This window comes from Cupressus sempervirens, chromosome 3 (assembly GCF_028749045.1).
Source record: "Cupressus sempervirens isolate cs-2001-9-10 chromosome 3, ASM2874904v1, whole genome shotgun sequence".
Classification (NCBI taxonomy): domain Eukaryota; kingdom Viridiplantae; phylum Streptophyta; class Pinopsida; order Cupressales; family Cupressaceae; genus Cupressus; species Cupressus sempervirens.
Window position 1 is genome coordinate 469,887,009 of NC_143120.1, and position 144,179 is coordinate 470,031,187.

The 144,179-nt window shown below is 36.0% G+C and overlaps 2 protein-coding genes across 4 annotated transcripts; both read right to left on the reverse strand.

Moving 5' to 3' along the window:
* Window positions 1-25,880: 25,880 nt before the first annotated feature.
* LOC149567171 (DNAJ heat shock N-terminal domain-containing protein) lies at window positions 25,881-88,146 on the reverse strand. 3 transcript variants are annotated; one of them, XR_016362355.1, is made up of 6 exons: window positions 87,350-88,063; window positions 83,014-83,204; window positions 76,380-76,574; window positions 61,436-61,478; window positions 50,805-50,919; window positions 25,881-26,183 (listed from the first exon to the last, which is right to left on the reverse strand). XR_016362355.1 is itself a non-coding variant. In XM_089820356.1 (5 exons), exons 1-4 carry the CDS (start codon window positions 87,840-87,842, stop codon window positions 61,437-61,439), a joined length of 921 nt encoding a protein of 306 aa, XP_089676482.1. In that variant the 5' UTR covers window positions 87,843-88,146; the 3' UTR covers window positions 25,881-26,183; window position 61,436. The 3 variants fall into 3 exon arrangements, 1 of the variants encoding a protein (XP_089676482.1); XR_016362354.1 differs by having other exon boundaries at window positions 50,805-50,887; window positions 87,350-88,034; XM_089820356.1 differs by lacking the exon at window positions 50,805-50,919 and having other exon boundaries at window positions 87,350-88,146.
* A 23,211-nt stretch (window positions 88,147-111,357) lies between these two features.
* On the reverse strand, window positions 111,358-111,999 carry LOC149567172 (uncharacterized). The gene has a single exon (XM_089816613.1). It carries the CDS (start codon window positions 111,997-111,999, stop codon window positions 111,358-111,360), a length of 642 nt encoding a protein of 213 aa, XP_089672739.1.
* Between the last annotated feature and the right edge of the window lie 32,180 nt (window positions 112,000-144,179).

The following is a 144,179-nucleotide window of genomic DNA, read 5'->3' on the forward strand; positions in this document are numbered from 1 at the left end:
GAAATAGATTGAGAAGTGAATCATGTTTGCTAAGCATGAAAGAACCCAAAATAGTGAAAGATGCATTAGAAGATGTGGACTAGCATAAAGCCATGGAAAAAGATGTTGAAAAAATAGAAAAGAACAAAACATTGAGTCTAGTTCCTAGACCAGAAGACAAAAATGTGATTGGCACTAAGAGGGTATTCAAAAACAAGTTAGATGAGAATGGTGAAGTCACAAGAAATAAAGAAAAATTAGTTTGCAAGGGTTATGCGCAAGAAGAAGGAATTGACTATGGGGAGACATTTTCCCCTATTTTTATAATGGAAGGAGTAAGAACTCTGCTTGCTTCTACTTGAGCAATGAAACATGAACTTTCACTAAGATCTAGGTAGAATAAGTTGCCTTTTGTTTTATTACCAGACGCAACTAGATTTTCTTTTCCATCTAGTAGTTTGGCCTTCCCATTCATGAATTCTACCTTGAATCCAATGTTATTCAACTATGCAATACTCAGTAGATTGTGTTTCAATTCTTCAACCCAATAAGCATTATCACATCTGATTTCATTGGTTAGAGAAATACAACCTTTACCTTTTATGCAACATGGTTCATTGTTTCCAAATATTACACTTCCACCATCATAATATTTCATATATTCAAACTTTGTTTTATCACCAATCATATGATGAGAACAACCACTATCAATAATCCATGTGTCATTTTTGCTAGCATGAGAGATAAGTGTCATTTTATCTTTTTCATCATCAGATTGATCTTTTACAGCAATATAGAGCATATCATCATCATCACTACTATCTGAATCTTTATCCATGATACAAGACTTCTTATCTTTTTCCTTGTAGTCCTTGTAGTTCTTGAAATCATTCTTGCCTTTGCAGTTTTTGTTATTCTTTTCATCTTTCTCTTCTCTGTTTGGACACCTTGCAGCAATGTGACCAACTTCTTCACAAGAAAAATAGATTAGAGGAATTTTACATTTGTACTTTCCTTTTCCTTTCGAATATCTTATTGCAAATAGTGCTTTTATGGCTTCAAGATCATTGTTAGAACTATTTTCCTCTTCACTTTCAAATTGTTTTGCTTTAGACTTTGCAACTTTCTTCTTGAGTGACAACTTGGCTTCAAATGCAGACTCAAGATTGCTAGAACTAGGAACATAATTATTATAGTTATCTAGCTCAAAATTTGTCAACCTTCCCACTAGAGCATCCAAGGTTATCTTATTATTTGGATTACATATCATTTCTTGAATAGCCAACACTCTGATTGCATTGATACGAAGAAGGGTTCTGAGTACCTTATGTACCACTATCACATCATCAATTTTTCCTCCAAAAGCTTTGATTGCACTGATACTAACTTTGATTCTGTCAACATATTTTGCAATGTTTTCATCATCTCTCATCTTCATCTGATCAAACTAACCTCTCAAGCTTTCTACCTTGGCTCTTCTCACATTATCATCACCTCCATAGATATCTTTCAGTTTGGTCCACATATCGTGAGTACTAGCACACCCTTTGACCTCATCAAATTCAACATAGTTAAGAGTTGATGCAATGTCAATCATCATAATGTTATGATTCTTCTTTTTAGAAATATCCTCCATGGTCATTGTTCTAGTAGAAGCCATATATTGAGCAGTTAAATATTTCACACCTGAATCACTGATGGTTTCTAGATGTAGCTTCATTAGTTCGTGACATGCCTCGAAATTATCTTTGTTCAACTTGGGAATCTCTCTTCTACAAGACATCCTAATATTTAGCTTAGGTCCTTGAAACCTTCTCTGCAAGCACCAAAAGCTCTAATACAAATTGTTGGAAATATAAGAGTAACTAAGAGGGGAGGTGTGAATCAATTACTAAAAAAATAAATTCTAGATCCCTTAGATGTCAATACAAAATATAAACTCTGATGAAACTGTTGTTACTCAGTTAACACACAGGTACTCGGTTAACACTAACAATATGTTGTAACTCGGCAAGAACTATAATATCAACTGTTACTCGAAAAATATTGAACATGCAGATATTAAGATATTATCTATGATTTACCTTAATTAACTTAGTTGCATACACATAAAAGAAATAGCATAAACATAAGTGATACAAAGATTTAACGTAGAAACTCAATTTGGGAAAAACCACCAATTACAACTAGTTACTATTTTTCACTCTTCTAAAGTGATCCCTATTAGGAGCCAACCCTATTAAAGGTTACAAAACACACTATTAGGTGTGACCCTATTAGAGGATTTAATCACTCTGTTAGGAGTGGCCTTGTTAGAGGTCTTTAGACACTTCAATCTAGAAATGTCACCTTGTTAGAGGATTTACAAATAGTAGTTAAGCCAACTCTATTAAGATATTTGATACACTGCTACAATGGTTAGAGAGTAAAAAATGATATGACCTAATTGTTGATGCAACTATATTGCTAATTTTAGATCTCAATTCTGGCTCAAATACTTGATCCTTGATCAAATGTATCTTTGCATCCCAACAAGGATATTATGCTTATCCTTCCAATTCCCTTCCTCTAAACATCTTCTTATCTTCCACACATTCTCACACATTCAATCCTCAACTTGACCTTATACTTATATCATATATATTGTCAAGTTGGCTTGAATACAACTTAGGATAATTAATATGCATCTCCTCAGTCAACTAGAACCAACAAACAAATTCATTAAACTCAATATACCAGAAAAAAAAATCCTTTATTAGTCGACCCTACTCAATAGACACTAACACTAAAATAATTTTCCTGTGTTAACCAAGTGAACTCAGTTAATACTACATCTTTGCAAACTTCATTTGGTAACTGAATGAGCTCAATTAACACTAGTTCCATCCAACTTTCCTTTGTTAACTGAGTGAGATCAGTTAACACTCAACTTCTACGAACTTCTCTTCGACACTTGAGTGAACTCAATAGATAGTGTCTTTTGAACTTAGCAAACACTGGAATGTTTGGCAGACTCAAGAAAGTGTCTTCATTGCTCGAGTTCGGCATACACTGACTAGTAAAGATATGACATTCTGTGTAACGTCAAAGACAATATACAATTGATCAATTATTTTCAACAAGGTCCCTTATTATAGCCTAATATAATTATTAAAGTAGTTTTCTAAAATAATAGTCAATATATTAAATATTTACAAAGTACTCTATTTTCATACAAACACTTTGATTAGAACGTTTCTAACATACCAACTTCTTTTTTTAATCATCATCAAAAGCATAAAATAAGATAATTATTTTCTTAATGTAAATGATCCATTTGAAATTCAATTCACAAATACATAGATTCCTATTTCTATGTAATTTTTTATGAATATCTTCTTATTCAATCACAAATTAATTTTAAAAAATATAACAAAACTAAGTTAAAAACATTTTTTAAATAAAACATAAAACATCTTGGATGTATTTTAGATCGCTTTGGACAAGTATTAATACAATTTTATTATTATTATAATATAATAATTATTAATATTATAATTATAATATAATATCACAAGTGTTAATATAATAAAGGCGATACCCCGACTACCGTTGGATGAACAAAGATCAACTTGAGATGTATTTTGGGTTGATTTGGGTAGCACTCAACTTGTTTTTCCAAATGACCCCAGAGAGAAGACATGTGGCATACATGTATCGCATTTGAAAAATCTCTTTTCATTTAGATGCAGTAAATAACATAGTGACATGTGGTGACACCATGTTAACATCATTTATATTGTACCAAAAATGGCCTAAAGGGGACATGTCAGCCATCATTTAATCAACAAAGATCAATGACCCCAAATGTATTTTAGGCTGATTTTTGGCAACTGTTGACTCATTTTTTTCAAATACCCTTGAAAAGAAGACACATGGCATAAATGTATCAAGTGAGAAATGAGTATGACATTGTTCTCTAATGTGACGTCTAAAGAGGCAATGATTGATGTGTCAACCCCTGTTGGATCATCAAATATCAAAATTAGAGATGTACTTTAGGCCGATTTGGCTATAGTAGTCTTTTTTTTTCAAAAATTTCTTGGAAAGCAGACACATGACATACACGTATCAAGTGAGAAATGAGTATGACATTTTGTGTTAATGCAACCACTAAAGAGGCGATGATTGATGCATTGACTACCATTAGATCATCAAGGATCAATAATTGGAGATGTATTTCAGGTCAATTTTGTCTACACTAATTTTTTTTCAAATTTTCCCCAGAGAAGTCTTTAGATTGAAGTCTCCAACTCTTCAAAGATAGAAATTAGTAATAATCAGTAAAGTTAATCCCAATTTATACTATAACATCACACATTTCATAATAAATTATTATACCATCTTTACACTATTCAATGTATGTAATAGTTAATATCAAACACAATTTTGACTCTCCTACTTCTACAATTTGTAGAATTTTCTTTTGTGTTGAGTCTAGATCATAAGGTTTTGTTTTCATTGTTCAATATTTGATCATTACACAAACTACCAAGATCTCTGCAAAGCATTGGAGTATCATTGATCAAAAAGGTGTTACAAACTTATGATTTTCAAGTTGCAACATAGTCCCAGTCTAAGACAACTCACAAACTATAGTTATAAACTTGAGTTTCAACTTTTTGGGTAAGATCCTGAACACATTTTTCTTGCCATATTTTTTAAATCTTTACTGTAAGTGTAATACTAATTGTAGAATTTAGGGTTTAATTTTTATTTTATCATGCATTTTAATCCTAAACTGCTTACTTTCTAGTAGCTAGGTAACTTACAAAGTAAAATATTAGAATAACAATTTATGGTTTAAATGTTGATCATACTTGTAATTTGTGACTATGTATAGTACTATAAATTTTTCAATGATGACAAACACATACAAGAGGAGTGGCACTAGCACTGGCAGTGGAAGTGCGACCCAAAATGAAATGCAGCGGACTAGGAAACCATTTCTTGACTTGCACAAGCTAGTTAAAGCACTAGGTTTTACTAATGAATTCCCTAATATTAGTGATCATGTTATCTATAGTAGGAGTATCAAGTGAATCATACATGCAATTCAAAATAAGTGGAATGATCCGCAAAAGGAGTCAAAATATATTAAAGACAACAAAATGATAGGGTCCCTTGTAAATAAAGTTGCAACATGGATTGCAGGAACAATTTGCTTGGGGTTTCCTCCAATATTCCCTTGTCCAAAATTTGTAATAGTTGGTGCTGAAAACTATGATGAAAAAAGAAAGGTAATTGTCAATCAAAATACACAGAAGGAATTATGTCGATAACACATAATGAATTTGCTAGTTTATTGGACATACGATATGAAGCACAAAACCAAACCCACATTGACCTAGAAAAATTGGTAGAAACATTTTTGGAAACTGCAATTGAAATAATTGTTATATTGTCATTGATGTCAAATCTACTGATGATACATGTTGTTATCTAATCTAAATGGCATATCTATTTTATTGATGAAGAGGATTTGAGAAGTTGATCATAACAAAAGCACCTAGAGGAAAGGTTCAGTTATGAAAAGGAAGCTACAATGGACATTTGATTAGTTAGATTTTGACAATATAATTTTATTGTTTACATTATGAAGTCATGAGAAGAGACTGACAAATTGCATAAGCTTGACCAAGGAATACAATAGAAGATTCAGGAACTTGAAGTTTATGCTGAGGGATGCTAGTGTCAACTGGGCACCAGAACAAAGAAAATTGAGTGCCAGTACAAGACAAGTGACACTTAGTGTTGACCAAGCACCAATATTGACTAAAGAAACAATGTAAGTGTCAAGTGTCAAAACCAAGTTATGGACAAGTGATCTAGTGATGATCGAGTGAACATTTCTAGTGTGTATGAGAAATTGTAATTTTCAGTTGACTCAATTGATTTCTTGGGATATGGAAAATGTGTTGAAAATAAGGATTGATGAGTTGGATCATTTAATTTGAAGAGAGGATTAGGTAAATGATCTAAGAGATAAATTCAAGGAGAAGTTTCTAGAAAAGGAGAGATAAACATAATGGCCTGATTAGATACATTGTATCTGATGAATCGAATCATGAACCCAAATATCTATGGTGTTGATTAAGCAGCAAAAGGTCAAAACTTCCTATTTAAGGAGGCATAGAGGAAAATTTTAAAAATATGCAACAAAGAGAAGAGAGAAGAGAAGATGTGTGTCTTTGAAATATTTCTAGTGAGATGGAATAAAGATGGTGAGGTTGATAAGAAAATCTAAGTAGAAGGCTTAAGTTTGTAGTGAAGAGAAGGGTGATTACTTGAAGGATTTCCAAGAAAATCAAGGATAGAGGTGACAAGGAAGGCTTATCAAGGAATTAGCACATGATCTGCATAGAGATCTAAAATTGCAAAAGTGAGTTGTAATTATACAGATCAAATCCTACTATTTTCTTTCTAATCATTGTAACTAGTTTGTATTGAAATCCTTTCAATCAAAGGTTGACCTAACAGTCATTAAGAACTTAATAGTCTGTGTAAATCGTTTAACAATGTGACATTCTAAAGTCCTATGACAAGGAAACTTCTAACAAGATGATTAAATCCTTTAACAATGTGTATTGTAACATTTAACAAGGTTGGCTCCTAATAGGGATCACTTCATAAGAGTGAAAAAGTGGTGACATGTTGTTGGAGGTTTTTCCCAAATTGGGTTTCCATGTTAGATCATAGTGTCAAACTTGTGTTGAATGTTATTATAGTGTTTTACATTTTCATGTTTACATTCTACAAGTATATTATATTAGTGCAATGAACTACTAGTTAATGTTATTCAGATTAAAGTAAAGACTGAGGAACAAGATAAGTAAGATAGATAAATGTTCAAGTGTTTTGTTTGTTCAATTGGTACATATGGATCTTGAGTAACTGATTCACCCACCCTCCCCCTCCTGCGCCCCCAACTCTCAGTTATTAAAAAAATGTAACAATTGGTATCTGAGCATTGTTTCTTATAAAAAGAAGTTTGAAGGTACTCAAAGCTAAAGATAATGACTCACAAAAGGGAGGTACCAAAGTTGAATAAAGAGAACTTTCCTACATGGAAAATGTTTATGAGATTACATATAGCTAGTATTGGTGATTCTTTAATAAAATTTGTGGACAATGAATATGTGAAGATAACAATTGTTCCTCTGACTGATTAACAACTAAAAGAAAAGAAAGAACATAATAAGGGAATTTTAGAGATTTCTTCAGCCCTAAGCTATGATGAGTTTGATGATATAAAAGAATGTGATAATTCCAAATAGATGTGGAACAAACTGAAGACCATATATGGAGGAGATGATAATATTTTGAGAGCCAAATCAAAGAGCCTAAGAGGTAAATTTGATGAAATGAGAATGATAGAAGGTGAGAACATAGTGTAGTGTTGCACAAGAATCAATGAAGTTGTCAATGTTATTAGAGGTGCAAATGGAATGATTGAAGATGAAACAATGATAAGCAAGGTATTGAGGATTCTACTTCTTGTATATAACATTAGGGTTTCTGCAATACAAGAGATGAGATGTACTCCAGGTAACAATTTGACTTTGGAAGGTGTAATTGGTAGACTTACTACTTTTGAGATGTCTAATTTTGATAATTACACGCCTGCTACCATTGAATATGCTTTTAAGTCACAATTGATTCTTAGCAAAAGAAAAGGAAAACATGTGAAGTGTGAAAGTAACAATTTTGATGATGAGCTTAATGAATTTGAAGCACTTATTGCAAAAATATTTAGAAGAGGTAGAGGTAAATACAAAGATAAATTACCTATAATTTATTTTTCATGCAAAAGGGTTGGTCATATTATTGCAAGGAGTCTTGACAAAGAATACAAGGATGAGAGAAAGGAAAGCAAGTACAAAGGAAGGAGAGATGACCAAGACTACGAGAAGAAAAAGGATGACAAAGGTAAGAAATATTGTTACATTTTTGAAGAAGAAACTGACACTGGATCTAAAAGTAATGATGATGAAGTTGTCTATGTTTCTATGAAAGAATATTTTGATGAAGATGAGAAAATTGTTTTAGTTTCTTGTGTGAATAAAAGTGATAGATGGATAATTGATAGTGGTTGATCTAATCATATGACTAGTGATAGAAGTAAGTTTGAGGACATTGGACCATACAAGAGTGGTTGTGTTAAATTCGGTAATGATATTTCATGTCTTGTGAAAGGTAAAAGTATAATACACTTGACAGACAAATTCAAGTGTGACTATGTTTACTAGGATGAAGGACTTAAATATAGTTTGTTGAATATTTTATAGTTAAAAAAATCAAGGTATACAGTTGAATTCCATCACAGAAAGGCCAAGATATATGATGTTGATGGAAAGCTAATTGGAAGTGGTGATCAGACAAAAGGTAACTTGTTCTATCTAGATTTATCTTATGATGAGACATGTTTGTTTGCACAATAAGAAGAATTTGGTTATCACACAAAAGGTTATGTCATGTAAACTTTGACAATTTGGTGAACATTAGTAAAATGAATAAACTAAGAGGGCTACCAAAACTAAAGAATCCTGATAATATTATGTGTAAACAATATCAATTGGGAAAAATGACAAAGTCTAGTTTCAAGAGCAAAACATACACATCTAGTGATATTTTAGAATTGGTTCATATTGACCTTTGTGGACCTATTGATCTTCAAAGCTATTGTGGAAATAAGTAGTTCATTATGTTTGTTGATGATTACTCTAGGATAATGATTGTGATGTTTCTCAAAGCTAAATCTGATGCTTTTCAATTATTTAAGTGGTATTTGGCCAAAGTCAAAAAAGAAACAAGAGTTTGAAGTGTTTGAGATTTGATAGAGATGGTAAATTCATTTCCCATGAATTTAGTACATTCTACAATAGTAGAGGAATTAAGAGACAGCTTTCAGCACCAAGGACCCCTCCTTGAAATGGAATAGCTGAAAGAAGAAACTAATCAATAATGGATTGTGCAAGAAAATTGATGAAGGAAAAAAACATGTCACAAAAATATTGGAGAGAAACTATCAGTACTTTTGTCTATACCTTAAACAAAGTGCAAGTCAAGAAAGGTACAAATGCTACACCTTTTGAAATATGGTATGGACATGCTCCTAATGTGAAATATTTCAAAATATTTATAAGAAAATGCTACATATTCAAAGATAATAGGGATGGACAACTTGATGCTAAGAGTGATAAAGGTATATTCCTAGGATATTCCACCAAGAGTAAAGCTTACAAGTGTTTAAACTCTAACACTAACAAAGTTGTGGAAAGGGAAAACATGAAAGTTGATGAATTTGCATAAAGAAATGATGTTGAATGTAAGAAAGAACCTAAAGATTAAAATACATTCATATATGTGGATGATGGTGCTCCAAACACTCCTACTAAATAAGAAAATAAATCTGTAGTTTCCCAGTAGACGGGGAATGTCAAGGTACAACAATTGATTGTTGACCAACAGGCAAAAGATGTTGAGTCATAGACATATAATGTCGACCATCAGGTAGACAATACCAAGCATTCTAAACGAGAACAAGAACTTGAACAAGAAAGAGATAATGAGCCTAAGATTATTTTTCAAGATGAACCTATTGAAGAATGGAGAAGGATACCTCCTGTGCTAGCTAGAAATTTTTGAAATGGAAGAATTAAGACCAGTGAGCACACCTACATCTACAAGACATAAGTTATCTAAGAGTGATGAATCTACTTATGTGAACCAAACACAATACAAATCGATGATTGGTAGACTGCAATATGTTTTTTATAGCAGACCTAATATTGCATTAGTTGTTGAGATAGTTCTTAAATTTTTAGCAAATCTTAAGGAAACCCATATGATGGCAGTCAAAAGAATATTGAGATATCTGAAAGGTACAAAAGACTATGGATTGTATTACAAGAGAAGTGATCGATTTGAATTGAAGATATTCACTGACTCTAATTGAGAAGGAAATATTGATGACAGAAAAAGTAGTAGTGGTGGTGCATTCTTTCTAGGAAAGTGGTTGCTTTCATGGACAAGAAAGAAATAGAATTGTATTTCCCAATCAACAATCAAGGCTGAGTATGTGGTAGCTACAGTGAATTGTTCAAACATTATGTGGATCAAGAAATTACTGAAAGGAATGAAGGAAAAGATTACAAATCTAATGGTTATCTATTGTGATAACACAAGTTCTATCAACATATCAAAAAATCATGTGATGCACACAAAAACAAAGCACATTTCTATCAAGTATCATTACTTGAGAGAACTAGTTTAAGACAAAGAAGTGAATTTAGAATATGTACACACCAAAGAAAAAATTTATGACATATTCACTAAAGCTTTACCTAAAGATTATCATGAATGTCTTAGAGGTAAAATGGAGGTGATTACCCTAAGCAACGCAATTTAAATAGAAATGGTGTTATGCATCAAATGTGCTAATCAGAATACCTTACACATTGATGCAAACAGTTCTACTTTAGGAGGTGCCTAAGGAAGTCAAGTAAAGTAAAGAAGAAGAACAACATAATAGACCATTCATATACAGATGAAAGATGACAAAATTCAAACCTGACATGTAAATATTTATATAATTTGTATGAAGTATAAAGATAGTGTTTGGCATTGTTTTCAAAGAGGGAGAGATTGAATAGAAATTTCAAAAAGAAAGAAGGAGAGATTGATTACACAAAATGATAGAGGGAGACCATTCAAGAAAGAGAGATTGGTTACTTAGAGGGAGTTAAGAATGAAACTATAGATATTAATAAAAAGAGCTAATACATTGAGAGTGCTACTCAAAGTCTATACAATTTTGGATTGTATGGTAACCTAAAGTATTTTTGCAAATATTTTTGTTGAAATATTGAGGTGTTGCCATCAATTCCAAAGAGGGAGATTGTTGGAAACTACAATTGAAACAATTGTTATTCATGTCAAATCTACTAATGAGACATGTTTTTATTTGATATAAATGTCATGTCTATTTTATTGATGAAGAGGATTTGAGAAGTTGCTCATAACAAAAGCACCTAGAAGAAAGGTTCAGTTATGAAAAGGAAGCTACAATGGACATTTGATTAGTTAGACTTTGACAAGATAATTTTATTGTTTACATTATGAATACGTGAGAAGAGACTAGCCGATTGCATAAGCTTAACCAATGAATATAGCATAAGATTAAGGAACTTGAAGTTTATGCCGAGGGATGCTAGTGTTGACCAAGCCCCAGAACAAAGCAGAGTGCTAGTATAAGCTAAGTGAAACTTAGTGTTGACCAAGAATTAGTATCGATCGAGTAAACAGTGTAAGTGTCGAGTGTCAAAATCAAGTTATGACCAAGTGATCTAGTGATGAATGAGTTAAAATATTTTGGATTCGTATGAGAAATCATGTTTTCCAGCCAACTCAATTGTTTTGCTAGGATTTGGAAAATGTGTTGAAGATAAAGATTGATAAGTTGGATCATTTAATTCTAGGAGAGGATTAGGTAAATGATCTAAGAGATAAATTCAAGGAGAAGTTTCTAGAAAATGAGAGATAAACAAAATGGTAATTAGATACATTGTATTTGATGAATCGCATCGTGAACCCTAAGATCTATGGTGTTTATTAAGTGGAAAAAGATCGGAACTGCTTATTTAAGGAGGCACAGTGGTGAACTTTAAAAATATGTGAAGAGAAGAGAGTAGAGAAGTTGTGCATGTTTGAAAGATTTCTAGTGAGATGGAATAAAGCTATTGAGGTTGTTAAGAAAATATAATCAGAAGGCTTAATTTTTTAGTGAAGAGAAGGGTGATTGCTTGAAGGGATGCCAAAAAAATCAAGGACAGAGGTGACAAGGAAGCCATGCTAGGGAATGGACACATGAGATGAAAAAAGATCTAAAACTTCAAAAGTGAGTTGTAATTATATAGATAAAACCCTACTATTTTATTTTTATGCATTGTAAATAGTTTGTATTAAAATCCTTTTAATCAAAGGTTGACCTAACAATCATTAAGGACTTAATAGTTTGTGTAAATCCTTTAACAGAGTGACATTCTAGAGGAATATTCTAAAGTCCTCTGACAAGGTCACTCCAAATAAGGTGATTAAATACTTTAACAAGTTCACATTTAATAGTGTGTATTGTAACCTTTAACAGGGTTGGTCCCTAACAAGGCTCACTTCAAAAGAGTGAAAAAATGGTGACATGTTATTGGTGGTTTTTCCCAAATTGATTTTCCACATTAAATCATGGTGTCACACTTGTGTTAAATTTTATTATGGTGTTTTAGATTTTCATGTTTACATTCTGCAAGTCTATTAAATTAGGATAGTGAACTACTAGATAATATTGTTATTTAGATTATAGTAGAGACCAAGCAGTAGGATAAGTAAGACATATAAATGTTTAAGTGTTTTTTTTGTTCAATTGGTACATATGAACCTTGATTAACTGATTCACCCCACCCCCCTCTCAATTATTCTAAACATTCTAAGAAAATATACAATAAATTACGACCAGATAGAAAACATTCATATATCAGCAGATAGATTCAATCAGCCTCATGATCATAAACCGCCTGATGAATTAAAAAAAAATTGCAATGGGTTTAAAATACTATATCCCTATTATCAATGTGTTTAGGTTTGGAAAGTAGCCAAAAAGTGGGTGCCAAGATTTTGGAAATGATTTTTAATATTCATTGTCTACGAGATCTAGTAAGATATAATTATATTGAGCACATTGTTCATGATATGCAAGAACAATTGTTAGTGATTAAAACAAGTTTGCAGTCACAATCACAAAAAAAATATTTAGATACACAACCTACTTGTGCTATCTTTTGTTATCAAAACATCATCAAATATTTGAAACAAACAAGCTTCAACTTAATTTTGGTAAGAAAATATTAGAATGGAAACCGATGATTAGGAAGAGTGATCCCCAAAGGGGTTACAAACACTTTGTAGGCTTCATGTTGGCACCCCTTTATCATAAAATTATATGAACTTCAATGCCTAGATTTTCTCTATCTTGTAATCAATTAATTAAATTAGGAAATCAAATTCAATTGGTCAAATGGTACTTGATGGAAGACTACATTATATTAAGGTTTTACAGTTCAGTAGTAGAACACTACAAACTTTCGCTACATATGATAAAGAGGATATTTGCATTGGAATATGTTTGGAAGATGGAACATACAGATGTAATCTTTCATGGTCAAAAAAAGAAAACCATATTTTCTTCCTTTCTTGTCGCATGCAAAGGGTTAACATTTGAGAGAAGAGCATTCAAAGTGGCACAGGAAATTTTTACAATTTTTAAATTTGATGTCGCTAGGCACTGGCAGTATGATCCACTAAACATAATTGGTACAAAGGTTGTATAGAATGGGAAATCCGCAAGAAAATGTCAGTATGAGAGTATTCCATTGATTAAAAATTTTAAAAACATGGACTCCTATGAAGCAATCAAAATAGAGATGGAGAAATGCGCCAGTGAAAACAATATTTCAACAAAGGAATTGTCAGCACAAATTAAAGAATTGGACAATCAAAAAGAAAAATTTCAACCGAAGACATCCTAGAATTTCTACCAGAAAGCGGATCATCCAAGTAAAAAATCTCTTCCATATGTCATAAATAAAACTCTATTAATGCGCATTGGTGTCGAAAGAAAATTAATGCTTTTTGGGAAATGAGGAAGAATCTTGGGGACCCTACAACCTCTACAAATTTTGAAGATTTTCCTGAGGATGAAACATGTAGAAAAATATGGAATATTGAGCATTCAAATGTAGCAGCAAAACAACATGATGTTGAGGATGAAGACAATGAGTTCGAGGTTTCTTAGGATCCCACATCCACCACCACAAGCACTACCACTGGTTCCACTAAGTCCACTCCCCAAAGTACTATTAGAAGTACATTTTATTCAACTAGACAATATATTGTAATCAATCATCATACAAGGGAAAAATACAAAAAAGGGGCAAAAATGATAGGGAAAATGGGTTATCCAGGTGATGGTGAGTTGGGCCCAACAGGTCAAGGACCTTGGTATCCACTCCCCCTAGCAGAACCACCAAAATCATGTCATAAATCAGTCATTGGAGATGAGTCACATGACCCATCAAGTTCATCAAAAAAAGGTGAACCCATGAAATTGTTCATCTCAGCTTTAACTCCCACTAGCAATAAATCTTCAAAGACATTATGAGTACACCTTGACCAGAATATTATAGCTAAATGGGAAAAGAAGCAAAAGTTTATGCATACTCATAATAATACAATGCCAATCATAATTCCTTCAAGACCGAACCCTTAGAATAGTCCAAAGATCCCACTTGTTAGTGGCAGTGGGGCAGGATTAGGAAGGGTTGGTGTCATTGGTAATCCTCAAAATGCAACTATTAGAACCTCAAGCATTTGTGGAGACAACTACTATATTACAAGTTCTCTTTCTCCTTTGAAACATTGTATTGTGTCAGCAAACTCATATTTTGAATTCAATAATTTTGTAACAAATTTTGAAGAAACCAAAAAAATGAATAGAAAAAATAATAGGCATTCAAGAAGGATGTACTTAACGGGGCTCATTTTGAAGAACCTGCATCGAATAGGATATCTTCAAGATATAACCCAAATAGAGAAATGATGAATTTCGTGATTGATTTTCCCCCACAACTATAATAATCCACCAAATTTTCATGTTAGCACCATATCAATAGATTTCTCATAAGTAAAAAGTGTGGACAAAGTCAATGTGGCAAAAAAGACCAACTATGTGGTCTACAATTCACTATGAGAGAGAGAGAGAGAGGGTGATTGAAAATTTAAAGGAAGACTTAGCAAATGCAGAGGAAAAGGAGAAAGCAGCAGATAACAGGTGCAAAGAAATAGAGAAAAGGATAGCAAGTGCTTCCTCTTAAGAAGCAATTGCAAAGCCAGGAAATACGGAGGTAGAAATGAAAAATCTGAATGAATGATTGGAAGAAAGAAACAAAAATCCAAGTGATGCAAATGTGAGAGAGAAGCATAAATCAAGAAATTGAAGGAACAATTGGAAGAAAGCAATAAAAAAAGTTAGGGATAGTCTTAATCATGTTAATATGGATGCAGATATAAAACTCAAAGAACTCAGGGAAAAATTACAACAAAACAATAAACTATTAGAAATATAAAAGGAGTAACTAAGAGGGGAGGGGCGAATTAGCTACCACAAAAATAATTCTAAATCCCTTAGATGTCAATACAAACTTCTCACTATGCTAAATCCTTGCACTGCTTGGTTAGAACTAGATATGCATTGTAACTTGGTTAACAAAGTAGTCTTAAGATAGTAATGTGAATTAACCTTTAGTAACGTAGCTGCAAAAACATAAAGTATTTAGAAAATAACATGAACACATGAAACACCAAGATTTGACGTGGAAACCAAATTTGGGAAAACCACCAATGCAACTAGTTACAAATTTGCATTCTTCTAAAGTGAGCCCTATTAGGATCCAACCCTATTAAAGGTTACAAAATACATGCTTAAGTGTGATCTTGTTAGAGGATTTGAATCACTCGGTTAGGAGTGGCCTTGTTAGATGTCTTAAGACACTTCAATGTAGAAATGCCACCTTGTTAGAGGATTTACAAAATGATTATTAAGTCAACTCTATTAGGAGATTTTCTTCACTACTACAATTGTTAGAGAGTAACAATGATTGACCTGATTGAGGAAAAAACTAACTTTGCATATTTATATCACTATTTTTTTTTATCCTCTAGATCCTCCTTGATCAAAATATTCTTTACAGCTCCTTAGATATTCTATCTTCAATCATATATCCTTCTTATTTCACATATTTCTAATACTTCCAATTTCATGCTTGAATCCAAAACTTGACCTTTCATATATATGAAACCCAATGTCAAGTTGGCTTGAATACCCTTTCAAACAAACATTTAACATCCATTAAATTTTCTTGTATTAACCATCTAATTAACAAAAAAATTCTTTTGTCAGTCAACTAACATTGAAAAATAATCACTTGGTTTACACTAGACTCCTTTGATAACTGTCTTGACTCGGTTAACACTAACTCCCTTTGGTAACCGACTTGACTCAATTTACACTAAATTCCTTTGGTAACCAACCTGACTCGGTTTACACTCTGAACTTTGTTCCTTTTGAATTTTTCTCGGATGATACTGGAGTCTTCTTTAGTGCCCAACCGAGCTCAATTAATACTAGTTGTGCTCGGTTAAAGAGCGACATTTGTGTAACATCAATGACAATATACAATTGAATTATTGATTTCAACATAAACTACTTGAGGATGAAAGAGCATCTACAATAAACATTTTTGAAAAGCTGGAATCATGTGGACATACAATCAAATTCTTAAATAATGTATTAGACAATGAGAGTAAAAAAACAAAACAGTGGGAAGAGAAAGCAAAGGAAATAAAGAAACTAAATGAAAATTAGTTTTCATAAATGGTGCAAGAGATACAGAAGGAAAAGAAAAAAATCACAACCTACGAAAATAGCTTGACTCAGTCAAATGAAAAAATTAAAAATCTAGTCAAGCAAATTAAACAAAAAATGCAAGGGAGAATTATAGCAAATGTTGATATGTTGTGTGATTGGTTTGAATTGCATCATACTATTCAAGTTGTTTCTAGGAGTATCAAAGAGAAGATTAAGAAGAACAAAGACCTTTTTAAACTTGAGAAGACTACAAGACAAATTATACACATAATCAACATAAATAGTGACATGTATTTGGCCAACAATGGAATCCACGACCACATTAGTGCATCAATAAATGCATCATCTATCATTCAAAAATTCCAGAGTATAAAGGAAGGAAAGGAATATATTAACTCATTTGGGAGAAATCTCACCAAGATGGATGACACTAGAGAAAAATTAATTATAAGTCTTGGTTTGTCCAATCCTTTCCCTAGTAACTTATCAATGAAATTCATTGGAAGGAAAGCTTACCAAAAAGAGTCAGAGGCCAAAATGATGTCTGAAGTAGTCAAGTTTCCTCAAGATACAACTCCTGAAGGCATTTTGAATTGCATCAAACCATTGGTAAATTTAAATGCACTATTGAATGTATCATTTCTTTCAAGTAAATATTCCAAATATGGATGTCTGAAAAAGTTGAACGTCATCTACTATAACATAAAAAATGTTCAAACTTGGAACAAAGAAGAATTCAACATTCTAAAAAAGATGACCAAAACTTCAATCAACTCATAAGACATCAATCAAAGTATGTGAAACTTGGAAAGCAATTTTAATCATCTTTGTAAGGTTTGCTTTATTTCTATTTCTAATGGTTTGATATGAGTTTAAAGGTTGGGCTTTGCTTCTTGAATAGGATAAACATAGCAAAATCCAAAAGCTATTTTGTTGAACAAGCCTATCAAATGCAAAGGCAAAAATTATTTTTGATACTAAATTTGATGCTACTCTAAGACTCTTCCCATGAGGCAAAATGACCTGAAGTTTTTGTTGCTCCCTTAGTTCTATATTTCTATAGAAGGGAATTCAAGGTCATTTTCTAATGTAATGGTTGTAAATTTAGTACTTATAACTCATGATTATGAAATTGGGTATTTAAATTTAATGTTTGCAACATGAATTCATTGAATTATATCAATTATCATGTATAAAAACATTAATGAGAATGAATATGAATTTTATCATTTGAATTGTTATATTTTCATAAAATTCATCAAGGATTATACCATAACAATGTATCATATGACCATAATAATACAAATAATAAACAATCGTAATGGTAAAATTTGAATGAATCTTGATTGATGGCATTATCTAACACAAAATTTGCATGTTTTTTTGACATTAGACATTTATAAAATGATATAACTTATTATGCATAATAGATGAATCATGATGAGATTCAGAGAATATTGTCCAGAATCTAGAATGTAGATTGTAGTAATTACTAATAAGTAATAAATTCAAAGTTGAAACATCATACCGTAACTATTAAACTTGCCACAGCGTCTCATCATATGAATCTTAGAATTCCTTGCCATCAAGTTCAAGGGTATGTGCAGGATAATGGTCGACCAAAAACTGGAGATGTTAAAAAAAAAACTAGTCCCAAAAATATCCAAAAGCGATTTGAAATTCACTCTAACCTTTTCCCCATAATTCTAATACCAATGCTATAAAAAATTACCTTGGCATATTGGATATTTGATATATTGGATACTCGATACCTATGCATAAGTTTAAAAAATGAATCCAAACATTGTTTTGTCATTTTCCTTCAACATAATGACCTATGGTATCAAGTACAGGGTAAAAAATGGGGGTATATGATAACATTTTACCATTTTATCACTCCACCTTGCATCCAACCATAGGTAGGTTCAATTTATATTATTTTTCAATTGACTTTAAAAAAAATTATTTAGGTTTTTGTAATGAAAATGGAGTTCTTTAGTTTGATTAATAAAATTTTCATTCAAATTGTAATTCTATGTTTATTTTCATTATGGACATGCATGGCCGACCCTAACCAATCTCCAAACAATCCCCTACCAAACAATGATCCTCAAAGCAATCTAGAACCACCACTACCCCCTCAAACCCCCCTTAAATTCAAGACCTAATTGAAGAAACTATAAATAAACTAAGGGTTGTACAACAAACATATAACAATATGGGGTTTCAGGTGCCCGATTTAAACCTATTTTGGTGGTTGATGAATATTATTTTTTATGCGATGCCACCCTGGTCACACTTGGTTGTTGACCTGTTTCACCTTTGGTCTGTTCTTATTTTGAGCTCCATTGAAAATTTTACGAGATGTAAAGGGTTTCAGGCACCCTTCAAAACCCATTTTCTTTAATCAAAAACAAACATAACACTATCCCTATTTTATCTCATGCTATCCACCCTTAATACTATTATGGGTAATATTGACGCAGGGACACTGATGGAAAGTAGGGCCAAAGGCACACCTAGCTACCAAAGTCACCTACAAGAGTAAACACAATGGAAACAAAACACAAAGAACAACAACCAAAGGAGAAAGAAGAGAAAAATACTTATTGATTCATTAAATTATCAACATACATGCTCGACTGTGAGGCCTTCTGAGTTATGACCCACAATACAATTCAAACTTTGATCTTCAATGATGATCTTCGCATTCTAACTCTTCTAGACCAAAAACTATCTATTTCATTCCTCTAACTTACTTGACCTCTAAAAATCAATCCTAAACCTCCTTAAATACTTGTGCGGCCATAGGTCAACCTATCACAAAAATTAAATCCTACATTAAAATGCATGCACAACCACAAGTTGACTAGCAACAATTATTAAATACAAATACCAAAATTAAATATGTGCAAAGTTAGCCTAAACTGGAACTCGACACAGACAACTAGGTCAAAGATGGACCAAGAAAAATATTGTCACCTGAGAATGCCCGACATATACTGGAACTCAACACCAATAGGAACTTGGCACATACTAGGAGCTCGGCAACAACATGATGAAGGTACGTTGTGATACCACTGATGAAGGGCCACACCACCCTACCAACTCATAACCAAGAATGCAACAATATGAAGACAAAGAGAGATAAAATGCTTCCCAAGAAATTTTATTAAACTTGAAAATCCTTAGCAATTACAATAACCTTTCTGCAAGATCTCTCAAGATCCAATCCAAGCCCAAGCTAATCCAAATCCACACTCTGGTAGAAACCTCCAAGATCTCAACTTGTGCTCACAAGCCACCAAGCAATCTCCTTGTTTCTAAACCGCAGTCACTAGCTCTTCTCACAAACTCTATCCAAGATTCAAGTGTAAACTGCCTCACATTCGGCGCTTTGTCTACACACTCACAAATCCACCACAATCCTACTGTAAACTGCCTCACATTCGGCGCTCTGTCCACAGGCTCAGGAAAACTCACTCTTCACTTCCTCCTTCTCTTTCACAACTTGAAGCCTTCCAAGCTTTCCAAGCTTCACCTTCCACAACTTTCACCTTTCCAAGCTTTCCTTCCAAAGCTTCTACTTCCTGAGCTTCTCCTTCTCGAGCTTCCACTTCTCAAGCTTTCACCTTCTTCTCGAGCTTCCATTTCTCAAGCTTGATTAGAAATGCTCATATGCCTTTCTTAAATAGGCACTTACAACCCAATGCATGACTTATCCACAACCTTCTAGAATTCCACCTACACAATATCCACAACCTTCTACATCTTCCATAACCTTCTACAATATCCACAACTTCCTACAATATCCATAACTTTCTAGAATTCCACTAACACACCTCGATAAATGGAATGACAACCATTTTTTTTTTTTAACTTTTCTATTACGCCACCTATGCACCTTGAAAATAAAAATCTCATTTTCATTTCTTTTCTCCTTTTTCCCCTTTTTTATTTTTTAATTATTTCTTCTCTAATTTTCGTCACTTTCTCTCTCCTCCACATTTTTTTTTCTTTTTTTAATAATTTTCCCATGCAAGATGCTCTTGCATCACAACGAAAACACAACACATACTAGGAACTTGGCACATACAGGAACTTGACACATATAGCAACTTAGCAATGCTTGGCATTGCAACTCGGTCAACACTATGGACTCAGCAACAATAGAGAAACAAAAAAACATACAGGATAGGAATGCAACCCAAGATGCTCCTGCATCGACAACCAAGGTTTGAAAGAAATGATTTTCCTAAATCATGGAACTGGCACAACTTGAGTTGAATCCAACTCATAGTGGGAAATCCATTTAGCATCTTCAATTGGTATGTTCTTCCACTTCACTAAATACTCATAGTAATCTTTTCCTCTTATTCTTTTACCAACTCTTTGATCCAATACATGTTCAACTTCTTCAATCTGCATCTTAGGATAATCATCTGATACAATAACTTTATCATCTGACTCATAATACTTATACAAATCAACAACATTGAATAGATGAGATATATCCATGTCATTAGGTAACTCAACTTCATTAGAATTACCACTATCAAACTTTCTCAAAATCTTACAAGGTCCAAACTTCATCATCTTTAGCTTACTATATGTTCTAATAGAAAATCTATCTTTCTTCAAATGAACCATCACCTCATCACCAACTTCAAAATCATAACGTCTTCTAAATGTATGGGCATTCTCCTTATACTTCTAATTACTTTATTCCAACCACAACTTTACCTCCTTATACAAAGAATCCATAAAATCAACAAATTCTTCCCCTGCAACACTTCTCTTTTCTTCACCAACAACATCCCTCAAATTTGATATTCCTCTAGGTTATATTCCAGTAACAATCTCAAAAGGTGTTTTCCTTGTACTCCTATTCACAGAATTATTATATGCAAATTCAGCTTATGCCAACACCAACTCCCAATTATATGGTTTATCTCCAACTATATATCTCAGCAAATTACCCAAGCTTCTATTCACAACCTCTGTCTATCCATCTATGTATGGATGGAATGTAGAACTAAACTTCAACTCAGTACCCATCTTCTTCCACAACGTTCTCCAAAATTAACCAACAAACTTACTTTGTCATAAATATACTTCTTGGTAATCCACGCTCTTTGAAGAAAATGTTAGCAACATGCTTAACATCTAATGTCTTCTTACATGGTATGAAATTAGCCATCTTAGAAAATCTATCCACAACAACAAATATGGAATCATACCCTCTTGCTCTCATAGGTAATCCAAGAACAAAATCTATACTAATGTCACTCCAAGGTTTCTTAGGAACAAATATAGGTGTATACAAGCCAGTATTCTAACTTACTCCTTTTGCAACTTGACAAACTCCACAACTCTTTACAAACTTTTGAACATTCTTATACATCTACGGCTGATAATACGTGTCCTTTAGCAAACTCAATGTCTTATCAATTCCAAAATGTCCAGCCAATCCGCCACAATGTTTTTCTGTAATCAAATTAACTCTCATAGAACTTTTAGGGATACACAATTGAATTTCTTTGAACAACATACCTTCTTGAATGAAATACTCTATCATACAATCATGTGATCTGATAGATTTGGTGCTCTACACTCTCTCCATGCCTTAGAAAAATCAGGGGCAGTATCATACAACTCTTTTATTTCATCAAAACCAAGAACTTCAACCCCCATCTCGATCAACAACAAACATATTCTTCTCAATGCATCAACAACTCAGTTAGTAACTCCACTCTTATACTCAATCACAAATGTGAAACTTTGCAAGTATTCAACCCACTTCATATGTCTCTGATTCAATTTATGTTGACTCTCCAAATACTGTAAAGCTTTATAATCAGAATACAACACAAACTCCTTAGGAATCAACTAATGTCTCCACTTCTTCAAGGCTTGAACAATAGCATAAAACACTTGATCAGACACAGAGTACTTTCTTTTAGTATCATTCAACTTCTTACTAAAGAAAGCAATTGGTTTACCTTCTTGACTCAACACAGCTCCTATCGCACTACTACTTGCATCATATTCAACTTGAAATACCTTATTAAAATCAGGCAAATCCAATATAGGTAAGCCACCATGTATTCATTCTAGACCACTTTGTGCTAATTGTCACCCTTAGTTTTCAATGACAAGTTAAAAATGAGTGCCAAGCTACAAAAATACAAAATCAACTAATGTAGTATTGTACAAATGGAGGTGTAGAGATTCAAGTTATCATATCACTTGGAGACTATATTGAATAAATAATGAAGCATGGGCCTCATGTTGGTGGAAGAGCACATAACTATGACTTGCAATTAGGAAAATAACCATTCCTTGCTATGATGGATCAAGCAAGACTATACCAAGAGCTTAAGTGCAAAAAGTAGACAATTATTTTCAATTTGGTCTTATGCTAGAAGAAGCAATCAAGTATATCATATACACCTAGATGTTATTGCACATGAATGTGTTGTCATAGTATGATCATAATGGGTCATAATTAAATCACCTCTAATGCTAAGTTACAAAAGAGGCTTATTGATAAACTTGTCGAGGAATACACTAAAATGCATTTCAAGGAGTTGGCTTAGTTGAAATTGTGGGATTCTATAGATGCTTATGTGAATGGTTTCAAGAGGCATTTGGTGTTTGTAATAGATATTTTAGAGTCAAGCTTATCGTTCTTTTCACAAATAGCCTTGTGAATCCCTTGAGAGATGGGATTGGGGTTAGGCTTATTAGTTTATATGTAGCCATAGTTGAATTGACCAAATTTTCCCGCTTATTTTCTAATTCAACAAAATATGCAACATAAGTGGTTGATTTATTTTTTAGGGAGATTTCCAAACTTAAATAGAATAACCAAGAGCATAGTGAGTGACAGGGATAGCAAGTTCCTAAGCCTCTTTTGGCATGGATTTTTCGGATTGAGTGGAACTAAGCTCACTCCCTCCACGAGCTACCAAATACAGACCAATGGGTAGATAGAGGTAATGAACAAATGGGCGAAGGGATATCTCAAGAATTGCATTTTGCAAACAAATGGGTGGAGGGACATCTCAAGAACTACATTTTAGGGTAGCAAAGACCATGAGTGAAATAGGTGCACCTCTAAGAATATTGTTACAATTTTACCAATTTTACGCTAATAAAGATGTCTCCATTTATGGCATTGTATGGCCATGAAGTACAAACTTTAATGTTTTTCTTTGAGGACAGTGGAGTGACTAGAGCAAGATGTTTGTTGTCAGAGTGTAAAGGCATTATGCAATCCTTGAAGAACTTGCAACAAGCACAAAATCAACAACAGAAGTTATATGTTGATCAACATCACATAAAACACAATTTTGAAGGAGGGTACCATGGTTTGGGAGAGGCTCTAGTTATATTGACACTTCGCTCTCAAGAAAGGTAGGCCACAAAAGTTAAAACCCTTATTCTATGTCCCTTAAGAGTCCAAGAACACTGTAGAGGTTTCTTGTGAGCTAGAGTCACCAACAAGTAGCAGAGCACATAATGTGTTTCATGTATAGGCTTAAAAAGGCACTTGGGCACAATGTGGTTCCTTCATCAGAACTGTCACCATTAGATGAGGGAAGTAAATCTTGATTCTAGATGTCATTGTAGGGTGCTTTTTGAAAGAGATTCATAAAAGAGTAGCTTGTCATGGATGAACTTGTCAATCAAGTGGAAATTGCTTATTTGTGAGGAGGGTTGATTGCAATGTCCCTTTCCTAAGCAATCCAACATAATGTGTCATTAGCTTATTCAGCAAGTTATCATAGGCTAGTGAATTAGGGTTACAAGACTCATGATGTTCAATTTGATCCAAATTTTAGTAAATACGAATGTTTATTAAGCTCAAGTAGTTTTAGAAAGGTATTTGGTAGTTTTTTTATACATTGTTTTTAGTAAGTCAACCCAAGCACCAAGCTAGTTGGCTATACTTCCATTTAAGATATGTTGGTGGATGCCTTGGATATTGATATTTATAAAATTTATCACTCTCTACTTAATTCAAATTAAAACATTGTTAAGTCATAACAAAAAATTAATTATTTAATTTTATCACTATACGATTTATTTAATAATTGACTATATGCACCCCAAAGTGACGAGTACTTGTTGAAGTAGATGTCGCTTTATGGGAGACAAGGAGTCTTAATTAAATTTGAAGAATACCTCACACTAGAGGTGATGTTAGAGGGTTGTTAAAGTGAGTTTTTGGAGCTTGTTTCTTACGCTTGGCTTTGATATTTTGGAGAATAAATTTGCAATTGAACTTTGTTAATCATTGGCTTTGTGAAGATGAAAACCCTTGTAAGGAACATCTTTTACATTGGTGAAAGATACAATCTGGAGGATACATAGTGGTTTTACCTAGGAATCACAATTGGGCTTCATTATTGAATGATATCATCATTTTGATTCTCAAATAACTTGTGATAGACTCGAGATATTGTTTAGAGATTGGAAGAGTTTGTGGCAGCCATTCCTGTGCATTGATCCTACCTGAGGACTGACCATACACCTTCCTTACTAGGCATAAACCTGCTCAAAGGGATGTGAAGATGTGCAGAGTGTCATTACTAGGTTTAGGAGCGATTACTTGCTGATTGGTGGAATCTAAGCTTGCAAAATCATATCTATGTCAAATTGACCCAGGCTGTGAAGAGTTTTGAGGGTGGTGGCTAAGGTTTCTATTTACCAATTTGCTAGGTTTAGGTTCATCAATTTTATTTTTGTAACCAACATATGTGTCTTTAGTGTTGATGACGTATGGCACTTTTAGGTTGGTTGGTTGCGGGTACTTTCAAAATATTGTATTTAAGTGTTATTTCAGTACTTTATTATTGCAATATCTATCTATTGTGAAACACCACTTCGTCTCCTCCTAAAAACTCGAACACAAAAATAAAAAAAAAGCTGGCAAGTTACATGTTTACTCATTGCGCTAGATCTCTCTCTTTGTTTCTACCTTACATTTGAAAAAAAGAACCATTCCAAGAAATAGCCAATTTGATATTTTCACAATTAAATATTAGATGATATATTTCCACAATATTTTCACTCTCGATTGCCAATTGAATTTCTATTAATCTCTCAGATGTAATGAACACTAACTCAGATCACAAAACAGATGTCCAAGTATAATGGCTACTGGTTAATAGGTATCAGCGCAAAACAGTGTATTTTACCTCCGAGTGGGAAAAAGGGACGCATGTTAATAAAGAGATCAGATAGACAGCAAAAAAAATAGAATAGATACTGTTAAGTGCATGAATATCACACTGCAATATACACAACTTAAATATGAAAGAACTTGCTAGAACAGGGTTATGGTTTAGAAGCATTGCAAATTGAACAAGTGCAGATCTTGTAGGAAGAACCATCATCTAATATATTTACTCTGATCAGACGCCAAATTACACTTGAACTGCACCACAGCCTTGAATAATAATGAGCCATGCAAACATGTCCAGAGGCGTATGAAGGCCATTTCATCGCAAAATCCAGTTGCATGTATAAAGATGTAAAAATGGGTATTGTAGCTTATCTGATCGCACAACTATATTGAATTATAAATACATTATAAAGCAGTAAAATACAGGTTGGGATCCATTTCCTACTTTCCCTACATTCTGGAGATGTGCTCCCCATGTGCTCCACATCTTGCTAACTGGAAAAAACACAAGAAATGTGTCAGGTACATGCCTAGTATCTGTCACCACTCAAGTACATCCAGAGTACCCCTAACCAAAAAGGAGACATGGGGACATCCTACAATGGTGTAGTGTAAAAGAAATCAAGAAAAAAGACCCCCATATAATATCGTAATTTAAGGAGGGAACATTCTTCATTTTTGTATCAGTCTGACTCCAAATAGATGGCGGTTAGCAAATATTAAAAACATTATTCCATATAATAAATGTTTCTGTATCCAGAGTCCACATTACCAGTTACCACGGTAAGTTTTGTCAAAAAACAATTACAAATTGTGGATAAACACTAACCCAAAGTTTTAATTTCTCCTGATAAATGAAGGACAAAAACCGTCCTATTATTAGTGTTTCTATTTGTCCTAACATAAAATGGAAGAATAAGACCCAATGTGAAAATAAAAAGTTAAACCTAAGGAGCTTAATTTATAAAACTTAAAATTTTCATATACATAGCTTTAGGGGGTTTAAACATGTAATAAATTAAAAAACTAATCTACAACGTTGATTTTGACTTCTTATCTGTGAATGCAATACATTAACAGTTCTTCCACACAAATGGGAGAATTTGCATCTCTGTGACCTCATGGACAAGTAATCATAATGCAAAACATAAATTTTCTAATCAAATCAAACACCAGAAAGAATGTGTACACAAGTGTTAAATCAAAGATTTTGATTATACCCACAAGATAAGATGTCATAAATCATATACCCAAATGTTGTAGACAAAACTGCAAGCATCTGAATTAGTAACAATTGTAACAAAGCCCATAATTATTAGCTGTCTGTATTCAATTAATGAAGCCCGTCACAGAAACAATTGAATGGATATCACAAAATTGCATATGACATAAAAATCTGACCACACTTCATACTTGTCCTAGTGGATTCTGCATAGGGATGAAGTCTCAATGGAAGGGAAGGTCTAGAGGAAGGGTTCCATGGCTTGGCCAGTGAAAAGAAAAAATGTTGTGCAGCCTGGTACAGGTGCATGGTGGAAGCTGGTGTCAGAAGAGCAGGTTACAGTTAGCAAGAACAGATCAACAGCAGTTTCAGGTGAATATTCAAAAAAATGTATCTGAGAAACCTTCCCAGAGCATGGTTAGCAACCATCTTGGTTCCAGAATGTGACCTCAAGAGCTAGTGCAATTCCTTTGTGAAAAGGAAGGATTCACTTTTTCATTTCTCTGATTTCGCTGAACCATCCTTTCACTTTTGAAATCTAATGTTCTCCTGGTTGCATTTTACCACTTTCCTCTATGCTTAAATGTTTTGGTGAACTTGTGTCCCCTTCATAGTCCATTTAGGTTTGAATGAATGTAGCTATAGTGCTAATAATAGCTTGATGCAATAGCCCAATGGTAGAATGTCCAAAGTCTTTAAGTTCTATAATGTCTAGCCTAGAACAAAAATTCTAGTTTTTTAAAAAACTAATTTTCACCTAGAATAAGGTAGAATAGAATCAAGCTAAGGTTAGCCTAGAAATTTGATTCTAAAGACTTATAGATAGGTTGGTGGAGGAAGAATCTTAGCGGTTTGCCTGCCAAGAGCAAAAGCAAGATCAGGTAAGGAGAATAATTTTTGGAGGCAGTGTTTATTCCAAAATCGACAAATCCACTGAATCCTAAAGACTAGCCACTTTCTTATGCTTAGACTCAAGGTTAGATTTGGTGAACAAATAAGAATCAACCAAAGGTTAACTTCTCCTGCACTATAGGCTCTGTAGGACCTAGGGGGTGATCCTTTCAGCAACATCATGAAATCAGTTCATACACTCAACAGAATGTTGCATAATAGATAATACTCTCTCATAGGTATACCAAGAAGGTGAAAGTCAACTCAATACTATCTCACATCTTGGTTATCTCCTACTACTTGCATTGAGAGCATGATAATTATAATAACTTATGAAGCAAGAAAGCTGAAATGAAAAGACTATAAGATATCAGATTGTTTCTGTTGATCCAAGATCTCGCATTCAGGAAGGTAACAGCCCTTATGGGAAAGTCTACATATGGGGGACCTAATGTTCTATGCAAAGCAACCTCTAGGATTTTTGAAGTCGGCTCTTCATAGTATTTTGTTTTTTTGGAAAAGGGGAAGGAAGAGAAAAAATAAAAAATCGCTAAACTAAGATGATGTAGCAAAGCTGTTAAAACCATTTGAATTTCCCTTCAAAAACAAGAAGAACAAGAAACCCCAAAAGATTGAGCACAAAATGCCAGACTCTTCACTGTTGGAAAGAGAACCAAATGTGAAAGTCAAACAGACACAGAGAACAATATTCAGATCACCACGCCCATTAAGGCCTACAGGAGTCGTTCATATTATCTCACTAAAACCTTTAGTCATTGCAAATTTCACTCAACGTATGGCATTGTATAACTCCAAGTCAGAAACTATAACAGATGAGTGAAAAACTATGATAAAACATGATTCAACAAACTGCACATCTATGATGAAATTATAAAAGTTAAAAACCGCTAACAGCAACAATCATTTAAAATTGACAAAGAGCTCTAAAATCATCCACAAAACCAAAGTAAACACACAATAGAGGCAAACTAGGCACAGTCTTCTTTATTGATTAACTAGATAGAAGCTAAAGTCTGAGAAAGAAACTGTAACTATTTCTATGTGTTCTTCTCTTTCTAAAGTGGTGAACAAAAAAACTCCCTTTACTATAATGCGCCTACAAGCTCTTATAGAGTTGAGAAACTTTACAACCTCTGAAGACTGCAACAAAAAGACCTCTACATTTGTGCCATGTGGAAGCATCATTATGACAGTTGTTACAACTGCCTTGCCATATTGATCTTTGAATCATTACTCTACTTCCACATGCGTAGAATGGAAGCCATCTGCTCCTTTTTCAACTTCCTTCAAATGATTAGACCTTTTTGGAGTGTGGTGGCAATTTTCTTTTGGATAAAAATTTGTCTCAAGATGCTCCCATTGCATTCTAAACTTAGATGCCGATTTGGGATACGATCCGATTTGGGCAAATAAATTGGATCCGTGGGTTCGTGAAAAAAATAATTACTATTATGATTCATAAGGATTCGTGTGTGTGCTGTGTATAAAAATAAATAATATATGCATTAAATATACAAAAAAAAAAAAAAAGAGATTCTATACCTAATTCTAAAACTAAATCATTTCATAGTAGGAATCTATGATTCTAAATCATTTCATAGTATGAATCTATGATTCTAAATCATTTCATAGTATGAATCTATGATTCTAGTATGAATCTATGAATCAAAATCATTACAATTATAAAGAAAATGATTTTAAAATAAAATAAATGGACGAATCCAAGCACGAATCCGTATTGATTCAGCTTTGACATGGTCATGTGTTGTGTAGGTAGGTATATTTAGAGATCTCTGCTTGGAGTTGGGTTGAATATGCACAATAATGACACATTGCACACTAGCAGGAGCTATTCAATCTGATTTCCTTTAGACCTTCAAAACCTCTACGGCACCAACATGTGGCACCCTCTGCAGTGAGCACGCTTGAAAAGTAAAAGCATTTAAAGGAAAAGAGCTTGTGGATTTGGTAAAATCAGTGCCACTTTAGCACTTGGTGATCCCAAATCAGTGGGGTCATAACTTGATGCTCAGTGCTCAAAATTCTAAACTACTTACACAGTTGGAAAGGTCTTCAAGAGATCTAATTTCCATCCCTTTTCAGTTTTCACAATGCCTTTGGCAAATCAAGTTAAGGGACCAATATTCCACTCCAAGGCCTCTGAAAATGAAAATTCGTAAAAACTAGAGAAATATTGAAAAAACATATTTTCAATTTTTATTATCTCTGCTCACTCCACTTTTGCACAACCTTAGATCTCTTCAAAGTTCAAATGCCTCTAGATGAAGGCTGCAATAGATAAAATCTAATATTTCCAGCCAAAGCTTCACAAGAGAACATTTCCAGACCAGTGCCCTATCCATCAGAGAGTCATTAAAAAATTGTTCATTCCTGTTAGTTAACAGTTTGGCCTTTTGGAAACAACAATTAAAATAACTCACTTCGGCCCAGATGTGAAGAGCATTTGCTACTAACAGTTGGATAGATCATTATTTGATTAATGATTTTCCTTGGTGTTCGAGAGGGGTGACTCCCTCATACAATAACATTTGATTTTTTTCGGAATATGCTTTTAACTAGAAAGCAGAAGATAAGGCCAACTAACATCTAAGCGTAACTGTATTGCACGTGCAAATAGAGATTTCCAATGAGAGAGGACAAAGATAAATGACACAAAGTTCATTACCTATTACTCTCAACAAGAAATAACAAGGGAAATTAACAGCAAATCCCTTCAGATCATGTGAACAATCAAGATACAAAGTTCGTTAAATATTCTCACTCTTAATCTACCATAACAGATGATGTTGAGCAACAATGACTATAATTGACTTAAGAAAATTGCAGCCACAAAGAAGCACATACACACAAAGTTTTAAGAATTCCCCTTTATTTATTTCATAAAAACACAAAGCTCAAACTCTATGTTTCTGTCCAATAGATTGAGTTTCCCCTCTACAGAGAAATTTCCTATTTCTTGGACCTAGGCTTCAGGAAAATTGGACTCCCTTTCTTTTGAGAATTATCCAATAAATAGTATCACCTGACCTCTCAGTTTCCAGCGGACAAATCAATATTTACAACTGATTTTAGTAAACCTTGTCTCTTGTTATTCTTCTTTTATTCCAGAAATAATCAAGTCCTTACTTAATAATGGAGTTTATTTATATAATCATAATAAACTCTAATGATTTAATAATTCCGGAAGAGTCTAGACGAAAATTCCACAAGGGCCTATTGGTATAAAAGCAACTTTTGATCGAACCGGAGCCTTTGACCATTATGTCAGGGATTCTGAACATAAACAATTCCACCAACCTGACCATAAAAACTTTGTAGTTTTTTGGCTGGTTCATTCTAATGTTGTCATCGGGTCCAAGACTCTTTATAGGAGGCTTCCTTTATTATCACCAGGTCAAGGGGAATATCCAACCTCCACACCAATCTTTTAAAGCTATGCCAACCAATTAGTTTTGAATGCCCACTGGTTTTGAGTGAAGTGTCAAGACCTTCAACACTCTTTGGAACTACGTCGAGGCTTTCTAGGAGTTTGGGAACCAAATATAATGCTCAACAATGCCTCTCATTAGGGAGTCAAGCTATTTTTTGAACTTCGTACTTGAATCTTTGGTTCATGATTTCTGGCAATTTACCAATCCTCCCACTTAACGACGGACTTCAAAACATCTTTATACTATTCCTCAATTGTTTATATAGAGTTCCACGAACCTTGTTGGAATCCCACAATGGCGTTGGCACTCGTCGAAATCTCTGATGGGACAAGATTTCTCTACACATTAACCATCCAACTAATTCATTTTTCATTACACTTGTTATGATCAACACATACTCTCATGCCTTCTCTAATAAGTTTGTTCTAATATGCCAATCGAGAGTATAGTGAGGTTCCAGAATTGACTTCAGCCTTTGATGCCTTTTTTGGAATTGAGAGGCTTCCCTCAAATCCACTTATCCTCAACTCTATATAGCTTGTCATATCTCAATATCTTCATTGGAAAAAATCATGTATAATGACGCACTTTGATGGGATTATATCCACTCCAAGAGTGGGTTCTAAAACCTCCATCCAGTTCGAACATTTGTTCTGGTACTACTTTCAAAGACTACAAGTGTTTCTAGAACCACTTTCAAAAGGCAAAAGTGTGGGAGTTTTGATATCTTCATTGGGCTCCGATAGTGTTGATGTTTTCACTATCAAGTTTTGTTTTTACCTTCTTCATACATGTCAAGCCTTTTATTGATTGCTACACTCAAGGCAAGGTTCAATAATAGGGACACTCATTGCAAAGAAGTGAGGATAGAAAAAGCTATACGATTATGAAAGCATGATACTGAAATTCTAAAATTTTCTAGGATCAAAATTATAGGCAACAGTTGGCTCTAATTGGCGAGGAGAACTAGAAGGACAAAATAAGGAATCTAAAATCTACAATATGAGTTAGTGCTTATTTCATTAGGCCGCGAAGTCAAAAAAAATTGTGAGAATACAAGGTGCTACATTGAAGAAGGGCAAAGGGGAACTGAGCAAGAACTAGAACCAACAAGCTAAAATTGGAAACCCAACCACCTGAATCTACAACACACGAAAAAGTTATTTACAATGTGTACAGGGAAAGAAGCCCCCTACCTCAATATGACTCCTAATGAATCATGTAAAGCCATGTAAAGCCATGTACAAGCAAGGAGAGAAATATGTCAGTGCAAAAAAAAGGGGTGGTAGGAAAAAAGCGTCTTTCTCATCTACTTGCTTGCGGCCATTATGAAGAAGGATCCAACGAAAATGCTTTGCAAGAACACTTCAAATAAAACCTTGAATCAAAAGAGCCACTACACATCATAAATTTCTGATTTTCCCTACATTGATCACTTCTGACCTTTGATTAATCTTATTAGCCCTCTTGTTCAAATCTTGTTGATAATCTCAACTAATCGTCATCATCCTACGAAGTGGACAACCTCTACATAGTTGGCGATGTGAAGACCTTTATGTGAATGTGAGCCTTAAATCTAGCTCTTGATTGACAGTTGAAGAGTCTTCAACAAAAACACAAATTTATTGAATGTGATTTCTTGACCAATAAGATAGACCTTTGATAGAGCAGCCTTTATAGAGAGCGTGAGTATGGTCCACGAGAACATTCTTATTTGAACTTAATCTTTTAAGTTCTTGCATCCTTTATCAAATTTCTCTACCTCGGTCGTTGACTCACCCATCACTTCAGTATTCTTTTCTTCACAAGATATCTCTAGATCCATACTAGTCGATCAGGATAAATTTTGCATACCTTTTATCTTTGGAATGAGGTGTCTCCAAAACTGAATTACCATTTGTCTACACCAAGCACAAATTGACTCCATAGTGTTCCACAAGACTTAAAATGTTCTTGTTGTATGGATTTTTTTATCTTCTGCTTCCTCACCAATAGAAGAATCTTTTCAATATGGGTTATAGCTTTACCATCATATCTTTGATCAGCCACTTGATTATCCTAACTAATACATGATTGTTCAGTTGCTCTAGTATTTGGTATGAAGCCATCCATGCATGCAAATTTATATTTTTGAAGAATATTCAGACCCCAAGCAAGCAAGAGATTCCCCACATCAGTTTTTTCTTCAAAATCTTCCAAAGATTTGAATAGGGAAAAGTGAACCTCTTGAGGATGAAGCTACATGCTGCCATAGAAGCTCTTCAAGAAACCCTCATCTAGGTTTTCTTCGTCATCATTGTTGTCATCGTCCTCAATCATAAGAGTAGCATAGGATTTTCTTTGTTGGATCTAGGACATGATTCAAGATTCGAAACAAATAGAGTTGTCAGTCTTTGTCCTAGGGGATACACCTTCAGATTACTCAGGAAATGTAGCACCAACACTTTGATTCGATTCCCCAATAAAGTTGCCAAAAATCTGTTAGTTAACAGATTAGCCTTTTGGAAATGATGATTAAAATGACTCACTTCAGCCCCGATGTGAAGACCAATTGCAATTAACAGTTGGATAAATCATTATTGGATTAATGATCTTGCTCTATGTTTGAGAGGGGCAGCTCTGTCATATGGTAATATTGGACTTTTTTGGGATATGATTTTAACCTGAGAGCGCACAAAAGGCCAGCTATAATCTGAGCATAACTATACTTCAGATGCAAATACAAATTTAAAATGAGAGGACAAAAATGAACGATACAAAGTTCATTACCTAGCACCCTCGTGAAGAAATAATTAGGGAAAGTAACAGCGAATCCATTCAGATCATGTGAACAGTCAAGATACAAAGTTCATTAAACATTTACTCCTAATCTACCATAACAGATGAAGTTACCCAAGAATGACTATAATTGACTTTAAAAAATAACAGCCACAAAGAACATGTAAACACAAAGTTTTAAGAATTCCCCTTTATTTATTAGACAAAAACACAAAGCTCAAAGTCTTTGATTTTGTACAATAGATCGAGTTTCTCCTCCAGAAACTTATTGACATCGCCCTCTTTACAATCTTGAAAGCAGAGAAAATTCCGTTCTCTTGGACCTGGGCTCCAGAAAAATCGGAGTCCCTTTCTTTTGAGAATTATGGAATAAATACTATCATCTGACCTCTCGGTTTCCAGCAGACTCTTCATTTTACAACTAATTCTTGGAGTACCTATCTCTTGATATTCTTTTATTAAGGAATTAATTTAAGTCTTTACTTAATAATGAAGGAGTTTCTTTATAAACTCTAATGTTTTAATAATCCCAAAATATTCCAGCCAGCAATTCCATAGGGGGCTATCAAGTTTGGAAGCAACTTTTGAATTGAACAGAAGCCATTGACCATTATGTTGGGGATTGTGAACATAAACTATTCAGCCAACCTATAGTTCTTTGGTCAATTTATTCTAATGTTGTCATCGGGTCCAAGGCACTTTCCAGGTTGGAGAGAATGTCAATCAAACCATAGCCTTTGACCATTATGTCAGGGATTTTGAGCATAAATGATTCCGCCAACCTGACCATAAAATATTTGTAGTTCATTGGCCAATTCATTACTATGTTACTATTGGGTGCAAGGCACTTTGTAGGAGGCTTCCTTTCTTGTCAAAAGGTCGTGGAGAATGCCCAACATCCACACCAATCTTTTAAAGCTATGAAAACCAATTAATTTTGAGTACCCTTTGGTTTTGAGTGAAGTCTCAAAACCTTTGACAGTCTTTGGAACCATGTCAAGGCTTTTTAGGAGTTTGGGAACCAAATATATTGCCTAACAATGCCTTTTGTCAGCGAGTCGGGCCATTTTCGAAACTTTATACCTACATCTTTGGTTCATGATTTCTAGAAATTTATCAATCCTCTCACTTAACATAAAACTTCAAAAATTCTTTGAACTATTCCATCGATTGTTTATCAAGCTTGAATAGAGTGGTTTATGAATTGTTTGAAATCTTACAGTGGTTCCAGTACTCATTGAAATCTCCAACGGGACAAGATTTCTTTGCACATTTACCATCCAACCAGTGTAACACGGGGACTCGCAACCCACTCCCAAACCTTAAAGTACCCATCCCCGAGATGTCCCCGCACCGGTTGCATACCCAAGTACCCCCACCTTTCGCCATTCCGCAACCATGTTGCCGCTAGGATGGGTACTTGAATTTCTATTTCAATTTTGATTTTTTAATGTTACCATTGGGTATGTAATATGTTACTATGTTAAAAGTTCACTAGTTCTAGTTCACATTGCAATCTTTCTATGTTCAAGTATTTTAATTTGGTATGTTCTACTGAAACATCATTTCATAACAAGCATTTCAAGTTCTATATGTATACTATACAACACCGCCCTGCTCCGTCCTCCCCTTGTTGTCGACCCCCCACCGTCCCAAAAATGAAGCCCATTTTCCCCTCATCCCAGAAACTTGTCCCATCGCCCCGCCGTCCCAACGTACCTCAGCACTGGTGTTACATTGCATCCAATTGATTCATTTCTTTATTATACTTTTTACAATCAACACTAACTCTCATGCCTTTTCTAATAAGTTTGATATCTTCATTGGAACAAACCAAGTATGAGGGCACACTTCAATGTCGACTCTTAAGAGTAGGTTCCAGAACCTCCATCGAGTTCCGACATTTGTTTCGGAGCTGCTTTCAAGGACCGCTAGTGGTTTTGAATCCACTTCAAAGTTGAAAGTCTCGGAGTTTTGATATTTTCATCAAGCTCCAGTAGTGTTGAAGTTTTCACTATCAAACTTTTTTTTAACCCTTCATGTAACATGTTGGGCCTTTTATCGATTGCTCCAGCCAACACAAGGTTCACACCCATTACAAAGGAGTAGAGATAGGAACAAATGTATGATTATGATACTGAAAGTATAAACTTCTCAAGGGTCAAAATCATACGCAACAATTCCATTAGCAACTTAAATGCAAGTTCAACTTAACCATAAGTCCAATGGTCAATAAATCAATACCATACAGTAATGAGATCGGCAATTGAAAGTACTATTAATCTACTTATACATCCAGAATGCAAACAGAGTAGCCCTAGAAATCAACTGTGAACATATTTAATCTGCTTCTTGAACAATAGTGAATTGAAAAATCATCACAGCTAATGTGCAATGAAAACCTTACAAATCCTTGTTTATTTAGATTTTGAAAATACTGGTTTACATTTTGGAGAAATTAACAGCATCTCATATGTTCATATTCACACAAATTGAACTACCTGTTACCATCAAAACAAGTATTACATTAATATCTGAATTCCAAAATCATCTCTGCCCCATTCCTTATTTTCCCGATTTGGAATTCAAAACTGGAACCCCTTAAAAATGAAAAGAGGAACAATATATAGAAGACAAAGAAGCCCCAAGAAGAAAACTGAAATTGACACTTGGCCTTTCTTCTTTCAACTGAAAGTACCAGTTCACATCCCTTAATCTGCACTTTATTCCCTTGGATCTGACAATAATCTTTTATTTTCTGTTCTGGTTCCACCCACCTTGCATTCCTGTGAATAAACTTCTCATGATGAGAGAATCGGTGTAATGCAAATTATTGGTTAATCTTGACATTTATCTATAATCACTCAGCCGCACACTTTCATAATTAAAATAATTTTCCCTCTTGTGCTGATATGGATTTATCCGAACACCTTAACCACTTAATATCCTCACCAAGTTATTTTCACCCCTACTAATAATTGACTCTTCAATAGCTTGACCAATAATATCAAAAGAATTAAAAACATCTACCCATTAGAGCCTCTCACACTCTACCCAAAACATTCTTGTCTAAGTGAGAATAGAACATTCTCACTTGCATTTTTCTTTCCAAGTAAAACAGTTTCCTGAAGTTGTATTCACCCAACAGCCTTTTACTTATAAATCCACATACACTATATATTCGGTGAAAATGTTTTAACTTACGAGCAAAAAGAATTTTTAGCAGCATTATGAAACCTTTGCCCATTTTTTGTTGATTTTCTCACGAAGGTAGTCATGTTATTGATTTTCACCTGAATGAAAAGCAATAAGCTGCAGTTGTGTTATTCACAAATTTTAAACTTTTAAGTCAAACCTCTATCACTTGTCTTCAACTCTCTTGATTATTTATCTTTGGCATCTGCTTTATAGTCGGAGAATTCGGCTTTACCAAAACTCCCTAACAAACAAAGAATGGTTTCAAAGTTCTAATTCTTTCCGGATCCCTGACTTCATGCATCACCAGGCAACGACAAGGTTTCCAAACTAATTCTAAGATCCAACGTGGCTCTATGGTGTCAGCTCTTTCCAAATCCATTTGAAAATCATTAGGTTCCCATACTGTATTTCTACATAATCGGGCCCAGTTGAACTCAGTAAGCCAATATTAGCAGCTTTATGAAGGATCGGTGGCAAGACAGGTTCAACAACCCATCATCGGGCCGACAAGAGTTTTCAGGCTTTTCCAAATGCACGGACTCTCAGACATGCTTGGAGTCAGGAGTCTATCTGATTTCCGAACTTGCTAAAATTCAGACTTGGTTCTAAATCTACCCATGGATCCGACATGTAGTATAAAAGAGCGTTTAAACAAGTTTGAAGTCTGCCATCAAATCAGAGTATCGGGGCTTTTTTTAACTCTTAAAACAAAGGAAGAGTTTATAATTTACAATTCAACGCAATCTCCCAACTATTCACCCACAATGCACATATAAGGCTGACCCATGGCAGTGACAATTTGGACATTGTTCTCAGCTCTATGAGAACTAAAAGTATGGCAAATCCGGCTTGGAGGCACAATTAGAAGCATTTGCAGTAGCAGTTAAAGAATAAGCTTGAAGAAATGAATTAAAACATAGAGTGGGGCACAGATTCAAATTTGTCACAATATAATAGCAATCAGCAGTTCTCAGAATTTATCTTCACAACAGAAAGAAAGAGTTTAAGTGCTCCACTTGTGGAAATATGTCGACATGGGTCTACAAATCATGGCATCATAAGGGACATTTCACCTGATTCATCTTGCCTTTAGAAAGCTATAGATATTAATGTTATATTAACACTGCCAATGCTTTGCCTTCTGGCCCAAATGTCAAATATAGAATGGGGTGTTGTTACATGTAATTGTGTGACAAATCTTGGCACTTCGGAACTACACTGTCAAGGGATTACTGTTTGAAGAAGATTAAAACTTGTGACAAGTGGCAGCAATCAGCTCCACTCTCTTCAATTTATCTTTAGCCCATGCTACCTTATTATAAATTTTGAATGCACTCTATATGAATAAGGAGGAAAGGGAAACATCATACCCTTAATTGTTGTCACTGATTTTCCAGGTTTAGTTACAAGAAACAGAAAGGCCACAGAGCACTATTTAAGAAGTGATTTTTAAGAAGAGAAGGGGGAGTTCTATGAAGGGGAGAAAGGGAATGGTAGCAGTAATTTTCTGAGAGGAGAAATTTGGTTTGTTTGTATAGAGCATCTTGAGTCTTTGAACTCTTATTTTGTGTGGGGAATAAAGAAGAATCTCAGAAACATTGTGTTTATTGTATGCTTTCCTTGGTTCTTTCTCTCTTATGTTAATTGCAGCCATGCTTGGACAATGTGCTTTGCACATCAGTCATAAGCATGGTTATTTTATGGACTTTGGGTCATTGGTATTCATGTACTCTTCATGGATGTTGCTGTTATCACCCTGATTCTCTATTGTGGGTGATGATTTAATGGTCTCTGTGTCATTTGCCTTCATTCATTTTAATTTGTAAATCTGTTAATTTGCATGTGTCATAGCTATGTGCAAATGTCAGTAAGCCTTTCATACTTTCAGGTCAAAAAGCACACCCAGTTTTCTTTCAGTTGTTTCCCATCATAAGAAGGTAGGTGTGCCTTCTGAAACAAGCAGTGTCGATGTAGAAATTCATCATACCTGACTCAAACTGTTGGTTTGGTTTTGTCTTTCATTATGGGCATTGAGGAGTCATTTTTAAAGGTTATTTCTGGAAGGACAAAACTGTTAACTACCAAGTAACTTCGCCTCTTCTTCCTGGCCAAGCTCACTCAATTCATTCAAAGATGCATAAGCATCTTCTATGTCCCTCCAAAGCTTTTGCATCTTTTTCCCTTGTTTTTTCTGATCTTCCTTCTATTATCCAACTCTTTCCCACTGCTTTTAATTTTTTGTGCATGAAACCTCTTTTAATTTGAGAAGCGCTAGTTGCTTCTTATCCAGTTCAACTTCTTCCTTTGCTATCTTCTTCTCACAAAGCAAGGTCTTCTTAAGATAAGCAGGCAGTTCTTTCTTTATCTCCTTGATTTCAGATTCAAATTTTTCTCAGAATCCTTCTCAATGTTAAAAAATTTGCCATTAAAAGTGCTCTAGTTTAAAAAATTTCAGCTGCTCTTGGAAGCAGAGATTTTTCTCTGTCTCTTATTCTTTCTTCTGCAATCAACAACAATTGCCCGTCTTTGCCACTGCTCAAATTAAGAAGAAAAGACAGAATGATATAAACATTTGCAAAAAGAAATGTCAGTACAGGATGAAATGGATATCCTTCTTAGTCAAATATATGCTTCAGATCTGCTGTCCAGCACTTAGGGCTTGGTGTTTGTTCACATCACTGGACCCTCCAAATTTGGATCACCACTTACTAAACAAAACAGAGCAATACAAATTTCAAAATTATTCATTTCGTTGAAAACAAAAAAGGGTCATTGGAGTCTATTCAGGGCTCCAGCAATGGTGCTGACCCAACATCCCTTCACATGCCAACAAAGCAGCTTGACCATTGCTGAAATATACTGTCATTGGAGCCCAAAACAAGCTTAGACAATCCAACAATGAAGTCACTGATATCTCTCGTGAACTTCACAAATAATAAATTTTACAGAATATAAACATTTAAATATCATATGAATTAAAAAAACATTCATTTCTACCCGAAAATGACTTTTGAAACAATTCAAAAAAAAATTAATATATGCTGTTCAAACTTCAGAGAACATTGATCATAAAAAAACTTCAGTGAAAAGGGAAATATTTAATTCTGGTTGTAAACCAAATAGGGTAATTTGACTATGGGCTAAATGCTGAGAAAACTTGCAAATGACCATAATCAATTATTTATTCAAGCACCTCACAATATTAAGGTACTTGCTTTGTAAACCGGCCCTGCAAGCCAGAACACTCAACAGAGAAAACTTTAAAGGAATATACCATATATAATGAGCTCAGATCACAGAAACAATGAAACTGCAGGCATTTGAGGTCAAATTATTAGGTGGGATGCCCTGTGATTGTGTAAATTTGGATCTTCTTCCAAACACATTTTTAGGTCAGGCAGCAATCAGAAAACAATTAAAACCCATATCAGCACTCACCCAGAGACCCCAAGGGCCACAACTGAACATGCATATTCACTTATGTCATAGAAACATTTCACAAAAGGAATTTGCTTGAAGTAGCCCAGGTCGAAAAATCTTAATGCTCAAAGTAGGTCACTTAAACATTTTCAAAAAGTGGATATGTCCAAACTCATCTGAACCCTGTTAACCATGTGCCTCGAAAACATACTGCATCTCTCTTGGGAAGCCACCACTGACGGGAGAAGTTAATTAAGATCAATTGAGAACGTGAGCCAAGGGGATTTCACTAACTCCATTTACACAACAAGATAGTAATGGTCAATGTTGACCTTTCTAAAACATGCGGACAACAAACCTCTGATAGTTCTGTTTGTTATTGGCCCAGTAAAAATACTGAACTTTACTCTGAGACTCTGCAACTGAAAAAGGGAGTATATATACATCCAGAAAATCACAAGAACCAATCCACTTCTCTTGACTATCACTTGGCTCTAAACTATTAATTCTCAAAAGTAAGTTCTCTGACAGATCTAACACTGTCCAAACAGAAAACCACAAAAAATTCCAGTTGCTTTGGGCCTGGTAAGTATCGAACCTCTGAAAATGAACAGGGGAGATACGAATATGACAACAATTACAGGCACCAAATTGTTCGACGTGACTATTTTCCAGCTCCAAAATATTAATGTCTGAAATCGACTACTCTGGCAGATATAACAGTGTGCAGATGGTAGATCTTTAAAGAACCCATCAAACTAGGTGCCTTGAACACTCATCAACCTAATTCTAGAGATCACATTTACTCACAGAAAATGAGTATGCCAACAAGGTAGCTTGGTATGTCAATCAACAGGTCTCAAGGTATTAAATTACAAAGTGGGCCTCTCAGGCATACTCATCAAACTGCAAGAGCAAAAACTACAAAATCTTGTTTGCTTTAGGCATGGGAAAAAATATCAAATGTGACCCTGAGGCTCTGAAAATGGACAAGGGTGCACATAATAATTTGAAGAGTGAGCCACTTATGCAGGCCCGACAAACTGCAAACAACAAACCTTCTCCCAACCCACCAACCAAGGGCATTAAAAACAGGTCCATTCTGGTCATGGGAATCCGTAACTTACCAAATGTGCTTACTTATGACACATGAGCGTGCTTACCAAGCCATTTATCATGATGATCAACCATTTTCAAATTAAAACCCTCCAAAGTAAGCTACTTGGGAAAATTTGATTGGGATGTCGTCATATACAGCAATCAATTTTTTTGATCATGGGCACTTGAAATTTTGCCAAAATTTGAAGGTGCTAACAAGCATAAATCTAGGGATTGTCAGATCCTTGAGGGTGACGAGAATACTTCTAAATATTTTCATTCAGTCACAATGGTAAAGCACTGGTGATGCCCCAATAGGTCTCTTGGAGTCACCCAAAAAAATTGCTTTAAAACAAAGTTGCAGGGCCCACACCCTAGACCCTCGAACCAAGTCCAAGTGCATGTGGGGGTTCGGGCTAGGTTTGAGTAGGGTCCATGCCCAGCTCTGTGGATCTGACTGGGTCTGCAGACCTACGGACCCAGTCAGACCCATAGTGTTAGGCGTGGACCCTGCCCGAACCCAGCTCCAAACCCGGTTGGACCCGTAGGGCTAGGCACGGACCCTGCCTGAACCCAACTCGAACACAGGCAGACCAAGAAGGGACCCACACAAACAAGTGCGAACCCATGGCATCCAGCATATAAAGTGTGCCCAAAACATGAAAATACATCTTTTATTGTTTTTTGGGGGTTCTAACTCTAAAACGGCCCATTATGAAGCATCCAAAGTCCAAACAAACAAAAAATCACATTTGCTCTCATTTTGCTCTCGCATTATTCTGATGATGATGAGGATCTACTTGCAGCTGCTTAAAATGTCATAGACGACGATTGTTTTGATAATCCATTTGATGATTGATGAACACTTTGATTATCGATGAACATCAAACATTGAATCATGTCTCAACTTTCAAACTTTCATGAATTACATTTTCATTTTGTAACTCAGTAATTCAATGTAATGATTTTCATTAGAATCATGTTTTAATGTTTATAAACATAGGCATTTGGCATTGATCAATGATCAAGCATCAAACTATGAAATGATTTAGTTTTGCAATAGAGATTGTTGTTATGCAAGAAACTCAATTATCACAAAGAAAAAGACCAAGTTCTAGGGCAGCCATAGGGGGGTCTTCAATTAATGTGGATGTTCATAAAGAAGATGCAACAACCTCTAACCCATTTGAGTGCCCTTCCCAAATCCTCAAAAAATATGCCAATAGCTCATTCAACCCTAAGAAACCTCTCCTATAATTTGCCTCAAAAGTAGACAAGAAAAAGCAAAAAAAATTAGGGGTAGTAGGGAATGGGGGTGTCATATATGTAACAAACATTATTCTGGGAGCTACACTATGAAATATGTATTGTCATCTTTATGGATAGGTGGGCAAGGAGTCAAAGGATGCAAAATTATTACACAAGTGGAAAAACTTGAGGCCACTAGATTGCACATTGAGGGGGAGGGATTGAAAATGGGGAGTTCAATAGAGAATGTGCAAGCCACTATGCCTACGACTAGCAAAACCACACCCACAACCTAAGTCACAAGGTTCGAGTTTGAGTTCGAATTCGACGACAATGGAGTTCGGATGAAATTCGATAAGGCAAGAAAATCGAAAAAAATTCAACATTAAGTTCGTCTTATATAATTTTCCAAAACAAATGTATACATCATTTATTATTGAATGTTTATGAGTTTCATTCGAAGAAATTAACCATCTTTACTAATAAAATAATAAAAATATTAATAATCATTAAATATATATATATATATATATATATATATATATATATATATATATATATATTAGTAATCATAAATTTATATACAAAACATTAATGTTTTTCTAATAAAAATAAATAAAATGTATATGATAAATATAAATGTCTTCCTAATAAATATATAAAATTAACATATATTTAATAAAGTTATAAAATGTTAAAAAATACAATAATATTTTTATTATTACAAAAGACTTAAATTTTTTTTATAAACTTAAACCTAAAACATAAAATGAAAATCGTTATAAACTTACCATGGAGATGGCCGCCGGGAGATTGAAACCTAAACATAAAACGAAAATAATTAAAACAAAGCGTGGATGGCCGTCGAGAGCTGGGCAAGATTGAGCGCAGGAACGATAAGGTTGAACGAAATGGTTTTAGTGTTCACCCTTTGGATGACGTGAACGCTAATCACATGCTTCAGAATCTTAAATATGATCTGATGCATGCATCTTCATTGTCGTAATAGTTTTATTGCCCTAACCATCTTTTAGTTTCATGCGTTTTTCAACAAACGAAGGGCAATATCCTGCAAAGCACGGCAATAACATATCTTTTCTGCAAAACGGCAACAAACTTACGGCCATACGATTTTTTCACGAATTTGAGTGAATTTTATTCATATTTTATGGGTTCGCCAAATTTCGAATTTGATGTCGAAAATTCGGCGAACCCTGTGACTTAGCCCACAACCACTACCACTCCCACTACTAGTAGAGGAAGGGGCAAGAAGACCAAAAGAGAAACAAATATTGCCGATTTGCTTAATGTACAAGCAAAAGAGAAGGCTAAAGAATCTATTGGTAGGTTTATGTTTGCTCATGGGATATCATTTTGTGTGTCATTTTCCTCATTTTATAAACAAATGTGCAAAGAAATATGTTGTTGGTCCCTCATTTGTACAATTTGGAGAGAAAAAACTACACACCACTATCCTTTATAAAGAGTATTCAAAAGATAGCACTTTGATGGAGGATATGAGACAAACATGGATGAGTGATGAATGCTCTATCGTCATGGATGGGTGGACTAATATCAAGCATTGGCCACTCATCAATCTTATTGTCACTAGCACAACAAGCTCTTGTTTTCTTAGAGCTATTGATGTTCAAGGAAAAGGAAGAATGCATCCTTCCGATTTCAGATTTTGAGGGATGTGATAGTTTGGACCTTCAAATGTTGTGCAAGTAGTCACTAAATCAACCAAGGTGTGTAAGTTAACTGGATTAATGGTGGAAAGTACTTATAGAGTCTAGACACTTTTTTTGTACATGTTGTGTACATGCATTTGATAACACCTTGAAGGACATTGGAAATTTAGATTGGGTAAAGGCTATGGTGTCTGAGCCTAGAGATGTGCAGATATTTATTTGTAATCATCAAATATCTCTTGCATTATTTTAGTTGAGGACATTTTCCAAGAATTCCTCAAGCCCGTGGAGACTAGATATGCTAGCTACTTCATTTTGTTGGAGCGGATGCCAGAGGTCCAAGAGGCCTTACAATCCATGGTTGACACTACAAAGTGAAATTGATGGCATGAATCAAGCACCCCGAATGGAATAAGTGTGGAACAAAGAATTCTAGATGATAATTGGTGGTCCACAATGAGGTAAGAAACTTAAATAATTGTTATTGCTGATTTAATAAGATTATTTCTGATTTTAGCATTTGCTGATTTTATTATTTAAGAATTAACAATTTTAAAATTTATGATGTTTCCACTTGTAACTTGCTAGCATTTGCAAATACATTTGATCCTTCATTGACCCTATTGTGCGGGTCATTAGATATGTTGATATTGACTCTCCTAGCCTTGGAGAGATTTATGAGACCTTTGATAGCATGCTTGGGCAGATAGAGCAAGTTATTCATGCCAAGGATCCAGTTTTGTAAGGAGCATTGTAAGCCCATTGTGATGCGACAGTGGAAACTTATGAGCACCCAGCTTCAAACGAAAGCTTGTAAATATCAATCATAAATGAATGGTGTGCACGAAGACCTTGGAGAGTGGCTCCATCTAAAAATGAGGAGGTGAGTCTCAAATCTAAAATCTTAAGTTTTTTCAATTTAAATGTGAAATAGCAAGCTGCAAAATAGATCTCTTTAATCTTCAATGTTCATTAATCATTATTTGGCATTTGTTAATTTAATATGTTTTATATTTGTTCAACTTTGGTGACCTTCAAGACCCTTGCAAAAATGTTCAATAAGATAGATGTTGGTACTCTTTGGGAGCAAAGGCTTGTCTTTGCCAATCTTCGTGGTCCAACCTTTAGTAGGCCAGAGGAGAAGATAGATAGAGCTAAGTTATCTCAAAGGGACCCTATTGGATGGTGGACGTGGCATGGTGAAGATCAGTGTTACCTGGGGACACATCCCCGACATATTTTCAGCCGTCCCCGTCCCAGAAACGTCTCGAAGACTTGGGGACACCTAGGGGACTCTGACTTTAACTTGTAGAAAAAATCAAACCGACTCTCAAAGTAATACAAATTTGGCAAATGAATTCTGTTGATTCTTGTATTTTAAGGTTCTTTTATGTATAAGTACATGCTTTATCCATGTTTTCATATAAGTATTTTGAATTTCTCTATATATTTTAATTTTTCCTATTGTTATATAGCCATCCCCATTTGCCGTCTTTGAAATCGGCAAAAAAATTGCCATCCCAGTGTAACAAACGGTTTTTCATAACAAAACATAGACAATTTATAAAGATTTTTTCCCAACAAATTACTGAACAAATAACTGAATTCCTTTTCATAAGACATTAACTATTTAACTACCAACAATTAACTGAAATAACCATGTTCAACTGAGATCAACTGAAATAATGATCAACTATAATAACCATATTAACGATTAACTGAAAATAACTGTATCAATGATCAACTAAAATAACTAGAATAACGATTAACTAAAATAATTGTATCAATGATCAACTTAACTGAATTTAACTGTCACTATAATAACAATTAACTAAAATAACTGTATCAATGATCCTCTGTAATAACTGGAATAACGATTAACTATCCTTTTCTACATACAAGGAAAGTAAATGCTTAACATGAAAAGAAGAAAAAAAAACATACAAGTATTATCCAGTGAGTCTTTAGTTGGTTGTGCAAGCCTCAGCTAAAAGAAGCATTGAATTAGGCTTAACCTCCCAACCTCGGACCATACTTATCCCCACACAATCTATTGAATTAGAAAGGCCCTTCCTAACCCGAGATCAAGCTTGGGATACTTTTAATCTAACCACCTGAGTTTTCCGGTGTTTAGAATGTCCACACAGTTATGGACGGACATGTCTAAATAACTAGCACCATTGACATCAAGTGATCTTAGATGGAAAACATGCCTTTAAATGACCTTGGCCAAGGTTTTTCTAATGGGTTCAATGACTCGATCACCACTGCTCGACTTGACAACAAGGGAAAATCAATATGGACAAGCATGAGCTATTAAGTAAAAGTATTTAGTTTTATTGTATCATATCTGATTTCACTTCCATGTCATTGCAGATTCCATCTCACCTCTTCACCTTTTCCATGGCTATATAGCCGGTGAGTCCTAGGTGCTCGGAATCTCAGAGCAATTGGCTTTGTCTGTTGATTTATGAAAATTGTATAGTTCCGACTTTCACAATCTGTGATTTGAGAGTTTATGTTCTTTAAGACTTGCAGAATTAAATATCATTCAATTCTGATTTTTAGTGGCAAAAATTAATTCATAATTCCATGTCATGGATATTTAATATGGTTTATGGTAAACAACTCCCGAATGTTATTTAAGTGTGATGAATATAATCTGCAGCTTACTGCTATAGAAATTGAAATGCAATAACAACTGTTAATAGAATAGCAAAACTTGGAATTTGATTAACCACATGACCTAGTATAATCCATAAATGTCTGGAGTCTTCCTAGATGCTTACGTATCAACTCTTCTTTGATTTACTTCCTAGGCGTAACCACAGTGTGTAAATACAATCACAACTTCAGCAAGGAAGGAATAACATAAGGCCGACTGTAACAAGAATAGCACTGCTATAAAATGCAGAGGTTTCGAATGAAATTTTGCAGAGATTCAAATGGTATTTGTAGAGTATTGGGTTGTAGATGGAAGCCAGAAATGAGCAAGGAAATTGGGAATAAGAAAGGAAGTCAGAAATGTGATTTTGCATATCTTCGTCTCTCCCGACCTCATGATATATATTAAAGGTTAAAGGACTCTTTGGCTTCCAAGAAGCCATAACATAAAAAAAATGTCTTGGCTCTTGAATGCCAAATAAATGTGCCGAGTGTTCAATTGGTTTTAAGCAAGAAAAAGAATAAAAGGATGGAAGGAGATTTGAAGGTTAAAAATCAAAAATATTGTGGTTTATATCGATCTACATACACGTAGATATATTTGTGAGGTGACATCATTTTATTATAAAGAAAATAGTATTATGGTGTCACTTTATTTTATATCTATGTGTATGTACATAGGTATATATTATAATAATATGGTAAAAGATCATTCAAAATCCTTTGAGGTACGTATTATATTTTAATTAAATTATTTTATGTTTTAAATTGTTTATTTAATAGCTCATGCAGGTCCTTCAGTTGTATCCTGGAGTTCAAGTCACTAGGTCCTTATCAAGGCAATTTAAGGTCATACCTGTCAATCCTGATGACTGGACTAAGCTAGTATCCCATTCTGTTGATCCCATTTAGCAATGCTTCCCCCCTTCATCTTCTCCTGCAATCACCTATGCAATACTTCCACGATAATAACAAGTTCCATAATAATTTTCATATAGACATTTAAAAGAATTTAATTATTAAACATAATTCCAAAATCAAGCAACTGCTAAACATCACATGACAAATAATGGATAACGACCATCTTCATTAATAGTTAATACAATGGATATAAATAACTACCTACTTCACATAATTATGAAAGAAAAATCCGTTCAATCTAATGGCTATGAGCAAATTTAAAATTAGGTCAAAAATTGGGATATAGCACCCGGAAACCTGTCCCACTATCCCAAGCTGAGAATTCTTGTCATTTGTCCTCTTTCACAAATTGCACGCTCCTCTATTACAATCTATAGAGCGGAAATGGTCAACATAAAGCTTCATCCAAACAATCAAGAGGAACAACCTAACCTCTAAAAGATTGAAGAAGTTACTGGTTGTTCACAATGTATTGCGGCTACAGGATCAACAGACTCCTCAGTATCATCAAACTCTAGCATTACATTGAGATGTTAATCCCAAGGATGCTATGCAGGTTGAGGCAGATGAGACACCTCCAAGATTGTTTGGGATTCCATTGGAAGAGGACCCTTTGCCTACCTCTACCAGTAACTCAAAGGCTGACTCTAATTTTGATTTAGATTCGGATTCGCAGAGGACAGCCATGTATTTGTCATATACTATTTGCAAATACATATTGATTTTGATTATTATGAGCATCTGATTATGAAGTTCTAATCTATGTTATTGTTTATTGTATACCCTTAGTATTTTAGTTGGACTTCTCTTAATGTAATTTTGATTTCATGCATGATACTTGGAGCCTTTAGACATTTTTGCTCTATGTAACAATATATTTTACAATGTAAGTGTTTAGTTTTGAATTTTTTTAATTTCAATTTGCTATGTTTTGAACGTCTAAAATGTCTATGATGAAAGGTTATCAATGTATTGATCTCTCTCTCTCTCTCTCTCTCTCTCTCTCTCTCTCTATATATATATATATATATATATATCAAATCTCTTTTTTTTTAATTGTCGTCCCTTAAGGTCCCGTCCCCTAAATTTTGGCTCTAACCCATACCCGTACCGGAAACACATTCCCATCCCCTAAAACATCCTTGTCCCCAAAACTCCGTGGAGCATAGGCTGCAACCTATTTAAATCTGCTTTCTTTTTGTCCTTCCAATCCCCAAATCAATCCTAGTTTAATAGGAATTTTCTATGGTAGTGTAACAGAGAGAATAAATTTCCTCTCCTTAGCTAGAAAAGGTTTATACGCTTGAAGTCTTGCAGCGGTGTTAGTGTTAAGACCTTAGACATGCAAAACTTGGCCTTCAGAAAAAACCAAGCAGATAGGCTTTTAAGCTTTAGATGATCCAAATGCAAACTAGAGCTCCTCGTTCAAACAAAAATCTGAGTATAAGATGCTCACAGGTTCTTCCTGTTAGTTTCAAATTTTATGATTCACAACATTATCAACTCTAATCTTTCATGAAATTCAATTCTTTTAAAGAGTCATATGCAACAACCGTGAATCTTGCTATTTGTTGACCAACGGTCAACCAATGGTGAGAAACATGTTTCTTTGTTGCAATCTAATTGTGTTTGACACTCAACCAGAATGACCCTCAACACAGTGTCTGAGGTGGGAATACTGATAAATCATCAAACGCCTCCAAGTTGAACCTAGCTTATATCTGCACACCAAAACCTTGAATCTAGTGGCCATGAGAACAAGTTTGGGAGACTGGAGAAAACTAGGATAAGCTACAGCTTCCAAAAAATTGTAGGAACAGAAGTTTTAAGCGAGTGCATCCCCTTTTGAATTTTTCTGCACCAAACCTTTTCTCTGCTACAATGCCTGTTTTTTTATCTTGAATATTCACCAAAATGCTCTACATAAAAATTAGGGGAGCAATAACATGATATTAGTATCAATATTGTTAAGGAACAAAATAGCTAAATCTGACAATGAAGGCAGTAAGAGGCAGGAAACATCTGCCCTCAATCTGCTTGCTCAAATGCACCGACGAAAATCTTTTTATTTTCTGTATTGTATTTGACAAACAGCAATAAAATTGTCTTACTCTCCTTCCCACAGGATTCTTTCTCTGCTGAATAATCACAAATACATTCTTCCTGTAAATTCTCCAGCTCAGAATGATGGAAAAACCTAGCTCATCGAAAATCCCTCTCCACACAGGCGCAGCACACAGCTTAGCAGTTTAAAAGTCCTCTTTTTAATTATGTTTATTTATTGAATTTATTTTAATATCTTTAAAGTTTCAACTTTACATTTTAATGTTTTAAGAATGTGATGGCCCACTAAGACCAAGGGTCTTCTTTGAACAATATTTTGTGTTAGAAACTTAAACTTCATCTCTTTCATTCTAGAGTTCTTGATGATCAAGCTATTAAAATAACTCCAAACTTGCAACTTCAAACTTCCCTGCAAAATAATAGGTACAAATTAAAACTTCAGATTTACCTGCTATCTTGATTTGCTGCATTATCGTGCATGCAATCTTTAAATTGCAACTCTTGAAATCTTCTCTTTCAGCATCACCAAGCCTGCAATTCAAATGCGCATCAACAGATTGATGCTGAAATGGTAATTGTACAGTTAATTATAGTGCTATAAAATCTTTACATAAAGGAGAATCTCTAGTGAAAAACAATATTAAGCCCCAACACTGTATGAAGTATCAGCCCATGGAACCATGAAGATGGACAAAGTGATGAAAAACAGCAACAAGTCCTTGGTAAGAATTTTATGACAGTTTGTTTAAGGTTGAATGAGCAACCAATTCAAAGTATACAGACGCAATAATAGAAAACACAATTTTCAATTTTGCAGCCAATCCAGCTTTTTTTCCTTAACAAACAGAATTGGATAAGACATGAGAAACAAATAATTTGCAATTCCAAATTTTATCAGAATTACAACACAAACCCCAATCCATGGGCCTTCTATATGAAATAAAAATTGTCTACTATAAAAAAGCATATTACCAGTGTTATAGCCACAAAAAAGTGATATTTTGTTCACTTTCAAGTTAAAATCTTGTCTTTCTATTGAGTCAATGTTTATGTTTCAGAGCTTATTCTTGTCTATATTTGTCGTCTTTCTTCTATATTTTTGCAGATCTAAGGAAGAATAGCTTTCAAAACACTAATGGCAAGGAAAATAATGGAATTCAATTATCAAGAAGTAGTTCTCACTGCCTTCCATCACCTTTCAGCAATTAAATGGATGGTGAGAACCCTAGAAGGCCAATAGCATCAAAATTGACAAGGCAATTGAAACACAGGAGAGGTTGATAGGATCAGCAAGTAGAACATGACATTTTCACAATGCCTTAATTACCTAACTGTGCTCCCTGGGGACATGTTACCTGCCAAAAATGGCCCCATGCCCAATAGATGATGTTTCGGAGATGAGGAGATGGGTAGGAAATGTCCCCACACTATTACCCCCTTTCGCAAGAAACAGGAAACATTAAACATCCCTGGTCCATTTTTTCAGACAGTGCTTAGGTAGGTCAAGAGATGGCTAGCTGTCCCCTATGACCCAAATGCTTTTTTCTGTCTTTCAAAAAAATGGAGGAAAAAGCAACAAATGGACCCACAAGGGCCTGCACACCCCTTCAAACTAAACATAAACCTAAGACAGCTCCAGAAACAAGCTTTTGAAAAGTCATTTTATATACTTCTTTAAGAGGATTTATGCAGCTAATTAGTCTTTGAGCTAGTGACAATTATAGAGGTTAACCATCCATTGGTTATAGCCGTGACAATTATAGAGGTTAACCATCCATTGGTTATAGCCGTGACAATTATAGAGGTTAACCATCCATTGGTTATAGCAGCTAACTGTTGTCTTAATGTTACATTTTTTCTTGATGTGAAAACCCATTAAGAATACCTCTAGGAACACCTTCCTCGATCTAGCTAAGCCTAAAGTGCAGGAGAAACTACCCACTCTCCTCAACTGACCTTTAACCCTCAATCTATTGATAATTTACCTTCTTGATGGCAAACCCTTACCCTGAAGGTAAGATAAATTCTAGGATTCTGGGATAGCAGTTTTTAGAACCTAACAAATTTGATTTTTTCAACTTCAGAAAGCCAACTTTTATTAAACATAGTTATAAACTCCCTGACCAAATATCACACACGGTAGACTAATCCTTTTTTTGAAGCTTTGAAGTGGACTAATCTTCTCTCTCACTTTTCATTATGGTGCTTTAGATATGATATATGGGTATAATTGGAAATCAAATGAAGAAATTAAGTCTTAGATACAGTCTGTTGTGTTATAGGTATAAGTATAAAACTATTTTTCAGCTGGTATTTACAATTTTATTGTCCTTCACTGTAACGGGTGCATCATTAATCAAAACTGAAATCCTTCTCAAAAAATTGTCTTCTTATGCTTGTGCTCTTGGAGATTGTACTATCAAACACCTTCACTTGATTTTCTGGGCCATTAGTACTCCATCTAGCAGATGAAATCTAGGGGGTAGTCTAAATGGTTGAAGAATCCAACAAGAGAATAAAGGATTATGCTAAATTCCAGTCTCACTTATAAAGTGTACATACTGCTTGAGAGGCAGTTTTAGTGAGGGTAGTTTTCCATTTTTAGTTTGGTGTGTGTTGTTTTGGCTTTACAGCATTCAATGCAATCCATTTTGGTTTTTAGTTATTGAGCTTTGATAAGTAGCAAAGATCATGTGAATGCTATCATTTTCCTTTATAACTGTCAAGGGGAGGTTGAAGGTTTTTTGTTCATGGTGATCAATATAAATTGGTAGGTCTTGCTTGTAGAAGCATGCAAACCAAAGGGAAAAGTAATCTTAGGTGGATGTCACCAGGTGATTACAAGCATTGTTGCAAAACTCTGCAAGTATTTTTGAATGGCAACTATTTCCACCAAAAACTCAGACTTTGCTTGCCAAGTTTATGGCAAAAACTCGTCACATTTTGGCCAAAAACTCAATAGTAGAAGAATATAATGCCTGGGATGCAAAAAAACCTCATTCTAATTTTCATTTTGACTGATTTCTTTTGATCCTCCAGTGAAAAAATGCCCTCTCAACCTTCAACGAAATCATTTGCAGCAATTTTGTGTCAAGTTTGTAGTTCATCCAGCTGTAAGTGCGATTGGAGCTTGTTTGAGGCCATCCACATGAAGATGAATATGCTAGCTCAGAAATGTCTCAATGACCTTGTCTTTATGCAATATAATCTTTGGTTGTGCACAAGGTAGATAAAATAAGATAAAGATAAAAATATTAATGTCCAACAAGAGACCAACTAGGGTCTAAGGTACTAGAGGATACAACAGTACAAGAAAGAACGAAACAGCTGGCACACCAAACGGTGTCCGGGAAATTGCTTAACATGAAACCAACAAATGGGGAACAAAAGAAAGAATATGGATCCTTGCTCCGTGAAAAGAAGTCAAGCACTGAAGGATAAGGCTCAATACAAAAAGGGGTCCGAACCCATCTCAAGGAAGCACTGGAAGTAAGGTGTCGTCGTCCATGAAAATTGTGTCGAGGTCTAACTGATCTGGTATGTCCGGAGATGGGTGTAGTGAGTTGTCGCTTCATACCTCACGAAGAAAACAAGGACGGAAAAAAAGTTGTGATGAGCTGATCAGAGGCCTGACTCTAAAGAAGCATGAGCTGTAAAGTATGGTCCCGTAGCTGGGAGGTCTCTCAGAGATAAAGAGATAAACACCACTGGTCGGAATAGCTGAAGAAGGCTGAAAGGGATCTGCAGTCTCTGAAAAGACAATAGAACCTGCCTCTAATCTCATAGTAGATAGGGCACCTGAAAATGAAATGGGTCTCAGTCTCAGCCTCAAATAAAGTACAAAGACGAAAAATCCGATCCTCACAAGGCAGGTGGTGATCCATTTGGCACCGAAGATGGTGGGAACCGACTCTGAACAACCCCAAGGAGATGTGTAGGCCGTAACTCCAGTGTTGGCTCAAGTACTAGGGATGCACAATAATCTTGTCCTATATATCCAGGAAGTGCTCTGAATAAAAGGCCATCCGCAGGCACAAACCCCTAGGAGGGTTGGTCCAAGTCATGGTGATGTATTGTCTATATATATCAAGCCTGACATGCCTATTCAACTCCTGCTATGAGGGGAGGAGATGGGCAGGAGCATCTAGGGAGAACTGATATGGTGGAAGACAATCAATGTCAAATCCCAACTGAACTCAATAAGGTAGTAGCCTAGGTGTACCAATTGCGAGCCCTAGATCCCTTGGCAGAACTGGCAATATCAACTGAGGAGCAGTAAGCAAGGTAGGAGTATTTGTGACGACCATCAACGGAGTCAGCAAAGCCTCTAAGGCAGTGGATGAACTAGATCAGATCAAAGATAGCACTAAGTCGAAACGAATGAGCCCCAATTCTGCCAAAATAATACTATGTGGAGTGTAACAGTGATAGTGGATAATCCGACGAAGGAGAAGGGCCTGAACCCGTTCGATCGAGGCCCAATTAGAATCCAAAAGAGGTCCCCAAATCACTGAGCCATATAAAACTGTCGATCTGATCAAGGAGTCTAGAAGAGATAACTTGGACTTGGTGTCCTAAAAGTGATGTTGAAAATACTATCTCCCAATAAGGGCGAGGGAGCCCAAAACCTTGGCCACCGGGGGTAGATGAGCAAGTCTCATGCTGAAGCGGGGGCTAAAGAACTTGACCCCAAGATAAGTATATGAGGAGACAATCTCAATCGGATGGCCCTGGAAGCTAAATCGAAGATGTGAGGTCTTAAGTCCGTTGAAAACCATAACCCGAGTTTTACTCAAGTTCACCACAAGCTAATGTTGATCGCAAAAAGAAGCCAATCTATCAATAAGCCTCTGGAGCCCCTCTGTAGAGGAGACCAACAAAGCCACATCATCTGCAAATAGGAGGATAGAGATCATAACCTAGTGTAACTAACAAACATCATTGGGGAGCGAAGTCTCACGGAGAAAGGTCTCCAACTCATCAGGGGGAGAGGGGGCAGCCCTGTTTCATGCCGATGGTACTTTGAATCTGCTTTGAAAGACCCTCCGAAGTCCTAAATCTGCCAACCACAATCTCATAAAATCTCATAATCATTGTCAATTGTCAAGAGAATATCTGAAATACCAATGTCCCTAAGGCTCCAGAAAAGGGCCCCCGAGGAACAGAGTCAAAAGCCTTATGAAAATCTATGAAACAACAGTAGACTTTCATAGAACGGTGTCGTGTCTCCTCAATGATAGTCCGTAAAGTCAGAATGTGGTCCATCGTTTGAAAGTCAGAATGGAACCCTGCCTGCCCTCTGGCGTGAATCTACCTCCTGTCAAACTGTTTGGAGAGGATAGTGTTCAAGACAGTAGCATAAAGCTTGGCAAAGGTGTGTCCAATCATGATGGTTCTATAGTCGTCAATGTCCAAAACCAACCCAGACTTGTAGATCGGATAAATCACGTGTCTCAACCAAGAAGCAGGGAACCCAGTACACACCACTTTGTTAAAGAGCATCGGAAGAAAGGAGCACAGAATTGGGGCATCGAGCTTGAAAAGCTCCACCTAAAAACCTTCATCCATAGCTCTGCTACATCTCATAAGTCTGATGACCTCGCTAACAACGGATGGAGTAAAAAGATGGCAATGGGTGGGGGTGTAGGATGAATGGGTTGTTGGCTAGGGATATCGTACAGAGTGGAGGCATGGGACAAAAAAGAGTGTCAGTCAAGGGTGGAGGGTGGGGGAGGGTGACGGGGGAACATGGGACACCAGAAGGCTTTTAGGTCATGGGCAAGCGTATCGCAAAGAGATATGCACTGCATATCAATGAACAACCACTTCTTGTGACAAAGAAAGTGATGGTACGAGGAACGCATCTGAGTGTATGAAGGGGAACTAGCAGCAAAAGAGGCATGCAGGGAGCAGTGGAAAGACTTACACTCATCATCAAACCAAAGGTTCATGGGGCAGGATTTATGACTAGCATGGGAAGAGGGGGAGGGAGAGGTGTGGTGAGGGATGGAGAGGAGGGCAGCCCCCCAAATGCCAACGTCCAAATGGTCAAATAAGGACGAGGCTTGGGAGGAATCCAAGAAGCAGTCATGGGAGAGAAGTTGCTTGAGGTGGAGGGTGAAGAGGTAGCAGTCGCACTTAAAAAGCAAAAAGTGGTATAGGGGCACAAAGGTGAAGGCGGAAGAGGAAGCAAGAGGGGTGGGGATGGCACGGTGGAGTGGACGACAAGACTGAGGATGGAGTGGTCAGCCAAAGAGAGCGGGTGATGCAGAAGCGGCTAATGGAGGGGATAATCGAGGCAAGCGCAAGAACACAGTCAACCACACTCGCCCCCCCACCATGGGGCCAACAAGTGAAGGGCTCAGAGTCTGGGAAGTGTGGAAGGCCATTCAGGATCAACAAATCGGAGGACTCACAAAACTGGAGGAGATGTCAACCATAGCATGAAAGAGGCCTGAGGCAGTCCAGAGGGAAGCATTGGAAGCCCATACTGGTTGGATCAATCTCTCTGGTACAAAGCAAGTCCGAGGTGTGGTTGTGGAGAGGGGACTGAAGATCTCTAGTATTTGCATTAGAGTCCCCCAAAATGATGATGTCTCCCAAACTCGAGAACTTCGAGATGCACTCAAGAAAATCGGAGAAGGGATCTCCATCCGCCGGACAATTCAAATGGTCCAACTGATTTGGACAATATAGGTCAAACTTAAAGGAAATATCAAGTGGTTCAACTGATTTAGACAATATAAATCCTTCAAGTGATTGGATAGCATAGAGTAGCCTTCATTGTTTACTGAGGGTGGCATATACAATTTGGAGATGTGGACTACGGAGGAGAATAAAGGTGAATTTGAATTCACACTGGATGACATTGAAGAGGATAAGGAGTCATTACCAATGCCAACAACATCTTCATCTGGAATGGAGTTTGACCCACAACCTCTTGTGTCGAGTGACGTGGCACAACCACAACAAACTCCTAGGACTAAACCCTCTAATTCTACCTCTACCCTAGTTTTTACTGGAGCGGGGATGAGAATGATGTAAAATGTTTTGATGTTGTATTTACTTCTACTTTTACAAAAACAATTTGTTATTTTAATTTTGCTTCAAATTATCAAGCTACCATCCATTAGCATTCAACATGAGGATGTCATTTTGTACCCAATTTTCATTTAAATCAATCAAATATATCTAGACTCAGCTTGTTTCTTTTATGTACTCATTTATTGACTCATTGGATGCATCTCCTTACTGAATTTTTTTTTTTAATGTCTTTCTAATCAAATCAAGTTTTTAAGTTAACAAAAAAAAATTTTTGGGCTTTGGCAAGTTCTTCTTTTGACAAGTTTTTCAACAATGATTACAAATACAAATTGATACATGAAACAAGGTCACTGGGGCTGAGCGACAAATGTGTTTTTTACATCTCATGCAAGGCATAATGGTCAGCGATATATTGAATAAATAATACTTCAACATGATTGTGTCAAAGTAGAGTCACAGGTTGATCAGTACTAGTTTCAAATGACCAAGACTGTAGAGGGGCAAAGCGGCTAATGGATGCTCCAAACCATCTTTCTTTTCCCTTTTCAAAGTGCAAAAAGCCGATGGAGTGCAATTCCAAGCGGGTGGGGTCTGTAATTTCCGCATTCGCCCAAGGCCAAAAAATCTTCCAAGAGCAAAAGTCGATGGAGTGCAATTCCACAGGGGTGGGGTTTGTAATTTCCACATTCGCCCAAGGCCAAAAAATCTTCCAAGTGCAAAAGTCAATGGAGTGCAATTCCACAAGGGTGGGGTTTGTAATTTCCACATTCGCCCAAGGGCAACAAATCGTCCAAGTACAAAAGCCGATGGATTTCCAAGTGCAAAAAGCCGATGGTGTGCAATTCTAGGCGGGTACGGTTTGTAATTTCCGCATTCGCCCAAGGCCAAAAAATCTTCCAAGTGCAAAAGTCAATGGAGTGCAATTCCACGAGGGTGGGGTTTGTAATTTCCACATTCGCCCAAGGGCAACAAATCTTCCAAGTACAAAGGCCGATGGATTTCCAAGTGCAAAAAGCCGATGATGTGCAATTCTAGGCAGGTGGGGTTTGTAATTTCCGCATTCACCCAAGGCCAAAATATCTTCCAAGTGCAAAAGTCAATGGAGTGCAATTCCACAGGGGTGGGATTTGTAATTTCCGCATTCGCCCAAGGGCAACAAATCTTCCAAGTGCAAAAGTCGATGGAGTGCAATGCCACGTGGGTGGGGTTTGTAATTTCTGCATTCACCCAAGGGCAAAAAATCTTCCAAGTGCAAAAGTCGATGGACTACAATTCCATGCAGGTGGGGTTTGTAATTTCCACATTCGCCCAAGGGCAAAAAATCTTCCAAGTGCAAAAAGCCAATGGAGTGCAATTCCATGTGGGTGGGGTTTGTAAATTCCACATTCGCCCAAGGGCAGAAAATCTTCCAAGTGCAAAAGTCGATGGAGTGCAATTCCAGGCAGGTGCGGTTTGTAATTTCCACATTCGCCCAAGGGCAACAAATCTGTCAAGTGCAAAAGCCGATGGAGTCAACTCCAGGTGGGTGGGGTTTGTAATTTCTGCATTCGCCCAAGGGCAACAAATCTGCCAAATGCAAAAGTCGATGGAGTGCAATTCCACGTGGGTGGGGTCTGTAATTTCCACATTCGCACAAGGGCAACAAATCTGCCAAATGCAAAAGCCGATGGAGTGCAATTCCACACAGGTGGGGTTTGTAATTTCCGCATTCACACAAGGGCAACAAATCTACCAAGTGCAAAAGCAAATGAAGTGCAATTCCACGCAGGTGGGGTTTGTAATTTCCACATTCACTCAAGGGCAAAAAATCTTCCTAGTGCAAAAGTCAATGGAATGCAATTCCATGCGGGTGGAGTTTGTAATTTCCGCATTAGCCAAAGGGCAACAAATCTTCCAAGTGCAAAAGCCGATGGAGTCCAATTCCATGCGGGTGGGATTTGTAATTTTTGCATTTGCGCAAAGGCAAAAAATCTTCCAAGCGCAAAAAGCTGATAGAGTCCAATTTAAATGCAAGTGGGATTTGTAATTTCCGCATTCGCCCAAGGGCAAAAAATCTTCCAAGTGCAAAAGTTGATGGAGTGCAATTCCAAGCAGGTGGGGTTTGTAGTTTTTGCATTTGCCCACTGCCAAGTGCAAAAGCCAATGGAGTGCAATTCCAAGCGGCTGGGGTTTGTAATTTCCACATTTGCACAAGGGAAACAAATCTGCCAAGTGCAAAAGCCGATGGAGTGCAATTCCATGCGGGTGGGGTTTGTAATTTCCGCATTCGCACAAGGGTAACAGATCTACCAAGTGCAAAAGCCAATGAAGTGCAATTCCATGCGGGTGTGGTTTGTAATTTCCGCATTCGTCCAAGGGCAAAAAATCTTCCAAGTGCAAAAGTCGATGGAATGCAATTCCGTGCGGGTGGGGTTTGTAATTTCCGCATTCGCCCAAGGGCAACCAATCTTCCAAGTGCAAAAGCCGATGGAGTCCAATTCCATGCGGCTGGATCAAGGGAGATTTGTTGGCATTTTTGTTAGTTATGATCCAAAACCATTAGTTTTTGCTGTATCACGTTTGTACTGCAATAGGTATAAGACTATAAGTGTGTTAGTCTTAGAACTGTAGGTTATTTCATAACCTAAGTTCGTGTTCATAATGTAATATTAAATATTCCTAATATGTAATATTTTATGTTAGGTGGTTCAGTAGTTGCTCTTTGAGTGGCTTATCTAAGCCAATGTAGACGAATGTGATGAGAATCCTGCATAATTTATTTTTCTGTGTTTGTTTATTGCCTTTACAATATAGATCGCTATTTCAATATTTTCGTACATCCTACGCATTTGGATCATGCACAGACTTTGTGCTACTAGCAACGAAATTTGTATTTATTTTTAGCTTAAACAGGCTACCTAATGCTACCAGTTGCTGCATGAAGGTGGATGCAGCAGTTTATGGGGTCTTCTCAAAAAGAGATGCAAACTCATTCTAAGTGTGATAATTTGAACTGTTCCCTTAAATTTCCAAGTTTGTAGCATATACGCCAGTACGGTGTAATCCTCTAAAATTCGCCAGGTAAAAATTGGAGATTGTGTAATGCTATTGGGTTGTGCATAAGTGGATTCCACAGAAAAAATGTGTGAACTTGTACCTGGATGTGAAATACTAGCTGGAGCTACAAAATTTCACAGCAAAATGAGGTTCACATTATCCTCCATAGTTCAGAGCACAAACTGAAGATTGCATAAACACAAAATAGAGCCTATTAAACATATGAATTTGTGTCCTTGGGACTTGGGAGGTCCAGGATATCCTTCAAACCCATTGGTTCACCTTCTATGAAAGAATTGTAATCTGTAGTAGAGAAACCCAAAAATAACAGACGAAAGAGATGAATCAACCCACAGGGTTACAGCCTACAAAATGTAGGATTAGTTGTTTGTCTAGGGATGCTTCTACATCTGTCTGCATGGTAAGCTGAATTCGAAGTTCTGGAAATTTCTATACTTATGTTTCGAATGTGATTCCAGAAATACCAATGCGATCCTAAGCCCCTCAAATTGGACTCTTTCAATTCTACCCAACTTACTCTTGGACCTTGCAATAAGGCTCAAAATTCTTGAGAAATTTATAAAGAATAACTATTCATACAATTCTTTACAACCAACATCTACTTAATATAAACAATAGGGAATTATGTCTAGACTACTTTTTCCACAGTTAACCCTCACAATTTATTAATTTAACAAACCTAACATTACAACAGAAACATAAATTTGAACCAACTATTTGAAGCCTTCCAGATTGAAAATAAGTATTCTTGCATTAATCCTTCCTCTTGAATAAGTAATTCTGGATATTAGATGAATTTTCCATACACGGTAACACTCCCTAACACAATAATAAGTCATCAAAATCAATAGATACAACTGCTATAAAGTGATAAGCGTACTGAAAAAAGAAAAATGTCACAAGATGTTGCAAGCTACAATTAAGTTGAACACAATTATGATCAAAAAGTTCAAATTTGTAAAAGCTACAAAAGATGACCTTAGCTCTGTGCCTGCTTCTCTGATCTTGCTTTCTCAGCAGCCTGTAAAAGAGAAAAATTCATAATTAATCATCTTAAGATTTTCCAGCAAAAATACACATGAGAAAAAAAATCATTTTTTGCAAGATTAGGCATTTTAACAGGCACTAGCATTGAATCCAAGACAGAAACCCAATTAAATGACCTTTGTCAAGCATAAAGATTCTTGTGAAAAAACTATCAAGAATGTCTGCAATGTGAGACACAGACCCCACATATTTTCAACAATGATATTTTAACAGTTGCCATGTAGAAGCTAATATTATCACCACAAATATGCCCATGCACACATTTGTTTTGTCAAAAAGCATGGCCCATCTTTTTCAATTGGAATGAGCTCGAGTGAAGGATTATTGGGGCTCTCATAATGCAGAGCCGTGTACAAATCTAAAAAAAAAATCTTACATGCTTAAACTATTACGAAGGAATTGGTAAATATTTGCTTGTTATTAACAGAGACTGAAAGGTCATTATATACAAAAGAATAAAACAATGTTTCCTTAGGAAACGATCGTAAAGAATAGAAACATTCTATTCTAACTAAGAAAGCTAAAAAAGCTAAAGCTAACTAAAGCTAAAGCTAACTAAAGCTAACTAGATATTTATAATATAATACCATTAACTAATAATAGACGATAATCTATTATTGTAATACCCTCTCTTAACAGTTAGTCTATCTGGAACACCAAGCTGTCCTCTAAATTTAACAAACTTATCAGGACCAAGAGGCTTGGTGAGAATGTCTGCAGTCTGATCTATGGTAGGAACATACTGCAAGTGTGTCATCCCGTCTTCAACCAGCTAGCGTATGTAGTGACAATGAACATCCACATGGTTCGTTCATGGAAGACTGGATTTCGAGCTAACTCAATAACACCTTCGTTATCAACAAACAGAGTAATCAATCCTGCTGATGACATCTACATATCACCAAGCATCTCACGAAGCTTCACAGTTTGCCTTGACAATCCCTCTATAGAGGAGAGAGAAACTGCATGCTGCTTCTTACTGGTCCATGTGACTGCACCAAATCCCAAACTGAACACATATCCAGAAGTTGACTTTTTATCATCAACAGAGCCTGCCCAATCTAAATCTGTGAACCCACTGAGTTTAGGATTAGAACTTTGAGAGTACAAAAGTTCATAACTTGAAGTGCCTTTCACATAACAAAGCACACACTTTGCTGCCATCCAATGATCAACCTTAGGGGCTATCATAAAGCATGAGATATAGTTGACTACGAAGCTGATATCAGGCCTAGTAGCAGAGAGGTAGATGAGGTTGCCTGCTAGTTGCCTGTTTGTAGTATCATCAACGAAAGGAGAATCAAACTTTGCGGATAACTTGAGACCTTTCTCCATAGGTGTAGATGCAGGCTTGCAATCCTACATACGGAGTTTGTCTAACAGGGCCTTGGCATATTTGGACTAAGAGATGAATATGCCAGAAGATTGTTGCCAAACTTCAACACCTAGGCAATAATGCATGAGCCCAAAGTCAGTCATATCAAAAGACTAGCAAAAATTCTATTTGGTTCCCTAAATCAAAGATGTCGAACTGTGAGTGATGATCAAATCATCCACATAAATAACCAGAAGGATGATGTCACTGTCAGTAGTCTTGATGGACAAATTTGAGTCTGAAGAACTCCTCTTGAAGCCTTGATCACTGAGGTACTTATCAATTTTTATGTACCATGCCCGAGGGGCCTACTTCAAGCCATAGAGAGCTTTTACCAATCTAAGAACCTGATGGTCTTTATCAGCAACCTTGAAACCAAGAGGCTACATCATGTAGACCTCTTCATGGAGATCACCATTCAGGAAAGCACTCTTGACGTCCATTTGATGGACCTACCAACCAAACTATGTTGCCATTGCTAGGACTAATCTAATGGTGCTTATCTTTGCAGTCAAAGCAAAGGTCTCCTCATAATCAATGCCCTAACACTAAGAGAAGCCCTTCGCAACTAAACGAACTTTGTAGTTATCCAAAGTACCATCTAATTTGCATTTGATTTTGTAAACCCATTTGTAGCTAATGGGTTTCTTCCCTGGTGGAAGATCAAAAAGGACCCAGGTGTTGTTCTTCAACAGACTCTGGTGTTCAGATGTCATGGTTTGTTCCTCGGAATATGTTTAAAGTTCAAACAAATTGTGGATGTTGGCCATGAGAGCAAAGTTGACAGACTCTGTAGGTTTTCTCTTTTTCCGAGCAGTTCTCCCATCAATGAGCTCATCATCACGAAGATCAGCAAATGTTTTAGCCCACCACTTAGGTCGGAGAGGAGAATGACCAACAATAGTATCAGGAGATGCTTGGTGATCAAGCTCCTCATCAGAAGAATCTGGATCAAACTCAAGCGAAGTATCTACAAAGCGAGGTGATCCTGCAAGAGAAGCCGGAGGTGTCTGTACAGGTATCATTGGTATAACTAGAGTTGCAGGGGCTACTGGAGCCCTCCCATCAAGTGGACCTAATGGAAGCCGAACTCCCAAAACATGAGCCTTCATAGGTTGTTCTACTGGATCAGGAACAGGAGAAACAGGCATGAAAGGTCCTCATTGCTCATCAAAGACTACATCATGACTGTAGATGAGACGAGATGTCTCAACATCGATCAGGCGGTAAGCTTTGTGAAAATTGTTGTATCCAACAAGCATGAGTTTCTGACTCTTGGCATCCAACTTGGTGCGTGACACATCAGGGATCCAAACAAAAGCAAGGGGGCCAAAAACCTTCAGATGACTGATTCTGGGCTTACGACCTGACCAGGCCTCTTCCAAAGTTTTACCTTTGACTACCACTGTGGGTGACCGGTTCAACAAATAAACTACAGTATTAACTACTTCTGCCCAAAACTTCTTTGGAACATGTCTATGTTCGAGCATGGATCGAGCCATCTCGGTGATTTTTCGGTTCTAACGTTCAACTACACTGTTTTGTTGTGGTGTGTGGGGTGTGATTAACTGGCATTTGATGTCATGTGTATCCAAGAAGCTAGACAAAACATTAGAACAAAACTCCCCCTCATTGTTTGATCTAAGAGTAATAATAGATTTTCCAAACTCTTTTTCAACCAAAGATTTAAAATTTTGAAATACAGGAAATGTATCTGATTTCTTTTTAAAGAAATACACCCACATTTTTCTACTGAAATCATCAACAAACAACAAAAAATACCTAGACCCAAGAACAGAAGGAGTGGCCATAGGGCTGCAAATATCGGCATGAACAAGCTGAAGTACCTAAGAAGTGTGCCATGAATCGCCACTGGTGAAAGGTGTGTGATGTTGCTTCCCAGCCTGGCATGCATCACAAACTCCAAGCTGTTGAGTCTGAATCTCTGGCAATCCAAGAACAAGCTCATCCTGAGTAAGCTGTAAAAGATAATGCGCATTTAAGTGCCCATATCGTTGATGCCAAAGTGTGCTAACAGAAGACCACCGAGCAACCATAGCTAAGTCTCAAGAATCACCAAAATTAGTAAATCTGAAAAGACCATGATCCTCAAGACTCGCTACAATAGTAGACTGAGTCGCCCAATCAGTGATGGTGCACTGATGTGAACTGAAGGTGACAATCAAGTGTGGAGAATGTCGCAGCAACTAATTAACTAAGAGTAGATTTAGTTCCATCCCTGGAATGTAGTACACATCGAGGAAAATGAGATTCCTCCCAGCAAACTAAATCTGAATGTTGCCTTTGAGGACAACCGTGTACTCTTCTCTGCCACCAAAAATAACAAAGTCTGAATAAGATTCTTAATCAATAAACCAATCTCTATGGAGAGTGAAATGATGAGAGGCATTTGAATCAATGTACCAAGCAGACGACTTCACATGACCTGCAGGTCTTTTAGCCATGAAGACGTAAAAGACAGACTTTGTCTGCTCAGTGTGCTTTGCACTATTCGCTTTGGGCTGCAAACCTGATTGCTTAGATTGTGCAGCTAAGCATTTCCAACATTCAACCTTCATGCGTCCAAACTTGTGGCAATAGTTGCATTGAATGTTCTTCTTTTGAGAACCATCTGATGTTGGAGCAGAAGACTTCTGCTGAGATGGTTGCTAAAACTTGTCTTTATCCTTCTGAAAGGCTTTAGCAACAAAGGCTTTCTCTATGGAGGTGGAGCTGGGGATGCTACCGAACTGTTGTTTCCACCGATCTTGCTGAAGCAAAAGTGTCATGTCCCCTTTTTAGCAACATGATTCCCATAGTAGATTTGTCTATCATTGACTCTCGTAGGCAAATGATTTTAGAGAGAGAGTCATCTTGTTGATCAGTTGGTTGTATATTGCTCTTGGAGAGGCATAGTTGAGCCTACGTCCAGTTGAGTTGGGCCTACATGTTCTAATTTTGAGTTGAGATGGCACTTTTATTTTATAGAGTTATTTTATAATAAAGTGCATTATAATAAGGTTTTATAAAAGATGTTTCTAGAAGTTTCTAGTGACTTCTTAGAAAAGTTAATAAATTGAGGGCTGGAGGCACCCATTTGGACAAGCGATTTTGTGGATTCAACTTCTATTCGTATTGGAGCAATTTGTAGTCTTTGGTCTGTAAATTTCCATTAGGTCTTTGGGAACAAAAACTCCCTTGGGTCTGCATAACTGAGGAAGTGAGATATCTTCTAAAGGGTTGCTCATTGGAGATAGTATTTAGCCATTTCATGATGGATTATTCTGAGAATTGATTTTGAGGATTTAAGCCATTTGCAAGGGTCTAGAGTTCATCATCTTCTTGCAGAATCAGTTGGCAAAATTCGGGGTCATTCAGTGCATTGCCTGATAAGTTTGTGACCGGGATTGGATTCATATTTTTACTCATAACTTCACATTGCATGGAAGTCTGAATTTATGCTTGGGAGGGGTTATACATTAACCCTAGGCGTTTCAAATCCTACCAAATATGGCATCCAATACCCAGCAGATTATTTTTTAGCAGGGTCGTACATATCAGAGCCGTACTAGGGCTTGGGTCATAAAATTGTTCATATTTCACAAACTGTTCAGAGTTGCACTTAATGCTTTTAAGGGACTACCAAGCATCCCTAGGCGTCCCTATTTGGGGTGATTTCGGCTGCCATCACTGAGCATAATTTTCAGTATAGGTGCCGTACTGTACGGCCTGTATCAGGATACTATTCAGCAAGGTGCAGAGGTGTATATTTCGGGCTGCAGGATTGCCAGCAGTGCTTCATACAAGTGTCAACAACAAAGGCAAGGATTTTCAGGTTCTTGATATTAATTTGATTGCAAAAAAATTAAGTACAAATTATAGATGTTCAGTCCTAGTGATAACAGTCCAGTTTATGTTTGAATCAGATGTTGTATTCATTAACTTCCATTGGATTGTTATACAATTTTTGTGGAAGCTAGCTATTACCATAAGTACTTATATTAGAAATTGTAATAGTTCATTAAGATTTCCTGAATGTTAAGGTACTGTTATTATTATATTGTATTCATTGCATTTGTTACATCAATCACATGTGGTGAATCTGTTGCTACAACTTTGAGACATTACATCCTCACCCAATTAACAATTGCATGCCAAGTATTTAACGAATTGCCACAATTCAGTAGTGGTTTTTTTAGTGGCCTTTATGGTAAGGGTCATTTCAGTGGCATCGGAGCGGTGTTCTTGCCATCCTGTTGGGTAAAACATTTTTATGCAACCTTATTCTAGGTATTGTATACGCAGAAGAGCAACACTTAAGGGTGAACAGAAATTCAGATATATGGGTGAGAAACAGTCACAGAGTCCACCTAGATTTCCCAGAATTGATGAAGATGAGACCAGAGAGTTTTACAGAATCATGACTACCGGACAGCAAGAAATAGCCCAGTCATTACAAGCATTGACTACCATGATGGAGAGAGTTGTTCAGCCCAGGGTTCAGGAACATGGTAGAGGTACACCAGATCATGATAACAGAAGTGTGGCAGGCTCCCAGGGTGCTCCTAGGCACAGATCATGGACAGCAAATAGGCCTACTCGTCCCACCTTCCTTAGGGAGGAGGCTCAGGAGATAGGAGAAGATGACTTGCCGGATGATTTTCAAGATGATCTCAGAGCTGCTACTGCAGAATGGCAAGCATTACCACCACATGTGCGGGAGCTACTGAACTTTGATCGCTATCTGAACCAGAGGAGAGAGCACATGAGGAGTAGCCGTCAGAACAGGAGGCCTAGAGGAGGTCATGATAGTGAGTTGCAGCGAGTTGCTGGCAAACTCACTTTACCATCTTTCGATGGTAGTGGTCAAATGACAGCACAGGCATGGATTCATAAGTTGGATACTTTCCTAGCATTGAGGCCTATGTCAGAGATAGATGCCATCAGATACGCCACCTTGCATTTGGAGGGCGCAGCTCATGACTGGTGGTCACACGGTATGGTTAGTTTGCAGCACAACCAGGTGACATCTTACCAAGATTTTGTGGATAGATTGGTTGAGCGTTTTGATAGGAAGGATCCGGAGATCTATTTCCATGACTTCGCACAGTTGAGACAGACAGGCAGTTTGGAGGTTTATATTAGTGAATTTCAGAGGTTGTCAGTTATGGTACAGGATGTGTCTAAGAGGCGGTTGGTTATCTTCTTCACAGAGGGATTGTCTGAACCCCTCAAGGGTTGGATTAAGGCATTTGACCCACCGACACTACAGAAGGCTACGAGGAAAGCACGGAGTATGGAGCTTACAGCACCTTCTAGCAAGTTCACTTCCAAGAGTACTACTTCTTTCAGAGATAATAAGAAGTTTGATAAGAATAAAGGGAAGAACGTTGATACCAAGGGTAAATCCACTACACCCTTGGATGCGGAGGCACTAAAAGGCCTGTGCAGGAGGAAGCTATGCTTCTATTGCAAAGGCCCATATGATAGGGACCATGATTGTCCTTTGAGGCCTAAGGGAAAGGCCAACAGAGTTATGTGGGCATATTACGAGGGATCAGATTCTGACAGTACAGCACATGAGGATGATCACAGTGATACAAAGCCTGAGGGAGAGACAGAGGTTTCAGAGCAGAAAGAGGAACCTGAGTTACATTTACAGCAAAAACGTTTGTCTAGTATTCAGCAAGAGGGATCATTTAGGTTACATGGTGTTCTAGCAGGACAGAAGGTGATCACACTGGTTGATACAGGTGCTACGCACAACTTCATTGATGCACGATTGGTTGAGCGCCATGGTATTAAGACAGAGGAGTTTGAGGGTCTCCGAGTACAAGTTGCTGATGGTTACACTCTTAAGTGCAACAGGATGGTTAGAGACATGCCTTTACGCCTGAATAATTATGAGTTCAAAGCAGATTACCATGTGGTCAATATGAGTGACTTGGATATCGTTTTGGGTATGACATGGTTGCGTTTATTGGGTGAGGTCACTTTCAGACTTAAGGACATGGAGATCAAGTTTGAGGTAGATGGGAAACAACATGCGTTGAGAGCTATCAGGAATAGCGACATCCGAACCATTTCTTTCAGGCGCTTGGAGAGATTGGCGAGACATAATGATATTGGATGGGCAGCCTTGTGTACTCTCATGCCCACACAAGAGGGACAGCAAAAGACAGAATATCACCCAGACATTCAGATATTGAGAACAAAGTATGACAAGGTATTCAGCGATATTCCACCTGGTACACCACCTGATAGAGGGATTGAGCACATCATTGAGTTAGAAGAGGGTGCTAAACCAGTGATGATTACTCCATACAGGCATCCTAAGAGGCTCAAGGATGAAATAGAGAAAACCATCAAGGAGCTTCTTGCAATGGGGCACATTAGACCTAGTAAGTCTCATTTTGCCTCTTCGGTAGTCCTAGTAAAGAAGAAGGATGGTTCCTTGCGGATGTACATTGATTACAGGGTGTTGAATAAGAAAACCATTAAGAATAGATATCCCATTCCTCGTATTGATGAGTTGATAGATGAGCTACATGGGGCATGTTACTTTAGTAAGATTGATTTGAGATCCGATTACCACCAGATTAGAGTCAGAGAGCAGGACATAGAGAAGACTGCATTCACGTGTCATTGTGGGCACTTCGAGTTTGTGGTCATGCCATTTGGATTAACCAATGCACCAGCTACGTTTCAGTCCACCGTGAATAAGGTCTTCCATCATCAGTTGAGGAAGTTTGTGTTGGTTTTCTTTGATGATATCTTGGTATACAGTCGGACATGGCAGGAACATATTAAGCACTTGGAGACAGTATTGAATACTTTGAAGACAGAATCCTTGTATGCCAAGGAGTCCAAATGTGATCTGGGTATGACCGAGTTATTATACTTGGGACATATTATCAGTAGAGAAGGAGTAAGGATGGATCCTGATAAGATCCGTGCTATAGTGGAGTGGCCTATTCCTGAGAACCTGACCCAGCTGAGAGGGTTCCTAGGTTTATGTGGCTTCTATCGTAGATTTGTTTGTGGATATTCACGACATGCGGCTCCTATGACAGATTTTCTTAAGAAGGGAGCCTTTGTTTGGACATCGAAGGCACAAGCTTGTTTTGACAAATTTAAGGAGATCATGACTTCATGTCCAGTATTAGCATTGCCTAATTTCTCAAAGCCATTTGAACTTCAATGTGACGCATCAGGAGATGGTATTGGGGTTGTTTTGATGCAAGACAAACACCCTATTGCATATGAGAGCAGGAAACTCCGTGGGCCAAAGAGATCATTCAGCATTTACGATAAGGAAATGTTAGCCATTATGCATGCATTGGCTAAATTCAGGCAGTATCTAGTAGGTGGTAAGCTTTGTATAAAAACTAACCACAACAGTTTGAGACATTTCCTTGGTCAAAGAGATCTCAATGATAGACAGCAGAAATGGGTGAGTAAGCTGCAGGCTTATGACTTTGATATATCATACGTGAGGGGGGACTCAGAATGTGGTAGTAGACGCCTTGTCACGCAAGCCACATCTCAGTGCAATGGTTGAGATCTCTGAGGATTGGAAGCATTTGATTGTTGCAGAGTATGCTAGAGACTCTTGGGCATCTGGGATAGTTGATGGGACAATTGTTGATACCAAGTATACACTTGTGGATGAATTGATTATCTATAAAAACAGGATATTTTTAGTCCCAAGATCGAAAGTGAAGCGGTCTATTATGAGGGCTCTTCATGATTCACCTCTAGCTGGTCATCCTGGGTACTTCAAAACATATAGACAGGTGCAGGAACGGTTCACATGGAAAGGGCTCAAGACAGATGTATTGCAGTATGTTCGTGAGTGTCCTGTTTGTCAACAGAATAAACAAGAGCACACCTTCCCAGTAGGACTCCTACAGCCACTTCCCATTCCTGATCAAAAGTGGGAATGCATATCCATGGATTTCATTACAGGCTTGCCCAAGGCCCAGGGTCGTGATTGCATTTATGTGGTGGTGGATAGACTGACGAAGTATGCACACTTCTTTCCCATCACTACTACTTACACAGCAGTACAGGTGGCTGAGGTATTCTTTAGAGAGATTTTCAGGTTACATGGGATACCTCGACGTATTGTGAGCGACAGAGATAGTAGATTCTTGAGTCATTTTTGGCAGGAGATGTTCAGATTATGTGGCACTGAGCTTACAACCAGTACTAGTTATCACCCGCAGACTGATGGACAAACAGAAATAGTGAACAAGTGGGTGGAAGGCTACTTGAGGAATTATGTGGCAGATCAGCAGAAGGCATGGGTGAGATGGATTTATTTGTGTGAATATTGTTATAATACCACCTTTCACATGTCTATTCAGATGACACCTTTCCGAGCTTTATATGGGTATGATGCACCGAGCTTTGTTGGTTTGCTGTTGAGTGATGTTAGGGTCCCACGTGCCGGGGATTTGATTCAGGAGAGTAAGGACATTATTAATGTTCTCCGAGATAACATCGCCAAGGCATAGAATCAGTATAAGCAATATGCAGATCAAAAGAGGACAGAGAGGAGCTTTGAGGTTGGTGACATGGTTTACCTCATGCTTCAGCCATATCGACAATATGGCGAGTGGATCAGAGAAGCTTAAGCCTAGGTATTATGGGCCTTTCAGAATCATGAGGCGAGTAGGGGAATTGGCTTATGAGCTTGAGCTTCCAGCAGATAGCAGAGTGTACAATGTGTTCCATGTGCCGCGCCTCAAAAAGGCGTTGGGTCAGAATGTGATACCTTCTGCAGTTTTACCTCCTTTGGATGATGAAGGGAAATTGATCTTAGTGCCAAAATTCATTTTGGATAGCAGGGAAAAGCAGCTTCGTAGGAGAGTGATCAGAGAATATTTGGTTAAATAGAGAGATCTACCTGTTGAAGATGCCACTTGGGAGAATGAAACGATTTTGCAGCATCCAACATTGAGATTGCTTGAGGGCAAGCAATTTCAGGAAGGGCGGACTGTCATGTCCCCTTTTTAGCAACATGATTCCCATAGTAGATATTCCTATCATTGACTCTCGTAGGCAAATGATTTTGGAGAGAGAGTCATCTTGTTGATCAGTTGGTTGTATATTGCTCTTAGAGAGGCATAGTTGAGCCTACGTCCAGTTGAGTTGGGCCTACATGTTCTAATTTTGAGTTGAGATGGCACTTTTATTTTATAAAGTTATTTTATAATAAAGTGCATTATAATAAGGTTTTATAAAAGATGTTTCTAGTGACTTCTTAGAAAAGTTAATAAATTAAGAGCTGGAGGCACTCATTTGGACAAGCGATTTTGTGGATTCAACTTCTATTCATATTGGAGCAATTTGTAGTCTTTGGTCTGCAAATTTCCATTAGGTCTTTGGGAACGAAAACTCCCTTGGGTCTGCATAACTGAAGAAGTGAGATATCTTCTGAAGGGTTGCTCATTCGAGATGGTATTTAGCCATTTCATGATGGATTATTCTGAGAATTGATTTTGAGGATTTAAGCTATTTGCAAGAGTCTAGAGTTCATCATCTTCTTGCAGAACCAGTTGGCAAAATTCAAGGTCATTCAGCGCATTTCCTGATAAGTTTGTAACCGGGACTGGATTCATATTTTTACTCATAACTTCACATTGCATGGGAGTCTGAATTTATGCTTGGGAGGGGTTATACATTAACCCTAGGCGTTTCAAATCCTACCAAATACGGCATCCAATACACAGCAGATTATTTTTTAGCAGGGCCGTACATATCAGAGCCGTACTAGGGCTTGGGTTATAAAATTGTTCATATTTCACAAACTGTTCAGAGTTACATTTAATGCTTTTAAGGGACTACCAAGCATCCCTAGGCGTCCCTGTTTGGGGTGATTTCAGCTGCCATCACTGAGCATAATTTTCAGTACAGGTGCCGTACTGTATGGCCTGTATCAGGAGACTATTCAGCAAGGTGCAGAGGTGTATATTTCGGGCTGCAGGATTGCCAGCAGTGCTTCATACAGGTGTCAACAACAGAGGCAAGGATTTTCAGGTTCTTGATATTAATTTGATTGCAAAAAAATTAAGTACAAATTATAGATGTTCAGTCCTAGTGATAACAATCCAGTTTATGTTTGAATCAAATGTTGTATTCATTAACTTCAATTGGATTGTTATACAATTTTTGTGGAAGCTAGCTATTACCATAAGTACTTATATTAGAAATTGCAATAGTTCAATCAGATTTCCTAAATATTATGGTACTGTTATTATTATATTGTATTCATTGCATTTGTTACATCAATCACATGTGGTGAATCTGTTGCTACAACTTTGAGACATTACATCCTCACCCAATTAACGGTTGCATGCCAAGTATTTAACAAATTGCCACAGTTCAATAGTGGTTTTTTTAGTGGCCTTTATGGTAAGGGTCATTTCAAAAAGTGTGCAAAGATCAATGAACTTCAAATCAACACCAAAAGACGTAATGTTGAAAGTCTTGATAAAATGCTCATAGGACTTTGGTAAACTCCAAAGAGTGATAACCACAATATCCTCTTCCTCCATCTTGCGACCGATGGCAAGCAACTCATCATGGATTTCCTTAATCCTATTCAGATGTGCCTGGAGCCAGGTTCGCTCATTTATGACAATAGAAAACAGAATGTTCTTCAAAAAGAAAGTTTTGCTTTTGTCAGAAGTCTCATGAAGACCTTTGAGATGTGTCCAAATCTCGGCAGCTATCTTGTCGGATGGAATCTGAAAAAGTTGATCATCAGCCACGAATACTTTGAGAAGCATCACTGCCTCTTGATTATTCAGATCCCATGTATCTTGATCAGGACCAAGAGAAGTTGGATGCTTCGTAACACCAAGAACAAGTTGATAAATGTTCCGATATTCAAAAATTGTGATGATCCGCTACTTCCAAGTGCCATAATTTCGACCATTGAATTTGGAGTTGTACTTGAGCAAAATGTTTGTCAAAGATGCCATGGCACGTTTTTCAATGAAAAAATGTAAAAATCTATGAAGACACGTTCTTTGAGGCAAAAAACGGAAGACCCAGAAAATTTGGAGAGAGACCCAAAAAGAGAGCTTGAAAAAACCTAGAAGGAATATGTTGTCATTTTCTGGATCCGTTGGCTCAAAAATTGAGGCACCCAAAAAAACGGACAACCTAGTTGAGCTCTCGAAAAACCTACCAAGAATCTGTAATCAAAATAAAATTTTGAGGTCAAAATCTAGGGTTTCGAGCAAAAAAGCAAGTTGGGGGCCAAAGCGGAAAAATTGCAGAAAAATGGTGTTTGCAATTTTGCAGGCCAAAAAAATGACATCTTTTGGTAAACAGCAGATTGCCTTTGGTTGTTTTTGGCTTTGGTGTCTGAAAATGGCGGCCAAACCAAAAAATGGTGACCAAAAAATGATCTGCAAATGTTTGTTTGTTCCAAACACAGAAAAAATGCCCAAATCCAAGCTACTCCAGATGTGGGGATCTGAACAAAAACATGGCTGTGAAAAACGGCAACCAGACATGAGAATCAGTGGTCTGAAAAGGCGAGCAGGAAAAACAACCAATAGCTGATGGAAATCACAATTTGTCCAGTCAATTGGCAGAGAACAAAACGCGTGATTTTTCATAGAGGGTTCAAACCCAAGCTCGAGATTGAGGTCTGATTTTCATTCGAATTTCTCAAGGCAGAAACCCTAGGTGGGTTTTAGAGTAACTGACTGAAAATGATTTCGAAAAATTTAAACAAATAATTTCTAAAAAGAAATTATAAATTTTGTCGAAAAAAATTTAAGTATTGGCTTTGATACTATATTACAAAGGAATTGGTAAATACTTGCTTCTTGTTAACAGAGACCTTAAGGTCATTAGATACAAAAGAATAAAACAATGTTTCCTTAGAAAACGATCGGAAAGAATAGAAACATTCTATTCTAATTTCTAACTGAGAAAGCTAAAAAAGCTAAAGCTAACTAGATATTTACAATAGATTACCATTAACTAATGATAGACGATTATCTATTATCATAATATAAACATGTAAAAATGTTGAATATTGAATTGGATGAATTATCAGATCCAAAATCTAGATGTGGCATAGTCCAACAAATGAGACCAGGTGCAAGTTGCAGTGAATTTGAGGATAGAGATACCAATAAAAAAATCATGGTCTATCTTCATTTAAACATGGACATGTAATTAATGAAATGTCACCAACAAAACTATGCAAGTTCGTCATGCATTACAATCAGAATCCACTGAAGATAACACAGATATAAATGATCAATGTACAAAACTTTGGAGAGATACCATAATAAATAATATTTAAAAATTAAACAATCAAGATCACCTAAGGAAAAGGAAAAATAGCCCATGTTTCAATATTATCAGTTTTCATATTTAACCTGTATCTGCTGCTGCAATGTTTTAGCATTAATACTAAACAACTCAGGTAGATCTGACGCAAAGCAGTATTCAAAATTTTAGGTTGCAGCATTTTTTAAAGAAATGGTATTTCTATAGCTGAATGCCTATCAGCCTTATCCTTGCAGGGACAAAGGAAATGGCACTTAAATTAGATAGCATAATTAGTACAGGTGTTGTGAACATCAAGAAAGATATCTGGTACAAACATTCATTGTTTTTCCACAAGATGTTCCCATGGTCCTCTTGAATATCTGAGTGTTTTCTGAGGGATAAAGAAACATATTTGCCACAGATGGAATTAATAACCAGCACAAACATTCTTCACAGATTCTGTTTATCTGTTCCTTTCTTCATCTGTACTTTGAGAGGTCATAATAAATATTTGCAGAAGTCAGGTAAGGGAGATGAAAGCCCTGGGATTTGATGGTAAGGACGTAATCAACCACCCTAGCTCCCACTCAGTCAGAAACGTGCCTATTGAAATCCAAAAGGTAGGAAAGCCCGTTAAGTCAAAGCTGAAGGTATGTTCCATAAATTGTGTTTGAACACTTCCTCTTACCTAAGATTCTCTACAGTGTAAGAACCTTCAATTTTTGGAGGGTCTAAGTGCAGAATCTTCATATAACAAGCACAATGACATCACCAAGGAATTAAGGAGTAATCAATGTATCTCAGGACATGTCATCACTAGTGCCAAAAACAAAAGGTTATTGGTTAGTTGGAGAAGAGTGGATAGGTTCTATAGTTTTTGTATACTATTGGTGCTGGTCTGCTATGGCAGTTGTTATAATTTTGAAGATGATATATATGTTTGTGTTGCTCTCTAGAAAGCCTTTTGTGTCCATAGCTCCTTGTTAACATGTAAGATCGAGCCATCTCTACTATATCTTTTTTTTAAAAATTAGCAAATACCCAAATACCAAATATTCTCTAGACATATGACATGGAATCTGCATAAAAAGAAAATTATGTCCATTACGAAGAATGGTATACACTGGGAATATATATCATATATGCATTCTAGAAAGTTGATTAAAAAAACAGGAAAAGAAATTATAGAATCCTGACCTTCTGTAACTTCTTAAGAATGGTATCCTCATATGCATGGTATCCAGCTCCGACAATATTGTTTAGTGGTGTATCATTGACAGCTTCTGCTTGCTTATTCCCAGGATCATATCCAGATTCAGTAGCTGATGGCAAAAGAGGAAGTACAAGCAAAGGGTTTGAAATATCTCCACACGGACTTCGAATGGCAGCATCCTGGCAATCCAAATATGAGAAATAAAGTTGCATAACTTGTTTATAATATCCTAAAGAAGTTAGGTTACATGCCAAAATACATGAACTTAATTCATGTGATAAAGCAGACATGTCCCAGAAACACAAGAAGCCAGAAAATGAAAACACTTTTCAGTACAAAGCAAACTATTCGACAACAAAAAAACATGCAAATGACTCAACAATCATTGCAAGTGGGTGCTTATTCTTTTGTAGCACAGTATATTACAAATACTCTTTTAAGCACTAAAAAATTCTGACAGTGCATAGAAGCTACTTCAGAATCACTGCTCTCCAATCACAGAACATTATGCACCATCAACTTTGTCCCTTTTATTGAGGTGCTAAATAAATGTTCACGTAGTGTTAAGTTATATCACATTATATATTTTTATTCAGTGGAAACTGACAAGACAAATAAATTCAATCAGTTAAAATACAATAATCAAGATGATATCAAAGCTTGCATCAGGATGACCAAAGCATACAAAATAATATGATAGCAGTAGCAACAAGCAGGTGAGAAAATATAATTCTGAAAATTGATCACAGAGTTTCAACTAGAATTTGTTTAAGATGCACAGTAAGTGCCTACATAAATGGCTGTAAGATATCACATTCACGTAGCATTAAAAAAAATAGCAAAGTACAAAACCTAGATTACAGGACGCTAAAAGTAACAATAACCAAGTATTTTTTTAAATGTTTCAAATAGAGCTTTGGTTAAAATTTAACCCAGGGAAGCCAAAAGTTTAATGTGGTTTTGTTCAACTTTTATTCCCACGAGGTCCCCCAAAACAGGAGGGAATGTCCTAGGAAATGGCCCCTAATTTAAGGAAACGAATCCCCCAAAACAAAATATTGCGGGCAGGGAGGTAATGGTCCATCCACATCCCAAACCCCAAAACACTATAACAAGCCTGACATGTCACCAAGGTATACATCTTGGACACCATGTATCATTCACTCACTCTATCTAGCAAAGCAAAAGTTAGGCACATTGACCAAATGGTTGAAGCAAGTCTACACTAAGGCTAATGAGATTTAAATGTCTGTGGTCAATCCTCAGATATCACAACCCATCTTCAAGCCTTCTCAAAGTTGGATCTGTCAAGGAATGTTTTTGAAATTTCAATTTTTTATTTTTTATTTAGTTTAGTTTTAAAATTTTCGATTAATATTTCTTATTTTCCATTATCTACTTTGTTTCTAAATTTAACATTTAAAAACAAGATAAATTATGCTTTAACTAGAATTTTATTTAATGTCTTTGATTTTGTACACCATATTAGGTTGACAAGACTAGATTCACCTCAATCACAATTGGCCAAAGACATTGTAAATCATTATTATCTGCAACACTTAGTGTAATGGAAACAATCAAATTTGGAGAGCACAAAAGGGCAAAGCATTGGCCTTAGATGATAACTGGTGGGTTCGCTTCAAGGTTTCAATAACTCCATCATAAGTATGATCAAAGTACCATATGCAAGAATTGCCTGGATAATAAAACATGCACAGCATTAGAGCAGCTAAAGAATAAGGTCCTTCTGAAATATTGTTCAAACAATGTGGAAAGAATTATTATTGATGATCAACCCAATTCATCTCCTTGTTTTTTGTTAGGCCTCCAAGATTATAGCACAAAGATGCTTTATTTTCTAAGGAGTGTACCCACCCATCTTTAGAGAGCATGAGCTAGAGGAAAAATGTCAATGCATGGGATAAAAAGGCAATACCCAATTATTGGTATTACTCAAACATCTCCTTTAACGTCGCACAATATCCTTTCTAGCAATCAATGATTCATGTTGTTGTGGTACACAATCCCAACAATAAAAAATACAATATATGATGTTAGTGAGGTGCTTGATCAACATCACAAAGAATAGACAAAGCCTGATTGCACTATAATGCAATGAAACCCAGGGACTTGCAACCCCCCCCCCCCCCAACCAAAAAAAACACCTCGAAATACCCGTCCCTGAAATGTCCTCGCACCGCGTTGTTGGATTACCCGTGTACCCCACCTTCGCCATTCCTCAACCACATCGCCATTGGGACGGAAACTTGAATTTCTATTTGAATTTTGATTTTTGAATGTTACTATTGGGTATGTACTATGTTGAATTTTAAATGATTATGGTTCATATTGCAATTTTGCTATGTTCAAGTATTTCAATTTGGTATGCTATACTGAAACATCATTTCATGTTCTACATTTAAATTGATGTTCTTGGAATGTATTTGAGCACATATACTCTAAGCAACACGACCATTAAAGCCAGCAATAGATGTATGATTTAACCTTTGTTCACCATGACCTACATCTTCGACCTAAAAAATTCAGGAGAAGAAACTTTAGACACCACTAAACTCCAATGAATTTTAATGATAAATTGTAACCAATAACCTAACTTTTCCTATTTTTAGATTTGAGGGAAGTTCAATCAATTTGAATTTCTAACATATCCTAAAAGGTCAAGTAACTTATGCCTTGCTAATCTCAAGTAGTGTCAAAAAAGATCAACCAATTAACCTTGATGAGATTGATCTGAAATTAAAATAAATCACAGCCAATGAAGAGCCCTAATTTGATGAGGATGCTTTTCCAATCTTGGAAAAGGTATTCAATAATTGTGGACACAATCGTTGGGAGGAGAATAGGAACACATGTATCAACTTCACATTTTGCAGTCTAGAAGCCTCATGAGATAATTATGTTCCCAATTTGTATCATATAGCTTTACGACTTTAATTGTAATGGGTACATCGTACTTGATTGAGAATCTGATATTTGGCCAGAACTTGAGATTCATTCGCAAATATTTAACTAATACTTTGTTTATCACTAATTTCCTATGTTACCAATTTGACAGCCAAAAACTCTAGGTTCAAATACAATTTGAACCCTAATCAGATTCCAATTTAGCACAATTGTGGGATCATTTAGGGCATGGAAACATGCATATGGATTCATCCCAAATGAACTTGGACAAACCTAGAACAAATTGAAACACATTTTCTTTGATCTTGCAATGGATCCAAGGGAATTTTTCCCATTATGTCTTTGTCTAATAAATAGTGTGTAACTATCTGCCTGAGTTATCTTCACCTGTTGACTAAGCTATCGAAGACCCTTCTGATTCATAAGAAAAACTTTTGCCAAGAGTTTCAAAAATTGTGCCTATGTCGAGATTTGGCCCTTGTCTAGGGGAGGAAGGGTGTTAATAGGGAGGTCAAACCCACTTCAAATATCAATCATTGAACAAGCAACCCCTTCAGATCTCTAGATCAATGATCGAGACCTTCCCAATGCTCGACAACCCTATCCTACTAGGTTGGTGAGGAATTTATTACTAATGAAGTTTAATAAAATGTACTAGTATGTTTAGATTTTAATATTTTGTATTTAATGTAATTATATTGAAATTTTTGTATTAAATATAATTTATTTAAATTTTAATATTCTATATTTAATTGGTAAATATAAAATTTAATATTTTTAGTTTCATATGACGCCTAATATTTGATATTATTGAATATGATATGTGGATAATATTAATCATATTATACTTCTATTAATATTTTAATATTTATATATTACAATATTTATAAATAGAAAGTGATGGTATGATTATTAATCATTTCAATAAAACAATCTAAGACAAGCTTGGTCAAAATAGATCTATTATGAATATTAATTAAAGATATGATACTAACATTAATATTAATACATATTATATTTATATATTAATTTTATATTTCAATAATACTAAAATAATTTTTATTTTGTTCTATTTATTTATTATTTATTAGAAATAAATCTTATATATAATTTTTATGTGTTTTTGTATGGAAGAACCCAACCCCAAAAAATATTTCACTAAAGTTTCAAATTGAACCAATGAACATGAACCCCAACCAATACCAAGACCAGTAACTTACTCTTTTTGAAATTTTCTTTCTCATTTTATATTACTATATTTGGCATGAAATAGCATTTAGCATTTTTTTCCTATATTTTATAAATATTGTTACTCAATTTGTCGTGATTTTCTTATTCAAACCTCAGTAATTGAATTTCAGTTAAATTCTCAATTTCCCATGTCAATGACATGTAATGAAATGCTATTGTTTTTGTTTTCAATTGACAATATGATCTATGGATGGTTGTACACTATGTAAATAGTATCAAAAATCGTAATGTGATGTTTGTAATAGTTATCTTTAGTGATTTAAGTTTTAACAGTAAATTACTATTTTTCATGGTTACCAGGAGACCCATCTCCTACACTTGGAGACGCGTCTCGGAAACCCCCAGTACCGGAGACACGTCTCTAGGTACCAGAGACATCCCCAAAAATGTTTGGATGCAAAAGGTTTTGGTTGCCATCTCCAAAGTCCCCCAACCAACAATTGATGTCTCCCACCAAAAATATTGAGCATAAGGCATCATAAAACTCCTAAATCTTATCCTCTATCATCACCCCTTAAAAAATTGTTATTACTTATATCATATATGTTAGTAATTATAATGATAGCCACTATAGTTTTCCAATCAATTTGCTTAATTGCCTCTAGAAAGACTTGTCAATGATGTATAATTATTTCTTTATTAAACAACAATTAATGTCTCCAAGTACCCTCGTCTTCTATTTTTGAAAATTAGTCGTACCAGTACCAATCTCCAAGGTATCCAAGTACCCCAGTCTCCTGGTAACCTTGCTATTTTTTAATTCACTTGATGATTGTTTTGTTTACAAACATCATCTTGTACTTTTCTATCTAAGGAGAATTCATCTCCATTGTTTAATATCAAAATATCAAAGAACTGACACATTTTATAACATGGTATTAGAACAGGTCTAGGTCAAACTCCCTTACGGGAGGCCCAAGGTTATGTTGCTTGCATGTACTTGCATGTTCTTTTTGTGAGTTGCATGTTCCTTGCATGCATTGTTTTCAGAGCAAAGTATTTTCTTGCTTTACCACATGATGAAGTTAGGCCATTTTCTAGGGTATTTTACCCTGTGAAATCTATTGCTTTGTCGTGTGAAGGCTTCTATGATGATTTGTTTTGTTTGTTGTGAATGCGACCTGCTTTTTGTAGTGTGAGGGTTTTGCATGATTTTATCCTAAAATCAGTCCTCTAGGTTTTCTTTTTTTTTTTCCACAAAAACTCATGGATGGTGGGATTTTCTGATTTTCGTCCTTAAAAAATTAGTGGTTGGGTTTTTTAATAATTTTTTCCCTTTCAAAAAGTTTGTTGGGTTATACTAATTTTGCCCTTAAAAATTATATTGTGGGTTTTCATACTTTTTCCTTCAAAAATTCCACGAGGCTTTAATAACTTTAGTCCATAAAAAGATATTTTGCGTTCCGTGCAATTTTTTTGCTTCAAAAATCATTTTGTAAAAGGGTTCTATCATTTTTCCTCAAAAATGAAGTTTTTTATTTACTGCCTCAGATTTTGTGTTGGGTTTTGATCGATTTTCCTCCTCAAAAATCGTGTTTTGTTATTTTCGATATTATCTTCAAAAAATGTTTTTTTAATTTCTAAATTTTCAAATATTTTCCAAAAAAGTATGACTGTTGTTGCTGGTCTTAGGTTTTTCAATTTTTCCAAAAAAATCATTGGAGAGTTTTGTAGATTTTTTCCACAAAATTGTGATTTCTTGCAGTTGTTCTAGCTCACACCTAGAGTTGCTAGGGCAACAACCTGCACAAGGGTTTGCCAATATTTTCTCAAAATCATAGTTTCAGTTTGAGATGTTAATTCTTAGTGTCTCTAGCTACATGGTGGAAAAGCTTTGTTACCTAACACCAAGTTGGAAGGAATGTCGTTTTTTTGGTAAATCCAGAAGTTCTGCAAAACTAGGGAGGGTCTCAGCAGCAGGCTCATGTCACAGAATCTTCTGAAGAGAGGGGGCAGCCTTCTATGATTTTTCTGTAGTTAGTATGATGACCATTAAGGGAGGGTATTAAAATAATAACATAATGTTTTTTATTATGAAACAAACAGGTTTTGAAGGGACCTGAAACCCTTTAAGAGAAAGTAGAATCAGAAATTACATATAATGATGAAGTCGACAAACCAGAAATCCACCCTAACAAGAAAACAACAGGAACACCAACAGCAACAAGACAGCGAAAAAGAAAGAAAAGTGCAGGGAAAAGGAGACACGATCACCCCAATTTAATTTTATACTCAGTTGTTTGTTATTTCTTATAGCTTTAGTGACATTGCCATTGTTGAATGTCACAAACTAACGGTGCAATCTAAATCATGAACAACAAAATTAAAGCTTGGCATTACCCAATTTAAATGTATTCATTGGGTGAAAATCCAAAAAATAAAAGCACGAATCAACAATGTAGAGCCTAAACACTAAGCTATGTGAAGTTAAAAAAAACTTACGACTTCTTCCTTGGATCCCATAACAATTATAGCAGAGCCTTTCTTCTTAGAGTTTTTAACCCTGACTACGATATCTTCCACTGTTCCGAATTTCTCAAAGATTTCTCTAAGCTGCTCCACACTATAATCCCCCCGCCCCTCCAGTGAATTCCATGTGGCTTTCAACACCTTTTCTTTGTCCAAATTCACAGCTGTTGGCAGAAAATATAATAAAATAAGAAATCAATTTTTACATGTAAAAAATGGCAGGCAAACATCTCCACTTGAAAATAGTGTGAGAGATACATTTATAATAGGCTGGCTAAGAGGAAAACAACAATACTTATTATTAACCCGAGTTAATGGGGTAATTGGCAATAAGAATAAAAGGTCCCTGGCCGAAAATCCCAGAAGGCTTCGTCTAACTGAATTTTCATAAAACTTTTAGGGGTGACCCGGGTTAGTTTGCTTTCTCTTGAGGAACGAAGAGAGTGAGTAATTGTACAGACACTCTCTTTTTCTTGGTCAAAAAAATCAACAATGAAGCCGAGTTGGAGGAACTCCTTAAGGGCATGAGGTTGGTAGTTTGGGTCTTAGTAATCTTTTCGTAGGGATACTCCCCAGCCATCATTTGAATTTGTCAAAAGGCTTTTCCCCTAGCTGGAAACTGAAAAATGGTATTATGTAAACTCACTCTTGTTGCAAGTGGTTAGAGATGACCTTCTTTGCCCACTCTTATAAAGAAGCTAATACGAGTTTATGCTTCTTATGAATGTTGGGGTTGATCTTTTGCTATTTTCAGTCTTGGCCAGTTATAGAGTAGCAGACTCTTAGGTAGCTCTTTCAGGCCCAGGACTCCAGGATTTCATATCTCATGCATCAATTTTGGGGTTTATCTTTCCCTCACCTTACTTTTGGTTGAGCAAGTTTGTCTGTAGGAGCCTTAGTCTGCAGATTGGAGGAAGGGCAAAGAGGTGATGGTTTAATTGTAGATTGGGTGATGTACTGTTTATAGGAAATTCTTGGGCTTGGCTCCTCTTTTTTCCTTTGGCCTTGGGAAATGTTCTAGTCTTTTGCTTTGATTAGGTACTGAGATAGTATTATTTTTTACCAGGACTTTGTAATATTTTATTCCATTTCTCAAGGACGGGAGCATCAATAGAACCCTTGATTTACTGATTAGACAAATAAATTAAAAACAATACTGCTATTGACTCATTTATATTTCATAAAATATATTATTTCCATTTACAATTTAATTCAATTTTGTCAAATACCTTTTAAAAAAATGTCAAGCTTTTGGTAAAATTAAAAGACAATTGCCAATTACAAGTTTTCTGCGTGAATATGTTTGAGAGAACTTGCCGAAGCAGTGAACCCTTGAAGAGGGAATATTAATTATTCTCTTTACATTCTATATACAATTAAGGCTCAAGCAAATATTTTTGAGAAAATTATTAAATTTCTGGTCCCTTGGAAGTGCTGAATATGTTTGAGAAAACTTGCTAACCTAATAGTCACAGGGAAATGACAATGTAAACTTTTGTCACCGTTCACCATTCAGCGAAATTTTCAACTGTTTGCAGTAAGAAATCCTTTTGGAAACAATTACTTTGTAATAACCTACAGAATTCAGGATGTTCTATATCATATTTTAAAAATAAAAGTGATAATATTCCAAATAAATAAATTGCCATTCAGCACAGAACTTAAGTGTCAATCCCAAAACAATCATGTTCTTTAATCTACATAAACCTTGCATTCTGCTACTCACAAATTAGTTTCAAACAATGATAACAGCGCTGGGGTATGCCATTGCTTGGGCCATGATGGTTGAGAGAAATGGTGGTACTCCTATGCACCCCTAGTGTGACCTTTTCACACCATCGCCCCATTGCAAATAGGTACAACCTCTTTTTGCTCGGTAGGTCTAAAGGTTTTCGCAGTTCAGTGTCAATTCTGAGTTTCAAGGATTGAGGAACAGTCAAGCCTCTAGAGCTCCAAGATTGCAAACATAGACAAGTTATAGCAGATTGGAGTAATCAAGGTTAAATTGTAATGGATGGTTGAGTTTTGAGGGAAAATTCCTAAGTGTTGGGGTGTTTTGGCTCGTCAATTGGTCTCCATAATGAATTAATTTCCTATTTATCTGTAAATTTGCACCAAAATGATGAAATGTTGCAAACAAAGTGCGAAGTCCTTATGAAGGGTATATCTGGACCAAAAGTCCCTATGGAAATCGATTTTCCGAAGAAAAGTCCCTATAAAGGTCAATTTTCCAAACCTGGCCAATGAAAAGAATTGATGTTGAAAAAGTCATTAGTTCCCATTTGGATCAATTTCCCACTCCAAGATATAAGGATTAAGGACTAAACACTAGAAGTCCCTCTTAGCATAATCGAGTTGCAAAACACATAAACAAGACAATGATGGAGAGGACTAATATGCTCAATAGGGGTGGTTTAGAATAGGAATTATGGGGAAAAACAGTTGGTTTTGCTTGCTACCTAATTAAGAAGTATCCTACATCAACACTTGTTCGAGAAAACCACTCTATGGGTTTGGACAAGCAAAACTTCTCACATCAACTGCTTTATGTATTTGGTTGCAAGCATATGCATATGTGTCTAGGGAGAAGTGAAAGTTGGATAACAAGACGGTAAAACATATTTTTATTGAATATGGTATTGGTGTAGAGGGATTTCATTGAATATAGTATTGGTATGGAGGGGTACATCCACAATCAGTAGCAGCCAAGTTGGCAAAAGAGAGAAGACGGAGATGAGTGGTGGTGACAAGGGAGCATCAGTTGAAGCTATGTTTAATGTGCAAGCACAAGAACCTACAGAGCTCCACAGCCAATTTTTTCTTGCTCATGCCATTCCATTTAATATGGCACATTCCCCTTACTTAAATCAAATGGTTAGCGATATAGCCTCTATTGGTCCCTTATTCATACCCCCTAGAGATAATAAGGTATGCCCTATGCTCCTAGAAAAAGAGTATTTTAAGGTTAATGTGCTAGTGGAGGATATGAAGCAAACTTGGATGAGGATAGGTTAGTTTATTATGATGCGTTAGTTTATTATGATGCATGGGTGGACTGATGTTAGACATTGACCACTCATCAGTATCGCAGTCACATGCCTTGTTGGTTCATATTTTCTCAGAGTCGTAAATTGTTCAAGGAAGTGAAAGGGCGCAGACTTTGGATTTACCATTTTGAGAGATGTCAAAGAGGAGGTTGGGCATGCTAGTGTTGTATAGGTAATCGCCGATTTAGCATGCGTATGCAAATCCACTCCTTTGATGATGGAGGGTGCTTACAAGCACATCTTTTGAACCCATGTCGTGTTCATGCATTGAAAGAAGCAACACGTGGAAGAAGCTAAACATATTCAAATGTTTATTTGCTACCACCAAACCTCACCTACTTTATTCAATCATTTTCAAAGGAGTTCTTCAAACTTGTTGAGACAAGGTATGCCACTTCATTTTGATTTACTTTCAATGTATAGAAAAGAAGCATTGGAAACTTTTTAAAACATTGGACATTTGTATTCCAACTAAATTGAGCCTTATATTGCTTTTATCTTTTAATGAATACACTATAGGTAGACCTTGCTTCAACTTGTTGGAGAGGATGCGTGTGGTGCATAAGCCTCTACAATTGATGATGGTGAATTCAAAATGGACTACATGGCCGAAATCAAACTCTACTCAAAGGAAATCCATCAAACAAAAGATCCTTAATGACAATTGGTGGTCCACTATAAGGTAAGCCATTGCTGATATTAAGTTTCAAAGTTTCAAACATGTAAAATAACATTTCAATCAATTATTACTGTGTTTGGTACTGCTGCAGCACGATCCCCGTCTGGATCTCCTGGGTTGAGATCTCCACTCTCTCCCTCCACAAATATGCTAAAAACTCAAACAAGCATATCCCAATGGAAAGAAATAAGAGAAAGGCTCCTCTTCCTAAGGGCAATTAAGGTGCTAACAAGATGATCCTATAATCCCATGTCAAGAAGGGCCATCCCGGTCGGTGTTATATGATTTGTTTGTTGATAATAACTGACTTGATGAGTCCCTCGTTTCTGGATCAAGTGAACTGTTAACCGTAATCCCACGCTTCACGTTTTTCAGCAGCCCCTAAATGTCTAACCCAACGTAATTAACAAAAACAGCCAGTATTTTTTAATGGAAATGTGGAAGAAATCCTCAAAAATAACCCGTTAGCAGAAATAGACCGGCCAGCTGAAGCTCGCCTTACTGAAAAGTAACAACTCCTAATACTCAGTGTAAGATTACCAATACAAACAATTTATGACAAATTGACATTAAGATACCCTACCTCCTGCTCTCTTTTTCGAATCTTGAGGAGTGGTAAAATTGAAGGCTGGTGAGGACCTTTGCGCGTGCAAGGCTCGAATCCTGGCAATTTCTTCCTGAAGTTTCTTAGCCGCGCGATCCTCCTCGGCCTTTTCCTTGTCTTCCTGCTGCTTTTGAATTTCAAATTCTCTTTCCCTCCGTGTGAGATCATCCATCATTTTTCTTCGCTTGGCACTGAATTCAGAAGCCTTATGCTGTTGCCTCTGAAGCCTTTCGTCCCGCAAGCGAATAAAGTCATCGAAAGCTTTGCGAGCGGTTTTGTCTGTCAGAAGTTCATAGGCGGTCTGAATTTTTTGAAAGGTAGCGGCAGCGTTAGGATCATCGGGTCTCTTATCGGGATGCCAGACGAGAGCACGTGCTCTGTAGGCCTTGCGTATTTCCCCATCGCTGAGTTTCGACGCTTCTATGCCTGATGGCAGACCCAAAATTTTGTAGTGATCCTCTGCGTCCTCCATTTTGAACAGCAATGCTGAAGGCACTTAATTATATCGCCGGAATATCCTGTAATATAATTTCAATGCTTCCACTACACGCAATTTCTCCTGCACAACCCAATTTTGAACCAAATTCGAAGATGGAAGATATACGGCTTCTTAAATCGGCCACAGAACCATATATTAGAAGCATAACCTGCTTGCCCTGAAACTAAAATTGAAGTATTTGGACTGCTTCCAATTAAAAATTAGATTATATTTTTATTATTTAATGAAATTGTCATATTTTAGGCAGGCTGGAATTTGATGGACCTTATCAATTGTCAGTTAATTTTTTATAAAACCGTGAATACATACTTAACTTTATTTCAAAATTTATTACAGATAATACTTTCAAAATATATTATATACTTATTTTATCAATTTAAAAATATTAGTATGTGAACTTAAAAACTTTTTAAGTTGACACTAATTTATACTTATTTTCTAGAATTTTATGAAACATATAAATTTAGAAAATTTAGATTTGAGATTTTTGCATATATTAGTAATTTATATTTATATTATATGGATTGAATATTAAAATTTTAATTTCATGTGGGAAATTTGGAAAGAAAGAAATAGGCAATATTTAGCAATAAAGAACTAAATATACTTCACTCCTTAATAAAGTCAAAGCAAGTATAACCAAAGTAATGAACAACCATTTAAGGAAAGCAATCAAAGACGAAGAAACCTTCACATAATAGGATGAAGAGATGAAGAAAAATTGGAACAATCTAATTAACCCCCCATTAACCTATAATAAGAAAAACCTAAAAGCTGGAGAAGAGTGTAAATGGGAACCTCCACCAAAAGGATGGACCAAACTCAATTTTGATGAAGCATTTGGAGGAAATCCAGGGACAGCGGGCATAGGTTGTATCATCACCTCGGACTCAGGCAAATGGACTCTTAAGAGAGCAAAACCCTTAGGAATCACTACTAATGATATAGCAGAAATCGAAGCTCTTGGAGAAGGGTTGATATTGAACCTACAATTGAACATAAAAAGACTACTCGTTGAAGGGGACTCTCAAATTATCCTGAATGCAATTAGGAAAATGCAAACTCCAAATTGGATTATAAACTCAAGATTAGAATATATGCTAAATTTAATAGATAAGTTCGAGGAAATTAGGATCAAACATATATACCTAGAAGGTAACATAGAAGTTGATCTCATTGCAAATAAACGAGCAAATGGAGAAGATTTAACACTTAAAGCTATTGAGAATCCCCTTAACCTAACACAATCTTTATAGGCCTATCTTAGCTTATTTTATCCTCGATGAATATATAACTTAATAAATTTAATTCATAATGAAATATATAAATAAGATATCATTTTATTTTATATATATATAATAAACGATAATCAATAAGAAAATATAAATTAAATAATTCAAACTATTAAATCGAATCTAAGTAGTACAAACCTATATAAAGTTGTCTAATTATTTAAAGTGTTGAACGATATAAGTCAGATGGAGCCAATATTAAATTAATTTTTGGAAACTAACATTTAATGTGGAGTGTGTAATGTGTTAAGAGACAGACTAGCGAAACATGAGATACTATCATGAAAAATAGGCTCATCTAACTCACCCCGGGAATTCGGGGATGCTATAGCAAAATACAAGAAATTGTTAAATCTCTCCTACTGTATCAATATGAGAAGACTGCCTCTAGAATCTCCTTCTATATTTTAGTCACTTGTATAAAATAACAAATGTATGGAAATACCTTTTATTGCTTAAGGTTTAAAATTGGGGTATGCCCCTTTTACCTTTGTATTTTGAAAAGGACCTTGGTCTTGGGCAAGACTGGAGGTTTTCTTCTATGTTCTTTCCTGCCAGTGCCTATTTGAACGAAGACTCTTGTAAAATTTATTTCATTAATATATATTATAAGGCTTCGATCATTTACCAATAAAAAAAATGTATTAAAATTTCAAAGAATTATAAAAAATGACAATCAATACACATGACATGCTAGGACTATCAAATTCTACCCACGTTTTAGGAAAAAAATTTAATATAATGAAATTGTTATATATTAGTTTTTTCTATATTTTTTATATTTAACAAGTGTCATTTTAGTGATTAGTATTTGTTTCTTATAGTTAAAATATTAAAATAATATTAAATATAATTTAAATGAATAATATAATAAAAAATATAATAATTTAATAATAATTAACTTTTATGAATTATTTTATCGAAATAAAAAAAAAAGCCATAAAAAGGGTATGTGCTAGAAAGGCCAAAATAAATCATGAATCTAAGCCCAATATTGTTGAGCATTGTAGCAGAACCAAAAGATATGTAGAAACATTTATGGATACCCATAGAAAGGACACTTGGGGTTCGGGAAACCCATGTGCTTGAGTCGAAAACCCAAAGGCAGTCCTTGAAAAAACACACACCAAGCAAAGCGTGCAATCTTTGGTTTTGTGACAATGGACTAGATAGTAACAAAACAATTTCTCCATGTCTTCTGGAGGACTACAAATGCCAACATTCATTGAAAATAGAAACCATGGGAAAATGAGGAGCAATCCATTGGTACCCCATAGAGGATTTTTAATTGGTAAGAGAAGTCAACGGATATTGCTTCCAATCTTTGCACCATGGCATGACAGGTTGGTCCCCAACTTTGTGAAGCAACTGAGGTAGAATAGCAAAAACTAGCAAGTCATAGGTCTGAGGATCTAGGCGAGAGAGCCAAAATTGGACTTTGCAGTCCTCTTAGGCTTTGATGCTCATAATGGCTTTAGAAAATAAATCCTTGGGTGCTATGATGTCACATTTATGAGAATGCAAAGCACTAATCCCTTGAATCTTAGTAAGAGGCAACCCTTGTATAGAAAATAGGAGAGACCACCAAATATTATGTTGGTTCAAAGAGAGCCCATTACGAAAGCAATCTCCAACCCAGTAAAACCAAGGATTCACAATCTATCGATCTTTCCAATTACTTTTAGGCACAAAAGCACCCTTGATTAGGACTCAATCTTGCATGAGAAGAAGGGTTTGAAACCCAATCCCCTTCCAAGTTGGTCTGTTAATAGGAAAGCCTAAGGAAATGCAATGCCTGAGAAGAATTTTCCAAACTTCATAGCCTGTGACGATATGGATTACTCACTTGGAAAGGCCTTGCTTTTGTGTAGAAATAAGCCCAAGGCCTCTAGATTCCTTGGGAAGGCAACAAAACTCCTAGGCAACTTTGTCAAAACCAAAATGTTTAGCCTTGGAAGCCCAGATAAAATCCCAAAGGAGTTTTTCTAGTTTCAAATAAGATACTTTGGATGGGATCCAACTTGAGGAATAATACACATAGGTGGCTGCAAGAACCTTAGAACATATCTAGAATTTATCAGCCGAAGAAAGTGGCTTAGTAGTCTGATATGAAAGTTTTTTCACAATCTTGACAAGCATGGCTAAAAATGAAAATCTCCCCATGTTGAATCCACTTCCATCCATAATGTTGGAGCAATGGTAGAGCATGCAAGAAAGACTGTCAATAGAATAGCATTTTATGCCAATGAATGGCAGAACCAGAAGCCAGGGAGAAAGCATTTAGGTAGTGGCAAGCATTGTGGATATTCTCTTCATCCTCAATGAGGGTAAGAAAGGATTCATCACCAAAATTCCCATTGATGAGTTGAGCAACTCGGCAAGGAAATACTTCTCATAAGGCCAAAAGAGATTACATCGACAAGCAAGTAACCAAAGCCTTCAATAACAAGTACATAAAGTGTTGGTGCTTGAGGGCACCCTTGGTAGATGGATTTGAAGGGGCCAAAAGTCTCAAATTGTTGACCATTAATAGTGATACAGGTAGAAGCATCCCCAAAAAGCATATGAATAGATTGAAGAAATGCGGGACCAAAGCCAAAAGCTTGAAGCATAGCCAAGATGAAAAGCCATTTTATATAGTTATAAGATTTAGAAAAATCAATTTTGAGGAAAATAGCAAGTTTCTTTGATTTCCTAGCCCATTCCACACCTTTCTAAACAACAATGATGTTGTTAAGGATGTATTGAAACTTCATGATGCCATTTTTCTTAGGTTGCATAATCAACGATAAAAGGTGATAGATCATTATAGGAGACATTGAGCAAGGTAACGGGTCTCTAATTTCATATATCTTTAGGATCTCCATCATTTGGGATGAATTTGATATTTCCCTTATTGATAATGTCCCCTAGGGATTGGAAATGAAAGGCTTCCAGATAAAGTGTATGAAGGTCAAGGCCAACATGGTCCCAAAAGGCCATGTAGAATTTATAAGGAAAGCCATCACACATTGGGGGCTTATCATCAACCATGGAAAATATTACTTCCTTAAGGTGACAAAAGGTTGTTGTTCAATCAAAATTATATTGGGAATAAATGTAATACAATCCTTTCAAGCTTGGTCCCTAACAACTAAATTTCCCTACAATGTGAACACTTTTTCATAGTGTCAGAAAAAGGCTTGAAGAATGTCAGAAAGGTCAGAAAGGATAGTCTAGCCTTCCTTAATTTTCTTAATCCTCACCAAGGTGTGACAAGCTTTAAGAGTTTGGAAGAACTCTTTGGAGGCTTGATCTCCTACTTGAAGCCAATGAAGGTGAGCCTTGATTGGGTTCTCCTAGCGACATAATTATTTATAATTTGTTTCTAGTTTCAAAGTTGAGTCAACCATTGTTGCAGACATGTGTCAAATAGATTATTGGCCAAGGCTTTGGTGGGAGTACACAAGTCCTTGGTAGTGACATCATAGGATCTTTGATGGTAGATGACAAGTTATCTAACATAAATGTAGAGAAATCATGTCATGCAAGTGATGGCATCATTCCACCATTGAATCCAACCCACTTGAGAGTGGGGCCTAGCTATAAATTCCAGATCTAAAGATTGTGAGCCAAAGTGGGTTGTGACTTGGCAATGATGTGTTGAGGTATAATTTCCTTTGATAAGGATGCCTCTGAATTGTCTTCCATTCAATAGAAAAGGGAATGGGAAAATAATCTAACAAGGTCACATCAATCAAAGGAGCAATAGGTAAATCTCTCACCTCAGAGAATGAAAAGAGGGATTGAGTTGTAATTATGGCATGATTGAGCCTCTTAAAGATCTTATCAAATCTAGATCCAAAATTGGACCAAGTGTACCAGATGACAATGATTAACATTGGGATAACAAAGACCAAATTCATTATGCATATAGTATTAGGTTCTCTCTCACCAGTTGTCCAATGAAAAGGTAAAATGTCATCTTTATATGTAGCAACCTCTACCATATTAAAATATCCACACATAACCTAGGTGGTAGGTGGAAAAGAGTCTTCCAATCAAAGCCACAAATGGGATGTTTCAACCGCATCATTAGGGCATAGACATTGACAATCCCAAAAAAATGATTTTTGAAAGAAAGCAAAATCCAAACCACTTGTTGCATGGGGTCAAAACCATGATCAAAGATAGAAGAATGTAAACAAGGGGAAATGGGAGTAGAAACTCTACCTCAACCAGCTTCATGTTGGGAAGAAAAATAATGCCCTTAGGATAGATAACACAACACGCAACATTAAGTAAAATACCAGAAAAAAAAAACCTCCCAAAGGAAAAGAACATTTGGGGAACCAATCTTATATCTAACATCTTGAATAAAATAGTTTATGTGGAGGTCAGTTAGACCTCTAACATTCTAGGACAAAAAATTCATGATAAAAAGTCTTTGCATGTCATTTTTGTCCCCAAAAGAGGAGAAAGTATTATACAAGAACTTTGAACTTGTTTTGAAACTAGGAAGGGAATCTCCTTCAGAGATAAACTTCCATTTTTTCAAGTTGTCATCTATCATCTCAACACACCTAAGGGGATTGCAGGACTATGAAACAACACTCAAAGTAGCCAATGGAATGTGTATGCATGGAGGATTTCCCTTGTTGGCCAGGGTTTGAAATAGGAGCTATCTGAGTGGAAACCATTTGGGTAGTTTCCTGGGTGGGAACCTCTAGAGTTAGTTGAGAAAGAAAAGCAATAGATTTCTTAAGGGTGGAATTAGTTTTTCCCTTCTGAAAAAGTGTGGACCATTCATCTCTTTTTTATAGGCTCAACTCATTAAGATAGAGCCTCTTTTGGATGTGACTTTGTGTAAGACACTGCAAGAGGGCAATCATTAATCTTATGATATGTCGACTAACACTTATAGATGGTGTTGGGAAGGTTTACATACAACATCTTCTAGGTGAAGGCATGGCTACCCACTTAAAGATCAATAGTTTCCTTGAGGTCATAGGAAAGATTGACCATAATGCAGACTCACTTCTAGGGTCCAGTGTTTAAAAAAATAGTCAAATTCTTGAAAACACACGTTCTCAAGGGACTAGACAATGACATGCATGAATGACTGCCAAGGCAATGGGAGAATAGAGAACTCAATCCAAATGAGAACCTTAAGTTTGTTGTCATCTAAGACTGAAAAGGTATCAAGACTAATGCTGAAACACCAAAAGAGAGGACTAAAAAGACCACAAACCATATTTGAGGATAACATCAACATGTGAAGAGTTGGAAAAATTGAACCAAAAAAAATGCTTGGTGAAGTTTTGAACACCATCAAGTTAGACATTGTAAGGAGTCTAGGCTTTGGCCATCCATTCTTCAAGCATGTTTTTAGGAGAAGTTCTTCCCACAAAATACCCAATGAGGGTATTTTTTTCTAACTAGTCATAAGCACTATTAAAATCCTGAGTATTAAGCACAACATTAGGGGAGGACATACCTCGTGAAACACTTTTGGAATAAATTTGCAAGGGCATTTGTTTGGGGGATGCACCATGAACATTTGTCATAACAACTCCAGCACCAACATCAACTGTTGGGCTAAAGTTGGTTGTAGCCATGTTAACAAACCTTGTGGATCCCATAATAAATGTAATATAATACGCAAATTTGCAAAGGTTGCTTCAGGTAGGGTTTTGATGAAATGAATAACGTGTGAAAAAAGTAATCCTTATTGTTAAGATTATGTTTTTACCAAGGTCTTATCTACTGGTTATCTTTGTTGTTATTACTTTGTTCTAACCCTTGCTCACTTGTGATATTGACCTCTTGCTTGTCTAGATAAATGGAATGCCCCACTTAAAAGAGGAAAATCTTCCCTACTCTAAGAGATTCTCACATCTTTGAGTAAGATATTGAGCTCCCAATTTACCCCTCCTTCAAGGGATATGAAAATCATGATTGATCATTTTGATTCCTCTTTAAATATTAAATTTGTCTCCTTTCAAGAGGTCCTTTAGCATTCTCCTTGCTTTGTTTCATATGATGATTTTGACTCCCAGAGGTAGCCTAGTCATTAAGATATTTAACAATCTCTTATTTATGTGGTTTTCCCTTCTCCTCCCCCCTTTCAAAAGATGCACTTTCCAATGATAATGTATTTTCCCAAGGTCAATTGGATTCTTACAATATGATCAAGTATGACCTTTGAACCCACCTTCAAGATAAAATTTATCAACTTTGCAAGGCACATAACCTTTACAATGATCATTTTGATATAGAAAATTCCCCTGTTACACACTCCTAAAAATAAAATATATATCTTAGAAACCATCTCTCTACCCAGAACTATGTGAATGAAGATATTTGTGATGCTATGAATTATATTGTTAACCACTTTCGATAATTAGGAGCATGTTCAAAACTATGTCAAAAAATCATGCAAGTGGTTGGTTCAATCAAATATTGGAATAAACTGTAAACTGAGATTAGTAATTTCCAAGTCAACCAAGGCAAAATTTACAACAATATCAAGGAGATAATTGCCTACTACAAAGAATTTATTAATAACACAAAATCTCTCATGCTAACTTAAAGATTGTCATCCAACAACCCCCATTCCTCTAAATAGGGACATACGGGGAAAAATATTCATTTAAACTCAAACTTCTATATATGTGTTTTTGCTATCAAAATATTTCCATTCATCCTCTCTACAAGGAATGTTGTAAAATCAAATTTTGTATTTCCCTTGTGTCTTGAATATAAATAGTCATACATAGAAAAGGGAATAAGAATTTTAGGCTTAGATTATGACCTAAAATTTGACACAAAGTGTACTAGGTTTTTACCAAGTAATCTCCAATTGTGTCAACCTTAAAGGGTTCCTTCTTGAATTGTGAAATTGAAAGAATTGTCTTTAAAAGCCCCTCAACTTTGAATTTAAGAATACTAACACTTTCATGCACATAATTTTGTATCTCATTTTTTTTCTCAAGTTTACTAAAATCATAGGCTTTGATACCCCCAACATTCAAATTGAATACTTAAAAAATTGTAAGCTTTAAGAAAATGTTCACATCCTTGTTATTACCTAAGATTATAGTACTTAATTAAATATCATATCTTCAAGCTACTTCAAATTCTAGATCAAGGAAAACATTTGGGAGAACCAACTTTATCATATCCAAGTGTCATCCATTTCACTTATGATATTAGTTCTTGAAAAAATCCCACCTTGTCTCTAGCACTGTTGCATTTTGAACCCCAACCAATTTATTCAGGAGTTTTGCCTTCTTCTCCATTGGGACCACTAAGTTGTGGATGTACCTTTTTCCATCAAATTGCCTTATAAAATCCCCATCTAACTTCCTTGAAATCCCTAGGAGAACATCCTCTTTTCTCACTTTGACCATTACTCTAAGTAGGGTTTCAACTTCATAACAAGGGTTCTAATATTTAGCTAATGATATCTTCAATTTTAACTTTGGTGCACTCTACTTAAAATTCTAAACCTAAATGTACAATAATTTTGAAAAGTGGTCAAGCTTATAGCTCAAAATTAGTGCACACCAGTCATCATCTCAAAACCCTATTTATTTTTGCAACTTTTCTTAGAGCTCAAATTAGAAGGGAAAAGTAAGTACACTAAATTTTGGCAATCAACAAAGACTGATCTAAATATTCAATTCCAATAAGTGTCCCAAAATATGAATGGTACCAATCATTTTTCCATTACTACAATTCATGATTAAGCTACAAGTAGTAACTAGTCATTATTGTATTCAAATGTCTACCATTGTGTAAGGTGGGAAAGAGGATGTGGGTATGGGAAGAGTTTAATCACTAGAATGAAATATCAAACTAGGAAAAATTACACCCTATTTTACAACCACTACATTGGGATGCACAAAAAATAATTTGAAGCCTAGTCTATTTCCAAATCCAAGATCCTAGATTATTTGGGGGTGGGGGAGTGAATCAGTAATCCCTGAATTTAATCAACCTTAGAACTTAACTCATGAATTATCAAAATTTGATCATTTCATTCTAAAATTATCAGCAATTTATTCATTCATCCATGCATGTTAACTTGTGAAATTTAATCATATTGAAACTCATAAAAGCCATCCACATAAATAACATTATAACATGGAGTTTTTATCATGGAAACCCTTGGTCAGAGGGAAAAACCATGACAAGAATCGATACCTACAAGTATTTTTTACCCTTGTAAAATGCACCAAGTTAAGAGTTAAGATGTGTGAGGAGCTTACGATAATATTAGGTTAAAAATAGGCCCTTTTAGAAGTCACTCAATTAAGGGATTTTTCTCTAACCCTATTAGGAGCTTTACCATGTTAAGAGTAACCTCATTGCAAGATTTCTAACTTGAACCAAAATGAACTAACTTTATATCCTTCTAAAGTTCATGTTTTTCCTTTTATAAGTGACTTTATTAGAGGATTTTAATTTTCCCACCTACGAAGATTAACTAAGTGAAATGATATGGAATTAACACTTCTCATTATACAATACTTTTTAGTTCCTAATGCAAGTAATTGGTGATTACCAATAGGATATCCTAATATCCCATCTTAGGACCTACTCAAGACTATGGTAGAGGTGATTGGTCTCTTCCATACACCAATTTCACCTTCACAATCTTATCCCTATCTTCCAAGTAGCCTCAAGCCTTCAACAAGTCAAATAAACTTCCTCACATCCCACTCCCTTGCACCCTCTAGGATCTCAGTCTTGAAGACACCTCAATACATCCTTCTCCACCATTTCACCAAGTTTCATGACCCTTTGATAGAATTTGGACTTCTTCCTAGGCCAAATTTACAAGTTACACTAGGAGGCCTAATTGGGGCTCTTTCTTAATAGCCCTATTCAACCAAAACAACACTAAACTCCAAGAACTTCAAAAAATCCTCCAAATAATTAATAGAATCACTTATAACATAAAAATACATGACTAAATCCACAAGATGGGTTTTGGGTCAATATTCCTAACCCTTTAACCCTCGAGCCCTAGCTTTTAGGCTTTTAGGCTTAAAACCATTGTTTGGATTTCTAAGCTCCCAATCCTCCAATCCACCTTGAGTTTTCTTCTTCCATCATCATTTTCATCCTTCCACCTTTTTATCCACCAAAAATCAAACCTCCATGACCCATTCTTTGACCTCTGCAATGTAATCTCAGACTATCAACATGCCTAACAAACTGATTGTTGAGACTTAGATGTCGAAAGAATAGTATAGGTAGGTGGAAGTTGATCAACTACAAAACAAGACTATATTCCCCATCCTAACACCCTTCTATACACCAACCATAAATACTTTCACCATGGGAATTAGGAGAGGTTAGCCATTTTTATCCAAACCCTAACTGCAGGGTAGGGTAAATAGCAGACTAAATATAATCCAAATCCAAAACAACTTTCTCTTATTCAACCAAAACTAGTTATTATATTCACCAATAAGAAAAAACCCAAATTTATAAAATCATAACAAAAACTTACTATCACTGTGCAAATGGATTTAGAAAGGTACACTCTAACTGTACATAGTTTTCCCTCAAAAAATATTTGCTATTTTATTTCAAATCTGTACAACTCAGTCTAACCCCTTCATAGGTTCAAGATATTCAATATATAGGTAAAACCACATGACATTACAAATTTACTCCATAAAATTTGACCCAAATAGTAATCTAATTGTTGGCCTTCCATTTTGCAAGAAAAATTACAAAAAAGTCGCAGGACAACTTTTATTGCAATTTTGCAATTTTTAAAAATTTTTACATATACTTCAATTAAAGGCTCCAAATGCCTACTAAACTTTATCAAAACATGCAAGAAGATTAGGAAATATGAAAATTAAGATTTTTGGTCAATTCACAGTGTTGACCAATAATTGACCAACCTTTGACTTGCCTCCATGCCTTATTACAACATATTAAAAACTTGCCTAAATGCATTCTAGGGATGCTTAAGATTGCCTAACAAGTCTTGTGTCATCTTGGGTACTTATTGACCTCCTATTCTATCCACCTTGGTGTTTGACCACCTTATTTAGGACCTAGGGCCCCTGCACCATACTCCCCTAGTTTGAAAAACTCAAGTCCCTTGAGTTGCCAAATGTTGAAGAGTGGTACCATGTTTTATGTTGTCTTCCTTTGTCATCCAGATTGCTTCCACCACAGGTAGGCCTTGCCATTTCACTAGATATTCATTGTATGTCTTTTTCCTAATCTTTTTTATTGTCTTGGTATCCAATATGCACTCCAACTGTAATGGTTTGTTGGGTGGTAGCTCCTTCATACATTCTACTTCAGAATATGTCCTGCTAATACTACTAGAATCAATGTTGTTGTTGTACTCTTTGTATAATGTGAGGTCTGCTATATTTAAAATGGGTGATATGCCCATCTCTTGTGATAATTTCAATTCATAAGCATTGTTCCCATATTTATGCAAATTTTTGCAAGGACCAATCTTTTTTATCTATAGCTTATTTCCTAGCCCTTTAGGTAACCTATCCTTGTTTAGGAATGCCATCACTAGGTCACCAACCTTAAAATGGATATCTTTCTTCTTCTAATTTTCTCTATCCTTGTACTTAGTTACTGATTTCTCCAAGTGATTTTGACTTAATCATGGACTGTATTCATCAATTATGTAAGTGTCTCCCCTGTGGCACTTCTAGAATTCATGTCTTGCAAATCCCTTAGTTCCATGGGTCTTCTTGGATGAAAGCCATATAATGCTTCAAAAGGTGTCCTACCTGTTGACCTATTAATAGAGTCATTATATGCATATTCAGCTTGACTGATTACCTAATCCCAAACCAAACCATGTTGTTTTGTGAGACACCTAAGTATGTTTCCCAAGGACCTATTCACCACCTCAGTTTGGCCATCAGTATAAGGGTGATAAGTTTATGAATAAGCCAAATGTGTACCAAGTTTCTTCCACAAGGTTCTCCAAAAATGCCCAATGGATTTGGTGTCCCTATCAGTCACTCTTGTCATAAGAGGTCCATGAATTCTTACTACTTCTTTGAAGAAAAGGTTTGCAATAAGAGATGCATCATGGTTGCTTCTGCAAGGTATAAAATGAGCCATTTTTGTGAGCCTATCAACTACTACAAAGACCATGTCTACTCCTCTAGCAGTTTTAGGCAACCCAAGGACAAAGTCCATGCTTATGTTGTCTCAATGTTTTTTAGGTATTGGTAAAGGTTGATATAAGCTTGCATTAGATGATGTGTCTTTGGCTCTTTGGAAAATTAGACAACTTTCCACGTATCTCCTAACTTCATTCTACAATCTAGGCCAATAATAGAATCCTACAACTTGTTCTAGTGTCTTGTCTACTCTAAAATGTCCTTCAAGAGCCGCATTGTGCTTCTCCTTGATGATGTTTTCCCTCATTGATGACTTAGGTATACATAACCAATTTTCCTTAAATAATAAATCATCCTGCAATACATAATCAAAAAATTCACCATGAAATGTGTTAGCATACTCCAAACAAGTCTTATAGACTTCTCTAAAATTAGAATCTTCCTTATACAAATCCTTCCTCTACTCTAATCCCAAATTTTGTAGCTTGACTTCTTAGACTACAAGTATCCTCCTGCTTAAAGCATCAACCACCTTTTTGGTTGTTCCCCTTTTGTGTTTTATTGAAAATGTAAATGCTTGAATTCACTCCACCCACTTAACATGTCTATGGTTGAGTTTATCTTTCCTATTTAGGAAACTGAGGGCATGATTATTAGTATACATTATGAACTCCTTTGGCATGAGGTAGTGTTTCCATTTCTTTAGTGCTTGAACCATGGAGTATAACGCAAGGTCATATGTAGAATATTTTTGCTTTGATTCGTTCATTTTTTCTAAGAAAAATGCAATGGCATGATTCTCTTGACTAAGGATTGCTCATATAGCATATTTGAAAGCATCACACTCTATAGTAAACACCTTGTCAAAACTAGGTAGCATTAGGGTGGGTAGTTCTGGCACTTTCTTCTTCAAAAATTGAAAACTCTTCTCTGTTATTTCAGTCCACCTAAACTTACATTTGATTCCTCCTTTTATGATATCTAGTATGGGAGCTACTATCCCATTGAATCCTCTAATGAATTCCCTATAAAAGGTAGCTAGGCCATGAAAACTCCTAACATCCCTATTGCCTTAGGACTTGGCCAATTCAAAATAGCTTCAACCTTGCTAGGATCCATTTTTAGGCATCCCTTTGAAATCACAAAACCAAGATAAACCAATTTAGACTTGAAGAACTCACATTTTCCCAAATTGATATGTAGCTTCTCCTCATGCAACTTTTTCATCACCATTTCAAGGTGTTCCAAGTGCTCTTCTTTTTTCTTGCTAAATATCAAAATGTCATCCAAATATACTATTACAAATACCAAAACTTCATTCATTAATCTCATGAATGTGCTAGGTGCATTGCTCAATCCAAATGGCATCACTAGCCACTCATATAGTCCCTCATTAGTTTTAAAAGTTGTTTCCCAGTCATCCCCTTGTCAAATCCTAATTTGGTGATATCCTAATTTCAAGTCTAATTTAGAATAAACACATGATTCTCCTAGATAATCCATTAGATCTTCAATTCTAGGCATGGGAAACCTATACCTAATTGTGATCTTATTGATTGCCCTTGAATCAACACAGAGCCTCCATTTATCATCCTTCTTGGGTGCTAAAACTGATGGACATGGACATGGGCTCAAAGTTTTCCTCACCAGTCCTTTATTCAAAAAATCCACGACTTGTCGACTTACCTCTGCATTATGTTGTGATGTGAGCTTATAGACAAGCCTGTTGGGTAAGGTTGCACTAGGCACTAAGTCAATCTAATGACTTATGCTTCTGATGGGTGGTAAAGATTATGGTTTCTCCTCTACAACTATTGATGGATACTATTTTAGTAATTTTGCAACCTCTATAGGTATTGGTTCTTTGTTTCTGACTTCCTCCTTTAGCTTAGCAAACAAAGCATATCCTTGAAAACCATCTTCTTTACTCAATAATAGGAACTCTTTACCTTTTTAATCAAATTGACTACACTATCTTCTTGTTCTTTCATGATATGATCAGGTAAAGGTTCCATCTTGAACTATCTACCATTCTTCTCTACCAGATAGATGTTTTTCTCACCATTATGTTGGGCCTTTACATCAAACTACCATGGTCTTCCTAGGATCAAATTGAAGGCATCCATAGGAATGATCTCACATAATACCTTATCCTTATACTTTCCAAGTTCAAACTCTACCCATGCTTTTTCTTCAACTGTAAAACTATGGTTCATGTTTAACCATGAAATTTTATGGGGAGTCAAATGGGATAACCTCTTGAGTTTATACTTCTTAGTCATCTCTAAGGATACAACATTCTATTTTTAATAAGATAAATAGGTTTTATAGGGACCCTGAAACCTAGAAGTTAAAACATATCCAAGGCTGATAATAAGTAGATAAAGCCCAGTCGAAAATTAAAACAAGTCACAAGGCTGATAATAAGAAAGTTAAGCCCAACCATAAAACAAAGGCCAACCAAAGGGCCAGTCCAACTAACAACCAAAAAGCTAGAACTAGAAAAAGCCAATTAGAAAAAATAAATTAGAAAACTAACAACAAAAGACAAGAATAAAAAACCAAGATTACTCAATTATCTTTTGCTCGAGCTCCTACATCGTCTGTGCTGCTTCATAGACTTTATGAGTCTCCTCAGCCATCTACACCTGAATCTTCTGACCTTCCCGATCCAAGCTATTGAGAGTTATATCTATTGTCACATCCTCTTCCATCTTGGCTCTTTATCTGTCTTTGTCCTCAGTCTCATCCAGCAGACCTTTGGCTTTCAACATTCTAGTGAGGGATAAAATGTTATCATTGATAGAGTTGAGAATGAGAATCATCTGATTTGCCACGTTATGATTATAGTTTCCAAAATTCTGGATTCTCTTCTCAGCCAAACTGAGATGATCCCCATGTTCCTTATGATTTCCCTGATCTGGCTCCTTCCTATTATTTTCTAGTTGGCCAATTTTTTCTCTGAACTCTTTCAATTCGTGGTAAAGCCATTTGATTGACCCAAAATTGTCGATCATACTATTTCTAGCATTATTCAACAAATTCAAGCCAGTTTCCCTAACATTATCCATTATTGCCACCATTGTTGGATCAATGAGATCCTCGAACTGGAGCTAACCCTATTTTTCTTCCAGAATTTGGGAGTTCATTATCTCTCTAACAATACCCATTTTGGCTATTCTAACATTGAAATTTCTCTAGGCCTTTCACTTATCCTTCATAACCACCTCTCCTCCCTTACCATCAATCTTCGCCTTCTCCTGATCCTGAGGATGGATAGGAGAAAGAGGAATGGCAAAGATTTCTAGCCTTGAACGCAAAATCCCCTTAGCATCCTTCTCTTTTGATCTCCTTCATTTTTTAGCCACTAGTTCCTCTTTCTTAATTTATGTCTCCTCCTCTTCCTCTTCATCAAATTTCAAATCCTCCCCTTCCTCATTGTCATCTTCATCACCCTTGTCAGAAGTATTAGACCTATGTCCTTTAGGGCTCTTCTTGCTTGGGGTAATAGACAAGGGCAATTTCTTCTCCAACTCTTTAGCCTTCTTACCAGAGGAAATGTTTTCTTCACCCTCTGAATTGATACTTTGGACATCCTCTATATCAGAGGAAAAGCTAGAGTTACTTGAGTCCACAGAAGCTTCTGCACCTTACAGAGGATATTTTCTAATGGTCTGAGCTTTAAAGTGCTCATAAATTAGAAACAATAATCCCTCATGCATGGCAGGATTCGTTGAGGGTTTTTTCTTGAACCTAGTGATAACCTTATTTATGGAAGTAAATAAATAAAAGGGGAAATAAATCTTGATGCCATGGCAAAAATGATTAAGAAAAACAAAGTGGTGAGTTCTCACTCGGTCAAATCTAGTATCAAAAGAAATGTACTCTATAACAACTCGTAAAACATACCTCCGTAGTTTTTTGATAGAGTCCATTTCATAGAACGTTTCACATTTTACCAATTCATTCCTCTCCTCCAAGTTCTTTGTGAAATCCTTGATAGCATTCGTCGACAACTTCTTGTCTCTATAAAATTTGAACCCCTCAGCCATAATTTTAGAAAAAAGAGCAATGACATCCTCTGTAATCTGAAGCAAAACCTGCTTCACTTTAACCCTCCCGTCCTTCCAAGAATTTACCATATTGTTAGCGACTGCTGGGTCAAAACCATGGAGTTTAGCAATCTAATTTGCTATACCTCCCTTCTCCAATTTCTCCCAAAATTTTGCCCTTTGTTTCCATTTTTCCACTTCACCAACAAGCTCCTTCCTACTTTGCTCCCCCACCATTTTAAAGCTCTCCACACCAACAATTCTCATAAATGCCGACCTATGAGAACCCTTCTCAAGCCTTTGAACACCCTGGTTTCCACTACTCTGATAAGCGCCAATATATTTCTTGATACCCTAGAAAAGATAGCGGACAATGAAAAAATTGACCCACAAAATGTGTCGATATGACACAGATAAGCTCACCTGATTGTGTTTTCCATAAATGCCATAATTGCAAAAACTCACACTGAAACTACCATTTATGATCATTATTACAATAAGATTTCTACCATACTTGCTTGGATTTTTTCTAGCTCAATAAGAATCTTCGCTTCTTTCAGAATATTCTCACTTGAATTCCAAATCATTAGCTTGTCTTGCTTCATTGCTTCATTGGCAAACCAGTCTACCATGGGTTTAGCCTCCCTATAAACATGGGTGACGTGGACACATTCAAAATTGTCAAGGAAAATGCGGGTCTCTTTGATGAGATTAGCTGTAGACCATGAAGGTTGAGTGATTCCTTTAATACATCTAATAATGTTATTAGAATCCCCCCTCCAACCATAATTTTTTAATCCCCATGTCCAAGGCCAATTTCACTATGTGGCGAGCAACACTGGCTTCTACAAAATCGTTAGTCTGGAAACCTAAAGGATGAGAAAAAGCTGCTACTTCTCCACCATAATTATCTCTAATGATACCTCCACAACCCGAAGGTCCAGGGTTTCCTTTTGTTGCAACATCAAAATTTTCTTTATGCCATCTCTCAGGAGGGAGCAACCATTTCACCTCCTATCTTTTTGTCCTCCTATCCTTATCTTTCTCCTTCTTTTTACCACCATTTTCAATATCTCCCCCTTCCTAACCTGGTAATTTTTCTTTATGTTTATATAAATCTTTTCCCCTAGAACATAAGCAGGTTCGTCTCTATCTTTGAAAATTCTATTATTTCTTTCCTTCTAGATTCCCCAACAGAAATGAGACAAAGTCCAGGTGCTTATATCTTGCAATCTGAGCCTTTGAACATACTTATCCAGTGGCAAAAGAAATCCAAACGATTACCTAGTTTGCACCAACTTACCCCAAGATTCTTAGTTAAGTTGTCCCAAACCTCCTTTGAGTAAGGACAATGGATAAACATATGATTGACCAATTCTAATTGGTTTTTACATAGGATACATCTATTGGGCATTAGATGTCCTCTTTTTATTAGATTATCTTGAGTAAGAATTTTGCCTTGCAAGGCCAGCCAGTAAAAAATGTTAATCTTTGGGGTAAGACCAGGTAAGTAGGATTTCACCCAATGGGGTTTTGATGAGAGCATTTTATGTCCCAAATTATATCATATTTTAACCTTCGTATAAGCATTCACACTCATGTCAATCCCCATCTTCTATTCCATTTTCTCCTTCTATGTTGCATATGATTGAATATTTATGAGTAATATTTAATATAGTTATTAGATAGAATATGTGAATAAATAAATGAAATTGTATTTATCTAAAAAGTTATGGTTCTTCCTGTCGCCCGCTAGACATCTTCCTGTAGCTATTTCAGAAATACAAAGTTTCATCCACTTTGAAAATATTGCTTGCTATATCTTATTGGCATTCATTATTTAAAGCATTATTCCTTCCAAGATTATTGACCAAGGAGTATGTTGAGAAAGAACTTAGCTGGAATAATTACCAACTAAAAATGGGGATAGTTAGTTTTGCATTTTATTTTGTGAACAGATGTGGATGAATCTCAAAAATTTGAAACATGGGTATTGTCTAGAATATGCCCAATTACAATCCCCGATGGCAAAATCTTCAGAATGTGCAAGATGGAAAAGTTAGAGACTATTTTTAAAACGTGATTTTCCCATTACGGGTTTGGATTTTGACCAAAATCTACTCTACCATGAATCAACAACCACATATAATATAGTTTTGTTGGAATGATGAAAACAATTTCCTATTCTTGGCATTATTTGTATGGTGATGGAGGACTTCATACGTGGCAGCAACCTTGGCTAAAAAATGTTGGATGAAGACAATATTGTTCTGAACCGATACAACAAAGTTATCTATTCTTTGCAAGTCACATATTTATGTTATAATTTGTTCTATGTAATAGCCATTCTTTAGATGGCATGAATAACAAAGTTGTTAATAAGTTGTTAAGCCTGCTGTGTATGTATAAGCAGTGTGAGACATAGTGTGGGAAGTAGATTAGAATATAGCTTTCAGCAGGAACAAGACTTTGATCAGAAATATAGAACATCGTATGATTGAAACAGTTTAAGAGAAGCATTTGAATTTCATCACTCAACAAACTGAGGAGGAAGGGCCCACTCTGCAGAATGCTGGTGATATTTGTAATATAATTATGGTTTATATAATTCATAATTCAGCAATTTAGTATGGTTTGTATTTAAGGTTTCATATGAGTACATATCTAATCTAGTTAATGTTTTAATTGAGAAAGATAGTGAAATGGTTTAGAGTTTGTATTCATTTTCTTGAAGTAATTGATATTGCAAATTTATGCTCTTAAACCTGTGCAGGAAATTATTTGTATTAATGTGTAGATTATTGGATGCCTATCATATGTATAGAAATTCATGTCAGATTTCTATTTAGAAAATTATTGTATTATTATTTTCTTTGGAATGATATTTGTTTGTTTATTCTAGATTAATGTTCTTCAGATTTGCAAATTTTTACAATTGTTATTATCATTGTCTTTATGGTCATTTATATTTCTTATGTTCCTGTCGCCAGGAAGTGACAGTTTCTGTCGTTGGGTTTGTTTCATTTTTTGTAGACTAAATTTTGTGTGTTTTAGCTGCATTCATAATTCCTCATTTCACAACTATCATCCCTTGATGGCATATTGCTCAGACACCTTTCGCAAGCTTACGCTCTCAGATTGACACGTATAGACCAGCCGAACGTTATTATAAATCATCAATTCTTTTTTATTATTTGTCCTAGTGTTGGCCTATCAGGTTTCTCATTCAAGCTTCAAAGGGAGTTATAACCCAAAGCCACCAAGTAACAACCATTAGGGTTGTCTCCCCATATTAACTCATCCCTCTTATTGTTAATCACCATAGAGTTCAACATTGTCATAATTGGCTTGAGATCCTCAGAGATGAAAGACAAATCTCTCCATCCCTGGTCAGTTCTATAATCACTTACTTTCAAACCAAATTGCCTAATACAATCATTAGCCCAGATTTCAAATATTGGATTATTTATAAGAGGTCCTTGAATCAACCAATTTTCATGCTAGAAGAGGATTTCTTCCCCATTACCCACTTTCCAAATAACCTTAGCCTTGGCTAGGTCTCTTGCCTTAAGAATATCATTCCAAATAACAAACCCATTCGGGATGTCCTCATTCTTAAGCAAGAACTAAATAGTAAGTCTTTTGATATACTTATTAACAAAGATATCTCTCCATTCCCCTGTACTATTAAAGATGTCCCAGATCTATTTTGCTAGGAGAGCCATATTGAGATGTTTTAATTTCCTGATTCCCAGACCCCCAAAGCACTTAGGAAGACAAACATTATCCCAGGCCACAAGGGGATATCTTTTCCAACCTTCAAGATTTGACCACAAAAAATATCTTTGAATCTTTTCCATTTTCTTTGCAAATTTTTTCGGTATCCCAAAGAGGCTCAAGGCATACATTGGGAGGTTCTAAAGAGTAGATTTAACCAAAAGGCACTTGCCTGCTTGATTAAGAGAAACCCCTTTCCACCCCTCCAGCTTCTTACTAAACCTGTCAATGATCCCATTCCAAAAGGAATTAGGAGGCTTAGTACCCAAAGGGATACCAAGGTAACTAGAAGGAAGCATTCCCACTCCACACCCAAGGATCCTCACAATTTTCCTCTACCTGTCCTCTAGAGTATTAATGAAGAAAATTGAGCTTTTATCCCAATTAATAAGGTGTCTTGATCCTCTAGTATACAAATCTAGAATCTCCTTCATCACCTTTGCCTCCTTGACCGAAGCTTCCCCTCCCATAATAGTGTTATCCACAAACTACTGATGGAAAAAAGGATCACACCTAGAGGACGGTTTAACCCATTTAAGTCTCCCTTCTTGTTTGTACTTCTCGATTAACCTTCCAATACATTCAGCCAAAATAATGAACAAAATAGGCGAAAGAGGATCCCCCTGCCTAAGCCCTCTCGAAGGTTTGAAAAAATTAGAGGGAGCTCCATTAAACAAAATATTGCAAGAGAAGAAGTAGAAATAAGCTTGCAAACTTTTTGATCAAAGCCTAAAGCCTACAACACTGAACTAAGGAAAGTTCAGTCAACCCGATCATAGGCTTTAGAAAGATCCAGCTTAAGGAGCATTCCATCTCTTTTTCCAGCTTCTATAGAATGAATCACTTCATGCACCATCATGATCGAATCCAAAATTTGTCTTGTAGGGACAAATCTCATCTGTTGCTGAGATATGATCAGAGGAAGAATTTTAAGAATTCTAGAGGTTAGCACCTTTGAAATAATCTTGTAGAAAGAGTTACAAAGACTGATAGGTTTAAATTTATCCAAAGAGTCAACCCTTGGGACTTTAGGAATAAGGACCAAAAAAGTTGAATTGATCTCTTTTAGAATGCTTCTTGCACCAAAAAATTCCTAGACAACCTTCACCACATCTTCCATAACCACCTCCTAATAAATTTCGAAAAAGAAAGTTGGAAAACCATCTAGACTCGAGGACTTATCCGCATGTAGGGAAAATAAAGCTTATTTGACTTCCTACACATTTGGAATAGCCCTCAACACTTTATTATGATGTGGTTGGATTATTTGTGGAAGACATGAGACAATTTCATTCTAATCCAACTGTAATAACAACGGATCCCAGGTCAGAAGAGAAGAGAAAAAGGAAACAACCTCAGCAAAAATTTCATTCTCTTTAGTCAAAAGGTCCTACCCCTTTTTTAACCCTGAAATTCTATTATTAGCTCTATGCTTTAGAGTAGAAATGTGGAAGAACCTAGTTTTCTAATCCCCCTCTTTCAGCCAATTAATTCTTGATCTTTGCTTCCAGAACTTCTCTTCTTTACTTATAATATTGTGCAAGTTAGTCAAAATAGACAACTTAACATTCTTGTTCAAATCATTATACCCTTCCTATTGAATAGTATCCTAAATTGAGGTGAGTTTGACAGACAGATCATCTTTATCATGATAAATATGGCCAAAATCCATCTTGTTCCAAAATTTTATCATTTGTTTCACATTACTCAACTTCTTTGCAACTCTAAACATGGTTGCTCCTTCCACTTCCATCCCCACCAATGGCATATCTTATTCAATAAGTTTGGATGTGAAGTCCACATCTTTTCAAAATGAAAAGGGAAGTTCCTCCTTGGTTCAATAGAGAAAACTAAGAGGGATATAGGGGAGTGATCAGAGCCAACTCTAGGAAGCAGAGACAACTTGCAGGAGAAAGACTACAGCTAGTCTGGAGAGATAAGCACTCTATCCAATCGAACTTGAATACAATCCCTACCAATTCTTTTATTGGACCAGGTAAAAGCACCACCCAAAAAATCCATATCCAAATAAGCCAGGTTGTTTATAAAATTGGAGAGATCCATTTTTCTTTCCTAGTCTGGAGCCAAACCTCCCAACTTCTCCTCATCCATTAATGGAGAATTGAAGTCCCCCATAATAATACCCTTTTTTATGTTACTGGTCTAAACCATATCACAAACTTTAGACCAATAATACTTCCTCTCCCTTTTGGAATGAGGGGCATAAACATTCAAAAGGAACCAGATATCATTGGAGTCAATATGAAACACTTTACAAAAAAGGATATTGCCATCATTGTACAAAGTACTTAATTTGAACTGCTTGTTATTGAAAAGGGTCAGCAAACCTCTAGACACTCTTTCAGAATCCAAGGCCTCCCCACTCATATTATTGTTGAAAGAAATTTTACCCAAGCTCTCTTTCTTCATTTTAGTTTCTTGTAACATCAAAATATCACATCTCTGATCTCTAATCATATTCCTAATGATTTCCTGCTGATGGGCTCCGTTAAGGCCCCTAATATTCCAAGAAATTATCTTCATTTAAAATTAGAGGTACACTCCAAAAGAGTTCTTTGGCTCCCATCCACCACACTTCTTTTGGTCTCATCTTGTCTGACTTGAGTAGTAGATCTTCTTTCTCTTGATCTTGACCTTACTCCAACATTTGGTCTACTATGACTCCTAGTCTCAACTGGCAAAATCGAGGAGGGCTCTTGACTGATTTTCTTTTTAGGCTTTGGAGATAAGGAGTTATCCCTCTCTACTATCTTTTCTAGATCACATGAAACATTTTGGTTCTTCTTGGGAGGCAAGGGGAGACCCAAGATATCCTCTTGTTGTTCCCTCATTGACTCCCCTTCAATATTCAAGGCTTGCTCCCCCACTCTTTGCATTTGGGAATTTGACACAATAATTTCCTGAGATTGACCATCATTCTCTATCCTGATCTTCTTCCTCAATACTTGAGAAGGGACCAATATTGCTCCATTAGCCTCCTTAACTTCTAAGAATCTAGGATTCTTTATTATTTCTTCCTCCTCTCTTTCTGACAGAACATTTTTAGCTATCTCATCTTCCCTTGAGACTCTAAGGTTTGGCTCTTTCCCTCCTTCAACAAGGCCTTCCATTATCTTTATTGGATCTGCCACCTCAATAATCTTTGGTCCAGACAAGACGACACCCACTCTCCTATTTACCTTAGGATTATTTTGGGTCGGTTTATTCCCTCCTTTGATTGGGGCATTCAATACCTCAACTACCTGGGTCTTCTAGCCACCCTTGATATCCTTTTTTTTAGATCTTTTCTCCTTTCCCAGATAATAAGAAGTTTAGCTTTAACCTTTGGACATTGATTTGCATTATGCCCAGATTTTAGACAGTGAAAACAAGCAAAAGGAATACTTTCATAATCCATTTGTTGAGTATGAGTTCCCAGCTTAGAGTGAAAGCTCACAACTTCTGGTATATCATCCCCTTCCTTGACTTTAATACATATCCTTGCATAAGTTAATCTACTTCTAGAAGCTATTATTGGGTCTATTGACAGAAGTTCCCCAAAGGAATTTTCCACTCCCACAAACACATCCTCATTCCAGAATTCCAAAGGCAGCTCTGGAAGTCTAACCCAAACCAATGATTGCATAAAGAAAGATTCATTCAAATCCAGCTTCAATGACCATTTCTGAAGCACCAAGGTAGATCGACCAATACTCCAAGGACCTTCACACAGGATGTTTGACAAGTCCTCTTTGCATGCAAAATCAAAAGACAAGAAGCCTTTTTCCATAGCCATAACATTAACCTGTCTTTTAAGGTTGCATTTCTTCTGAGTGAAAGATCTCACTATGTCTATGTTCGACCTTTGCCCAATAAACTTTCCCACCAGAGTGGAAGCCATGAAGCAATATTATGATCTACCAACTCATCTAGAATAACAATCACACAGGACTCTTGTTCCAAGCTAGAAATAATCTTAACTAGAGGAAAGGAATACTTACCAGAGGGTTTAACACCAAAAAGAGATGACCATTTCGCCAGAAGAACCCCAGACTAATCCTCCTTGGGTGGCAGAATAGGCTTGTCTAGACCTCTACTCTTGTCACGTGGGTTCCCATCACCATTCTTCATTGCATCTTTGATCTCTATTGTCCCTTGACACTCAACAAACCCCTCCTTCATTCCTAGTTTCTGATTCCCTCCTCCTTGTGGAATACAACATTCTATGTTGATCCAAAGTCAACAATGATTTTGCATAATTTTCCATATGCCTTACCTTGGGTTCCAAACAAGGATTTTCTTTGTGGTGGCTCTGTCTTTAAAGGTACCTTCAGAATAGTCCTCCTCAACATCATATTTTCCACATCAAACACTAGTGTTGCACTCCCAACTTGTGTGGAACTACTGCTACAACAAGATTCATTAGTCATTACCAACTGATTCCTTCTATCTCTGTTTTGGTTAGGGGGATTTTTGTTATTGAGTAGACATTGAGCCACTGTATGCCTAGGCTATCCACATGAATAACACTTAATGGTTTCATGTCCCTACCTTGTCCACCTTCCTAACCTCTATCTCTGCTAATTGGCCTCCTCTGCCCTCTAAGCCCTCTATGTGAGATTTCACCTCTATTACCACCTTCACCATTTTGTTGATTTTCTTTTGGGATCCTTTGGAAATTTTCTCTTCCCCTTTGCTGATTAGTTCTTCCTCCTCTACCTCTACCAGAATTTTCTTGCCTCCTTTTTATCTTCTCCTCAATATTTACTGCTAACTGAAAACACTTTACTATTGTGTTGGGGCATAGGATGACAACTTCTTCTTCTATATTATACCTCAGACCAGTTAGATATCTAGCTACCTTCACACTATTTAGCTCCACCATCCTTGACCAGAGGTAGAGCCTATCAAACTCCTCAGTGTATGCACTTACAGTTAGCTCCTTTTGCCTTAGATTTTGTCTTTTGATGTGTGGTTAGACTTCATAGTCCTTTAGAACATAAGTATCTCTTATCATATTAGTCATTACTTTCCAAGAGGTAATTATGTTCTTTTCTTCTTTGACTCTCTCCTCCTAAATAAAATTCCACCATGTGAGTGCTAACCCTTTTATTCTTGATTGAGCTAGCCTCACCTTCTTCCCTTCTGTTATTCCATGACATATAAAGTGACTCTCAAGAGCCTCCATCCAATCCATGATGGTGTCAAGATCCATCTTCCCTCCAAAAATAATGTATCAATAGATTTACTCCCAAATGTCTCTAGGGCTTTTATGAATGTTGTCTAGTCTATAGGCATGTTATCATTCTCATCGTCTACATACTGCTCTTCCTCTTCATCCATCTATTCTTCACCTTTATTGAGGTCTTCCTCAATCTTCTCAATAGCTTTCTCTACTACTCCCATCTTGGTTTCCAACTACACTAACCTATCTTTCAACTTCTGATTCTCATCTTTCTACTCTTGAAGTTCCTTGGTCCATTCCACATTTGTCACCATTTTAGCTATCCTTGATGTAGAACACTGATCAAGTGCAAACATCCAATCTATAAGCTCCAAGCTAAGCTCTGATACCACTTATGATGTAAGTAATCAGTGATTACTAATAGGATATCCTAATGTCCCTTCTTAGGACCTACTTAAGACTAAGGTAGTAGTGGTTGGTCTCTTCCACACACCAATTTCACCTTCACAATCCTATCCCTATCTTCCAAGTAGCCTCAAGCCTTCAACAAGGCAAAAAAAGTTCATCGCATCCCACTCCCTTGCACCCTCTAGGATCTCAGGCTTCAAGACACTTCAATACATCCTTCTCCACCATTTCACTAAGTTTCATGATCCTCTGATAGAGTTTGGGCTTCTTCCTAAGCCAAATTTACAAGTTACACTAGGAGGCCTAATTGGGGCTCTTTCCTAGTAGCCCTATTCAACCAAATCAATACTAAACTCCAAGAACTTCTAAAAAATCCCCCAAATAAATTACATAATCACTTATAACATAAAAATAAATGACTAAATCCACAAGATGGGTCATGGGTCACTACTCCTAACCCCTTAACCCTCGAGCCCTAGGTTTTAGGCTTTTAGGCTTATATGGTTCCATAATAGATGAAGATAATCACACCATTGTCTCTCTCAAGGATACTATATGTATTCTGAAGACTATCTATTCCATCTTGAAATACACTTGAATTGTCAACCTAGGGACACATGACTTGAAATGGGTTAGCACGGTATGTGCACTAAGTTCCTTTAAGAGTCTTAACACCTATGCTGCAGGAAAGTAAAATGCATGAAAAGAATCTATACTATTGTTACAAAATAGTAAATACACTTGGATTAACAATAGATAACTATATCGAGTTGGAGGAATAGAAGAAGGGGGAAGATAATGGGAAGATGGGAGAAGATATATCTATTCAATCAGGGAACCCCAAAAAGAGAAAAGTCAAGGAGGAGTTGGAGCTAGAAGAGAAAAAAGATCAGACCCCTGAGGCTTCGGGACCCTTACCTTCTATCTCTCCATCTTAGGAGATTAAGGAAACTATGGTGGAAGATAATGGGGAAATAGTTATGAAAGATAGAAGGAGGTCATGGAGAAACTTCAACACCCAAATGACAAAGATGGGGATTGTTAGGGAGAAAGTGGAACTACAAGTCTTCGAAGATATAGAAGGAAAAGCCAATTTCAATGAATTCATAAACCCTGCTCTGGTTTCAATATTAGATAATGCAAGGGAAACAGGGCTCAATCTACTTAATAACACCAAAAACAACGTGATAGATAATTTTTGCTCTATCAAATGGCTTTTTCATGAGATTGAGGCACTCAAGGAGAAAAGGAATGTAGAGGAAAGCCACAGGACAAGCAGCAATCGTAGTCATCTTACTAGCGAGGAGGATCGTATCACAAAGGTTGAGAAAAGGGTTCAAAAGATGGAGATATCGAATGAAAACCTAGCTAATCAGGTGATTACCTAAACATTCTAAATGAGAACATCAATAGGCTAGGTGAATCACTGAAAGATGCAGGAATCAGTGGGGATAAAGATGAAAAGGCCAGCTCGAAACTCAGGAAGACCGAGGGAGAAATGAAAGAGACCAGGGGCCAGATGAAGTGAATTAATGACCCGAACTAGGAACGTGTGGGCATGGAGATCTAGAGCATCAACAAGGAGGAAAAAAATCTGTAGGATTTAGATAGTCAGAAACAATTGCTAGTGGCCTATTTTTTTGCTTCATTCTATATTTAGTTTAGTGCTTCTGGCTTTTATCTTCTAGCCACGGGCCTGTCTTTTGTGATGGCTTTCTATAGGCAGTTGCATAGGGTTTGGACTTTATTTAATATTATTATTTTAGATATAATGTAAAAACTTTTGGGTTTTAGGATCCCTGTAAAACCCATTTTTCTTAATAAAAAATAATAGATAACTATAGAAATATTTGGAAAATGAACCTAAACTAATTAACAACTCCAAACATCCACCATGATCATTTTCTACAAGTGTTGCAAGAACTTTCACAGTAACAATGTTGTAGGAATACAATAAATCTATCTTCAAAACATGAAATTGTAAGGAATAAAACTACTCTACTTAAATTTATTCCACCTCCCAAGTGGGCCCTCTTGGTTGGTTTCAACTAAGAGCATAACAAGTATTCCAAAATTACTCTTTCATTAAGATCCTTCTTTGAGTACATTGACTGAATAATTCATGAAGAATAAAAAAGAGTAACTTCTAAATCTTAAACTAGCATTGTCTATTTTCTCATTACTAACTTACTAAGACAATCCAAATCCATTATATAGAGGATTGGACACTTATTAAAAACAAGACATAAAAGTCTTGAACAAACATCACCAGAAAAGAAGGCGAAAGATTAACCATGACATAGTACATTTAATATTAAGCAAAAAAATAATAACTTGTAGGAAATATAGCAAGTCAAGTCTTCCTAGATTTTCTAGAACAATAACTCCTCTGCAAGTGTGGCTTATCCATAGGATCTAAACTGTGCTTTCCTTGCCATGATCAATCTCCACCCTTTGTGTCACTCTTCATTTCTTGAAAGTTAGAAACATCTGTAATACATATGCAAGATAACATTCCTACTCTTATTCAGATATTAGAACATAGCTTAAAATATTTATATGAAATACTGCATTCTATGTATAATATTAAGCAAAGTATGTCATATACACTACCCATAGGTTTAATAAGTCCTAGTTGTCTTTGGCATAAGTTCACAAGATATTTACACACATGTTTTGAAAATGTTTTTGACAAGGCACAAAGAGTAAGTCCAAACTATAAAAACTATATCAAAATTAAGACTTTAATATGCCTAATCATCTACCCCCCACTTTTTAAATGCTTGTCCTCAAGCATTGTACTTCTTTTCCATAGCTTTGAAGTCTCCCACTATAGTTTTCCCTTGCTTCCCACTTCTAAAAGTGTAGAAAAATCCTCCGGTGCACTTCCAATGTTCACCCAGGTGTTCCTCAACTAATGGATCTAGTCTGGTAGCATCATTATCATAAAGAGGCAAAAGAAGGGTAGGAGGCTAAAAAATCAATGGCATCCATAGTTCCTTCTTGATTTGTCTTCCTAGTTGTATATACTTGGGCACCCTATTAAAAACTGCCTCATAATTAATAGGTCTATGTGGTTCAACATTTTTGAAAGCTTCTGGAAATCGGTTCCTAAGCCCTGTAATAGCTCTTTGCTATGTCAAGTTTGGAAGTGTCTGGTAATCTTGATAAACCTTTTCTCTTTTTGCAAACACTTTCTCCCTGATCTTTGGTTTCGATCTCCCATAGGTTAATCTAAACTAGTCTCTTAGAAGGTCATCAAGCTTGTGTGATTTAGCCCATAGTGGTAATGGTTCAGACTTCTCAAGATCTCTATAGGTATCTAACTGCCTATCATAATTTAATTCATTGTGCATCCAGGACATTAAATCTTTGAGGTGAACATCCCCTATGTAAAGCAAAGAATTCCACTTTGTCTCATTTGGAATTATGAAATTATGTAAATAAAGTTCACACAAAAAATTCTTCTACCATGAAGGCAAAGTCTGATACACATTGTAAAAATGTTTAGCATTTTTAAATTCACAATCAACATCCCTTATTGTCATCATTAGTTGAAATAGCAAAAACTGCTTCTTCATACAAAGGCAATACACACTGGGTGGTGGCCTGTAGGTCATTACCTAGTTAGCTAACTTTAAAGCTTTATTCATTCGTTGTTTCTATTTCTCAAGTTGCTCTTTCAATGATTCAATTTCCTCATCTTTGTCAAATATTACTTTCTGCATTTGGTCTCTTTCTTGCCTCCACAAGGCCTTTTGAACAATGAAGTGATTGTACAAACCAAATAATATATATTGAATTGTAGATGAAGGGAATTCTTGAGCCATAGATTTCTTCTTTTGTTCCTTAGCAACTTGTTGGAAGTAATGGGTATACTAGGAGGATCTATAAGGCATGATAGAAACATTAGAATATATAGGGACTGATGGCAAAGTAATTCGATCATTTTCAGGGGCTTTTTCTGAGACAATAGTAGGGTTCGACTCACTCATTTCCTAATTTCCTTATGGCATTTCATTATCGGGTTCATTTTCATTTTTTTCCACATTTTGGGGTTCCAATCATATAGGAGAGTTATCTGGAACATGCTTAACCACTGATTTTGTATGAGATTTTGAAATTGAAGCATTTAGGTTTTCATTAGAATTTGGGGATACTCGACCTCGCATGAGAGGGCTTTGATGCATAGGATCCTCTTTAACTTCTACTATTTTGCGAGTCTGCTTTGGTTTAGGTGCGACTAGGGTAGACATTGGAGGAGTGGTTACTATAGGAATAAACCTTTTTCTCTTTGTCACTTTAACATAAGGTTTTTGGGCTTCCTTTTCAAGATTAGGGCTCTCTTTACCAATCTTACATTTGCCTTTATCTTTGGAAGAGCTAGGTATGTTACCCTCTGAAATAGTCTCAATAGGTTTATCAAGAGAGGGTAATACTGCTTCTCTTTCTATTTCAGCCATATTCTAACTAGGCTCTATAATTTCTTCTTCATTTCCTAAATTTTGCAGGATAGGGTTGGCTTGAGGCTGCAAGGTTTTAAATTCAACAAATTCTGCCCCTGATACAGGGGAAGAATCCTTAAGAGACCTTTCAACTAAAAGTTTGATGAGGGCATGATGAGAAATAGAATTTACATTTCTTTTCTGAGTTTCTTCAGTGCTATTACACAACATATTATAAAGGAAATTGGGGACATTAACTTGAATGTTATGTCTCATACAACTGAGCAGCTTAAAATGGTGAGTATGCAAGTTTGAAAACTTGCCTTCGTAGGTCAAATACCTAATGATATGGGTTGCCAATTTTGGATACAAAGCTAGAAGAGAGATTCTTTTACACCCTTGCTTTGAAATGTCTAGCAGAGGGTCATTCGGTCAAGAGAACTACACCTGTGATGATCTGGCATCATGTTCATTCAGATAATGCTCCCCATTAGCTGGTAGTCCTGTGACTTCTACTATCCACTCCTCAGTAGCAATTACTTTTAATCCTCATATTGTGGCTTCCCCTTCATCAAATATTCTCATAAACTCCATTTCTACTTCTTCATTGAGCTTAATTAACTGTAGGAAGTAGCCAAGCCATCCATTGGCATGAAATTGTCGGACTACTTCCACATCCTCAAGTAGAATACTATGAACAACCGGCTCATGTCTCCACAACTATCCTCCCATCTTCAAAATTCCTAGCCTCAATTTTTTTTCTATTCTCACCACCCTGATAAGTTTTACCCCTTTAACACTTCTGCAAATACTCTCTTCTCAGAATTTCAAATTGATCTTTCTAAGAAATGTCGATACCACATTCTCTTAACAAGTCTCTATTATGTTTGGCATGTAAAATAATGATGTAATTAATTATGAAGGACATCAAAGTTTAACTAGAAGTGCTCTTGTAATAAATCATAGTCCTTTTTAATTATGTCAAACATAGGAGATCTTTCCCAAAATAGCAATAAAAAGGTACGACAAATACAAAAAAGATTTTAAAATTAAAATCAGACTAATGCCAAAGTACAACCTATAACATGGACATGACTAAGGTGACATGGAGATGACATTTGTAAATTAATACACTTTCTTAGTCCCCCACTAAATTTTGACAAGTGTTCACACTTAAAATTTTTGGCATAGGAATGAGAAACTGGCTTAAGGCTTATACGATACGTGTAATGCAATATTATTTATAAATATCAAAACCTATGTGCTAAAAATGAATAAGGAGTAAAAAATGTTGTACCTTAAAGTTTTAGAGTGTACTTCTGCATGCAAATTGATGAGATGGAAAAGTTTGATAGCCGCAGAAAAAGTGTTGATGGTTTATTGAAAGTAGTAAAAACAAAATTTGTGGGTGACATGGAGTATGAGTGGATGATAGATAAAGAAATGAGGTGAGTTGATATGAAGAAAAAGAAAATTGAATAAAAGAATGTACCACACATTAAATGAGGTTTTATTATGAGTGCTCATTGAAGGTTTGTCATGGTACAACTGTAGGAAGAAGGTTTGCACCCTCTGCTGCAGGAACTATGTTTGTAGGAGCTGGTAAATTGTTTGGTTGGAACTACTGCAGGAACTCATCTTTGTTCTATGGTTTATGATAGAGGTGCAACCTATAGCCATTTATAAGCAATTTGAATTGGATAGGATCAAGGGTTGTTAGCTTGATTGCTCCATTGTTGAATACATACTAAATTTTATAAGGCCCTAGCCACCGAGTCTACAACTTTCCTAGATTCTCTTTGAAATGAGAATCATATAAGAGAGCCCAATCTCCCATTTAGAATTGTTTATTACTAATACGTGCATCATGCCACTTATTTAGCTGCTACTGAATGATCTCTATTATTTCCAAAGCTGTCTTTCTCATTTCATCTAGTGAGTTTAAGTGGAGAAGTCTCTCTTCTTATGTTGCAGGAAGACTGATGTTCAATTCCAAAGCAGTGTGCAATGTTTTATGTTCAAATTCAATAGGCAACATTGTTGCTTTGCCATAAATAAGTTCAAATGGAGTGAATCTCATTGTTGTCGTCCATGTAGTTTGGTATGTCTAGACAACTTCAGTTAATCTATTGCTCCAATCCTTCCTGTGTATTTGCACTGTCTTGGTCAGAATGGTCTCAATTTCTCTATTGGTGACCTCTGCTTGCCCATTTTCCTGAGGGTGATAAGGAGTAGATTTCTAGTGCCTTATGTTGTATTCTTTCATAACTTTAGTGATCAAGTTTGATGTGAATTGGGCACCTTGATCTGTGACAAGTTCTGTAGGAACTCTGTAGCATGTGAATATTTCCTCATATAAGAATTTAGATACTTTCTCATCTCTTACATTTTTCATTGCACTGACTTCCACCCATTTAGTTAAATAATCTGTGCATATTAAGATGTAGGATTTGTCATTTGATGGTGGGTTAATTGGACCTATAAAGTTCATACTCCACTTGTCAAAGGGTGTTACAATAATCTATGGATTGAGTGACATCTCATCTGACCTGGTTGGTTAGCCCATCCTCTGGCATTTGTCACACTTGGTGGTATAATTTGATGCATCTTTATGTAATTTTGGCCAATAATATCCAATTGTAAGTACCTTAAGTGTTGTTCCTTTCCTGCAAAATGGCCTCCACATGGTTCATCATGACAGGCATGCAGTATGTCATATATCACATCCTCCCTGACACATCTCCTCATGATCTGATCTGGTCTAGTATAGAAGAGATTGTTATCTATCCATGAATAATGAAAACTTTTCTCTACTAGCTTCCTCCTATCTTTGTGAGAGATGTGTGGGGGCATTCTATTTGCAACAAGATAGTTTGCTATGTCTGCATACTATCGTGTATGAGTTGCTATGTGGAAAAAATGCTCATTTGGAAAGGTATCTTCAATTAAAGTCAGATCTTCATTAGTAATGTGTAGTCTGGACAAATAATCAACAACTATGCTGGACTTTCTAGACTTATCAACAATGGTAATATCAAACTCCTGCAACAACAAGAGCCATCTTAGCAATCTACCAGTTACAACAGGTTTGTTCATTAAGTATCATATATCTAAGTGGTTAGTATGAACAAAAATAGGATAGCTAGTTACATAATGTCTAAATTTGTTTAGTGCATAAACTACAACTAAAAGTTCTTTTCAGTTACTGTGTAGTTTAGTTCAGGACCATGGAGGCTTTTACTATTATAGTAGATTGCATTTTCAAGGTTAGTAGACTTTTGTCCTAATACAAAACCTACAACATAGTCAGATGCATCAGTATGGATATGAAATAGAATTGACCAATTTGGTTCCTTCAACACTAGTGTTGTGGTGAGGAGTTTCTTAAGCTGTAGGAAGGCTTCATTACATGGGGGTATCCAAATGAATTCAACTTTTTTAGTCAACAGTGTATACAAAGGACTAGCTATTTTACTGAAATATTTTATGAAATGCCTATGATAGCCAACATGACCTAAAAAAGATCTTACATCATTTGGTTTTGTAGGTATGGGCAATATTAAAATTACTTCTATTTTAGCTGGGTCCACTTGTATCCTTGCAACTAATATAAAATGACCAAGCACCATTCCTTTCTGCATGAGCATGAAACATTTCTCACTATTGAGTAATAGATTGTGTTTTTGCAACAGACAAGAACCTTGTCAAGATTCATCAAGGCTTCTGCAAAGGTGACTCCAAACCCTATAAAATCATCCATGTATATTTCCATGTAGTCATGCAATATATCAGCAAAAATGTTGATTACAACTCTTTGAAATGTCACGGGATCATTACACAGGCCAAATGGCAAGACAAAATATGCAAAAATACCCCATGGGCATGTAAATGTGGTTTTATCCTAATCTTTTGGAGCTATACTTATCTTATTATAACCATTGTACCCATCAAGGAAAGAAAAATATTTCTTACCAACTAGAGTGTCTAGAACTTGATCAATAAAGGGTAAAAGAAAGTGATCCTTTTTGGCTGCCTTATTCAATTCTCTATAATCTACAAAAATCCACCATTTTCCTCCCTTTTTAGGTAATATAACTAGAGGTGAGACCCATCTACTATGAGATATAGGGTATATAAAACTAGCATCAAGCAAATTTTTCCATTTAGTTTTAACTATTTCTCTGAGTGTTGGAATAATCCTCCTCTAGGGTTGATAGAGTGGCAGGCACCCTTCATTGATATATATTCTATGAGTGCATAATGTAGGACTTAGCCCTCTCATATCCCCATAGTCCCATGCAAAATACTTTCATGTTTTTGAAGAAGCTCTGTTAACTGTTTCATATGTTTGGAAGACAGTTTGTGATTGACATGGAGATTATGACCTTTTGACAACTCAATAGTAGTTGTCTGATCGACCATATCAGCTTCAAAGATTAGAATTGTGTCTATTTCACATGGTAAAAACTGATGGATAATGTCTGGCTCCTTGGGTAGAAAATAATTCTCATTAAATTCCTCATATGTAGTTAGTTCTAACACAGAACAATCAAATACATCCTTTTCTACCACATAGGAATTATTAAGAATACTTTGAATTACTGAACCCTCCTCCTATAGCTTTAGAAAAGACTGTTTATGTAACATCATAAGCTATGCTATAAAGTTTAACTCTTCCTCTCCATCCCCTAAATCTGGCCATACAGATATGTTTAAATCTAGTTGAGGTTGTGTTAGAGGATACACGAAAAATTTCTTTGTTGCTTGTCCACCTAATATGGTCATACTCCCTAACCCACAACTTATATTTGCATCAGTTGTAGCTAACCATGGTTGTTCTAAAATGATAGGGTAACTAGACAAGTTGACTTCTAGGGATAGAATCATGAAATCTGCAAGGTACTCTAGAGAGTCTAAGGTTAGTACTATTTCCTCTATCATCCCATCAAGAATGATAGTAGAACTATTTGCAAGTTGTAGAATTGTTGGGGGTAGCCCTTAAGCCTTCTATATTTAGCTTTTTCACAGTGAACCGCCTCACAATAGGTGTTCCATAGTCATGCGCTAGGCCTGGCTTAGGAATAATCTATTCAATCTAAGGACTACTTTTCCCCTACCATGAGGTGCATTTAGATTGTCAAACCAAGGACATATACTTGAAATGGTCGGCATAGTATGTGCACTAGGTACCTTGATGAGTCATTATGCTTGTGCTGCAGGAAAGTAAAAATGCAAAGGAAGGAAACTAGACTACTACTGTGGAAAGGAAAATACTGAATCTATGAATGTTGAAAACACAATGACAAGATAACAGAGATTCCATCTTGACTCATCCACTAGACTGTTCTCGCAGATGCTGCAGGAACGTTCATGAAGTGTGATGCTACAGGAAGGAATTAACTAGCTACGTCTTACTTAAAATACTGCTAATGCTAGTAAAATGAATCTATTCTATCCTAATCTAATCCACCTTCCAAGTGGGCCCCCTTGGTTGGCTTCTCTAATCTACGAACACAGGATAGAAGCTAAAGAGAACTAATTCATTTCATTAATCAGTCATTACATGATTCAAAATTGTAAAACACAACTGCAACAAACTGTGAATCAGTGTTCTCTCTTACTCGATAAAACTTATTAAAAACCAAAACTTCACACATAGGAGTCAATCCCGACATATATAGGGAATCTACTCTTTATTACATAACAGAAAAGTAACTGTCCTAAGTTAAGTCTGCAGGAGAGAATATAGGAGAACAACTGAAAGCGGAAAGGAAGGATAACGGAATTGAGGAGGGAGCAATGAAGTCTCGGCATCCGCTTGTTACAACATAAATGCAGAGAAGGCAATGGCTCATAAAAGCTCCTCCTTATTCGCTGCCATGTTTCCTAGAGTGGTTATAACTTCCTTTTCATGGTTGTTCCTTGATGTTCATTTCTCCTTGAATGCTGTCAACAACCAACTTCTAGATTCTTCCGCTCATCCTTTAATCCTTATCATCAGGTTAGTTATGATATAAGACATATTTGCTAATAAACATCCATCAAACTAAATTCAAGCATAAGAACACACATTTGGATATTTATATGAAATACTGCATATTAAATATAATTTAGGCAAAAGATGACATAGTTTTTCTACCCCATAAATTATCAAAGGTTTATCAAACATAGGCTTATAAGTGTTAAAACAAGGATAAACGAAGTATCGCAAAGTATCTTAAACATAACAAAATAAAGGCATTTTTTTAGACTCATCACATAGTATCCTTGGTCATAATATTTATAGTAGCACCAAGATCAATCAAAGCATTTTTAACAGACTAACCATTTATAATCACATTCACAACTGGACTTCCTAGATCAGAATATTTAGGAATAACCAATTTTCCTAACATAATATCAACTAATTGTCCTACAAAATGGACTATAGTTGGGTCAATTTTCTTTCTCCCAAGCTTTTTTAGACAAGCTTCTCTAATGACTTTACCATAAATAATAACATCTTTAATAGCTTGGAACAAAGGAATCTAGACATGCATGTGCTTTAGCTGATCAATGATGTCAAAGGATTGTTCCTTTGTTTATGTAGGTTTACTTTGTATGAGCTTTTGTGGAAAAGGAGGTTCAATTGCTATTTTAGTTTGAGCTAAGCTAGTTACATTGGTTGGGTCAACCATTTGTGGCAGAGAAGTTGTTGGTTCTAATGCTATAAGAATATTTGATATTTCAGTTATGAGAAGCGATTTCGGTGCTGGTAGGGTTGTAGTAGATCTCAAATGTATATTTGCAACATTTAAAGCATAAGTAGGATATTGCTGAGCATCAACATAATACATGGGTTGTTGTGGTTGTTGGTTATTTGGATTTGACTGAGGTTGTGTAGGCAAATGGGTCTACTTTTGAGGTCCAAAACTTGCAGTGGTGGCATTAGTGCAGGTTGTTGGACTGGAGGTGGTAGTTGTGGGTTACCAGGATTTTGGCTAGGCCATTGCCGAGGTCCTCTCCCTTGGTTTGTAGACTGCCAATTCCCTTGGGGTGGTTGTCATTGATTCTACTAATTCTACCATTGATTATTTTGCTAGTTAGACCATTGGTTATTTTGCTAGTTTGGCAGGGAAGGTTGGGAGTACTAAGGCCATTGAGGTTGTTGTAGATTATTTTGCCAAGCACTATTCTAATTAGATTGACTATATTATGGAGGACCTTGGACACTACGATTTTGCCATTGATTACCATATGGATTTGAATTTTGTAAAGGGTCTTGAGGCATACCTTAACGTGGGGCCCATGGCCAACGTTGAGAAAAAAAAAATACTTGCTCATCCTCTCCTTCTATCTTGAGGTACTTAGTTGGAAGATGCTGGTTCTCCACACTAGCGATCAATTTGCATTAACAATCTTTCTTTTGCTTCTGGTAGTGTGGACAGTACTCAACTAACTGCTCCTTAGCTTCTACATGCTTCTTCTTTGTAGTCATTGTGTCGAGATGTGTAGTGACATCATTTATGATGTCCTACTTGAAATTTGAGAGTAGATTAGATATCTCAAACTTTGAAATACCCTAACTGATCCCTTTAATAGTTGTGGACTAGTGTCCTTTGCCTTTCTTCATAGTTGACCTTGAGTAGTTAAGATAGATTTTCTTGAGGTCATCCCAAGAAGATTGATATACATCAGCACCAACCATCACGTCTAGTGCTTCCACACAATTATCATTTACCCCTCTCAAGAAGACTAGTTTTTGTGAATCCTCGTCCAGTACATGCCAAGGGTTCTTTTGCAGTATATACAAGAAACATGAAACATGGTCTTCCAATGTTTCATCCTCCTTTTGTGATATTCTAAGGATATCATCTCCTCTTGGAACATTCCCCTTGCAATACTCTTTGTATTTATCTAGAAATAGAGTTTGTATTTCATCCCAAGTACCTGATGCATTAGCTCCTAAGCCATAAAACTTTGGAAGAGTAGCTGAGGGTATAGTTTTGAGATTAACATTGGTTATGAGGCTTGGGAGAGGAAATGGAAAAGTAGGTTGTGCTATTACTAGAGGTATTTGATTATGGGGTTGCTGCTGAAAAGGAATGTTGGCTACGAGATTAACAAAAGGTGGATTTGGACTAGAACTATTAAGAAAGCTGGCCAAAATTTCAGCAAAAAGTTGAAGATCACTTGTGTCCAAGGGTTTTGCTCTAGAGGAAGATCCTATAGGAAAATCAGGGCTTGTGTTTGCAAAAGGTAATTCAACTTCTTCTTTAATTTCTTTGTTCAAATTAATAGACTCCCATGGAAGAAATTTTCCATATTCATCTCGTTGTCTTCCTCTTTGATGCATGCAATTGAATTGGTGACTTGTTAATCAAGCCCGCAACTTTGTAGTTTTTAACTAAGAAACGAATTTGAAAGTAAAGGACTCATGAAGGTTCCTAGTTTGACACCATCCTTGGAAATGATGCCAAAAATGTACGGTTCCATAATAGATGAAGATAATCACACCATTGTCTCTCTCAAGGATACTATATCTATTCTGAAGACTATCTATTCCATCATGAAACATACTTGAATTGTCAACCTAGGGATGTAGGACTTGAAATGGGTCAGCACAGTATGTGCACAAAGTTCTTTTAAGAGTCATAACACCTATGCCGCAGGATAGTAAAATGCAGGAAAAGAATCTATACTACTGTTACAAAAAAAAACACACACTCGGACTAACAATAGATAACTATAGAAAGCTTTGGAAAATAAACCTAAACTAATTAACAACTCAAAACTTCCAACATGATCATTTTCCACAAGTACTGCAGGAACTTTCACAATAACAATGCTATAGGACTAATACAATAAATCTATCTTGAAAACATGAAATTGTAAGGAATAAATCTACTCTACCTAAATCTATTCCACCTCCCAAGTGAGCCCCCTTGGTTGGTTTCAACGAATTAAGAGCACAACAAGTATTTCAAAATTGCTCTTTCATTAAAATCCTTCTTTGATTACTTCGATTGAATAATTCATGAAGAACAAAAAAGAGTAACTTCTAAATCCTACACGAGCATTGTCTATTTTCTCATTACTAACTTATTAAGACGATCCAAATCCATTATATAGAGGATTGGATACTTATTAAAAACATGATATAAAATTCTTGAACAAACATTGCCATAAAAGAAGGTGGAAGATCAATCGTGACATAGTACATTTATTACTAAGCAATAGAATAACAAATTGTAGGAAATATAGAAATTCGGGTCTTCCTAGATTTTTTGGAACAGTAAGTCCTTTGTAGGCATGACTTATCCATGGGAACTAAACTATATTTTCCTTGCCATGATCAATCTCCATCATTCCTCTTCCTTTAATGCAATAATCACCACCCTTTGTGTCACTCTTCATTTCCTAAAAGTTAGAAACATTCGAAACACATATGCACAAGATAACATTCCTACTCTTATTCATATATTAGAACATAACTTAAAATATAAATATGAAATATTGCATTCTATATCTAATATTAAGCAAAGTATGTCATACACACTACCCATAGGTTTAGTAAGTTCTAGCTATGTCTGGCATAAATTCACAAGATATTTACACAAATGTTTTGGAAATGTTTTTGACAAGGCACAAAGAGTAAGTCCAAACTATAAAAACTATATCAAAATTAAGATATTAATATGCTCATCAAGGCTTAAAACCATTGTTTGGGTTTCTAAGCTCCCAATACTACGTCTTCCATCACCATTTTCATCCTTCCACCTTATTATCCACAAAAAATCAAGCTTCCATGACCCATCCCTTGACCTCTACATTGTAATCTCAAAGTGGTAGCATGCCTAATAGACTGACTGTTGAGACTCAGATGTTGAAAGAGTAGAATAGGTAGGTTGAAATTGATCAAATACAAACCAAGATTGTCTTCCCCATCCTAACACTCTTCTATACACCAACCATCAAGACTTTTCACCGTGGGAATTAGGAGAGGTTAGCCATTTTCATTCAAACCCTAACTGCAGGGTAGGGTAAATAGAAAACTAAACACAATCCAAATCCAAAACAAATTTCTCATAATCAACCAAAAATAGTTATTACATTCACTAATAAGGAAAAACTCAACTTTCTAAAGGCATAAAAAAAACTTACTATCACTCTGCAAATGGATTTAGAAAGATACACTCTGACTATACATAGTTTTCCCTCCAAAAAGATTTGCTATTTCATTTCAAATCTATACAACTCGGTCCAACCCCTTCATAGGTTCAAGATATGACCTTACAAATTTATTCCATAAAATTTGACTCAAACAGTAAACTGATTGTTTACCTTCCATTTTGGAAGAAAATTTTCAAAAAAGTTGCATGACAACTTTTATTGCAAATTTGCAATTTTTACAACTTTTACATATAATTCAATTAAAAGACTTCAAATGCCTACTAAATGTTATCAAAACATGCAAGAAGATTAGGAAATATGAAAATTAAGATTATTGGTCAACTCACAGTATTGACCAACCTTTGACTTGCCTCCATGCCTTATTACAAATTATAAAAAACTTGCCTAAATGCATTCTAGGGATGCTTAAGATTTCCTAACAAGTCTTATGTCATCTTGGAAACTTATTGACCTCCAATTCTATCCACCTTGGTGTTTAACCACCTTATTTAGGACCTAGGGCCCCTGCACCAGTTCCCCATCTACTTTACATTGTAGCCATTGAGTTATTATCCTGATCACACACCTCTTGTCAATCACTTTTCCTTCAAAAATGATAACTCCTCATCCACACACACTTCAAAATAACTCTCTACCATATACATATACATTGTATAATTAGGTAAACCTAATCTTAAATTTTGTACCCATGGAAATCCAAGAATATTTGACTAAAACTAATTATGCAAGCCTAATACATTATTATTTGCGACCACATGATTATAAACTTTAATAGTACATTGATCTAACATCACACATCTTTTTTTCACTCTTTCCAATGAGTGAACAAAATTCCAAGAAATTTCATCACATTATTCACTGTATAACCAATTAGTCAAATTAATTTGCTTCTACATTATTCTCACATCATAAACTATCTTACTAACTTGAAAGATCTACCAAAAACGGTCTACATGTTACTAGTTTGCGATCAAACTTAAATATTTAACTTTTTCTTCATGAACTCTATTAAATCTATCCAAAACATACCTTCTTATAAATAAAATCAATTGTAACTCTATAATTAATTCACCAACATAGTAACCTTCATAAATCTTGAGTTTTTCCACTTGAAACAACATAGAGTCGTAGACCAATTAAATTATTTACTAACTGTCAACAATTTAATAACCTGATAATATTGTTCTAATTCAATCTTTCATAACTCATTAATTTTATGCGCATTATAATAAATTAAAAACATATAAACTAGTGACATATATGAGTCTCTCATACCAAATGTACAGACTAATCATCATACAAATCTACCACACTTTTGACTTGTCACCTATACCATAAGTTCAATTCTTCTCATAAATAATTCAACATAAATTATCAAGTTGATGACAATGACAATAAAATAACGGATTCAATCAACATCAATCATGTTTGTCAAGACATCATATCATCTCATAACAATTTTTGAATAAATATGCAATAGTTATTCCAATATTCTTTTGCTTTGTCATTGTTAGTAACACCAAACAATACCAACAATAATAACTGATACAACACTAACCAAATGTTCCTTGATTTGTTCTGATTTTTCCTTCTACTTCTTGACATTTCTCCCCTTGGGAATATAATATTATTGATCATAATTTATTCTTCCTTTGTGCTTCATTGATATTTCTTCTTTCTTTCCTTGTTGTTGTCTTTTAATCTTTTGAACTTCTATTGGTTGTAGTTCCTTTTGATCCTCTCCTTTGATCATTGTTGATTTTTTTAATTTCAGATCTTCTCCCCCTTCAACAATAATGTGAAAGGTTCTTTACTCACTTTTGAGTCTACATTCATACTTTAAATCTCCAACAACTTCTTGACAAACCATCCAATCATTGAACCAACCAACTACTCACTCCTTCAAGATTGGCTATTGGATCAAAAGTTTGGCCATAATCTAAACCTTCTTCTTGAGCATAACCTTTGCATACTAGTCTTTCTTTATCCCTGATAATTTAGTCATCCTCATTCAATTTGTTAATAAAGACCCAATGTAGTGCCTCTCGTATTTGTTGTCTAAACCTTGTTATATTTTGATTTGAGAGATACTTGATACTCTTATTATTATTCTTTACGATGACCTGAGGGTTGGATGTTATACTTCAATTTCAATATCATAGATGCTATACTACTATATTGTTTAGTTTATCATATTTGCATGTTGATGCCAAGTTTTGAGATGATAGTAGGTCTATGGTAATATCTAGTTATCTAGTATTTGGACATATCTTTGATTTTTTTATGTGTTGGATTTTATGATATGGTGATTTACTTCATTCTTGCCTTATTATGCTTTATGAGAAAATAAGTGATGTAAATGGATTTTATTAGTATAATTGAATAAATGGTTAAATTAGTTATTTAATGCATTTATTTCTTCAACTATGTTATTATATGTAATTGCACTTGATCATGTATTTTAGTGTGCAGGATTTATATCCTTGATAGTGGCACATGGAGTTAGTGATTCAATTGTTTATATTTTTCCAATGTTGTCCCTATATGGTTAACACATCCTTAATTAATTTTTTAAATTAAACCTTTTGATGATTAGTAAATCTAAACTCATTTGCATTATGTGATAAGACCAGTGAGCATGTCTATGCATTTAGAGGTTCACATTGTTGCAAAAGTTGTTAATGAATTTTTTTGTGATTTTGGGTTTTCGGGCTTTAAATCTTTTTGAATTTAATTTCTGGTAGCTTTTCCATAGATGAATTCTTATCTCAAGGAATATCCTTTTTTTGTTTGGGTCAATTCAGAGTCTAGCTAGTCTAATTGACTATTTATCCTAATTGATTAATCACTCGAAAAGTGAATAAGTATTGAAAGAGGAATTTAATTCCTCACTTCTCACTTTTGTAATTTAGAATTTGAGAGCTTTTTTATTAAATCATTTTCTAAAGGATTAGTTTTCTATTCATTGTAAGAGCTACAAGCATGGGATCTTCATGAGGACAAACTCATTGGATCCGGCTTGGAGAGACCTTGCTTTGCCATCATTTTTGACTGTATTTGCAAGTTATTTATTTTACCTGGTTGCTTTTCATTTTAGCCCTTTTGGCTATCAAGTAGGGCTCTCCCATTTTCTTGTGTCAGCTTGGTTTCTTTATCTGTTTTTGGTAGTTATTTGTCTAGGGGCTAAGAACTAGTGTTCCCCTCCATTTCTATTTACTAGTTTTGCGTGGTTGGTTGGGTAAGAATAATTTCCCAGTTTTTGGGACGAGGGTTTGGGATTTCACACCATTATGCTAGTCATTTTTGCATACGGTGTTCGAACCCAAATTTTATTAGATTTTCTTAGCTTTTGTGCCCAAAGACCAAATGGGTTTTAATTTCAAAGTTTTCTAGTTTTGGGGTTTTTACCTCATTTTGCATATCATCCTATTTTCTTGGCATGAGTTTGCTTGTGGATCTAGACCATCAATTTGGATGTTAGTCCAACCATAGTTGCACTTTTTGTTGTTGCATTGGGATGTGTGATACATCCATTCTCCTGAGGTATTTCAATTGAGTGATCTTTTTCTTATGTTCTGATCTAGTCCTTGTGTTATGATCTTCATGATGGTGATGTGCCACACACGAGTACATACGTGTACATTTTTCGAGTGACTTGCAAGGCCCAATTTTCTGTGGTACTTCTAAGAGCTATGATCATTAGGGTTGCATTGGGAACATGCATGCCTATGGGCACTCATCATTGGATAAGCATGGGTATGGTAGGGTAGTATGTGAAGGGGGCTTCTATCTTGTAACCTAGTGACTATTTTCCATTGGTTGGTAGAGGAAGTTTTAAGTAAGTGATAACTAAATAAAATACTAGGTGGTAATAAAAATTTAAGATAATAAAATGTTGGTGCGAGAGCCTTCCATTAGGGAGTTGAGCCGCATGATCTCAGCTTGGGCTTTTGGATGCCAAGCGACTCTCCATGATGTTAGCCCCTACTTAGTAGCCCATTGAGTGTCTGACCAGGACTTGTAGTTTATGCATTGTCTCTGATCTTGGTTTTAGTCATCATACTGTCTGACATGAGTGTTAGCCATGGATGTTTGTTTAATGTGTGTTTGTGGTTTGATCATTATCTCCATCAGTACAATGGAAGTGGACCTAAAATTTTCACGTGGCTAGAAGGCATAGCTACCTTCACCACTGCTAGGGACTAGTGTACATAGATGGTCTATTATCCTAGAGTGACCATTGTTGGATGTTTTCACTTAGTACTTCGAGTTCTGGAGTATGCTTTCTTGTGATTTATGCTTTCATTATAATGCTTGTATATCATGTTTAGATAATGTTAGTATTGACACATATCCTTATTATGATATTTAGGATATGATGTTATGATGTTATCTACTTAGTTTGAGTGTCTATTGCTTTTGGTTTAGCATGTTAGATTTCCTGTTCTTATGATGTTATTATGCTTTAGTAGTGACATCGTATAAGATATCTCTGACTATTTAGTTGGCAGTTTTGGATATTATGTGCAGGGGATGGCTAGGGCCTTCAAGGTCTCATGATGCTATTACAATTGGGAGGAATCACACACTTAGCTTGTTATTTTAGTTTATTGCAATGTTACTTCTATACATTATGATGTTACTTTTAGTTACCTCCTTTCACTGCTTTGTTAGATGTTTATATTTAGTATTCATCTTTCCATCTTTTAGTTATTGTTTGAGTGTCCTTGCCTTGAAATGTGGATTTGATACTCCCAAATGTAGAGGAACTTTAGTTCTTAGCTTTTTACCTTTTTGTTTTCTAGTGTGTTATTTTGTATTCTTGTGTGAGAATGCAAAAGCTCATGTGGTGTGTTGGGTTTTCTCATGCGAAACCCCACATCAGTTTGGGTATTTTGGCTATTGGGCCAAGTACATCCTTGTGACATTTGGTGCACTTCCTTGCATGAAAGACATTTTCTCACATGGTGTGCTATACTTCCTTGTGTGAGATTTTTGTTTGCTGTTGGTCCTTGCATGGAAACCAAGGGGCATCTCCACTAGTTTTTGGGGATCAATTTTTGGTATTTTAAGTACTCTTTGGGTTTACTTAATTTTCCATGCTTTGATAGATCTTAGATTCTTTGTGTTGTTTTCATATTAGGTTTCCATTCTCTATTTGTGTGTGTGTTAGTTCAGGTAGTGACATTTAGAGATTTGTTAGTTATTGAGATTGTGATTAAGTCTTCCATTGTGATCTTTGTGATCCTTATATGATGTTGTTGTGTACACTCATACTTGTAATTTTTTTTTATCTTGGCTTGTATTTCATCTTTTTGTAAGGATCTATGGGTGGGGCATTACATCTAGTCTCAAAGCCCATGTTGCAACATTGGGATCTCTGTGTTATGCTTCCACTATGCTTTTGTATTTTGTAGGTGTATTGTTAGTTATTGGTTATTATTTTGATATCTTGTTGTGACTCTTATGCTTGTGACTCATATGTTCTAACCCTTATCTTTTGGCTATCACTGATGCCTCCCTCATGAAAATCTGGTAGTCAGGGTGGTAGTCGACAAGTTGTTCAAGAAGAACATCAAGAAAAGGAATGTTAGGATGGAGAGGGAGAATGGGGTAATAATAATCAGAATGGTATTGGGGCATTGATGCCAGTGCTTTAAGAGATTCTTGCTTGGTTGGGCCCTCATGTAAAGGAATGTCGACAGGATCAGGATTAGGAAGAGGGATCTCACCATGGAGATTCTCATAGGTTTGAGCATAGGGAAGTGGAACATGATCGTGAGAGGGAACGTTCTCGTACACCACCTGGTGGTAGAAGGCACAAATAGAGGGTTCGTGGTCATAATGAAAATGATGATTTCACTCAAATTGAAATGATGTAGGAAATTAAGAGGTCCAAAACCATTGTTGTTTGATGGCTAGGGGATAGGACTCAAGGTCGAGACTTGGTTACTAGACATGGGGTGTTGCTTCTCTTTACTACCTTATAGGAGTAATTTAAAGGCTTGATGCACCATAATGTAGTTGAGGGAACATGGTTTCATTTGGTGGGATATGGAGTGTGATAAGCTTCATATTGACATGGTAGATCTCGGGAGATCTTTGAGGAGAAGTTTAGGGAGAAATTCCTTTCTCCACAGTACTGAGATGCTCATAGCGATGAGTTTCATAAACTCAAACATGGAAATATTAGAGTGGATTAGTATGAGAAGAAGTTCCTTGGTTTGAGGCAGTACTCTAGCTATCAATATGATGAACCACTCCTCATACAACATTTTGTTAGGGGCCTTTGGGACTCTATCATTGGGGATGTCTGTGTTCACCAGCTGAGGACACTAGCACTTATCATAGAGAAGGAAAGAATTCTTGAGAGTAACGTGATCAAAGGTTTCAATAGAAAAATAGGTTTTCAGAACCAAAGTGCATGAAACCCAAGGTAGGATGCACAATATTCTTAGTCCCTAGCAAAGAGCCAAGCTCAATTAGCACACTCTCAGGGTAGATATTGCCATGAAAATTAGCATAAAGGGTCTTGGACCGAGGGTGGATAGAATGTAGGTGAATCAGGTAAGAAGGGGGATGACTAGAGTCAAGGTTAAAAGTCCCAGAAGGATCGTCCTCCTCAAAGTGGTTAGTGGAATTCTAGCAGGAGTAGTGCACCTTACCCTAGCACTACTCACGATGGCTGTGGGACAAGTTCCATCTCTGTAGGGAATTGTTATTCTTGTGATCATCTCAGGCATAGATCTTTTGAGTGTTCCATTAAACCATCTACAAGACCTGGTAAGAGTGCAACTAAATTTGAACCTACTATGGAAGATGCTAGAAGGAATCATTGAGTCTTTACAATGGTTGATAACCATCAAGTGGAGCATCAAGGTATGGTAGTCGAGGCTACAGGTAGCATGACATTTCATCTTCAATTTTGTTTGATTCTAGTGCTTCAGACTCTTTTTTTTCACCATCTCTTGTTTAGCAATTTGGGCTAGTGGTAGTAAGTCAGGTTGATAGGTGGTAGGTTGAGTTAGCCATGGGTTCCAAAGTGGCTATAGATTCTTTGGTCAATGGTTGTATTTTGAACTTGGGAACCTTCACCACCATAGTGGATCTTCATATCCTACCTCTGGGATCGTATGACATTGTGTTGGGCATGTATTAGTTAGCTACCCATCAGACAAATATAGATTATCGTCGTAAGTTGGAAAAGTGTGTTGATGACAGAGGTGGGTAGGTGGAACTTTTGGGAGTCCAAAGACCACTCGTACTTTGGATGATCTTAGCTAATCAATTGAACTGGAGTGTGCAGAAATGTTGTTAGTTGATTCTTGTTTCTGTCAGTGATCTTGAGAAATTCAAGAGCTATACAATGACACTTGATGATCACCCACTCCTTCATGAGTATGTAGATGTGTTTCTTGATGAGATACTAGGTATGCCACCCCATCATGACATTGATTTTCAAATTGATCTCATACCAGGAGTGGAGCTGATTTCACAAGCTCCTTACTGCATGACTATCAAGGAGTTGAGTGAGCTCAGATTGTAGTTGGTGGAATTGTTGGCCAAGGGCTAGATTCATCCTAGTGTATCCCTATGGGGTGCACTAGTCATCTTCATAAAGAAGAAGGATGGATCCTTACATTTATTCATGGACTACTGATAGTTGAATAAGGTAACGGTGAAGAACTGATATCCTTTGCCAAGGATAGATGACTTATTCAATCAGATGAAGGGAGCATGAGTGTTCTCAAAGATTGATCTAAACTCAAGATACCATCAGCTCCATATCTAGGAGGCCGATATTCATTGAACAATATTTTCTACACAATATGGGCATCATGAGTTCACAGTTGTACTATTTGGGTTAACCAATACATTGTCAGTGTTCATGAGTTTGATGAATGGTGTATTTCGTATGTACCTGGATTAGTGTGTCATTATATTCTTGGATGACATATTGATCTATTCAAATACTATTGAGAGCATGAAGTCCATTTATGTCAAGTATCATAGTGCTTGAGAGACCATCGGTTGTATGGAAACTTGGGTAAATGTGGGTTCTTCCAATCAGAGGTGAAGTATTTGGGACACATCATCACCGATGATGGTATTGTAGTGGATCCAAAGAAAATTCATGCTATCATGGATTGGCTGGTACCCAATAATGTCTCAAAAGTTTGCAGTTTCATGGGATTGGCATGTTATTATTGTCGCTTCATGAATGATTTCTTACAAGTGGCTCATCCCATCACTTCTCTTTAGTGGAAAGGGAAGAAGTATGTTTGGTGAGACCAATGTGAGGCAATGTTTAATGATTTTAAGGAGTGTTTGACCAATGCACCAATCCTTGTAGTGCCTAATCTTGCATGTGATTTTATGGTTTGCACAGATGCTTCATTGGAAGGTGTGGGTGCAATGTTGATGCAAGTTGGTCGTGTGATTGCATATAAGTCTAGAAAACTTAAGGACCATTATCTTAACTACCCCACTCATGATTTGGAACTTGTGGCTATAGTGCATGCTCTTGTTTGTTGGAGGCATTTCCTTTTGGGACATAGGTTTGAGTTGCATAGAAATCATAAGAACTTGTATTATATCTTTACTCAACCAAACTTGAATGCATGACAGGGTCACTGGATGGAGTTCTTGTGCGAGTATGACTTTGATGGTCATTACACCAAAAGGAAGGAGAATATTGTTGCAGATGCCTTGGGTAGGAGGTGGCATGAGGTATTATTTATGTCATTGTGAGTGGATTTGTGAGGCCGTATCTTGGAGGCTTTGCTTAGTGATGCTTGGTACCAGGAGGTGAGGGTGAAGATCAAGTCTGGACGTACCCTTGAGGGGAGGTTTTTAGGATATTTTCTTGAGTATGATGGACTACTGTGACACTTGTGGCATATCTATGTACCCTCATTAGGTGATCTTTATGCCTTGGTTTTGTCAGAAGCACATCGTGCATTGTACTCCACACATCTCGATGTTAAGAAGATGAATGCTAATCTTAAGAAACTACACTTTTGGGTAGGGATGAAGCATGGTGTTGCTAATTTTTTTTCTCGATGTCTCAAGTGTGATAAAGTGAAGATAGAGCATCAACATTCAACAAGTCTTTTGTAGCCACATACCATTCCAGAGTGGAAATGAGATACAATATCTATTGATTTTATTACAGGGTTGCCTATGTCATGATGAAGACATGATTGTATTATGGTGACAAGGGACAAGTTGTCCAAGGTAGCACATTTTTCACCCATGAGAGCATCCTACACAACTTCTTTTGTAGTGCATGTCTTCTTGGAGGATATTGTTTATTTGCATGGAATCCCTCATTGGATTATTTTAGAAAGAGATCTAGTGTTTACTTCTACACTATGGATGTATCTCTAGCATGCTTTGGGTGTGCAACTCAATTTTAGTTCAACTTATCACCTAGAGACCAATGGTCATATTGTGAGAGTGAATCAGGTTTTGGAGGATATGCTTCGCATGTATATGATGGATAAGCAGGTGAAGTGGGATGATTATTTATATCTTGTTGAGTTTTAATACAACAACGGGTATCATAGTTCTCTTGGCATGTCACCTTTTTAGGCTTTGTATGGTAGATTGTGTCATACCCCTTTGAGTTGGGATCCTTTAGAGATTGAGTTCTTTTCGGCCTAGAGATGCTTCAGGATATGGAGTAATAGGTTGTTCATATTAGGGAGCATTTGGTTACTACTCAAAACAGATAGAAGAAGTATGTTGATGCCCATAGGTTGGATCATCACTTTTTTGTTGGTGATAGGTTATTTTTGAGAGTGCAGCTGAGGAAGAGCCCCATATATCATGGGGAAAGGCTCTAAGTTGGAACCAAAATTTGTCAGGCCTTTTGAGATCCTTGAGAGAATTGGTCCTATTTCTTATTGACTAGCATTACCACCTAATATATCACGCATCCATGATGTTTTTCATGTTTATATTTTGATACGATATATCCCCGATGTGACCCATGTTCTTGATTTGGATGCTTTGTAGGTTGCAGATAGGTAGCTTACTTTGAAGCCCATTCATATCCTACAATAGTGGAGGTTGATCTTGCAACGTCAAGACATGGAGTAGGTAAGGGTCCAATGGGAACCGAGCGATGAGACCTCTGCGACTTGGGAAGATGTTACATGTTTGAGGGGATTGTACCCCTATCTTTTTTCAAGTTCTAGGAGTAAGCCTATGCTAGTGGGGGAGGATGTAGTGCCTCTCATGTTTGCAATCTGAACCCTGTTTTATTTTGATTTGAGAGATACTTGATACTCTTATTATTGTTCTTTGAGATGACCCGAGGGTCAGATGTTATACTTTGATTTCAATATCATAGATGCTATATTGCTATGTTATTCAATTTATCATATTTGCATGTTGATGCCATTTTGAGATGATAGTAGGCCTATGATGATATCTAGTTATCTGGTATTTGGACATATCTATAATTTTGGTATGTGTTGGATTTTATGATATGGTGATTTACTTCATTCTTGTCTCATTATGCTTTATGTCAATGTGAGTGATGTAAATGGATTTTATTAGTATAATTGAATAAATGATTAAATTAGTTGTTTAATGCATCTATTACTTTGGTTATGTTATTATATGCAATTTCACTTGATTGTGTGTTTTAGTGTGCATGATTTATATCCCTAGTAGTGGCACATGGAGTTAGTGATTCAACTATTCATATTTTACCAATGTCGTCCTTTTATGGTTGACGTATCCTTAATTAATTGTTTAAATCAAACCTTTTGGTGATTAGTAAATCTGAACTCATTTGCATTATGTGATTAGACCACTGAGCATGTCTATGCATTTAGAGGTTCGCATTATCACAAAAGTTGTTAAGGAAATTTCTGTGGTTTTGGGTTTTCAAGCTTTAAATCTAGGGTCGATTCAGAGTCTAGCTAGTCTAATTGGCTATTTTCCTTAATTGATTATTCACTCAAAAAGTGAATAAGTATTGAAAGAAAAATTTGTAATCTGGAATTTGAGAGCTTTTTTCTAAAATCCTTTTTCGAAGGATTGGTTTCCTATTCATTGTGAGAGCTACAAGCATGGGATATTCACAAGGATGGAATTGTTGGATTTAGCTTGGGGAGACCTTGCTTTGATATTATTTTTAGTTGTATTTACAAGTTATTTATTTTAGATATTTTCCATGTTAGCCCCTTTGGCTGTCAGGTAGGGCTCTCCCATTTTCTTGTTTCAGTTTGTTTACTATATCTATTTTTGGTAGTTGTTTATCTGGAGGCTGAGACCTAGTGTTCCCCTCCATTTCCATTTGCTAATTCTACTCGGTTAGTTAGGTAAGAACACTTTCCCAGTTTTTGGGATGAGGGTTTGGGTTTCACACCATTATGCTGGCCATTTTTGCATATGATGTCCGAACCCAAATTTTATTAGATTTTCGTGGCTTTTGTGCCCAAGAACCAAATGAGTTTTAATTTCAAATTTTTCCAATTTTTGGGGTTTTTACCTCATTTTGTGTCCTACCATATTTTCTCAGGTTTTCTTGGCATGAGTTTGGTTGTGGACTTGGACCATCCATTTGGATGTTAATCTAACCATAGTTGCACTTTTTTGTTGCATTGTACGCATGTCACATTTGTTCTCTCGAGCTATTTCAGTTGAGTGATCTTTTTCTTGTGTTCTCATCTATTCATTGTGTTATGATCTTCATAATGGTGGTGCACGTACATTTTTTGGGTGAATTGTGAGGCCCAATCTTCTGTGGTACTTTTGGGAGTTATGATCATTGGGGTTGGGCTAAAAATATGCATGCCTACAAACATTCATCATTGGATGAGCATGGGTAGGGTAGGGTAGCATATGGAGGGGGCTTGTATCTTGCAACTTGGTGATTATTTCTTGTTGGTTGGCAGAGGAAGTTTTAAGTAAGTGATAACTAAATAAAATACTAGGTGGTAATAAAATTTAAGATAATAAAATATTGGTGAGAGAGCCTTCCATTAGGGAGTTGAGCCATACAATCCAAGCTTGGGCTTTTGGATGCGAAGTGACTCTCCATGATGTCATCCCCTACTTAGTAGCCCATTGAGTGTCTGACTAGGACCTGTAGTTTATGCATTATCTCTGATCTTGGTTTCAGTCATCATACTGTTTGGCATGAGTGTTAGCCATGGACATTTATTTTATGCATGTTTTTGGTTGGATCATTATCTCCATCAACATGACAAGAGTGGACCTATGGGTTTCACATGGTTGGGAGGTGTAGCTACCTTCACCACTGCTGGGGACCAATGTACAAAGACGGTCTATTATCCTAGAGTGACTATGAGTGACTATTGCTGGATGTTTTCACTTGGTACTTCAGTTTTTGAAGTATGCTTTCTTGTGATTTATGCTTTCATTGGAATGCTTGTATCTCATGTTTAGATGATGTTAATATTGATGCATTTCCTTATTATGATGTTTAGAATATGATGTCATGATGTTACCTACTTAGTTGGAGTATCTATTGCTTTTGGTTTAGTATGTTAGATTTCCTGTTCTCATGATGTTATTACACTTTAGTAGTGATGTCCTTATAAGACAACTCCAACTATCTTATTGGCAGTTTTGGATGTTATGTGTGGGGGATGGCTAGGGCCTTGGAGATCTCATGATGCTATTACAGTTGGGAGAAATTGTGTACTCAACTTATTATTTTAGTTCATTGTAATGTCACTTTTGTACACTATGATGTTGCTTTCAATTATTTCCTTTCACTACTTTTTTAGATGTTTAGATTCAATATTCATCTTTTCATCTTTAAGTTATTGTTTGAGTGTCCTTGCCTCAAAATGTGGATCCGGTACTCCCCACTATGGAGGAACTTTATTTCTTAGCTTTTTACCTTTTTGTTTCATGGCATGCTATTTTAAATTCTCGTGTGATATTCTACATTCTCGTGTGAGAATGCAAAAGTTTGCGGGGTGTGCTATGTTTTCTCGCATGGCTTTTGGCACTTTCTCACGTGAAACCAGGGGGCATCCCCACTAGTTTTTGGGGATCAATTTTTGGTGTTTTAAGTACCCTTTGGGTTTACTTAATTTTCCATGCTTTGAAAGATCTTAGATTCTTTGTGTTGTTGTCATCTTGGATTTTCATGCTTTGTTTGTGTGTGTCAGTTTGGGTAGTGGCATTTGGAGATTCATTGGTTGCTAGGATTATAGTTAAGTCTTCCATTGCGATCTTTGTGATCCCTGTGTGATGTTGTTGTGTATACTCATACTTGTACATTTTTTAAAATCTTGGTTTGTATTTCATCCTTGTTCCAAGGATCTCCAGGTGGGGCATTACATCCACTTTGTACCAATTACTTTTTTTTTTTCTCTAGTTTGGGCATGAAAGTACAAGTATCATTTCCCTTAACATTATAGCTGATTTTATTAATTAACAATATTATTATATTCTTCTATTTATTTTATTAAATAAATTTATCACCCCTTTTCTATTTATTTTTAAAAAATAATCCCCTTTATATATATTAAATCTATCTTAACACACAATTCCTCCATCTTCTTTATTTGAATAAATTATATTTATTTAATTCCTCCCACTTGGCTAATATTCTTTTAAACCTACATGGATTAAATTCAATTCAATTCAAATTTTTTCCTATACACTAATTTTTTTCTACACCATAATGTTCTTCTTAATCTTGATTAAAGTACATTTAACTGTGTCTTATAACTAATCATGTGTACAACCACCTTTTCCAAGGTAGCCACCTCTCCATCTTTTTTTTGCCTCTTAATCTTAGCTTCTTCTCTTTTTCCTCTTAATCTTAGCCACTCATTCTTTTTTTCCTCTTAATCTTGGTCTTTTCTATTTTACCTCTTTATCGTATCCCTCCATTATTTCGCTCCTTAATCTAAACCACTAATTTCTTTCAATTTTCTATAGGATGTGTTTCCTTCATTTGTAGACTAATAAGAATTAATCAATAAATAAGTAATTGACATTTACAGACTAGAACACTTTGAGCACTTGATCATTCACTCAAACACTTAGTTACTTAGCATTTCAATTTCATAGCATAGTTGTTGCATTCTCATTCTTAGCATAGATTTCAATTCTTCAATGGTAGTTTGGGTTTGATTTCATAACTTAGTTTGATTTTTTCTTTTTTGTTCTTAGTTAGCTTGCATCTCTTCTTTAATCCAAAATCTAAAAAATCTTTGCATTCATCCTTTCTTGTGCATTATCTCTTTCATAATTCTTGCACTTGCTCACCATTATGAGATTTGGAGTAAGCTCTTCATATTTGTTCTTAAATCCTTCATATTTGAATCTCTTTAATTTTCATATTAGATTTGCATTTAATTGTCTTGGGAGAACATACCCACATAATATTGAAAAGAAAATCAAACAAGGTTATTAGGTGCCCTTGGTTTAGCTCTTTAAGGTTGTAGTGGAAATTACTTGTTTTGTTGTAGAAATTACTAACCCTTGTGCAAGTTGAGTTGAAGGCAAAACCCTAGGCTTTTGAAAGAATTGGTTATAACTTCCAAAAATCTTGGAATTTTCATTTAAATTTGTTTTAAAGGTTTGGGATGGCTTCTATGTGTTTTTTACTTATGTAAACACATGTCTCAAAAAGTTGATATATGAAAACTAGTCTATTTTGGTAAATCAGGTCTCCCAGACACAAATTAAGGGATATTTATGAAATTTTGACATTGAAAGCTCATTATTTTTAGTAGGGGTCTCTTCTTTATATTTATGTTTTGGGGGCCAAAATAATAGCAAACAAGTTAGATCTTGTTGAATAAATCAAAAGAAAAAGACAAAAAAACGTGTATTTTGTGATTAGCTTGCACACACTTGATTGGAAGCCAACTTGAATTTTTAGGCAACTGACAACTTTCTCTTGAAGGTTTTTTTTAATTATTGTATTTAACAAGTGGTTTTGTAGGACATTTAACCAAGAAAAATAAAATAAACCTCCTAATGCAAAATTTTTTTTAGGCTACCTTGGAGGTTTAAGCAAAGATTATGTTTATTATTAGATTTCATTCCATTTTAAGTAGACACGATAAGAGCTCATTAGTATGGGTTTCTTCATTATTCGGGGATTATTCTCTTGTATTTCTAAGGCAAATAGAAATCTAGACTCTTTTGATTAATCATAGAAAGTGAGGCTAGAGAAGGTTTCTCTTTAGTGATCTTAACTAACAATTAGTGTTTGGTGTGTTTGGGAGAAGTATGTGAAGTAGGAGAGTATGCTCTTTTCCTTTTGAGGAAAATCAAAAGTTTAGACATTCACTTTTCATCCATTTTAGTTTATATTCTTTAGAGAACCTATCATTGAGGGAAATATCTCATGAGAATGATCAGACTTGACTATTTCAATCCACAAAAATCACAAGCCTCCTATTGAGATTAAAGTCTCAAAGGTTGTAGTCACTTGTACCTAGTTAGTAGGGCCCTTGAGGTCTCAATATTTCTTGTCACACTACTAATTTGGGTATACTTATTTATGCGTAGTGCCAAAAGCTCTAAATATTGCTAGTGAGAATACCATATCTAAGTACTCCTAGGGTTGTGAGGCTTCAATACTACATCAAGACCAAGGGGTGAGCTAAGGGTGAAACCCTTAATAGGAACCTTAAGTTAGAGGCTACCCCTATTATTTTCAAAAGTATAATTATCTTTGTGTAAGGATTGATCCAAGTGGACTACTCAGATTACCTCAAGGTTACTCATCACATGTATTCCCTTGGACGTTCTAAAGCACAAATGTAGCATTAGGGGGGTCTTGATACTTAAGCATTGCGACTGTTTCTATTGATCCACAATGTGTATAGTCCTTGAAAAAGATAAAATTACTTTGTG

Coding starts and splice junctions, on each gene's coding strand:
- LOC149567171 (XM_089820356.1), bottom strand. CDS start 87,842: ATGGAGGACGCAGAGGATCACTACAAAATTTTGGGTCTGCCATCAGGC. Junction 83,205..87,349: donor TTCGAAAAAGAGAGCAGGAG/GTAGGGTATCTT, acceptor TTCTGCCAACAG/CTGTGAATTTGGACAAAGAA. Junction 61,479..76,379: donor TTCTTAAGAAGTTACAGAAG/GTCAGGATTCTA, acceptor TCTCTTTTACAG/GCTGCTGAGAAAGCAAGATC.
- LOC149567172 (XM_089816613.1), bottom strand. CDS start 111,999: ATGGCTTCCACTCTGGTGGGAAAGTTTATTGGGCAAAGGTCGAACATA.